Genomic DNA, 133180 nt, shown 5'->3' on the forward strand with positions numbered 1-133180 from the left:
ACATGGAAAGCAGGTGTTTGACAGCTGATGGGTCTTAGTCTGCTGAAAGCGCCCGGCTCATCTCTCCTCTAATGAGCTACATGAGACGGATTGTTTCTTTATCCTTCATTTGACTTTACAACAAAAGTGAGTGTCTTAACAAACTGTTTCGCTGCTGACAGGATATGTTTCCCCCTTTGAGGCAGCAGAGAGACAAGTTGCCTCGATAAGGTCTTTGAGGGTAGCTTAATGATTTTCCTAAATTAATGTTTTGGCAGTTTCACCGTCTGGCTGGCTTCGCGCTTCGGTGTGCTTTTATCGTGCCTTTTAGTTGCTGTGTTTTCAGTTTGGGGAATCAGTGGCATTTAGGTTGTGTGAGGCATATTGAGTGTGGATGTTGGAGGAACCTTTCACTGCATGCTGTGGAATATTGATTATCACTGCTGCAATCCTTGGCACTTTAGGTAACACCGGCACCGTCAGAAGTGCAGCCCATCATTACACCGTTTCACCAGACCAGGAGTCAATGCAAATTTTGTCAGGAAAAAACAAAAAAGCCAGTTCAAAGTACAAAATAATCCTTCCATAAAAAGGGGATAAAAACAACACACAACAATTGCTGATAAATGGTAGTGTGACTAATCCTTAGTACATCCTGGGGTAAGAATATGTAATGAGCAGTGTGTTCATCTCTTGCTGCGTGCAGCTGTAACGAGACATGCGAGGAGGATCCACACTAAGTACTCTGTTCAGATATACTGCAAACCTTCATTTTTTTTCAACTATATAATGATATTCAGTGGTATGACCTTCAATGGTAATGGTTACAAAATTGCAACATTCAAGGTGACTTCTTTTCTAAGGCTTGATTGAAATGTTTCAATTCATGTACACAATTTATAGTATGAGAAATGTACCAACTTATTGGTATGACTCATTTCTTTTTATCAAATTTTGTTGAGCTTTATTTTGTGTTTGCTTTGCATTATCATTTAATATTAGGACAAGGGTAGGTATTCAAAAGGATGATCATTTCATGTTATGCACATGTATTGATATGTTCATGGCTTAGGAGATAGGCAGCCTAGAAATCCATCTGTCTCTCACTTAGAATCTCCTTACAGTTGCAAGTTAATAAACAACTGAGAACATACCTATTAATAATGTACTAAGCACAATTTTCTTTTTTCTTAACTACTCGGGTGAGTAGGCTGGATATGCTGTAACTTCCTTGTCTTGTACTTTCTGAAACATTACATTTGCATTTAGGCATTTAGCTGACTTTCCTATCTAGAGCAACTTGCAGTTAGTGCAACTCTAGAATAACTTTAAATTCCTAGATTACCAATATTACAAGCAACCAACAGTAAGGAGTGCAAGGGTCAGAGCCATAGTTCCCAGACAATTCCTGTGACCAAAGAGTAATCATGTAAGTTAGTACGAAATTAAATAAAATAACAGCTAAGAAGAGATGGAAGGATCCTTTTTTTTAACATTCATCTTGATGTTCTTCTTGCTCATTTAGTCTTTACTCATTTTTTATATCTGGGGTAACAAAGAGGCCATTCCCCCAAGTGGTTTGCAGAGTGCCTTGTCTATTAATAACAGGAGGCCAAAAGAACAGGGGAAAGAGAGACAAATTCAGAGAGGAGAAATATTTCGTTAGGGATACCATATGGTGCACCAAACACACATGGAACCTGGGGTGGCTCAGCCACGGCAGAAGATGATGGATTGTGTTGAGCTACAGGCAGAGAAAGGCAGAAATAAGTAATATAAAAAAAGGGATGTATGTGTGGTGTGTATGTGGAGGGGGCGTGGGGGTGCTCACCATTTCATTCCTTTATTCCAAGAGGTGATGGGGCTTGTTATGCTGTTGATGGTGTGAGATATTGTGCAAACTCTACTGCCTCCTAGCTCCGGGTGGTGTTTTAGTGGAATAGAGTTGAATTATCCATTTAGTACTAGAGGGGCAGTTCATGACCTCTTCCACTCCCCCGCTCTTCCATCAGCCGCCCACAGTGGCAGCCGTGGTCAAGGTTAGCGCAGTGGCTATACTGTGTTTTCAACACTGTTGTTTGGCGTGTGAACCGGGCCAGGGAAGTCTGCCAGTCGGGTTTGTCAGAATACACTTTGGTACATTGCTGGTTTCAGGCTTTCAAAATGAAGCAAATGATCAAGATTTTTCCGTTGCCATGGAGCCTGCACATCTCTATGTACCAGAATATTAGGAAGAGATTCTGAATTGCAAAAAAAAAACAAAAAACAGCACAAGGGCTGTGGGATTTTAACAGAGACGAGATAGAGAGAAGTGTAAAAATAGAGGGACATTTGGCAGCTGATAACTCAGATAATTACCCAGAAAAAGCTGTGTTTTATTACAGTCAAATAACTCAAAGTCAGCACTGATATGAATTTTGATATCAGTTTCATTTTACTTTTATGATACCAATGAATAGCAGCTTTCATAAAACAATGGAGATCTATAGGACAGTAGAATCTCTTTGGAAATCACTTATAGTTGATGGTTGATTGAAGTAATTTTTACAATATCCCTAATGCCTAGTCAGGAGCAGACTGGGATACAAAAACTGGCTCACAACCAACCCCGACCTGCAGATACCCCCCCCACACACCATGCCAGGCCCCTCACAATACAGATACCTGTAGAACAATGAATTACAAGAGATATAACCTTATTTTTTATACAATCTTTAAAATGAATTTGGCGTTTTACATATGGGAGTGACGCATTTGAATTTAAAATTCAACATTTGGATGAATTATTCTGTATCTCATCATCTTAAGAGCCTGGGGTGGAACAGAGATGGTATAATGGCCAGAATACTAAGTGACAAGTTGGACAGTGGCTGCTCACAGAGGGAGCTGGCTGGCTTGAAGCAGAAGAACAAAAATGGCATCACAAGTGGCAAAGTGTGTCACAACGACAGAAAAGTAGCTAGCTAGTTGTATGCTGATATTGTGTTATTGTTCGACTGACTTCATCCCTGCACTGGCTCCACAATGCCTACCATTTGGCTTGTGTTACTACCTTACAGGGTTACAGTCCTTGTTGATGTTAGCAGGACTAACACTTGTTGCACCAGTGTTATCCAATAGATTAATCAGTTTGTGACATTTGACTACATTTGCTCCAAGAACTATTTATTTTTCTTAATTCTGGGTCCTTATAAAGTCTGAAAAGGTTATAATTATCTATATTTAATAAGTATGACAATGCCTTAGATACAGTTAATAGAGGTCTTAATTTTCACCATCCAATGGCAGGTTTCATTGAGTTGCATGTCTACACTTAGATTAATACAGAACAGAGTTAGTAGCACAATATGCATCCTATCTGCTTAACTAAACACAAATGGACTACATGTCCCTTAACAATTAATTTTCTCTTGTCCTTTTTCCTATTCTGCCAATTCATAGTTTCAGAACTTCCATTAGCTATGCTTAATCAAAATAGGCTGGTTATGCCAGCTTTGATCTTTTTTTGGATTTTTAAATTGGTTGTAGATTAAATTCCAGGTAACATTATTAAAAATAAAAAATTATAAATGTCTTAAATTTGGCTTTCTGAAGCATGTAGATACTCCGCTGCTTTTCCATGTTCGTTTGTTAGGTCAACTGAGTCATGATTAATACACAGGACAATCAGTCTGTCACTGTCAGCCTCGTGTATGAAAGGTAGAATGTACCAACGTGAAGTTGGCAGTGGGAGAGAGATGGACCACTGGGCCATGAATAGGGAGGAGGGATACACTGAGGACTAACCCCCCTCCTCCACTCCTCCCTCTTCTGTCTCTCTCTCTCTTTATGTAGCACACCGGCCGGTCTACAGGATTAGTCAAACAGACAGGGACTTTTCTAAGTCTCTCTGGCTCACTGCCGGCCCCACAGGTCGACCGGCCCACTGGGAAAACTTCCAGTCCTCCAGTCTGCCTATGCACCTGGTGTAGATGATGGTCTTTTTCACTTGACATGAACAAAAAAAATGATGAATGGTTGCAGCACTTTTGTTTTCATGCTATATAGAGTTTGAATGTTCTTCTGGTCATCATGGATAAAGAGCTGTAGGTGATGCGTTCAAGCTAATGCTCCCCTGAAAATCAGCTCAGTTGCCTGTCACACATATCCTAACCCTTCCAAATCCCCAATAGGTGCTCAGTAAGGCTATTTAGACTCTAAGAAGGAATCTGCCCTGCAGCCAGTTGCACCAGCTGAACTTAAGTTCAAATGTAAGCTAGTTTGAACGTAAAGTCCGAGTTTACAAAAAGTTTAACGGTTGCACCAACTGAAATAGTTATAACGTAGACTTAAGTTACAACTTAAAACTTACACCTACCTCCTACTAGGTGTAAAGTCCTCCGCATCAATTTGACAGACATTTTTACCTTGCTAGAGGAGCAGGAGGGACAAATCCTGGGCGGTTTATGTCGGCAACGCGTCCTCCGTGATGGATTACATCCTTTTGAACAGTATGATGATTTTGATTTATACTCGTGCTTTCGTTTTCCCCGAGCAGAGATACGCACACAGCATCAGAGCCTAAATTAGGCTACATTTTATAGGCTTCCCAGGTGATGCTTCAGACTTGGGTGTTAGCCAGTATTATAGAGATTATAGACACTTGGGGTGATTATTTGTATTCATCTATGCAGAATACGTACTTTATACAGCGATTTCATAAAGTTTCCACATGTCTGTCATGCATATTTCAATAATCCGAACTTTCAAATTTCAGTCTCCCAGATGATGTAACAAGCTACTTTCCCGATGTGTATATTGCTCCACTTCAATTCACTTCACTTGCTAACGAGAGATGCTCCAGACATTCAGGTAGTATGGAGAGCGACAACACTGGGGGGGGACAGGAGGAACCACTGACTTATATTTTGGACATGAGTTTAGATCACTCAACTGACGAATAACAAATCTACAACTTTCTTTAGCCATCAATAATGGTTAATGAGGGGGAAATGCCTTACTTTTGCTCCGTTGAAAATAACGGTTAAACCGCTTGATGTCACTTGTCTATATTAATTCTAGCCTAGTTGTAGGCTACTATCTAGGCTAGATGACTGGTATAGGGTATAGGAGGCAAACTAACATGAATCCTTACAGCCTACTTCATACTGGATAACGTACCTATTTGTTGATGTGTTTGTAGACGTTTGCAAATTTCCAAGGTTTCTAATCTTTTTTCTGTTGCTATTGCGTAGCCATGGTTAAATGATAGTCACTGATTTTAGCTCTAGGTGCCGTCAAGGAGGTTCTATCAAAGAGGTGCTATATTAACGGGTTCTATATTAACGGTGCGGCAGGGGAAAACGTCACTGTCCGCGACAAATGTTTTGGTTAGTGGTCCGTTTACGCTCTACTAGTTAAGATGTACCTTAAGTCTCATGGTGCAACTAAACAAAGACACAGCTTTAGTGTCAAACTAACTATACTGAACAAAAATATAAACGCAACACTTTTGTTTTTGCTCCCATTTTTCATGAGTCGAAATAAAAGATCTAAGACTTTTTCTATGCACACAAAAGGCTTATTTCTCTCAAATTTTGTTCACAAATTTGATTAAATCCGTGTTAGTGAGCACTTCTCCTTTGCCGAGATATTCCATCCACCTGACAGGTGTGGCATATCAAGATGCTGATTAAACAGCATGATTATTGCACAGGCGTGCCTTGGGCTGGTCACAATAAAAGGCCACTCTAAAATGTGCAGTTTTTATCACACAACACAATGCCACAGATGTCGCAAGTTTTGACTGCAGGAATGTCCACCAGAGCTCATGTTGCAGCGTGATAATGCACGGCCCCATGTTGCAAGGATCTGTACACAATTCCTGGAAGCTGAAAGCATCCCAGTTGTTGCATGGCCTGCATACTCACCAGACATGTCACCCATTGAGCATGTTTGAGATGCTCTGGATGGGCGTTTACGACAGCGTGTTCCAATTCCTGCTGATATCCAGCAACTTGGCACAGCCATTGAAGAGGAGTGGACCAACACTCCACAGGCCACAATCAACAACCTGATCAACTCTATGCAAAGGAGATGTGTTGCACTGCATGAGGCAAATGGTGGTCACACCAGATACTGACTGGTTTTCAAAAAATGCATATCTGTAGCCCTAGTCATGTGAGATCCATAGTTCAGTGCCTAATAAATGTAAATAAATGTTTTTTCAAGATAAAACTGCACATTTTAGAGTGGCCTTTTATTGTGACCAGCCCAAGGCACACCTGTGCAATAATCATGCTGTTTAATCAGCATCTTGATATGCCACACCTGTCAGGTGGATGGATTATCTTGGCAAAGGAGAAGTGCTCACTAACACGTATTTAAACAAATTTGTGAACAAAATTTGAGAGAAATAAACCTTTTGTGTGCGTAGAAAAAGTCTTAGATCTTTTATTTCAACTCATGAAAAATGGGAGCAAAAACAAAAGTGTTGCATTTATATTTTTGTTCAGTATAGTTTCACCTAACAGTTAGTGTAGACTTTACACCCTAACTTACGATAGAGCTTACGTTCAGCTGGTGCAACTGGCTGCTGGAGGCTAAACCAATATATCTTCACTGTCGGCTGAAAGCCTTGAAACTCCTCCAGTTTTGGTGATTTTCATGTTTTAACTTAAATTGAAGGATTACATGCTCCTCTATGGGTTGAGAAAATGCTACAACACTTTATTTCTCAAAATCAATTAGATTAACAAAAAATGCATGGTCGTCAAGCTAAAAACGAGGCCGTTATTCTTAGTTTGTGAAAAGGTGACTTTTTAAGATACAAGGTTTTCACCCAATAATATCCTTAGAACCATTTCCACGACTACAGATGTCCCTGTGTTCAGGGAACTGCAATGTAATGGGTCCCTGCATACTTTATACACTTTTACTTTGATTGATTCTCTTGAAACTCAAGAGATAATTCAAGTATTCATCTGAAAAGAGCCGGTGATTATCTCTGAAACATCCTTCGCATTGCTGCTGGTTGCTCCAGCAGAACCAAGCGAACCCCGAGTTCCTCCTCACCACCTCCAGCCCTCACAAAAAAGAAAAAAGGTTCACAGGTCCACAAATGCTTTTCTCTTTCAATCTGCAGTCCCTGATCAGAGTGCAGAAACTCAGAGATAGGGGCTTTGAATAGATGTTGCTTGCCTGCCAGTGTAGATGATCTGCCATTAGTGAGCAGAATGATTGATTTCGTAAAGTGGATGTGTGGCACTGGAAATGAAACATTTACCCCTCAGGCAGAAAGGCAGCATTAATAAAACATTAGAGGGAATGAATCGCCAGCTCTCAGAACCCAGAGTATTTAATGACGATTTTTTTTTGTTCCTCTCTTTCATATATGTTTACATGCTGGACATTGTGGTTATCCATTCTGAACATCGGTGAGCAGTGTATACCATTGTGAGCAAAGTAAACTAACGTATCTCTGTTTTAAAATTTGCCTAAAAGTTATTAGTCTCAGGTGGTCTCAAGTTGTTTGTGTTTCTGTTTCATTCTCAAGCATGATCAATTTAGAATTCCAGTCATTTCCCAGTGCCATTTTCAAACGTTTCCATTTAATTTGAAATGGTGTGAAATTATTGTCAGTTTGACACATTCATTCAAAGCCAGGAGCTGATATTCCAAACTTGCAGTACTGTTTACCAGACCATCACTTGGAGTTAATTAACTGTGCTAATATTTCAGATGTAATCTGTATTCATTGTCCAGACTGCTGTCTCTTGGTATTGTTTCTTTGCATGACAAGTAGCATCTAATTTCAGGATGAGAAATTGAACACCTTGCCATGCTGGTACTGAAACACAATCATTGGACATTCATGCTGTGAAATTGTGTTTTTGTCCACATTTGATATCAGGTGGCTCACTCATCTTTTAGTCTACTTCTAGCAAATGCAAGTGATTAGACTTCCTGTTTTAGGACCATTAGCACTAGCATATCATGAAATAGGCTCAGTTGACCCATCATAGATCACTGGTCTGAATAGTCCTTCAAATGGATGATCCCAGATGCAGTGCCGGCGCGTGCCAATCAGGCGCCCACAGCATCAATCAGTTCTCTCTCTCTTGTGCTCTCTCTCAAACAGACACACACACACACACACACGCACAATGTTACAATGCAAAACTAGAAAAATAGGATAATCTACTATGAAATTTTGCACTTCACTTCATTCTTGACATGTATTTTTTTGCCAAATTGCCATATGCTGTCACCATTAGGCAATGCCAAATGCCAAAATGACGTGTCCCTCTCACCATTACGCAATGCCAAATGTGCAACGTGCATGTCCCGTTAACCATCATCACGCATTGCCAATTGCTAAATACGCAACCTACAACCAAGAAAAACAACACAGTAAATATGTAAAAAACACAGCCCAGCAAAAAGTCATGAAAATAAACTGCAAAGGCATCTTACCTTCATTCGAAGCATAATGTAGGCCTACCCGACGCACACACACATCGCCCTTGATTGGTTAATACATTACGCTACATTCAAAACAATTTAGTAAATCCTCCCCAGTTGTGTCTCATGTCACTTAAATCAACTCACGTAGTGTAATTTTTAGTATTACTGTACTGAAAGAGACTTAAAGCTACTCAAAGCTACTCGTGGGGAGCAGGTCGGGAGATAGACTGGGAGTCGAACTCAACCTATTGCTGTAACTCAGTCTCAGTAAAACAAGGAGCACAATGTTCCAAAAGCATAGTAGGTTCATTTCCGTTTTTTCTTTCTTTGTAGATCGCGATAAATGTATTTATGTTGTGTCACCCTAGTTACAATCAAATTATGACAAGTGTGGGCAAATTTGGCGCCCCTAGTGGCGTGGCGCCCTGGGTAATTGCCCTGTCCGCCCCGCCCATGCGCCGTCACTGCCCAGATGCAGTGTAAAGGCAAAATGCTAAAAAGAAAACGAAATAAAATCCCCATGAATAAGATGTTTCCATTCGCGGGGTAATTTGCTTTGCATTCGCATTCATGAGGATACTCAGAGAAGAGGGACACGCCACTTCCTGAAAACAAGATCGTCACAGGTTGATCACCACATAATGAGAGAGTCGGAGAGTGGGGGCTGGGAGCCTTTAATAAGAAAAGATTTGAGTGGAGTCCACCTTAATATAAAAATGTGCAGCAGCTGGCTAGGTGCCACCTCCATGCATTAAACAAAGTGCACTCCTGTGCTCGCTGAGTGGGTTAACAAGGCACTCTCCATGAAGGACCAATGTGCCCCAGAGAGAACAAAGGCTCATTCAAATCCAGCCCTATCTGAAAAGTCATAAACCTCTCAAAGAAAAAAAAAAAATGAGCAGACCACAATAAACCTCTCACGCGGTTACCTTTGTATTTACAGGAAATGAAATGGTTGTACCTCATGTTTTACAGTGACATTTGGAATATGTTTCTGCAGGACCTCTGTCTTTTAGGTGATAGTGGTAGTCTTTTATAAGAAGAACTGAAAGAGAGAAATGCTTCCTTTTGCTTGGAGAGAAAAAAGAGAGGGTGTTTCTACCTCTTGGATCAGAGGCAGTGTGTCCTGCTGTTAGTGCTACCTTCTTTTTGTTGCCTTTTTTAGCTCCCACTAGATGAAAAAGCTCCTGAGTTGAATCGTGGCAAAATGGCGAAAATGCTCCTTAGAGCTTGAATACTAAATGCGTACCAATCCAAAAGCCATCCTCTGTGGCATCTCTTTATTGGACCTAGCTCCATCAACAGTGTAGACAGATCACGCTTTGCTTCAATCATCCTCACACCCTCAAGTCTGATTTCCCATTGGATCCCAAGAGGCTATTATCTCATGTCCTCTGCAACCTTGTGAATTGTTGCAGTGACATTCTTCAGCACCATTTTCTCACACACAAAATGGAAGGGGAGGCTGAGCTGGAGAATAGAGTAACAGCGTGTTTGACTGGAAATAGCTAAGAGGCTGCTGCTAATACTCCATAAGCAGAAAACTGTCTTTAGAATCTGTCCTATAAACGTATAATGTCAGAATAGGCAATCCCTAGAAAACTATGCAATCATCAACTCAAAATGTCTGCCTTTTTAATTATTTATTTGGGCTGTTTAGAATTGAATGGTTTCATTCCAAAATACTATAGATTCATTTTGAGAGAATAATGTTATCTTGAAATTCATCACTCAATATTTAAAAATTACAGATGTTTCCATTCTCAAAATATTTGCTCTTTTGTAAGCAACTGTCTTGAAATAGTAATGATCAAATGTGTTTCCATAAGTAGTTTTACTCTAATTGAACCCAGTCATTCCCCTGCTTGATGGCCAATTGCAGACAGGTGTGCTTTAAGCCATTATATACAGTAAGGCCTTCACTTAGAACTGCAGATCTCTCTGATCTCAATCCAACCTCCCTGTCATGCGTTCCTGAGAATGTAAGCATGTTATGTTTATCAGTATTTATTTTCATTTCCTTTTAGTCTGTTGTAATATTTTGAGTGAATTATTAATTGCAACTCAATCCAGCTGGTAATTGTTTGATTAGTTGATTAGTATTTAGTTTGTATTATTAATTTTGGATTATGTATTGTTTGCACTGCAGAAGCCATGGTTTTGGATGGACAATAAAACTTCGAAATCTGCAATCGTTGTCAACGTCTCTTTAATTTGAGAATCTCAGGCGGTCAGCTAAGTTTCCAGAACCTAAGAAAAGTTTAATAGTCTGTAATAATTCCCAGAATAATTAAGAGTAGGCGTCACTTTTTCAATATGGTCCATATCTTGTTTGTTTTCAATTATTCTCTATTGCAGAGCTTCCTGTTAATTGAGAAGCATTGCATAATGTCAGCACAGAACTAAGGCAGAATATTACATTAGGCTTGGTAGGGTTCACCAGCACAACGCTGCCCCCTTGACACTTTTTGCACCACCCACCCCTCCACCCCCTGCTCCAGCTTGACTGAAGAATTACTGTATTTGGTGCAATTTGATGGACTGCTGAACTGTGAATATGCTTCAGTTCCGGACAGCTGTCTTGCCCAGAGTGAAATGTGATGGATGGCTAGGAGAGCAAGGGGGACATATGGAAATGACCGGGCATGAAAGGAAAGAGAATTTCTCGGCGCCTTTGTTTCACTAACTCTGACCACACACTGGCTTTTGTATCTTTTCTGATACTATTCCTGGCAGAAATTTGACAAGCTTGCCTGTTTCAGTCCCAATCAATCTACATGTTGACTCATAAAGTGCACTCATCCCCCCTTATTTGGATTGAGACTCAAGAATTCATTTAGGAATGTAAACTGTTTTCTTTGGAAGTAATTCATATTGATTCAAATAACTGAAGACTGAACTCATTGAAATTCATTTGTCATGCTTGTAAGTGACATCTGCCCGTGGTCTGTATCCACAAGCAGTGTGGGTTACAGAGGCAAGCTGGGTGGTACAATGGTGACAGCAGCTAAAGATCAGGATTGACAAAGTGGATCACCGTTTGTGATAGAGTGGCAACCCAGCGTAATTTCCCAATAACTCACCATATTTGGCGACACCTTAGTCAGCAGAAGGCCTGTAGGCCATCAATCCAATCCAGGGAGATTGATCCACCCTGCGTGTGTGCATGTGATTGTTTGAAAGAGAGAAAGTGAGAGAGAGAGAGAGGAATAGGGAGAGAGAAAAAGAGACCTTGCATCTGAGAAAACAAGAGGCAGGCAGGATCTGCAAGCGAGTATTCTGTGTGCGTGTGCGTATGTTTAGGTGCGTGCACATTTGTGTGCTAGCGCGTACACGCGTGTGAGCAAATTAGTGTGTATTTTGAGTATGTGTGTTGTGTGTGCTTGCAAAGAGAGATGTGTGCTGAGCTGGTGGGTGTCAGGAGCCTTCAGTAGAGTCTTCACATGCCAAGCTGGAGCCGAAGAGGTGACTGGAGGCTGGTGTGTGTGTTTGCTGTCTGAAAGGTCACAGGCTGCCTCAACCCCTGACAGACTCCCCTTACACACCCAGCCTCAGCACTGCAGCAGCAGGGAAGTACAGCACGACTTGAGATATTCCTGAACATCACTCATTTATTGCAACAAATTGTTAGAAAAAAATACAAATTATTATAAAATCTATTGAAGGAGTATCTTTATATAGAGGGACATGATATGGCAATCCCTCATCAGACCTGATATCAGTTGTGTTGTAGGAGTGCATATGATAGTGTTCTTTTGTAACATAATGAAACAAAATCCCATTGTGTGGTTGGTCATCATTCATCACCATTAAAGTATTTGTTGCACTTAGCTCAGCTGCTGTTCCTCTATCTCTTTCACTGCTACAGTAAGCAAATAAATGTGGTAATACTGGATGATTTCTTTATATTGGATGCATGTGTGAATGTGCTAGCACAGGCATGCAAGCAGCAGTGAAGGGCTGGACTCCTTTCTTTGTTTTTCATGACTCTAGCCAATTAAAGTGTGACTGTTATGGCAATCATTCTGGGTGGAGAGCTACAGCAGATAAATTTTGATTTGACATTGCATATACATACAGTACATACAGTAAATCCAAACTCATATCAGTACAGTTATGATATTTTACAGGTGCACTCTGGTTTAATGGATTATGCTTTTATTTATAGTGTGCAAAATAAAAAGAATATTTTTGCCAAAGCATGCTGAAAGCCTACACAATGTCACTGTGACGTGAGATCATCCATAACTTGTAAGAAAGCACTAATAAGTCTCCCTTTATGGATGTGGACTATGGAAACCTGGCCTTTTTCAAAGGGCTCGTTTAATGGGCAACCTGCCATTTTAATTCATCAAGTTTATTATGGATTGTGGGATATTTGCCCACCTTGTAATGACAGGAGTGTTGGCCATTTTTTATTGCTATGCTAGGCTTGAGGTTTTTAGAGAATTGCCAGAGAATGTTTCTTATGATGTGCTGCTGTTAAATTGCATTTTCTGAAATAATAATCTGAAGTGCTGGTTGCACAACATTTTCAACAGCGAACAGGGAGATGGGATCTGTTTTAATACATGGCAGATGTAGTTTTATAGTCTGAAACCTGCATGGTTATTCTGGTTCACAGGTTTGAAGTAAAGATGAGTTTGGTAGTTCCACTGTGAAGCCCATATAGGATTTTGTAGATGCAATCTTTCAGTTTTCACTTTGATTCTGGGAAATATAATCAGGAGGCATTGTAACGTTTTGTTCAATTTACAGTCGCCATTGGGCTGAAGAGGCAATATCAGCAAAAGAAGATGCTTCTGTGCCATACAGATACAGCAACTTGATTGGATTATATGATGCAATGGTTGAATTACAACAATATTTGATTCATTTATATAGAAATCATGAAGTGAATGAAGAAATGAAGAAAACATAATCTCGCCCTTTCTTACTCCAGAATCTAACAATCTATAAAAGCAGGTTAGATTTGATTACAAATGTACAAATATACTGCAACATCATAGAGTCTATCCAGTGCGAGCATAGCGGCCAGTATCAGTAATGAAAGCCTAAATGAAGCATTGATTTTTGGGGGGAATTGCGGCAGTGTTTCGGTTCATGGCAAGACAGAAAACATTTCCAAACATGATGTAAGTTTGTACAATGTGCACTTCTTTTCTTTCATGGTTCAGCGGCTCTGTTTAATTGATTTTCTCAATGAACATGAATTTCAGTTTCCTGGGATCCACAGGAAAACAACAAGCAGAGTTTTCCTATCTTCACTGTCATATAAAGACATGGGGGAATTCATGGCACTGATGTTTTTCCACTGGCTATATTAAATGTTTTGTTTGTTTTCTCCTGAATGCGTAGCTCTCCCGTGTTTACCATAATTCAACAAACCCCCCTTTGGGCTGACATTCCGTTTTGTTTTAGCACTAAATTTTTCAGAACGTGAATGTAAAATGGAGAAATATATGACAAGAAATGTTTTTTTTTGCGCTCAGAAAAAATGTTTGCGCTTGGAAGTGGTGTTTGTCACCTGGCACCTGTCAAAGTTTGTGGTGTAGGTGTATGTGAGTCTTTGTGTGTGTAAACTTGTGCATGCATGTGGCTGTATGCGCTTTTAAGAAGTAAGAACAAACATGGTTCTACAAAGGACAACAACTCTGAGTAACTCTTTCAAAATTAATGATCTGCTACCTCACATTCTTCACGTTTTCGTTGCAACAATGTTATGCTCATTCTATGTCTATTTTCATGCATGTCATTTCTTTGTTGTAAAGCACTTTGAGCTGCATTTCTTGTATGAAAGGTGCTATACAAATAAAGTTTATTATTTTTATTATTATTAACAATGATATTTATTAGGTTCAAACCAATTGATTTAATGGTTAAGTTTCAGCCAAGCAATCTGATTGACCAAAGCATGTTTGGTCCAACTAACCGTAACTGTACTTTATTGGTTGATAAAGTAATATGGCAGTTTTTGTGGTAAGTAGGGAGTTCTGTGTTTTTTGTCCCCCACCAAAGGGGGGACTATGGATCGGTCTCGTCCGTCCGTCCGTCCGTCCGTCCGTCCGTCCGTCCGTTCGTTCATTTGTTCATTTGTTTGTTAGTTTGTTAGTTTGTTAGTCACACTGTAACGTTGACTTTGTGCCGCTAGGGGGCGGCATTGACAATGAATGTGGACTCAGTGGTAAAGCAGGTCATACAGTTAAAGTTATCATACAATGTGGGGGACAATGAATGGGGACTCTGGTAAAGCAATACAGTTAAAGTTATCATAGGTAATATAATAGTCTACACACGCTACACACTTGGAGACATCAGACTGGGTTGATGTGGGTTGACCTCTAACCACAAGACACTGTAGTTATTGTACAGTTGTTGGACTGTTGTACTGTTATTGCACTCATCACTGCACTACCACTGTGCCGTCAGTGTTGACTACTTATATCATATTACCACTTACCTACTGTGCAATACCATATATCACTTATAATTTAGCATTTACATTTATAATTAGTCTATTATTCATAACACTCACGCTCCTGGTGTTGTATGTTATATTGTATATTGTATTATAAATTGTATTGTAGTGTACATTGTGTAATGTACAGATTTTATTTATTGCGTATTGTAGTTCTTATATTTTGTACTGTATTGAGTAAAAACAGGACAATTACAGTTACTACATTTCAAGATATAACTTGTAAGCCTAATTCTGAGGAGAGTAGGCAACAGAAATACTGTATATGGTCAATCTGTCCTTTCATTGTCCTACACGAAAATGCTTACACAATTTCACTCATATTTCAAGTATACTCAGCAATCACTGACTGACCCAAGGGTGGAACTACATCACTGGTGGGGGACAACATGTTTACTATTTGCTTGGTTGTTTTGTTTTTGTTTTTTTACTATGTTGGAGGAAACCTTCCAGGCAGTATACATGTATTGGTAAATGTTGTAAGCTATAATATTCATTAAGACTTTACTGACTGATTATTAGTGCTTCGGTATTGCCAACAGTGGCTACTGTACCTGTTGTATTGTACGTACTGCATCACTGTTGTATCCATAACAATGTCTTCTTGTATTTTATTGTTATAATAACACACTTGTGACACTCTTAAGAATATGTTTAAGTGCCACATCAAAACAAATGACACAAAGTAACATAACATAACATTATGGCCAAAATATTTTGAACTTAATTCCAAGTTGGGGCTTCTTTCAAACTTTTAAAATGTAACATTTACAATCAAAATTCATTATTATCTTCACTGTCATTGTTAAATGATGAATTGACGCCAGATTCACTTTATTCCAAGCAAACCACCGCCTCTGTTTCTAAATTCAACTCCCCTCCCTGCCACCCAGGAAGAAATCCTACTTTTAATTGACCACCAAAGCCATCACAGTCTGCAGCTAAGGTGCCAGAATTAATTGAGAGGAGATGTCAGCTGTAGGATTGGTAGACTCAACTCCACTGTTCCTTAGAGTCCGGTGAGAGTCAGCAAAGTCAATGAAAGCCTTGAACTTCGAGACAGAATGAAAGAAATGAAGGCAGGCGATAGAGATAGGGGGCAGGAAAATGGGCAAGAGGGGAAAGAAGGCAGGAAGGAGTGAGGGAGGGATGGGACCGAGAGAGAGAAAAAAGGAAAAGGCACAGAGAAAGGAAACACAGAGAGCTGGACAGAGAAAGGGAGGGACAGAAGTGGTTATTCAACTCTGGCAGTGAGCCTCTATGCAGGTGAATTACACCTGATCCAAGACCTGCAGACATTTCACTCCACTGAGAGAGTTAGGCCCTATAATCTTCCGAGTTGATAATGAGAGCTCAACCTCAATGATACATCAGCGCAATGGAGAAACTTAACACCAAAGGCATCATTCTTCATTGCAAAATCCTGACACTTTTATTACCTCGCTTTTCCAAGGTTCCCTATTTATAGCATAGGAATGCTAGCATAGATACAAAGAAAGCAGCCGAGAGAAGAGGTTTAAAAGTAAGTCAAATACTGCACCATCCAGTTAGGTTCCTCTTCTAACATTTAGATTTAGCACAGTGCCAAAGGAAAAGAGGAGCGTGCAAAAGGCGTGGGCTCTTTGCTTATGAGAAAAGCAATAAAAAGCTATCTTGGTGTTTTTGCTGTCATGAATAAAAATGGCTCTGCATTTAGAAGCCATACGTCTTATTTTGTATTCACAGGATTTTTTATGATGCTGATCAATTTGACAAAAAAAAAAAAAAAAAAAGATGAAATGGATACTCTCTTCTCTATTCCCACCTCTTTCTCCTTGATCTCCCTCTCTCTATCACTTTCTTCCCCTGGTGCAATAACAACAACAACAACAACAACAGCAGCATAAGCATGCTTTGCTTGATGCTTTTTTTGGAGATCTCCTCATCTCAGTGGCTTAAGAAATTAGAGATTCATGGAGAGCCTCCACCGTGTCTCAGAGGCTGACAGATAGAATAAATGTGCTTCTCATTGTAATGATCACTCTAAGCCTTCGCTATCTCCCTAGCATGCTGAATATCAAGAAAAGCACACATGCAGGCCTGATCGAGTCTCTTAATGAGACCTAATGGTCCTAATTCTCTGCAACAATAGAAAATCCTTTATTTTCTCTCTGCACTTAAAGCAACAAAGTAGATTATGGTCCCACAACAATGGGAGGTCAAGTGTTGATAGGCTTTTCATGCTGCGAACACAGATAACTCCTTGGATTCAAGGAGTGTGCAGTTTACTGATTGTTACTTACATGAAAACGATATAGCAGGGAAGAGGGAAATATAATGAAAGGCAATGAAAAGTCCTTTCAATAGGACAGACATTGCCTATTGTGTTCAGAGGATAATACGAGTTGGTATTACATATTTCTTATTTTGCAAGTGAATCACAATGGTATTCTGATTCAAATATCAATTGGATATACTTACAAAATATGGAAAAAAAATGGCGTTTCATAAAGGAAAACTCATCAGTCACTTAACAATGCTGTTAATTACTCTCAACACAGCTCAAGGGCATGACCGCTATTTAAATATTGGGTGGGGCAGAATCTGGGGTCATCGCCCGGAAAACTCTGGATCATTAGTTCACAATGCACTTCCTGCCATCTGAGACCATTTTCTTCAACTTATGATCTACACCCAAGGTTATTAGTCCGAAAGCTCTAGAGTGCAACTATTTAATTGCCATCCCCATTATACATGGTCAGAGGTTCCCATTATAAACAAATGTATCTTGGAATTTGATATGGAGGTCGTCAAAGGTCAGGAGGTTGTCATGGAGGTCAAAACAAACAAATTAATGACATTACGGTATTTTTCATATTTAACCTGTTTAATTTAGATTTAAAACTCTGCTCCGCTTTTTCTATGAGCTGGGAATAGTTACAACTGCAACTTCTTTGCAATGTCTTACCTCAGATAAAAGTAGTCTTAATCCATCGTGCTAGTTGCTAGTTGCACGCAGAATTTTATGATCAACTGGCTTTCATCTAAAACACCAATCCAAGCACTGTGAGATTAGAATTCTTCTCAGTCGGCCTCGATTATTCATTGGTTCTGGTTGGACCTTGAAATTATTGAGTGTGACAAAAGGACTGTTTTGAACATTGGGTGGGACTAACCCAAACCCCTGATTGTGACGCCTGTCACACAGCCTCTCAGCCTTCTCAGTCTCCATGTTGGATAAAGCTTTATTCATACTGTGTGATTCACATTTCAGGCATTGAGTGCACAGCACATTAGGCTGGAAAGGGCTTTTCCATTCATTTCTAAATAATGCACATATAAATAATCAGTTTACCTCTTTTGAAAGACAACTGCTGGCAACCACTCATGTCTGTCTGTAATTACAATTTTTGGAAGGTTCATGTAACTCTACAGTCAGAACTATAATCAAGCTTAAAGGATAATTAAGCTTAAAGGATATTGTCCTTTCAACACACTGAGTTAAATAGGTGTGATTGAACAATTATCATGACATTTCAGTTGAAGTAGTCATTGGTGGATTCTGTGCTGTTTATCATTTGTGTTGACACACTTGTAATGCAATGTATGATGCCAGGTGGGAGATAACGGACCCCACACAAAATTCCTACATATCCTACTTTTAATTACCACAAGGAAATTGACATGAATGGTTTTTCCCAGACAGCATATTTATGGAAAATCTGACAAGACATGAATGCAGCATCAGAGTACTTGAACGGTCTACTTGCAAACTAGCTCATGCTAGTTAAAATAACATACCTAATAACATGCAATATACATACATTTCAGGCCATGGATAATTGGATGTAGGCAGGTCCCATTCCACTGTGACTGTTACTGTGTTGAAAGAAAACGTTATAATCGCTTTTGGGTTTGACTGATTTTTGCTCGTCGGCCTCGCCGCTTTCTGTCTGGCTCTGCTGTGAGTGTGTATTGGAAAGCAGCGCTCCCTGTGAACTGTGGTATGTAAAGCTGTTTCTGTGAAGTAACTGACAAAATTTTTGAACACAATCGTCATGATGGCAAAAACTAGGAAAATAAGACCCAGGTGGAAAATAACCAGAATTATCCGTACTCATAAGCATTTGATTTGATTTTGTGATAGATGCAGTAAAACTTGGTTTATATGTTGTGTGTGTTTGTACACCAGTTTTGTATTACAGCATGGAATTTTGCTAATGCATGTGCAGCTGACTAATCGTTTCACTGATCTCTGCATTGTTATTCTTACAAAACTTTTTAATAGATTGTGATCAGTTTTCATCTTTTGGGCACATTCTGCAACACATCAACACATTTTTTTATCGCTAGCATTCTGAGATAGAAAGACATAAAGAAGAAAGACAGCATAGACTCTCATCTTCCTGTTTCTATTCCTATTCTCAGTTGAATAGCTAAGTGAAAACTGTGATGGTCAAAATTAGAGCATGAACCAATCCGATCTGGCTTTTATCTCATTCCCTCCAAGGCTACTTTGTGACCTTTTTTTTTCCACTAATTGGTTTACAGAACAGCTCTCACAGTGGCATTGAATCTTGGCTAGATAAGTAAAGACTGCTTCAATTGTCTTCTTTATTCCCCTGTGTGAGGACTGAAGTTGTATCAGTCATTCAAGCAATGTCATGCATGACAAAATACTACTCTGCAATGTACTATGGCAAAAACATTGTCCTTCATAGTTCTTTGTGCGCTAAATTATAAATTAAATTATTATTACGATAAATGGTTTATGGTAATAATGATGTAAAATAGAGCCAAATATTTCTATGATTCTGTGGTTCACAAATCTATGATGTCAAATGGTTATCTATATTATTATCTATTTATTTTCCACATGTATTTTATGCCGACATCAACTGGTGTTATGAATTTAATATGGTGTAAAAAGAGAATATTTCATAATTATGTTGTAAAAGAGATTTTATGAGCATGCAGTAGGAGCCTATGCCGTGCAGCCCCCTTGCTCCCACAACACACAAACACACACACACACACACACACACACACAGACATACCCGTGCGGTGTGTGATGCTCATGCTGCCTCACATCGCTATCCAGCGTTAGATGCCAAGACATGTTTTGAGCCAACCGCTAGCAAGGGAAATACCTCCTAAAACAAAATTCAGATCTGGGGCTTTTGGAAGCTTAATCTGACAGTCTTCCAAAAGCCCCAGATCTGAACTTTTAAAGACATACTGTACCTGTGATCACGAACGCTTTACTGGACTTGCCATCATTAGTATAAACCACGAGGTTGGCAGGCAGGTGTCACACGATGTTGTTAGTGATGTCTTTACGTCAAGAAAATCAAAGAAGCAAATGAGGAGGACTTACTTTTAAAGTTAATTAGTTATGCTACTTACCCTAAAAAGTAACTAGTTACATTACTCTTTATTAAAAGTAACTTGTTAGAGTACTTTTGTCTTACCCACTTCAAAAACATGCTAATGCTAATAAAGGTCAGTTTATAGTACAACGATTTATGATCGCCCGATGGACATCACTACAAAGTCACCGACATTCCAATTTCAACTTTGATTTTGGACGCTGTTGCTCATAAAAAGGATAAACACTAGAGCGATTATAGAATGCATTGCATAGGTTCAGTCATTTGCTCTCATCTAGTTACTTTACTTTGTTACTATAGTTCTAAAGCAGCGGAGTGCTTTCAAGTTACCCGCTTAAAAACGTTACAACTTTTATGTCTTCTGGTGATGTTCTCACTAGTAGGCTATAGAAATCATCACCGAGTACACTGCTGTTATCTACTTATCTGTCTGATCGTCTTTCATGGTAAACTAGTATGATCACAGAGGCAGCCTTGATTAATCATGTCTGGTCTAAAAAATAAACAGCGGATAGCGCTCACAGCACATTGGCAAGTGCTTTCAGTTCTCAGATGTACAGGTAACAGTAATGTTCTTACCCTTTTCTTTCATCAGTTCAAAGTAGGCTAATGCAGATATTCCCATGTTGTGAAGTTGTGTCTGTTCTGAAAGTGAGTCGGAGCCAACAGACTCCACCGTGCGTCAACCAGCTGCTGCAGTCTGCTTTTAATAACGCCATGTAACGAAATATATTTTCTTAATTGCACTAATTGAAAATTTACCCATTTGAGAGGAAAATAATAATAATACAGTTTGTAAACCAGTCTGCAGAATAGCCTAATGTACCTACATGTTATGTAACTGCTTTTGCAATGTTATTTTTCACTCTTTCATTTTAAATAAGTTTCAAGCAAGTAAATCTATTGTCTTTATCCAGGTCTAGATAAATAGCATAAATAGCATAAATAGCCTGAGTTTCTACAGTACCCTATAACAGCTGATGGTTTGTGCAATAGTTTGACACATTTAAAGTGTTCTTTTTATTTATTTTGAATACTTTGCACTGTTGTAGTGTAGTTTTTTTTGTAGGTCATTATTTATTTAAAATTATTTTAATTTGTTTATATTGGTATTAATTTTAATTTTTAAAAATCGTACATTCGTTATTAATTGTGAGTGAGCGGTGGGTGTAGTCTGGTGGTTATGGTTGGAGTGTTTTGGGGCCTATGGCTGGCTCTGATTACTACACTACATATGGTATAATTGCCTTAACAATACAGATCAACATAAAAAGTATTGTCAGTTCACTCACTGATGGATAAGACATTTTAGGCAATCCCTTCTGTCCCTTTACTGTGAAAGAATGAATCTTTGGTGATCAAAGAATTTCAGATCCAGTGAATGTCGGTCATGTAATTGGTGATTTCCTTGTGATTTACATACACAGGCCAGACCCGACCATAAAACAGAACCTTGTGAACTAACCCCAATACAGAGTGACCCATAATTCACTCCCACACCTCTTTCCCATACTCCCATGTCTTTGCTTGATGATGCAAGTGTCTCATCTTTAGGGGCAATACATCCCTTAGCAAATTCAATGCAGTCTCAGCACGGCCTTTATTTCTCCCTTGATGGGTTTGTTTGTGGACCTGCGGGCCTGTGAGCACCTCCCACCCTCACTGGGCCCGGCCTCGCTCAGGATCCTGGGTGGATCCTTCAGAAATTACTCACTTAAAATGCCTTGGCTGCAAGGACGGCGGATGCTAGACATGAGTGAATCACGCCGTACAACACATGGCACCAACTGTTTTGTTTACTGGGCTACTGTTGTTGGCACAGAGTAATGCCAGCCGGCGGCCACCTATGACCCACGGTGGCACTGGATGATGAGCTGAGACATGCAGGTTTTCTGTGGCTCCAGTTCTGAGCGCGTCGGCTGGACCGGAGAGCAGCGCTGTCTCTCTGGAACTTCACCGCAGTGACAGTTTGTGCTTTCTATGGAACTGTGTAACTTGATGGGCCAATTTCACAGAAACGGACTGAGCTTTTTCCTCCTGGACTAGATGTAATCCCTGTCTGCAAAACAGCACCATTAAACAGACATGATTTGAAAAAGGGATCTGTATAAGCTGCCGATTCTCTTATTTTTCCAGCTCTGGATTATTTGTTCAGTTTATAGTTTATTAAGATCCCCATTAGCCACAGCATTGCAGCAGCTATTCTTCCTGGGGTCCACACAGTTATTGCACCATATCAAGTGTCATTTTTTCTATCAATTACAGTAAACCCCTTTACTTTTCCCCATTTCTCTACCCAAATACTTTAAAATTAAATTACTTTAGGGCTTTACCTAATCTCTGTCAGTCCTCTTCAAATGGGATCATCTCGATCGTGAATATGAAGGTAGGTATTAATGTTTTGCTTTCTGAATAATTTGCAGTTTTTTTGGCCGAGAAGGAGTCAATTAGGAGAAATACTGGAAATACAAAAGTGACTGACAGAGGAAAAACAGGCATCAAACACATTGCTTTTATCCCGTCCAAATTCTCTTCATTATTGTTTATCTAGAGACATGTAAATTTAAGTCAGTGTGAAGAGAAAAAAAAATGCCCGGCCTTAAATGATTCCCAAAAGCGGCTGATCAGTCATGAGGAAGGCGTAAACAATAAAGGTAATGGATGGTGCGCCAGGGTGGCATCAGCACGATGCTCCAGCGTCTGCTAACCCAGCATTGTCTCAGCAGATGTTAATGTAAGCGGCCCCAGAGCCATCAGCCAGTTATTGGTGGGCTGCGTCGAGACAAGCCAATAGATCAACTGGTTGATGGATGACACAGACCGTCCCCCCGCGGTGTTACCTGCTGAGAAGCAGCCATATCTCAGAGTCCCTGAAAGGACAACATATTGCAATTTTAATTGTGCTTGACTTGTGTCGGATGCTTTGAGTGTGTCTGCGGTATCTAACTAGCTATTGTGTGAAGAAAAGACAAGAGAGTGGCAGTTTGACAGGTTTACTCAATCTGCAGGTTTGGGAGTCAAGGAACTCAAAATCTGTATGATTATGCAGCTTTTTATAGCGTTGAATATTCATGATTATGTTAATGCAGATAGAGTATAATAAAGGTATTGGTCAAAATGTATAAGGTCATATGAACAAGACTGAACAACCAATGATAATTATAGTACTTTAAGGAGATGCTTAATAAGAGGTGAGCACCTTCTTCTAGAAGACAAGTCATTATTTTGTCAGTGTTTCTATGAGATTTGGGCATTTGCACATTCCAAGTTCACAGTTTGGTGAGAAACACACAAGATGTTCCTTTTAGAGTTTAATCTCATAATGGTGAAGCAGACTCCGTATTCTTGAGTTTTAGGCAGTTAAGGTGTACATATGGGTCAAAAGTTACATATTAGGTGAGCATATAGGTTGTTGCTTAGTATAGGTGCTTTTTCCAATTCTTCCTCCACAGTATGTACCCACCTGTGTAGCTCAGGATACGCTACCAGTGACAGAGCACTTCATGAAAATATCATATTTTTTTTTCCTCCCCTCACACCACCCCATCATTTTGTACCACCTAGAGACGGGAGACGGCGTCGGAGGGAAAAACGTAATTAAGAGTTTAAGATGGAGCCTGGTGTTAATCAGCTGTCCTGCTGCCTCCCTATCGTGTCACCTCTGAGAAGATTCGCAATGACACACCAGTACGCCCGCAGTTAAAGCTCTCTCTCCCTCCCGCTCCCTCTCTTCTCCTCTGCTCCCGCTGACATGGGAGTGGAGAAAATTGCCAGAGCTGAGAGAGAGACAGAGAGAGAGAGAGAGGGAGAGAGAAATTGTAAAAAAAAAAAAAAAGATTAAATAATGTGAAGACTAAAATGACAGACTCCAACTAATTCTTGTCGCTCGTTTGCTGAATAAAGAGCAATATGTCCATGTAATCAGAAATGATGTGTCTGTGGTGAAATGGGGAAAAAAAAGCATGTTCAGACTCGCTGCAGCGGAAGATGACTCTGATTAGATTAATACCAGGCCTACTGTAGCTTGCCTTAGAGGATGTGTTTAGACCATCAGACGTCAGGATAATTCATGCTTTTGGAGAATCACGCTTTACCAATCTTGGTTGTGCTAATGGTGGATATTAAGTGTGTCTTTCAGTCTTAACCTGTTAAGCCCGAAGGACATGTTATGTGAGAGAGGGAGTGAATTTCACAATGGCCACAAAAGCTTTGGCTGCTCCACTCCTACTTCCCTGACGCCCGTAAGTCAAACTCTTCCCTTCAACCCAGTTGCAAATTGGTTTTCACACTAATTTGCCGCCATTGATCATTTTCTTACCCAAAACCAAGTATTACAGGATATTTTCCCCTGTAAGATATAAGTTTTCACTGCACATTACCCAGTGTGGTTTCTGTCATTTGTGGGTCATGGACCATCAGCCTGCGTGGTTCCCTCTAGCAAGATGTGCATAATACTGTTGTCAGGTGAAAACCTTGTAACTCCATTTTTGGTGATTTTCATGTTTTTACCAGAAGTTAGAGATTACATGGTCCTCTATGGGTTGAGAAAATATTATGCATTAAGGACAACCATGTTTTTTTTTTTTGTTGTTTTTTTTTACATAAGGCTGTTTTTCTTGATTACTGTTAATATTTTTGAAGAAACAAGAAGCTTGAATCGCTTACTCACTTTACTCGTGTATATTGAAAAGCAGAGCATGATCTATTGAAAAGCAGAGCATGATCTATAAAAATGCTATTATTAACTCCATCAATCATTATTTGATAAAGTCATTAAAATTCCAACATAGCCTTTCCTATTTAGAGCTCAGGTTTTCTGTTTTGTGTTGTTTTTTTCACGGTGGATTTTTCCTTTAGGAATAAGCATTATTTTTACGCTTGGAAAGACATGTAACCTGTTTATTGCCTGTTTTTGTCTTTGTCTTGAATAGGACTGGATTTGTTCTGGTCTGGGTCTTGACTCGGTTTTGACCCCGTTTGACTTGACTCAACTAACTCGACTGGCCTTGGAATTGACAAGTCACATGACACTCAGATGAGATCAGCGCATACTTCTGAAGAGAACATAAAGGAGAATGAGGACATAAATGGCAGAATGTACTCACAGAGATGCACACATCCACTCTGACCCACATGCACTCCACTACTCTCTGTGCTGCTCTGCCTGCCCTGTGCACCCAAACAGAGATATCGTGCATGCTCAATTTCCTTTTCACTTTCCTCTCAGATAAGGAATGGTTTTTTTGTGATTTGTTATGACATTTTTTTAGATTGTAGAGATTGTGGCTTGTCGAATCATTGCATGCTCCCGCACATTTCCTTATAGGAAAAACTTCTTGTAGCACTCAGAGGTGTATATATAATTTTTTAGGGGGTGATTTAACCTATCAAATCTAATAATAGTGTCTTTTTGTTAGTGACATTCTCAGCTCTTGCTCTGTTGCGGTCCATTTTTAAAGATGAGGTATCAGCTGCTTCCCATATACAGTAGGCAGGCTGCCTCATTTTCTAATTAGTGAGCATGCATGAAAGAAAGGCTACATTCATATAAATATAGTTCCCTCAGAGAAACAGAAACCCTTTGAAAATCTGCCAGATACTGTCACCATGGGCTCCCGGTGCAGAAACCACCCAAATATTTAATGATAGGCTACAAAAAATAAAACAAGATACACTAAAAAAGATGCAGTAGAACAATGAGAACACTCAGTGCTTCAGGTACAAACTGCATTGAGACTCTTTTCAGTTTTTAGTATTATTTTTTGTTGAAGCGTTGGGAGCTCAATGGGAGCTCATAGGCTTTTTTATTGTATTGTTTTGGCAAGTCTGTGTCTGGGTGTCATTGGAATTCCAAAGGTTACGGTTTAAAGTTGTAGGCGAGAAAGAGAAAATCCGAAATATCTCTCTCTCTCTCTCTCACTCTCGCCCTCTCTCTCTCTCTCTTTCTCTCTCTCTCTGTGATATATGATGGAACAAAGCAAGTTAGAGAGTGTATGTCTGCACAGGCTTTGCTTTTATCGCTGCCTCTCTTTCCCTGTGCTAAGCCCCAACCCCCCAGCGCAGGCTCCACGGCCAGCCAGATAGCGTTTGATTCGCTTGACTTCCTCAAGGGCTACCCTGAGAGACAGATGCACCATGGGAAGGGAAAATGGGTGATCTTGGTGTGGGAGATCTTAGTGGCTTGTGCTGTGCTCTCAAAATGCCAAACATAGCCCACGCAAAGTGAGACCGTTAATAACATCATCGAGGACATTCTCCCTGTCGGCTTTTCGACATGTGCAGGCCAGAGATTTTTCAGGAGCAGTAATATTACACTGATTTTATTTAAGCCAGCAGAGATTCCCTTTTGTGTTTTCAGACTTTTTTATAGTTTGTTTTAGCCTACTTAGGTGCTAGAAGTCAATTATCTGTGATTGACACTGTTGAATTGTCTTAATGCGGCAAACCCCACCCAGCCGGTACTCCAAGGAGGATGAAACAAATGTGAAGAATTATTTGCACTTACAGTTTTACTCAAGTCTGAAACACAGTAGCTGTTTCTTGGAGAGGAGTCATCCATCACCATACTGCCATCATTTAAAAATGGCTGCAGATATTACACCTAATCTCTTATGCAGTACCACAGCTCATTGTCATGTATTGCATACAGGAAGCCGGCTCATGGCAATGAAGCAAGAAGCGCTGTGCACAAAAAAATCACATTCCAATATGCTTTGACGTAGGTAACTTTTCCCACAACAACCTCAGCATTTTCACATCACTCACACCACAATATGCTTGCTTTTGACAAATTATTAATCCTCTCCAAAGAAAAAAATGGTGGTGGGTTTCTCTAGACTTCTAGAAACTGTGAACCAAAATGGCTAGAGCTCTCTTAACATGTGCAGCTGCTTTTCAGATGGCGGTTGTTATGGTAACGTTTCCATCTCAAGACTTTGAAGCCGAGGTAGGATATAGTGTGCTTATGTGAAATGGCAGCACCTAAAAACTTTTTTGGAATGCACAACGTAATATGACAGGTTTATCTCAGTGTGTTCGAAAGGTTATGCTTCCCACAGTCTATAAAAGTCCACCTGAATCAAAGTTTCTCTATTTGATGAAGTGAATAGTCTCACAATCTCATTCCTGCCAAGCGGGGCACTCGATTGGTTTATCAATTGACCTTTCCCTCACCTTGTCGTGCCATATTGATCCTCCGGCTCTCTTTGAATGCCACGTCACCACCTCAAGAAAAAACTTCTGTTATACAAGTTTAGATAAAGCAATCCAATGAAGAACTTCTGCTCCAAAATGAGATCCATCACTTGACAAGAGCTAAACTTAATCTCACAGTTACCACAAAGAAAATGTCATTTCAAATAAAAACATTTATTGCTATCTTAGGAGCTTTTCCTAAAAATACTAACACTGCTGATAATGGAATCATCTATATTTTTAGCTGCTGACTGAAGAATTGCTAAATACAGGAACGGATATGAAGCACTTTGGATTCGGCAATTAACTGTCACTCTTATCCAGAGCAACTTACAATGAGTGCATCAGAATAAATAAATACATAACAGAATAAACTTCCATTCCTAGACCACCAATATTACAAGAAATCAACAATGAGTAGTGCAAGGCCTAAAACCACAATGCGGTTGATAATAACACATTATTCATGATTCTTCCAGTATCCCTAGAAAAATCATGTATGATAGAGAAGTGGTAGATAAAAACCATAAGAGCTAGGAAGACAACGTAGAAGGGCAGACCCACACTTGGCAGACCTAGATGTTAATTGATTTTACAGTGAAACAGTGGGGATAATAATTCATTAATTTGGGGCTGTATTATACAATATTGCTAGAGAATGACCGGTCACATTCAGAAGCCATTCAGCGGCAGTGATACTGTAGGTGAGAGCGTATTCACTCCACACTCCCTGGATATAATTAGAATTCAAAGCAATGAGTGCCCTCATTCCAGTTAAACAATTCAGTGCATTTTCATTGATTTTAATCAGGGATTCTCCAGTTAGTATATACCTCCGAGTCTAGTCCTGTCTGCCTAAAGCGGGCGAGAGAGAGTGAAAGACAAGAGAGGGAAGGAAGGAGAGAAGGAAACAAAACATGGGAGACATGGGAAGGAGAGACAGAAGGAGACAGATGGAAAAGAGAGGGACCTGAGGAAGAGAAGGAGATAGAGAGGGAAGAAGAGGTGAGGTGCAAGATAGGGGTAAAGACAGCGGTTGACAAGAGTAAGAAAAACCAAGGGAGAATGGTGAAAGGAGAAAAAAAAAGATGTAGAGGTAATGGTTAGGCCACGGGAAGGCACGGATAAACAGAGATAAAGGAGTTTTAGTTGGGGGGAATACTGCGAGATGGGAAGGTAACGACGGGGTGAAAGATGGCTGGGGAGAAAAAAAGGGAGCGAGGGAAAGACGGAGATATGAAGGGTGGGATAAATGAGATGGGACTTCACTCCAGGGAGGCGTAAGGAAAAGAAAGGGAAGGATACAGAGAGAAGGAGACACAGAGAGAGACAGACAGACAGAGGAGAAAGTGTGAGAGAGAGTGTGAGAAAGAGGCAGAGAGAGTGACAGAGAGAGAGAGAAAGAGCTGCAGGGAAAAGGAACGAATGATGTCCAGAAGGGGCACAGCACCGCAGCCTTCTCCCTAGTGTTGCCTTGATAGGACAATAACATGCCCAAAGCTACAGTAAACCCTGGTGGACCGCACTGCCGCAGACATGCACAACTCATTCTACATCTTAATTCACTCCTTTTCATCAAGTAATGGCCTCCATCTGGGAAGTTTTACATGTATTCAGTTCACACATAATACAGGGACGTAAATTGAAGCATTCAGAATGGCGAGCTTCAGCTGTAACCTTGAGCTTTTTGGACTAGAGTTTTACACACTTGCACATACAAGTCTTTCTTTGCCAAGGGTCCTTAACTAGCTTAGGGAGAAGGACTCCAAGAAGGACAAGTATCAAATAATAATAATAATGCATAATATTCATTCAAGGCCAAAAGGGGCTAATTCTCCTTTGCAGCATGTGTGAGAGCTTGTGTGTATGTGCATATTTGTGTGTGTGTGTGTGTGTGTGTGTGTGCATCTGCATCGCACACCCACGCATTTGCAAATGGTTTGTATGCACCCACATATATTGGTGTATGGGAATGCTAGTTTCAGTGTTAGGGTCATTACTGGGGAAAAACGTAATAAATTACACATTACTCATTTCTTTTCTTAAATGTAATGAATTACTTTACTTATTCCTCCCTGAGAAAAGCAATTTGTTACACTAGTTATTTTGTGTAAAATGATTGTGCTGGGCTTACTAACATTCTTTGGGCCAATAAATATTTTCGACCTAAGCCCACAGCGTATCTAAATAATTTCAGACACTAAATCTTTCTTTTAAGGTTTCTAATAAAGATAGAGCCATACATCTTTAAATTTTAACTTTCTGAGTCATATTTACCACTTTGTTGGCTCGTTCATGTTCGCTGCACTCATAATTCCATTATTTCCGACATGACTTGAAGGCAGGATAAAACGAGGGGAATCTTTCATAGATATTACGCCAATAAAGAGGTTAAAGAGGTTAAAAAGGCTAAAGAAAGTAACACAAGTAACAACCTGTTAGATCAGTAACTGTAATGTGATTACTGAAATTGGAACAGTAATGCCTTACTTTACTCCGTTACAGGAAAAAGTAATGTGATTACAGTAACGGCCAACACTGGTTAGTGTGTTGGTGCCTCACCCGTTCCCCTTTACCACACAGCATGACAGAAACATGCACCAGACAGCTTTCATAACCGCTCCTATTTTGTCACAGTCAGAGACTTGTGCAATGCACCTAGTTCCAGTTCTCCTAGAGCAATCCTTTTCTTCCGCTTGACGCTCCTCACATTATTTAAGCCTGACATGGAGACTTGACATTATAGTGTTTGTGGGCTACCATTCACAGATGGCCCATGGCTTGCTGCTACTGTCCATGAAGCACAAACTGTGGAACATGCCTGTGGGTTATATAGACTCCACACAGAGCTCAAATAGTTGAATGTTTGAAGAGAGATGCTCACTGTTGAAGGACAGTGTTTTGTTATTAAGGCAAATGAATAGCAATTTTTTCTCTCTTTCTCTCTTTATTTCTCTTAATTTCTTTCTTTCTCTACAACCTTCTCCCTCTCCATCTCTCTCTCAATAAATGGAAAACATTTTTTTTTTTAACTGGAGCCGATGACAGATTGAGTCCTGTATGTTAGACACTCCCTCATTATCTTTTCAGCTCTCCATTTCTCTCCATTTATGAATTCTATTTGAAAACAGCTCGCTGTGAATGTATCCACTTACCATTAGGTCAATAGCTTCATTTTCATTAGTCAAGACAAATTATGACAAAGGATTCAGTGTTTTCGGTCTTGCCAGATATGGAGCCACCAGTTGCCGTCCTGTTTCATAAACAGCTCCCACCACTTGACAGAGTAATTGCTCAGCTGTTGACATGCTACTGAAAGGCGGAGAAGCTTAATCACTTCTAGATAACGATCGGTTCCAGCTGCCATTTTGGTGTCGACTATCCTGGTGTTTGTTTGCAGACTCATGAAGCTTTGTTTTTGGTTGCGTGTATGTGTGCGACTGTCAATAGTGGAGTGCCAGGGCATTTTGTAATCAAAGGCAGCAAGAGCTTGTTTCTTCAGGGACAGAGGGAACAAGGCAAACACCTTTGATTTTTTTTGTAGCTAAAATAAGACTTAGAAGTTATATTTTGACTGTGTGTGTGCCATGAGTGTGGAGTCAAGTTTTAGATATTTGGAATTTTTTCAACATTTTTTTTTTCCTGGATCTTTCTTTTAGTTTAATAAATGATAACACCATGCACATTATGTCTGTCACTGCAGGGTGTGCTTTGCATAGACATTTCCAATGGTTATTGGATTCAACATTAATTTACAACACACTACATGATCTCTTGTCCCCTGGGACCTAACCAGTCATCCACTGCCCACCATTGAAAACCATGTTTAATTTAGTGGCCTTGCTATGCAGTCCTGTACAATTGACCACCCTGGAAGGTGACGACTCTTCAGGTCAAGATCACAATTAAACTATTGCTCCGCAAAGAGAAGAGCTGAATTGTTTACCCCAGAAAAGTCATCAGCACTGTCATTAGCACGCTGTGAGCTAAATCAATATTCAGAATTGTGTTTGGCACTATGACTTCGTCTTTGTGGACATGGGACATTTAGTTATGCTAATAACATGTTTTCACCACAGTTGGTTAATTGCCGAGGCAACAAGGGTAATGCGAGTGTAGCGTGACTGACATTTTCATTCAATAATTGCAGGTCAATTGGGGTTTCAGAAGGGGAGAGTGTACTTGAAATATAGCCACCCTGTCAAAGTTTTTTTTTTTAAAAAGTGTGCTGCAGTCTTGTCCTTCCATTATACTCAGTGTGTGTTGAACAAAGAACATAAACAGTGGTGAGCGAGCGTGTAAACAAACAGTAAGAGAATCTGCCTGGTGTTCCTCGAAATACACAGTGGCGTTCGCATTCAGGTCTGTGGCTTAATGCATTCACCTTCCGTATTCCTTTTGAGGTTGGCTGAGCAAGATGTTTTTGGAGACACATTTTAAGATTTTCATGAGGAGTATTTGAAGAGACACGACAAAAGTATTTTCCCTGTTTTTTGAGCTGGTGTCCTGGTTATTCAATGTGAATTTCAAATTCAAACTGTCACATGGGGAGGAGACTGCTCCGTGTCTCTGTGTGTCGCCCCCGAGCAGCTGAGACCACACATTTCTGACAGCACAAAGCCCATGGGATCTCACACACACACACACACACACACACACACACACACACACACACACACACACACACACACACACACACATACACAATGACACACACGCACAAACACTCTCTGAGACACTGAAACACACTCATTTACACACAAGTGCACACATACACACATACGCAACCAGAAACACAATCACAACCGTGCTCTCCATCTCCCACCCTGGCACATAGACACGCACACACATAGATCCAGTATAAACAGATAAGTGGAGTTTTTGCGATGTATTCCACCAACATGGTGAGAATCCAATTTTCTCCTTTTTCAACATCGCCCTCTCCCTGGCAGTGCAATCTTGCTTGGCCTAAACCATATGTTCACAGTCTTAGTAGGAGGACCCCTTGGGCAGTGTGGCACATCTTCCCACAAGTACCATCCAAGGGTCCCTGGTGCGAGGCGGGCTCGTCCACAGGGCTTCTGGGGATAGTGAGGCTCTGCCATGGGTGGAAAGGTCCTGGAAGACTGCGGGCCTCTGAGCTTGACGAGGACATAAGGACCACAGGGGGGGGGTCAAGGATACCAACTGGTGTTTTTCCATCTCTACAGAGTTTCGGTTTCTTATCTGGGCCTGACCGCTGGTGCCTGTCGGGCGAGTCAAGGCCAGACCTCCTGAATCCCCTCCCAGCCATGTGACTCAAGTCAGGCTTGTCGAGTCGCTTTAAAGAAGCATACGCTTGTCGCGGGAGGGAGGGAGACGCTAACGAGGGACAGGGATGGTAATAAGGAGGAGGAGTAGTCATTTAGTCAGGGAAGGAAAACAGGACAGAAAACAACACACGGACTGATGTATGAAAATAGCATCTATTATGCAAAAGGATCTGTCCCCTAGTGAGGTCATGTGTGTGATAAATGCTAAATAATTGAGGGTTCGCACGAGTCCCTCCTTTCTGTGTTTTCGCATTTGTTTAACTAATTTCACCACCGACCCCTGATTTAATTCTGTAACCCAGAGGTGAATGTCAGCCGTGCATGTTAGCAGATGGTAGTATGAAATAAACAGTGTTTTTCCTCCAGTTAAGTGTGTTACCTCTCATCTCCATTTCAACTTTATATCTCCCAGCTGTCTCTCTCTCTCGCTCTCTCTGTACAGCAAAGGCTTGATGTTTTTGCGCTGTAGCTCACCATGAAATCAGTGGATCATATTAGAGGTCTTTGTCCGTTTTTGACCCTTGCTGCTTCTGTGATCCTCAAGCCCTATCTTCAGAGTCGTGAAGTTTATCATGAGCAGCACAGCCCCATCCGTTGTCACAAGCTCCACTGAGTCCAAATCACAGTGGGCTGGAGTATGAAAACTGACCACCGATTCTCTCACAGCAGACTTCGCCTTCATGTCTTGTGATTTGCTCTGAGGACTTGCACAGTACTTATCAAAGTGCCCCGCCTGCTGATTATCTCTCCAAAAGAGAAGAGACCAAAGCTGTGAACACAGAGAGCGCTGGATCAAGCTCTCCACTGGGGCGAGCCTGGGAGCGTGCTGGATCAAGAGAGAAACTGAGTTTCAAAGTGGTGTATCACAACATCGCTTACTAGTGGTGCTAATAATTCAGTAAAGCAGTGTAGTCTCCCAGTACCTTGCTATGGTTGATTTGACAGTGTTTTTTCAATCCTTCATGAACAGTGTTGAGGAAAATGACTTTTAAAAGTAATTAGTTACTTATCCTAAAAGGTAACTAGTTATGTTACTTTATGAAAGGTAACTCTTTACAATATTTTTGTGTTACTCACTTCAAAAACATGATGCTTCTGCCAAGTGTTCATTGTTTTAAAATGCAATGCAATACTGTTGCTGTTTTTAAACAGTAAGCAACCTCATTTATAGAAACCATATTTAGATTGTGTTTTTTTTATATTTTTTAATGAAACAATATAAGAAAAAATATACAAGTAACAGCATTCTAATTTTAAAAAGTAACTAATAATTTATTTCAAGAATTGAAAAACATGTTAATTTACTAGTTACCACAATAAAGTCATTTTAGCACTCGGTTGTTTGTTGCGCAGCTGTTCATTGCATAAACAGAACATCTCAGGAAAGGAAGCCATGTGTGCTTTCACATTTCAAACAGCCCTGTAAGCCTAATTGTAATGCTTTTAAAACTACATGTATCAACAAGGGAGATCCAGCAATCTGGTATTGGACCTGGACCACATGCATAAAGATGGAGCCTGCTTGGATTACAGTCATTTGGACACAGTACAGTTCTGACAAAAAGCAATGAAACAAACATTGTACACACTGACAGTACAATCCCCGCCCAGGATTGTGATACAGTGTAGTATTGTTTTAAACTTTGATGTGTCAAAAGCACAATGTGTGTTAATCTGGCTTTGGCTGTAAAACAATTGTAATGTTCATATTCCCTGTCATTACAGGTGATCCTGATTCTAACCAAGCTCTACGACTTTCACATTGGCAGCGTCACCGAGAGCACTCTTTGGAGGTGAGTGTAAAGCAGACTTGGGTCATAAAGTATTTACACATAATTGTCTGTGCATGTTGTAACAGAGCTAGGATGGCTGGGGTTTGCTGCATTGGATGATCACATGAGTGGCTGGATGTTAAGGCTGTGTGATCGTCAATTTAGTACATTTGTCAGTGATTTACAACTAACCTGAGAGCATCTGAATTTGTTCAGCTGTGGTAAACCCCATCTGGTGCTCCAAATAGACTAAAACGAATGCTAAGAGTCATTCATCTCTGTTTTGTCAACTCCTTCATTTACCTTTTCCTCTACAACTCTTTACCATCCCTCTCTTTTCCCGCCTCCCTACTGTCTTTACCTCTCCCACCTCCCCCCTTTCCTTACCCCCAAACCCCCAAACCCCTCCCTCTTCTGTAGCTGTGAACAGTACAGTACTGTATGTCATGGTGTCACGCAGGGTCAGACAGGGAGCTCAGGGCGGAGGATGCTGTTCACCATGCTGTTGTTCTGATGTACTCCGTTTGCCTCACCCCTCCCGGGAATAAAATAAACACACACACACACACACACAAAAACAACAACAACAAGAGTGCTTTAAAAATACACCAGCAAAAGGATGGGTAAAAGATCCCAGATGAGTTGATGCAAGCTGAAACTGTGCGTAACCCATTTTCAAACACGGATGGATTGTGTAACACACATACTGTACAGATCTTCCCTTGTCCACCTTTTAAGACGATCCCACATGCAGCATCTTCTTGGGCTATGTTTGACTCTCCATATTTGGCCGTTTTGTGACACAGTGTGCTGTAGTGCAAGGGGTCCTTTCAGGTAAATCTGTGTGTCAACAACATTAAAGTTTAATCTAAGACCACTTACAACTGTACCTTACTAGGTGACTGTCAACTCCAGACAGGCTATTATGTCTTTAAAGTGGTTCCCTGTTGGTGGATACAAAGTGAGTGAGTCAACTATAGGCAAGCAGAAAAAATTAGAGAGGAAGACTGAGTGGAAGGGATGTAGAGAGAGAGAGAGAGAGAGAGAGGGAGAGAGATGTAGCTCAACCTAATGTCTCTTATCCTTTGATATGCTTTTAAGCAAAACTGAGTTGTATCATTAGTGTCTGTCTTGTGTTTGTTTACTGCTCAAGGACATTCAATTCTGTCTTGTCCTTACTTAGTTCAACTCACATTTTGATTGGGCCTCCCCTCCCATAATGCAATGCTGTGTTTGAGTCTACAATTATTGGTTTACAGTCCAGAGTTATATAGTTTGGGAAGAAAGGACCAGTATTGTATCTGTATGTATTTCTGGGAAGTTTAAAGTTGACAGCTTTCTTTAGAGCACAAAACTATTTCACTTCTCATGTTTGCTGACACGCCGCAGCTCGAAGTGGTAGTTTGGCAATGATAACTGGTGCCAAAGTAAGTGCTAGCCATTTTTGACATTTAGACAGCAACTGTGTAATTTGGACCCCGAGGCAAAAACAGAGCTGTGTCTTGGTGTTTGAATAACTGCAAAGATAAGCAACATCCTTTGTGCGATCCCTTGATATTCAGTGCTAAGACAGAAGGCAGCTGCTTTAACTGCAAACACTATGGATCTCAGTGGAAGCCATGAGAGTGAGATGGAAAAAAAATCAGGATTCTCGTTGGGGATCCAATTCCTAAAGTTCAACTTTAGGAATAACTAACTAACTACTTCTTTCTCTTATGTTTATCTAAATAGAACTGAAGAATAGTTAGAAAAACAACATCTTGTCAGGATCAAAAGATCTATAAAAGGTCTACCTATTCTTTTTTCTCGTATTTGTATCTCAATATATTGACTAGGATCCCCAAAGTTTACATTTCCTCTTGCCTCTCAGGGCTTCATGTCTGAGTTAACATCTGAAATGACATGTCAATCCAAACGACTGCCTAAGTGTACAATACACAGCATTATCACAGCTTTAAACTGTGCACTTGAACAATTTTATACATCACACCTTAGATTTAAGTCAACCGTAACATATCCAGAATATCCAGGTGTTTCCCCTGCTAGGGAAGTGGTTGTTAGTAGGGGAAGAAACTAATCCATGGTGTGAGAACCGGAACATCCCCATGGTTTGAGATGGGCCTTGGCATTACTCCCAGCCATGTCACTCACCCACAGATCTGCAGTGAGGGGAGCAGCTGTCCGTCTAGGCTGGAGTTTCCGATACAACACCCAGACAGTGTCTGCAGAAATGCGGGATTTTGCATATTGACAAAACAGGAGCAGAAATGATCGTATTCGTCTTCGTTCAAAGGATAACCTGAGGGACGTGGGAGGTGAGAGAGGTGGAGCAAGCTGAGGAAAGAACGGGGGGTAAAGTGAATATGGATAAAGGGAGAGAAAGAGAGAAAAGGCACTGCAGTACCACTTTTTGAAGCAACTATTTTCTTGACTCAAGAGAACTGTGGCAGTGCTGAGAAGCCTGGCTGTCTCATGTCAGTTTTGGTCTGTGATTTGTCTGCCTGTTGCTTGTAAATTGAGATCACAGCTCTGATAGGGTTTGAGGAGGAGCAGTCGGGGAGAATGTTTATCACTTCATGCGAAGACGTCCCAAATGGCAAGTCAGATGCTGACTTTTCGCAAAGGTCAAGGCAGTGGCAACACCTCAAAGTATCACCCAGTCAGTCTGTCAATTTTAATGAACACCCTGACCTTAAACAATGAAGGCTGATCAGTCAGTCTCTGCATAATATTCAAAGGGGGCTTCATATCGCAGTGGTAGAAGGGAAAGAAATGAAGGCAGGCTGCTCAGTGTTGATGATAAATCAACTCGGCAAAACAATACTTCTTCAAAGTTGTTCAGCCTCTCTCATCTGGCCTCTGAAGTATTGTCCCTCGCTGGGTGAGCGTTTATTGGATATGACAAGCCTGTACTCAGTTGCAGGTATGCAGACATGGGCAAATTAATGCTAACAACAAAGTCAAGTTGTATTTCCTACCAATCATGGTACAAATTTGACATGTTCTATATCTTGTCCTCTTTGCAAAACAAGTCTATACAGCGGTTGTTTGCTGTGTTTATACCATATTCTTATTGAGGACGTGCTCACAGTATGTAGCCCACTTCTGAATTACTGAGATGGAAAGCTTGGGGATAGTCTGATGTTGACATGTTTTGGGGTTTTTCTTGTACCACACTGTGTCTTCATCAGCAAGTTCATGCTTGAGAGGTGTAACTGAAGACCATGCATGAGCAAATGCCTGAACCTTATTTCTTTATCTGTTTTCAGGCCGCTGTGCCTTAGATAGTGTTGCAATGATAAATAAGATGTATATCAATTACATAGCTAGTACAGAAGGCTGCTATGTCCATTGCCAGCAAAAAATTCAGCAGCAGACAAGTTTTCTGCGCTGACAAACAAGGAAATGAGAAGGCAGTCGTCACCTTCATCTGAGGGTTTTCTGGCCATAGAAAATTAATTAACTTTGAGCAAGGCATTGCTAATCAACAACTGTTAGCTGTGAACAGTGTGAAGTCCACTGTCTGACCTGTTTAGCCTTTACAGATTACTCATTACTTGCTTAAAATTGTAATTAGAAATATAATCCCACTCAGTAATGTTGTTATTTTCAGTTTGGACTGGATTTGAATTGGATTATTTGGATTACTTTTTCTCCCAAAAAATTACATAGAAAATTAAATTTAGTGGACCATTTATTCCAAATGCAATTGACTTTATATAGTTTACATGGAATTATTGAATTATCCATTATTTCAGATCATTAAAAAAGTCATATTTATGTCTATGATTTCACAATAGTTTTTTCTTCAAACATTTTTCTAAGCAATCCAACTAGCATTTACATAGTTTTTTGTAACGTTTTTTGTAAAACATTTCTAATCAATTTGTATGTAATCTTAACGGCCCTACGCCTATGGAGCTAAAACAAGTTAAACGATGAAAGAATGTTCTAAAGTTCGACTGCTCTAATGCTTTTACAAATAGAGAATGGTCTTGCATTCACTGCAATGCACAAAGTTGTTGAAACGCCACTCAGTTTAAGGATTCCTTTATGTTATCTCCATGGTCTGACATAATCCAATCTATAGTTGTGAAAATGAACAACTCTCTCTCAATGGTCTATTGAATGATAAAACCACATGACCAATAAACACCCAGTAACTTTCTGTTCATTTCATCTTATCATCTAGGGAACATTGCTCTAGTCTTAGTCAGTTTGTCCCAATTCATTAAGGCATATTTTCACACCAAATGATCAGGCGTTTGAGTCTAATTATTTTGATCTAATTGGTCTTATTCTTGCCTTCAGCGAATTAACTCAATCTGATAAAAAAAAGAGCATTATTTTCGCTCCTCTTCATCTCCTATTAACGTCCTGATTGCCGTTGTAATGACGTTTGGTGTGAAGAAATTGCCATTATAAGGATAATTGACTGAAATTAGTGTCACTGAAAATGACAGTGATTATAAAATATTAGGCAACATTAAGACAACTGGTGGTGATTTTTCTGTACAGTACTAGTTGATCTGAATTTGCTCGGCAGGCTTTCAGGTCTGAAGATTATTCAGTGATCTGGAAAATATAAAGTGTTTAAGAAATTTGTGGTACTGTAAGACAATTTAAGAGAGAAAATATACTTGTTCTACAGTTTTCATAATTATAGTTACTACATAAAGGATTTGAAGTAGTTGAGCTCTTGCACTGATCTCAAATAGGTCTTATTAGATATTTTTCAGCCACACTGTTCCAAAGCTCCAATACCTGCCTTTTCCACCACCCTAAACAGCACAATATAATCTCATATTCTTTCCCAGTGAACATGTTATCTTCTTAAGATCTGTCCTGCTTATCTGCCTTTATTTGTGCAAAGCTAGCTCATGCGTTGTCTGACTGCCTTTGTGGCTATGTCTGTTATTTTTTCATAACACTGTGGTGTGTAATGGCTTTTAGTCCTGAAGTAAAACTAGAAAGGGGCTGGAGCCTCAGACAGCAGCTGGCATCGGAAACCATGGTGAAACATGCTGTACGTAGATTGAATGCAGCACTTCCTGGCGGACTCTGGATATGGAACCACTGGAGATATTTAGCAGGCGAGTTAGCCAGCACAAGTTGGCTAGCTGAGTATTCCTGCGAGACACCATAGGAAGCTGAAAATGTGCTATTTCTGGACCTCTGGTTACATGTGAAAAAACACACCGCTGCCTGTGTGTTTTTCGCGGAGTGTCCTTTTAAAACTCATCATTTCCACTGCAAACCTTGAGACAGAAGCAAAGTGTGTGTGAAAAAAAAAAAAACATGCCTCCAGTGGGTCTGCACCACCTCTCTGTTGAAGGTGCCATCATTAGAAAATACTGTAAGGGTTTCCCTTGCCTTAATACATGGGACCAGAGACAGAGAGAGAGAGAGAGAGAGAGATTGCTCTGCGCTATCAGTCCCTGGCTGCAGACTCCTCCTCTCCCATTGTGCCATGACGGGGTCACCTAGGGGTGAGGAGTGACATCCTCTCAAATTGCATCATTTTGCTGAGCATGCTCACAGGCTGTGTGATATTTCACAGGTCAGTGCCTATAATAAGGGCCCAGCTCTCTGAGAGAGACCCACCTGATGTCTCTGACCTTTTGCAATTGGACTTGGAATTTACCTCAAAACCTTGCCAGGCTGAGCTCACCAGAACTTCTCAAAAGCACTTCTCTGAAAGCACTGTGGGAAGGATAAGGTTGATACAGCCACAGCTCCCCTGAAAATAGAAGATGATCAAAAGTAGCACATGGATGAATGAAAGGTGTATGATTAAAAAAGAAAATGAAAAAATCAATGTGTGCTTAATTAATTTGCCAAGCTATGCTGTCATCCATGTACACTGCTGGTCTCGGTCTGTGTTTTTCATGTAGGGATACATTCAGTTACAAAGATCAGAAGTGTCAAACCAGTCAAACACAGTATTTGTCAGACAGGACTAGCTACACTGGAATATTTATAAGCAGCTGTCAGCCTGTAGTCATCTCAAAGGCAACAGGTTTGCAAGCATGACTGTGCATATTATCCATGTTATAGTATTAAAAAATCCCAGAAAGAAATGATTTACATGTCAGCATTAGCGCAGAACTACAGTTACCCTGAAATAGTATTTCCTGTAGATGCAGCTCTGAAACACATTTCTGGTAAATTGCAGACCTTCTTTTTCCCCCCTCTTGCTTTACCTGGGGGTTACTGCATAAATCACCTTTGTCATTATTGAAGAGGTCATTTTTTTTGCTCCTTTCTCACAATATTTAAATTCTTACCTTTTTAATTACACACTCTTGGGCTTTTCCTCATATCCTGGAGCACACTCTCATTTGCTTTCTGTCATAGTAGCAAATGGCGGATTTCATCAGGAGGTTTTACCCAGGAGGCAATGTGGAATTTCACACAATTGCAATTCAGGGGCGGCTCTCTTTGAGGCAGCCCTGGTTTGTTTTTGATTTGCAATGATCAACTTAAAGTCTCATCAGCCATCCAGGTGTGGCAGTGATAAAAGCAAAACCATTTTCCTCCAGTTTATGACTGTTTAATTGATTATCCTTATAGTTTTTGAAGTTGTTGTTGTTAGATTTGTAAGCCCTCTACATCACTGACATCTGAATCACTTTAGTTGTTTATTTTTTCAACTTCTTGATCCTCAGCTGATAAATCTGCCTCACTAATGGACTCACAAGCATCCTGGCCAGTAAATGCATATGCTTCAGACTTATGATGAAATATCCTGTTTTTGTCGACAGCAGTGTGTAGCCTGAGAGCTCTGACTACACCACTGCTTATCTGAAATGACACAAATATTCCATGGAGGACAACAGTCTGACATCAGTCGCCCGCAGCTCCATGTTGGACGGCGGCCTGTGGTGGCTGGTGATGTAGCTGGTGGCGGGTGTTATGGCTACGTATGTGCTTTGTTTCTGCTTTGCCCATACCAGTCGCCCCCCTGCTTGCACAACGGCCAGCCACAGATTCAGCATGGAGGCCAAGGGCGCAAATCTATTGAGATTATGGATGGGTTGTTGCCAACCCAGTGACAGGCTGCCAGGACTACTGAAGGGAGTCAACAGAGAAGTGTCAACAGCACAGGAAGACAGCGTCTGCCACAATGAGTTATCTGATTGTTGTGTATCAGCCCTCGAAAAATAAATAATAAATATCAACATAAAATGATTAAGCAGAATGCAGCTTTTCACCCTCCATCTCCATCTCCCCTTGAAGTTTTGGGCAAAGTTTATTATTCATTTTCCCTCCCACTTACCTCCTTCAGTAAAACTTAGCTCATCATCTCCACATGTCTGAGTGATAGGTTCCACTTGATTGGCTCTGGAACTGCTTATCAACAAAAAAAAGAAAAGAAAAGTCAACAGATAAAGGCATTGCAGAGTGGTGGATGATAGCTCCCACTCACCTTCTTTTTTTTTTTTACTTTTTTTACCTTCTCTTTGGAATTGGCAACAAAACATGTATTTCCCTCTGCTGCCACAACAGGATGCATACTGGCAAATGAGCAGGCAAAAGACTTTAGAGTGTGCAGAGACTTCTAACACTCCTGCCTAGTTTTTATCTACTTTACTTTAAGTCTAAACAGCTGGTGTGCTGCTAAACAATTGCATTTGTGTGTCATTCATTCCTAGTGAGTGATTTGTACACTGACAGAAAAGGAGCAAATGATTTAATATTGGATTCTGCATACACAGTATGCATGATGAGCATAAATCAAGCAGAGTTATGGCAGATATAAATCAAGAGTTTGTTTGCCGCCCTTATTCATTACGACAAGTTAGAAAAAGCCAGGGAAGATCCAGAGCGGTTCTTATGAGGCAGATATTAAAACGGGAAACAGTGCTTACTTCAGCTCTTATTTAACACTTTTAAAAACAAGCTTTGTTCATGCATTTTCAGAGTAACTGATTTTACGGGGCTAAGTTTACAGTCAGATCATTAAGCTGCTGTCCCCAAATGCCATGGGAAAGATATGTTTGAGGAAGTGATGTGTGAAAGCACAGCTGACCCCCGTGCCTGTGCTCTACACTTTTAACAACGTCCCTGTAGGCTTATACTGCAAGGAAACGGGACAGTGCATTGGCTTCCACCCAGAAAAAAATAAATAAAATAAAATAAAAAATTAAACCTTGCATTTGAATGTCAAATCAGTCATGAATTCAGCCCAATATTTCCAGGGGTTATTTTGGAAGTCATTGTTCTTTGTCCTGTATGTCCTGTATTTTATTTTATTTTTTTTACATTTCTGGCATTTAGCAGATGCTCTTATACAGTGTGTAATACCCTAAATGCAGCTTTAGATTAATTTTACACTCATATACTGTATATCAACAACATTGCAAGCAGCCAATACATAAGGAGTACAAGGGATTAATTAACATTTCTTATTTTTTCTGTTGGATTTAGGGGAGAATAAATATGCTTTGATATCTATACCTTTCACTTGATGGTCACGGGCCTCTCCACTAGAGAGCTCACCTACTTCCCCGGTTCCTTCTTTAGCACATGGACTCCTGCTTCTTCCTGACCCCGACATGTCAGTTATCATCACTAACAACACTCCAGAGGCCTTGTTGGAGTACAACCTCAAACCTATTGGCCACTGTGGTGCACTGCCGTTCACAGGCAATGTACTCTGTAATAGTCCAGCCACCTCACTGCTGGTTCCTGCCTTTTCCTGGCTTGAATAATGAATGGAAATCATTTCTGGTTGTTCTCCACCAGTGTTGAGGGAGAAAGATACACCTGAGGCTCCTGCCCCAAAGCCTGCATCCTGAACTAGACCCTTAAGACTCACAGACTCACAAATCACATAGCAGCTGTGATCAATTGGGAGGAAAAGTTGGTTGTCGGTGCACCTCAGTGTTGACAGCGCAGAAGAGAGAGAGGGCTGGCTGAGGTGACCGAGCCGTGAGTCAAGACGATATGTTTCAGGTCAGCGACACTCACTGTGAAAACAAGGCAGATGTCACTAGCGGATTTGTCTTGTGTGACCTAAAAAGTCCTCCCAGACCTCATGCAAAAATAATTACGCCTCGGGGGGTGGGGGGTGGGGGGAGAGCTCAAAGTTTTATACTTTTATTTAAAGATTAATTCTGGAAAAAAAGCTTTCAGGAATGTGGAGAGCAGGGATGAGGTCAAGTAAAGACACTTGCCGATCCACTGTCAAGGTTGAATGGAGAAGACGGACTGTGAGCAGGATAGACACACATGTCGTCACTTTGAGCGATCTTCGAATGTCAGCATTTTTTTCCGATTCCGGTTGCCCCCTTTAAGGTATTTTGTCAACAGCGCATTTGTGAACCACAGTGCATTGATGCGATGAGGGCTATATTAGGTAAGGCCTGATGGCGGCACGGGATGTAGGCGTACTGTGAGATTTTGTTTTTTTACATTTTCACATCATAGCCTGTTTTCCTTTGTTTTTGCTCGTTGTAAACAACATGTAGTATCTTACCCTTCCTCTTAGTTGTTATCTGAAATCTTTTGTTTTACACTGTGGGATTGTCGCTGACTTTCTCAACACTTTGTATTAGCGGTGGCGAGGAAGCTGGGTGTTGGTGCTGTTTGAACGGCAGGCACATTTTCCTGTTGCCATTTGTTTCACACATGAATTGTTTAATATTTTCCCCTCGCTATCTCTCTTTTACACACACACACACACACACACATGCACACAAACACACATTCAGACATATACATACACAAATGTCTTACTCTTTTTATTGAGAGAGAGGGAGGGGGAGAGAGAGAGTTTGGCGTACAGTACTCAATCTTCTGAGGTTCCATTATTTTTGTCACGCTTCACTGTCCCGTGCGCTCACATGTGTTTCAGTGACGACTCTGTGCTCTCCCACAGAATACCTGCAAATATCCTCCAATCTCAATGTGCCAATTCTCCAAAGTCATTTTCAATTATGCTTCAGTGACTTCTTGCATTAGAGGATTGTGCAGCAGTTAATATGCCTTAGGTGAAAACATGTGAGGACGCGTGACGTGTGTGTTTCTGTGCATGTGCGTGTGTGTGTGTGTGTGTGTGTGTGTGTGTGTGTGTGTGCACACAGCTATGAGCACGCCTGTGTGTATATGCTTCAGTAGTAGTAGTAGTAGTGCACTGCATGCGTAAGTTTTTCACAAGGGTGAAACTCGGGGTGAGTGTATATTCCGCAGATAAACACCTTGACAGCTTGTACATTATGACTCCACCTTGCTGAGATATGCCTTGCTGATGGTTGCAAAGATTATTAAAAACTGCTGGATATTTGCTGCCTTTGCTCAAGACACTCCGCCAACACATTCTTCACGCTTTCTTCTCCTCTCCCTCTAATGTTATGCCGCCATTTCCGTTCACTTGGCGTGCAGCGTATAGCAGAATGGATTTTCATCGTCATCATAAAAGTTTCAGCTGTAGCTCTGTCTCCCGACTCCAAACAATGCCCATTTGCTGGAAGCCAGTGGTAATTTCATTTGGATTTGTGATTGTGGGTAGAGCATATTAAATGCTGAGTTTAGCCAGTGACAATGAGCAATCATAGTCCCTTCTGCCTAGTGCCTTTTTGTTGTTTTTTTAATCATTCATTTACAAGCTTTGCCTCTGCAGTGTTTAATGGCATACCATACATATAAACAGAGACGAAGAGTCTATTCCAAAATGAGAAAAACACATTTGCCATTTCATATTTGTATCAAGGATGTCAGGGTCTCTAAATTTGTATTATGTATGAGCACTCAAGGGCTTAAGATACCTACAATCCTCACATTTACTTTAATTTTGTGCTATCAATCACTTTGTAAGACTGGGTGTCACTGTTTTCACATGGCAGATCTTGGTTAAAAGGAAACGTTTCAAATATATGTCTACCTCGGCAAATAGCACTTTGCCCTCGACACTTTCCTTTTTCCTTCACCACACGATGCATTTGTCCCTTCTACACAAGTCCCTCATGTGGGACTATTGCCAGTTTGAATCCCTGAACTGGTTTGGAAAATCTGGATGGGGAAAGGGAATAAATACCTGTCTTTCCTCCCTCAAGAACTACTGCTGAAGAACCCTTGAGTAAACACCCACTGGTCAAGTGGAGTTGTACACTGGCCAATAGTAAATGACTGGTTGCCCTGGGCAGCGAGCACATGTAAATGTGTGTCACTGTATGAATTCAAAGCAAGGTATAGTGCAGGAACAAGGCATAGATGCTCAGCAAACACTTCTCTGGATAAATGAAGGTTAATAAGAAGATTTTAGGCTTGCCCAAATCCTGTCTCTCATGCTTTGTCATCCAAATCCCAGGCGTTGAGTTCTAATCTCTCATTTTCCTGGTCGCCCAAAGTTCCTTGGACTCCATCCAGACAGTGGAGTTGCGTCTAGGACCTGCGGCTGCAGCCGAATTGGCTTTGTCATCCCCCTACAGTCTGTTCCTGGAACAAAAGGCCGCAACAGCTCAGACAATAGCCGTGGAAATGTCTGTGATGCATTCAGCCGTCTCTACCCCTGACCTTCAGCACTGCATGGAATGGCTCGGTTCACCTGTGCTCAGAATGTTTTTAAAGCGCATCAGTCAGTGAGTGTTCAGAGTCTGTAGGCTTGATTTTGCCGCAGGGTTCTCCGCTAAGAAACCTTCTCTCTGCGTCTCCTCTCTCTCTCTCTCCGAGCCTCCGTCTCCCTCTGTCTATGTGTGTGTGTCTCTACTTCTCCTCTCTCTCTCTCTCTCTCTCTCTCTCTCTCTCTCTCTCTGAGCCTCCAAATCCCTGTGTCTCTGCGTGTCTCTCTTACTGAGGACAGACACCTGAGTTCTTGCTCCTTTGGTTCAGCTTCGACAACCACCTGACGATGCCTTCCCCTTTGGACTCCAGATGAATGTTGATTTGGTGTTTCCTGCTCTCATCGTGGCTGTTTGCTGTCTGTTATCTGTGCTCGCACACCACTCCCTATCACATTTCTGTTCAGTGACCAGCCAAAGTCAGCCAAAAGGTCTACAGTCAGGACTCAGATCAGTAACCTTTTGTTCTCCTCGGAACAATAACAAGAGACTTCAGCTTCTGCATGCTTCAGGGCTATGTGCTTTGTTTGTGTGTGCTTGAGAAACTAAGATGATTTGGTCGGAGTTTTGGTTCTTCTGTCTTTGACACGCATGACTCTCTCTCTCCCTCTCTCTCTCTCTCTCTCTCTCTCTCTCCCCAGAGCATGGTCAACAGTGTTGTACACCAACACTGAATTGTTCTGCTTTACTGGCAGCCATCTGGCGAAACCTCACAAACAATCCCTAATGCGATTTCTGGCCACTGCTTTTTTTTTTTTTTTTTTCCTAATCATTTGATGTTCACGGACTGTGCTATAGTCTCTCTCTCTCTCAACAAATGGAGGGCTTCACTTCACACAAAAACAAATGGAAAACCCCACTTTATGTCAGTGTAGATACAATAGATGGCACTGCGGGACGTTTGAATGTGGTAATTTCTAGAAGAGATATTTCTCTGCTTTTCCTCTGACCTAGTATGCCCTATAAATGTTAGAATCTCCATTTTTTATTAGATTAACTATCTTAATAACTTTAACTAATAAATCTGCAACATTTTCACCTAATTAAATGTCCATTTTGCTATTCTCTACTGCCGATACCATAGAATAATGATTTAACCTATAGTCAGTTCCGCTTTTACATTTGCTGTTCTATACACCATGAGGAAGTCCCTCTTTCCTGGGAAATGTGTTTTACGTTTACAGAAGAAATAATAACAGTTTGTTTGGAATAAATATAAGAAGGTAATAGGAATATAAGAAGCCACAATCTACACTGTCTTTATTATTACAGTATGTTGTGCCAGTGCCAACATTGAGTGCAAAACACCAAAGCAATGACCACTTATCACCAAAAGTGTCGCCAAAATCAAGAAAAACAATAAATCTTGTGGATTATCACTTTAAACTGTAGTAACCACCATGCAGACAGAGACAGAGACATTTTTTAAGGTGATGAAGTTTGTTAAGCAGTTCTTTAGAGAGACCCACTTCTCAAAAGCACAAAAAAGAAAAAAAAGATAGACGGGTGTTCTTTGCTTTTTCCCTGTGCATGAAAGTAAGGGTTGATTATGCTCTCTGAATACTTTGTTTACCTCCAAGAACATAGCGTTCCCACTGTTGTGAATCTGTTTCATGCTCATATCCACACTTACTGAGGATTCTCTACTCAAGACAGACTGACATAACACCCAAAGAGTCAAATCTGCCTTAATCTCTTTTACTGATAGTCACGAAATATTTCCAACCACTATCTTTCATCACAAAGCTGAAAAAGCCATTACTTCCACAGGCAAGCTCACAAACTGCTTGTCTAAACAGAAAAGGAAACGTGTTGCTTTTGCAAAAAGCACTCAGATTTTGTGCTTCAAATTGAAAATATGTAGAACACTCAAGGCAGTAGCAGGGTTATTTTTTTTCCTCTATACTTGCTAAACAGTGTCTCTCCTACTTCACCTCCCTGTTTCTCTGCACACAGCAACACGACAAAACAACAGGTAAACAAGTGTCTCGATGGACTTGGCTGATGACAAAGAAATGACTGAATAGAAAGACACATCAATGAAGTGCTGAAATGCTCATTGAATTGCAAGGCTGGGATAAACGCTGTAATCGCATGTTAATTATGAGTACAGCTTCTCTCCCTGCAGGCACTCATGAATATTTAGACATTTGAGCTTCTAGAAAGCTAGGAAAAAGGATCTCACACCAACTGTTGGTGGCATTCGCAGTTAACAGTGTGGACAACTGGTTTACAATAATATTTAACCAAAAAATACAAATACTTTAATGATAGATATGCATTTGGTTTGGGTGAAATCCTTTTTTCTGTCGTGCTTTATGGTGAGGTTATATAAAAGGTTTTTACGCTCTACTAGATCAAGTATGACAACATCAAGCCATTTACAATACCAAATATAAAATTATACCTTATTGGATGGTTCACAGCTCTATGTACAGAGGAATACTGTGGCACCAACTACTATTTGTCTTTTTATGTCTTTTTTTACATATATATTTTTCATATGAAGCTGCTGACCCTTATTTACCACAGAGTTTGATACATATGACACATCAGCCTATACGGTATATACAGGAGTATAACAACTTTATTTTGTTGCATGGTAACATTAACCTCGTCATCCGTCCCTTGAGGCTACCTCTATGTAGTGAGTGACGTGGGTGCATATCGCATTACACCACACTGTATTTGGAGTTTTATCTTGGTTTCAGAAGGAGACTTCTGTTTTTATCAGCAGACCTACCTGTCACAGTCCGCACAAACCAGCACGTTTTACATTTTAGGCATTTAGCTGACAGTCTTATCTGCAGTGACTTACAATGAGTAAGCGGGTAGTATCTCGCTCAAGGACACTTCAATCGCACGCACAGCTGTGGCAGGGATCGAACCTCTGACATTTTGGTTACAGAACAGTCGAACCACTCGACCTTTCTGCTGCCTCGCTTTTACAGAGCCAAGCCTCATGCCTCGTCTGCTGTTTTCCAGAGAAGCCAGCCTGACTATCCCCCCTTTCCATTTCCCACTCACATGGAACCCATTCAAAAAATATGAGCCGTGCCTTTCTCTGGTCATTCCTCTCATTTGATATATCGCACCACTACCACAATCTCGTCCTATAGATCTGTTCATTTTCCTTTTCCCATTGGATAGTCCTCTTGTGCAGGGGGAGAGGAGGGTGAAAGAGGGGGGGCGGGGGGTGGGGTGGGTCGCACTCAATCTTGGTCCACAACCGAGGGCTGACACCTCCCTGCTGTGTCCAGGCCAAAGATATTACCACTTCCATTTATGACACCTACCCATATGCATTAGTCACACTCCTTTTTAGTTAGATGATGAAGGAGGATCTGGAAGTAGTGAAACAGCTTCAATTTATAGGAACTTGAGGAGGCTCAAAACTACGTAATACAGATGCCAACGGTGTAGCTCGCTGCATCTGTTCCACATCAGGATCATTCTCGGTGCAGCTCTGCTCTCCTTACCTCAATTTTAATATCCTGTGGAAATCGTGCTGTCTGTCTGACTTGTTATTGTGCTTTGTAATCATCGCAACCACTGTCTCTCTCAGAGGCATTCAGGAATGAATTTGAATGAGAGAAATCTCTTTGCAATTTCACTGAAACCCCATTACCACTGAAGCAGCGCTAGCAGTGGTCCGACTAAAAAAGGAAAGAACACTGGAATAGGTATCTTCTTCATTTCCCTCATAAGACCATGAAGTCGACTGCAATCCAAATGGGAGTTGTGCCACAGTTGTGGGAGGGTGTTCACTCCCAGCAGACAGAAATAATTTGAAAATCCTGCTGCATTCGTAAAAAAAAAAAAAGAAAAGAGGGTACAGCAGTAGGCCTGTAATATTCTATTTGAAGACAGATTTGGTAGTTACTGGTTATGATGGATCCATGTGGAGTTTCTAGGGACTAGACCGGCTAACAGGCTCATTCCCACTGTTAAATTATTAAAGCCCATGGGTTTGGGAACATCCACATGTTTTTGCACTCGTCATATTTTATTTCATAGTAGTCATTGGGAAAGAATTAATTATTTACAGTGCCGGGTCCCCAGACGCTCTAGAATGGTTCGTTTTTGTTGGCAGCCATAGATGATTGGTTAACCTTCTCTTGTTCTACAGCCAGAGGTTCATTCCTGTACACAGCGCGATATATATACCATAAGAACCACTATTCGCCCACTGTTTTACTGTTGGGTCTGATATTGCATTCTTTTTCATCATTCTAAATAAGAAAAATAAATAAAAATTGAATTGCACACAGTCTCAGTAAACATTTTCAAGGTATTTGTTTGACAGTTTTTCAGAAGTTTATTCACACCTTAAATATTCACCAAACTTTCAGTCTGAGAAAATGCCTCTCTTTGTTGCTGTCTACCATAGCCTTTGCCTGCTTCTGATTACATTTTTGCTATTTTTTTCTCCTTTCATTCAGATCTACTGACTATGGGTCCACATATGAGAGAATGAATGACAAAGTAGGATCCAAGACCGTCCTGAGCTACCTATACGTCTGTCCAACCAACAAGAGAAAGGTGAGATTATGCAAGATCTTTCCTTCCAATCCCTTTTATGATTCACCACTTGGGCTTTATGAACTAGTTGTGAGCACACACAGTATGCTACCAAATGCTACCATATATACAGTATGTTACCAAAAATGTAGAAGACAATCTGTGGACTTTACATCAAGTTGTGCCCACATCTGTGTCAAATATTATTTGCAATTTTTGGGGGTTTTGTTTCGGTACAGTGAGTATAACATGGGTGGGGCCTCTCAAGATGATACAGTTAGTGAAAGAAAGTTTAGTTTAACACATGGACATATTTGAAAGTCACTCTAGTATATTTTTCTACGATTCACAACTTACTCTTACACTAAACCTGAATTGCCCTGGTGTGGTAAACTCCACCCACCTGGAGCTCCAAACAAGTATTTCAGAGAGAACTGGGATTGTTGCCAATAGGTCACCAGTATAAGACAGTAGTATGAGAATGTAGTAGTACTGGGCATTTACAGTATGAGTATGTGAATTTGTGCAACCCCCCATCTGTAGAAACTACTAGACTGCCTCCAGGCTGTTTGCATGAATATCAATATGTTCTTATTCAACTTACTGCATCGTGCTAAATTAAGAATAATAATTTACAAATACTATTTGACCCAGGTCTTGGTAGATAGGCTTCATCCTCACGCTTATTCCAAAAGAGTTTATTCATATGAAGGAGATTATTAAGTGGATGATGTTGAGCATTATACAACAGTTAGTCCCGGTCGAGCAATTTGATTGGACAAGAGGCATTCCATGAGTGCTGATATACAGTATAACAGCACTGGGACGCTGTACTGGCAAGCTAACCAGCTGGTTAGCACTTCTAGCAGACAATACAGTGTTGTGCAACAAACAAATGCTTACCAGATATTTCCAGTACACGTCCACACAAAACTCTAACTTCATTCGCACCTAGTAGCAACAACGCAAATATTGATACATTTGACCTTAATTATGAATGGTTGGCCGAGGCGGAAGAGTGGGAAGCAAGTAAGCTGAAATCGTCTGTGCTAACATAAAAGTAGCTAGCTAGCTAGCAGTGGTGCCATGCCATTGTTCGGACAGCCCATTATTCCAATAGTCCGAAAACTCCATGCCTGGCTCCATCCACAACCATGGCTTCTGACAGCCTTGACCGTAAGCTTGCTCTAACCCTAACCTCAATGACCCCATGCCTGAACCCAACCACCTCCGGGATGTCGGACAAATGGTCTTTCGGTCCAATATGGGACATTTTTCGGACTATTGGGGTTTCGGAATAATGGGTCGTCGGAACAATGGGCAGTCCCCCTTGCAGTCGGGAAACAGTTTACCTGTTGCTTGGCAACACTTGGTAGTGGAATCCTGAGGGAACTGTTTTTGTTGGCGGAGACAAATAACAGACAAAAATCATCTGTTGTCTCAAATTACCATTACTTGATGAATAGCTTTGTTTATACAAGTGTTGTATAAAAACAACAGTTGTGATTATCTTCGGCACTCGGCCTGCGGCCTCGTGCCTACGACCGAATCACAGCCGTGCTGATATACAGTACAACAGCACTCCCTCTCGTGTGATATCGCTCAGTTAGGCTGATCCATTCTTTCTAGTAATGCAATGCCTGACATTCATAGCTGAAGAGATGATAGTTTTGCAGAGACTTGACATGACGATGTTAAGATGTGTGATTGTACCCAGGCAATACCTGTAATACTAATATTTTTAACATTTCACCAGGGACAAAATATGATGAGGATTCACACTTATTCTCATAGGATAAATCACTACTAAACACTTTTTTTTAGAAGTTAAAATATAACGGCACACTCAAGCACACACATCTCAGCCCTAAGACATTCTCAGGTGGATCATTGAGATCATGCCAATAGACTAAAACTTGCCAACAGGTCAATAAGCACACATGAGCAATCAATACGCGCAATCAATAAGCTGTAGGCCCAATCAATCAGGCACAGTGGCAATCAGTCAATAACCACCAACGACTACATAATCAGCATTAGGCATGGCTACAATGAACATTTTCGAAACATTTTGCTATGCACATTATGATGATAAAATAATAATAATGATACTTGCAGTCAGATAATAAATTACTGGAGCAAAGACAAAACAGTATTTTATTTTAACATGGCAGTTGAAATACGGAAATAAATAGCGGAAAAAAAGTAAAGTCGATGAATGAAAGAGCTATGTACATGTAAACAGGCAATTCACTGAGAAATTACTTCAGTAACACGAATGAAAAAACAAAGTAACATCAGTGTCATTCAGACCCTTTGGACATTTTACAGATGGAGGATCTGAGTTATTCACATTTTCTAAATAGCAGTCTGGTGGTTTGGAAGTGAAAGAGACATTGTGTGGCTTTCTTTTTAAGTGTTTTTTTTTTTTATTTCTCCTGCACACCTGTGAACAGGAACACACAAAACACAAACGCCCTATTGTTTTAATCATTAACTAGGTTGCAACAGTGTAGATGTCACTGCAAAATTGAAAACAGTTGGCTTTATTCCAATGATTTATAATAATTTTCAACCACAGGCTGTTGTGTGCGATAGGATGTTGTGGCAAAATTACTTGGTATAGAGCAAGACATGGGGACTCGATACTAGTGCTTTGATTGTTTTCTTATATAACAGGTGCTGCAAAGCTAATAACAACCAGACTGTCCTTGAAAATAATAGCTTTGTCTAAGTTGACCTGCCTGATTACTTAAATAAACACAAATCTGAAGCGCGTCAGCAGACTTACAGAAAAACAGCACGACTCTTCCGTGTGACAGCAAGTGGCTCAGGTTCATCAGCTGCACTCTCCCAAGGGCGAGCCGAGGCACTGACCCTGAATACCTTTACCTGGAGAGGGACTTTAAGGCATCCTGGGACTGCCGGGCTAAAATACATCAGCGCTAGGAGCTGGTGATAGCCAGCGCCGACTCAGTCCTCCTGGCTTCTCTTATATGGAGAAAATTTAATTTCACATCAAGGGGATAGCAGGGATCTATAGTCCCTTAGGTTCTCTCTTTTTGCTGATGTGACACACTTTTTGTTATTTCAATTTATATAAGATCAGACAAACTTTATTGGCACCCCAAGGAGGAAACTGAGATAGCCTCATCACACTCAAAACAAAGAACAATACATACACAGGATATAATAATACCTGGGGAACATTGCACAGTCCTGATATCAGAAACATTAAATTTGATAATTAAAATATACTCAAGGTATTTGATATGGTTTAAGGTAAGTTATAAAAAAACAGTGGTTTTATTGGTAGCATTGTTAGTGAAGTGAGTCATGGCATCCAAGAGCAAGTAACAATCTCATGAGAAGATTTTTTTCTCCAAAATGGAACGTCTGACCTCTGGCTCTGCCCATGGCCCGTTTCCCCCTCTGCACCTTATCTCTTACCTCATTAGTTTGATTTTTATCATTGCGTAGATGGATGGACCTTTGCATGCATGCTCAGTATGTTGCTTTGTTGCTCCTCGCATCTGAATGGCCATGTTTAGCATCTGCGTGCGTTCTTCGGATGAAAGGAGAAATCACTTGTCACAATAGAGACGGCCAGTGATGATGCTAAATCACTCTTAAGATATAATAATTTCATATTTCTTTCAACAACAATACAGGAATCAATATGTTTCCACCACAGCATATGTAGAGTTACACAGAATTGTTTCACTTATGGTTGTCCGAGGAAAAAGTTGAAGCTGTGACCTTTTACAATGGCACATTATAGATTTGAATGATAGTGATGACATTTAGCGCAAAGCTTCTAAAAATGACACCTACCATGAATCTTATGCGCTGCATTTTGATGTCTTTTTCCATCTCGGTCTGCGCTCCGGCTCTGATTGAATGGTTGATAGATTAGGTTAATTTCAAATTGAAGACAATGCGCAGTTAAAATGCCATTGAAGAAGCACAACAGTACAAACGTGACGATTAAATGTGGGTGATTAAGTCTTCATCCACAGTAAGAGCATATTGCACTGACAACTCTGTGAAAACCTTCAGTCAAAGACGAAGCTAAATTGATCCGGCTTGATGTGATTTATTTGGTATGGGGCGTCTCCTCCCCTGTGTTGCTGTTTTATAGATAGTTCCACTTACCACAAGATACAGGACTACTGAGCTCCATCTCCATGCTCCAGACTATGCACAGCTCAACATCAGGCTGATAAAACACAAAGGTTATCCCTGCAACCTCTATTGATTTTGTATTGTTACCCACCTCACTCGCTTGCCTCCTCACAAAGGCTGGGTGGATGCTGTGAAAGAAATCTTAATCACCCCTTGCTAGAGCTACTAATGCTATCGGTCATTGTGATTTTGGAAGTGAGTAATTATGGTTTGAGGGTTATTGTTTTAGTTGGCAGCAGAGAAATCGGTTATTGCACTGATGGCTGCCTTTTGTATTGGTTGTGGATTCTTACTAATCACAGAGAAGACAGACAGAAACTGGCTTGATATAATAATGCGTAAGGTTACGACACAATGTGCCTGTACTCACTCCTACTTGGCTGTAAATGGGTAATCTAGGTCTGACAATACTTTCTATAGGGCCTTGTCCCAATATTAAAAGAGTGTATTGTGAGCCTTCCTGAATCAACCTGTGAAAAGAGATGAGCAAAAACCGCTGCAGTTCAAGGCCATGGCTATATAGAGAAGGGACCATAACATTCATATGAGCTCTGCATTGACAGAAGGAGAAGGTTTTAATATGAAATCCCATATATATATATACACATATATGATAGATAAATATATACACACACAGTACATACTGTATAGCTGTGCAAAATACACTGAAATAGCCGATGTCTTCAAGGACTCCAGGCATTTGTACTTTCCCATTTAACTGTGAGCCATGACAGTGAACTAAAAAGAATGCAAAGCAAAATGTAATTTCCCATTTATAATAGACTCTGTCGCTTACTATAATATTATAGAATATTATTAGAGCTTAAAAACTGTAAATTACATCTGACAAGCTCCTAAGACACTGGCAGATATAGGGAGGCTTTGGCGTTCCATAGTGACGGGTAATGAATGGCAAGATTGGAAGGTCTGGGCCAATGAGAAATCCTGGTCGAGGATCTGCTGCCTGTTTATTGGTGCTTAATGAAAAACAATTTATCTAAATCACCACCAGGGAGGGTTCCTGCTTAAAGCTCTGGGAAGAGGGGTGGTATTTTTGTCAGTGACAAATGTGCTGCTGTTTTTCCAATTCAAATTGAATTGACGAGAGAAAACACAGCCGTTTGGGGTGTGAGCACAGCCACTACCCACAATCCCACCACACAGTCCGCACAGAGCCATGGGTGTTGTAGTTTTGTTATATTTAAAGCCAGATGAGAGATTCCTACAATATTTTGGAAGGATAACAAATATTTACTAGAAGAGCTGTATATATCTGCTTAATAGACACACCTGCCTGCTTAGTGCACACTGTAACTATTTAACATAGAAACTGTAATATTTCCAGTTAAATTGTGGTTTTCAAATTGTAATTTCATTTGTGTAATGCATGGATTCTATCATAGTTTATGCAGTTTAATTCAATAGAATGGCATTATGTCAAAATATATTACACGTCTAATTAAACACTTTTTCTTCAGTCAAGCAGGAATTCCTTTGACCATGTTGGCTGTATCCACAAATACTTGAAATGTCATGAGTTGTAAGAAGTATGCAGTGTGGAATTCCTATTATTGAATTCTTTAATAATTGTGATAGGTCTGGGGTAATTATTCTAAGCATGAAATCTGGGCTTCTACCACTGTGACAATGTTAAATTTGGAATTAGAAATTCATTGGGTGGAGAAATGCTGAGAAATGGGCCATATGTTGTGCTAAAATGGCCCACATGTTAAACAAATAAAGTGTGGTTGCTTACTTTCCTTTTGCTACTATAACTGGACTACAAGCTCACTATCCTTACTCTTATTTATTATGACAAACCAATTTCAGGGATTTCAAACAGCTCAAAAGTCTTCTTTGAGTCCTTTTTAGATAAAACACAGTTTCACCATTTGTCTCTGCGTACAACCATGATTTTATTTTGGAGAGGGTTGATGAAAACTCAAAGTGCTTACTCCGGAGTGCACACAAAGTGCCACAGAAACATGGCAACAGAAGCAAGAGGCACACTCATGAAATGAAGTTGGAAATGCAGTGAAGTTGTTTGCCAAGCGTAAGCTTGACGCGTGCCAAAAGCCAGGCCTTTTCTGCTGACACTGCTCCTGCTCCTAACATCTCTTTTCTGTCTTCTCTCATCTCCCTATTTTTCCACCTCTTTGCTCAAACTCACCCTTCAACTCCTGTTTTCTCTCTTCTTCAAAAACTCTTCTTTACTCCCACACATGCTTGCACATATGCACACACACACACACACACACACACACACACTTCTCTCCTCCTCCCTCTCCCTCTCTCTTCTTCCCTCTCTCTCTCTCTTCTTCCCTCTCCCATTCTCTTCTTCTTTCTCCGTCTCTCCTCTCCACCCCCCACCCCCCCCCACCCCCCACCCCCCCCCACCCCTCTCTCTCTTTCTCTCTCTCTCAGATTATGGTGTTGACTGATCCGGAGTTTGAGAGCAGTGTGCTCATCAGTTCTGATGAGGGTGCCAGTTACCAGAAGTACCGCCTCAGCTTCTACATCCTGAGCCTTCTGTTCCATCCCACTGAAGAGGACTGGGCCTTAGCCTACAGCCACGACCAGAAGGTCAGATTGTGCTTGATTTGCCCGCTTTTTTTTTTTTTTTTTTTCTCCACAATCGGTTGTGTGATATGCTGTGGATTGTACCAATGGCACACCAATGAATAAAGGCTAAAGCTGTTAGGAGCGCTTTTCGTTTATTTGTTTTGTCAGGCAGACTGGAAGTTGTGTATTGGACAAACTGCCCCCTCAGCTGGAATTAGTTCACATTCCGCCTTGCCATTTTGTGTTACTCTGAGAAAATATCGAATGTCAATACTATCTAAGTTGGGCTCGGTACACTAGGGCTGGGGTCAATTCAATTTAGTTTCCATAAATCTGAAATATAAATAGAAGTTACATTAATTAGCTAACAATAGAGCATTCATTCTCACGTTGGGTATGAAAACCCTCTCATGCGAAAAGTCTTTCAATATTTGGATTTGGAAGGAAATACATTTCCGGAATGGACTTAATTGAAAGTGATTTGAACTCAGCCCTGCTATGCACAAAAAACTCTCAGACAAAATAATATCAGCCGACAGTATCATCAGCATTCTGCTGCTGTTGATGTCTGTGTATTAAAGTGATTCTAACCCAACCGCCTGTGACTAGATGTTTTTCTTACCAGTCTTCATCATGTTACCTCCACGGTGCTGTATCACACAGTATGGGCTCTGTACACCATGTTCACATAGTGCTCAAAGAGGCTACCCAGCCAAGATCTGTCATTATGGTCAATGACTCTGACCTGAAAGCCAAAATGGTCGCTCCTCAGGGGGGAAATGACTGACCCTTTGGTGAACAGTGGTAGCAGTATCAAACCTAACAATGTCAAACCAAAAGTGAGTTTTGGCATGCACTTCTGTCCCAATAAACAAACAACCAATACATATTTAAATAAATGCATGCACACATACATAAAGTATTTAGTAGGCTACTTAGAGAGTCCACCAGAGAGTAACTTTGTCTTATCTGTTTACATCTATCTAGTTAGATGCATACAGTCATGGATGTAGCACATACAAGATCAGGTTTCATTATTTCTGCTAGCTGTCTGTCTGCAACTTAAAAAGTAGGGGACAAGTGGTTGCACACTCTAGCCTTGATTCATTCATCAGGGCATTTTTGCTCTGATGAAGACTTGTGTTGTCGAAACGTTGGCTTATTAAATATGCATTGCATCAAACGGTCTACAACACAACCTGGCGACAACACAAGTCTTCATCGGGGTAAAAATGTTCCTTTTACACTCCAATTTCTTTGGAGTGTAAGAGTAATTATGAAGATGAGCCAGGTAGCCACATTAGAGAAGCAAGTTCAAATCCCTGGGCATGCAGTCTAAAAATAAGCTGGGCAGGGGCAGGTGAAAGAGAGGTGCTGTCTTCCCTGTAGCCAAGTTTTCAGGCAAAACATGAAATTAGTCTGGTGGATTGCAAAAAGTAAGGCCGCGGCCACACTGATCCGTTGAGTCTGTCCGTCTCCGTTCATTTCAATTAATTTTCAATGAGAGCTGTCCATTGTCCGGGCAGCGCTGATGACGCGTCCGTCTCCGTCAGATTTCCGTCCGTTTTGACGGACAGACAGTTCAACCCAGTTGAACTTTTTCTTGACGGACGGATTTGTCACGCAAATCAGAGGCGTTTTTTTTTTTTAAATAGCGCTGACGTTCCAAAACAACCCAACGGACAAAAATCTATCCGTTAGTAATTCTGTCCGTTTTCTGACGTATCAGTGTGGCCGCGGCTTAACACTACTCATCAGTCACCACTGTGTTACGTTATTCCAAAACAGCCTTTCCTAATATTAATTAAAGGCAGCCCTTAGCATCTTACACTACCCACAGATTTTTATATAGCCCAGGTGACAGCTGTGATCATTTATTGATCTCACTGATTAAAAACACTTCAGTCATGAAAGGGAGATATACATCAAGCCGAGGAGAAAGTTGAAGAAGGATTTTTGTAGCCTTGAGACAACTGAGACGTGGATTTGGCAACTCATCATTGGGAAGGCATTCAGGGTCAGTGTATGCAATGATGATCCGGTGAAAGATTACAGATATTATGAGAATATGACTAATGTGGCTATAATTTACAGCAGCGCTAGAGCTGTTTGCTCTTTCTGAGAGGGGGCACCTTGGCACCCAAAGCAAAAAGGCCAGGCGTGATTATCATCTCTGCTAGTCCCGTTTTCATTCCACTGTGTGACTGTGTCATCCTCCCTCCTCCTGCCGCTACTTCCCCACGGCTGTTGTTGCAGCTAAAGAATATGTTCTTAGTCAACTTAGTTAAATGAGAGTTAACAGAGATATTATTGGTTGCTTAATTTGACCTAATTTCCCTTCCAGCATCAACACTTTATCTCAACTGATGAGCTAGCAGCGAGAAGCTCTAATATGTTCATTTTAAGCTAGTAACTGGCTAATAGTTTTCAGACTGGATGGCTCTGAATTTAATCAGCTGTGAGTTGGTGTTCAGCCATGGTTAACTGCAGCCCCGAGGACCTGAGTTTAACGCTGTCAGTGTGAAACTCTTTAGTAAGATATCAGATTCTATGTCAAGACAAATATGCTTGTCGAGAGTATTTGTCGTAATACTTGATTCTCTTTTATGACTTTTTTTAATTAACATTCAGGTCAGTCCCCTTCTCGAGTAAATTGAGGTATTTTTAGATTTAGAACTCCAGTGACCTTTCCAGGCTCTTATCTCTCAACTGTGTGGAGTTGGTGTAGACAATTACTCACTGATGTAGTCCCCAGTTGGCTTTTGAGAATAAGGCCAATGTTTTGCTGCCAAGTGAGTGAGTTACGTAAACACCCTGACAAAGAAGAACATGAGTAGAAGCAACACCACATATAGAATAAACAGTCCTCTTTTTTATTCCCTGTGAACTTTCCAAACTCCCGATTGACTGGGTATTAGGGCATCTCGTCTGAAATCTGTTTTTTTGACAAAAGCCCAGACAGCATCAGACCGCAGTTGTTTGGTTCCTTCACTTATTCATGAGAGACCTTCCTGCCCTTGTTTCAAAGCTGAAGTGAAAAATCACAATGTTTTTGATGGTGCGTTGTCAGAAATGTATGGGGGTTTGAGGGGCGCTGTGGTAAAATCCATTCCTCAAAAGAGAAGAAGCGTGAACTTTTTTTTCAGTGCCCTCCCTTCATGTCAGTTCCGATGGAGTCGCAAGAATTTGAAAAGAGGGGGTTTCTCAAAACAAGGTAGTGGGTATTACCATATAACTCCCCTCACGCCTCAGTGAACTTGAGAGACAAGGCCACGGCTCTCTAATGGATTGTGTAGTGATATAATCCAATGCAAGTGCAAGAGACAAGAATACAGTTCTGTGCATTGTAATCACTGCAGTCATTTTGCAATCAGCTATTTCGATAGATGAATTTCTGATTAATGACAGAATGGAATATTGTTGAACTAGCTATCATTATTCATTATTCATCATCATTATCTTCATCACCATCATTATCATCCGCCGCCTCCTCCTCATCATTATTATTGTCATTATGGTCCAGTCTTGATGAACATAACTTTGCTCCCTGTGCAGGTTAACAGTCATATCATATTCATAATGTTTCAAATCATTTTGTTTCCGCTCTAGTACAAATGAGCCCCAGGTGACTGACATAACTTTAGTTCCCAAATCCCTAAAATGTGCCTGGCAGGCCCCTGTAGTGTCTTCCCAGCATGCCTCTCAATGGCAGTTTGCTACATGCAAGCGCACAGACTTGGAAGGCATATATCCTGCTGCTCTGTTGTATTCCAGCCATCCAGCAGAAGCAGAAGTTGAACACAGACATATTGAAATTCAATTTCCTCACATTTCCTTTCAGCCCCAGATACCAGCTACTAGAAACAAGCGGCAAATAACAAAACGTCCACTTCAGAACAACAAAGAAAACAGCCAATGCATTCACACAGCAACTCTCGAGTCAAACGGGGACAGGGGCAGTGCTTAATTTGTGCCGGATCCTGCCGCAACCTCGCGGTTTTGGACTACCTGCATTCCGGTACCTATTTGCATGGACCCTGCACCTGGTGGCATGAAATGGTTTTTTTTTTTTTTTTTTGTCTGCCATGTAATACTCCCAATAGTTGACTCTTCTTTCCTTTCCCCTCCCTTCCAAAAACCTGTCTCATTTCCATATGAAGACAGGTGATTACCCTATTAGAAAGTAACAACAAGCGCATAGTAATCACTTCAAACATGAGTGAGCTGCTCTGCAGAGTGTGTTTAGTGAACTTCAGACATCGTCATGGCTAAAAGTTGAATTTTCTGTCCATATGTCCGCCGTGTGGACTATTTTGGAAAATTAGACAAGGTAAGCATGATTTTTTTATATTATATAATATCAAATATTCTGTAATCTATTAGGTCTCTGCTGGGACAATCAAAATTCATATTTGCATAGATGACTGCGAAACAGAATTTTTTTGGAGTGCGGACCTGTAAGTCCCACAGTTAAATATGCGGGCAATTGCGCATGTTATGTTGAGTGTCCAGAAATAATTGGTAATAACATGAGAATTGGTTGACGTGAAGGGCTGTAACCCAGCAAACATTTAGACGTTGAATGACCGTTGTTTGAACGTCCAATCAAGATGTCCCGTTATGGTTCAACAATAGGACGTCCGGGCGTTACCTGGCCATCAGCTGGGCGTCCTTCCTGGGCGTCCCAGCAACGTCGAAATACTGCATGTCGTTACCATGAATGGGGTTTATGTACAGGTAAGGTTTATGTACACAGTGTGCATTCAGCAGCCTATATGTCCAGATTAACAATTTTTTACAATTGAATCCTGATATACTCATACAGAACCACCTTTGTCCAGGGACTGATGTTTGCTGGGTTATTTACGTATATACACACATACTAAACAATCATGCAACAACTCTGTCATCGCCATTAATGCATAAACCTTAATTACATTGTTAAGATGTCCCACCTCGACGCCAAGATCCACTTTAAAATCAGTCCTTAAATGATCCAATTAACGTCCTAGTCAGAACTGGATGTCTGTATAACGTCTTAACAATGTATCCTCTGGACCTGGGACTACTGGAATCATGACTTTTTTCTTATAATAAAAAACAAAAACATTAATCCTGACTTTTGGACAATATTTTATTTTTAATACAAACTTGCCAACAACAGCAACAACTATGAACACAGTACCAAAATATAAATAAAATAAAATAAATTCTGGTCAATGGTGAACATGTTTTATCTAATGCTCAGTATACAGTTCACACTGTTTTCACAAACTCCTTTTATGCCCAGCACCCCCAGCTCTTCCTGGAGCATGTTTGAGGTGTTCCCCAATGGCTGCATCTATGTCATGCTCTGTGGCACTGGAGCTCCACCTCTTCACAGCATCTGAAGGAAGATAAAATAAACATGTTAATACAAAACAAAAGTGAAAAAGCAAAAACACAAAAAAATGTGGTTATTTGCATGTGTGAGAGGTCAATTGATATTTAAAAATGAAATGACAACCAGCATACTTTTGCTCTGCATGGCACATGGTTGGACACCAGAGGAGGAATAACGTTAGCCAAATGTTTGGCTAGTTAGCTCAAATCTGCATATTTGTTTTTTTCGGAACCAATGAAAGTCAATGATAGGAAATTTTGATTGAAAACACAATACGTTAAAAGTAATCTATGCATAATGAAGACAAACATCCACTGCATGTACATAGATCTGAGAGAGTCTTTCAAAACGACTGCTAACGGAGCATTAGCCTGCAAGCTAACGTTAGCCAAATTCAAATCCCTGTTAAGTTGCATGGTGGAAATGTTACACCATGAAAGTTAACTAACGTTACAACTCTGGCATGTACATCAAAAACTTGCTGGCGGACAGCTGCCGTGTCGGCCAATGCCTGCAGAATTTCTGTTGAGTCAGTTGAATCTCACAAAATCATACACACACCCCTACGTGCCAACCATGTTCTCTCTCGTCTTCTTGAGTCTTGAGCGCGAGACGAGGTGACACGAGAGCTCTTGCGAGATATGATGGTCATATCGTGTGTGTACGGTGTGTATCGTGGGATCAAAGACAGCTTGGATAAAGACTTGGCTCTTACAAACACCACAGGCTTAAAACGATGAGACAGGAATATACTTTACATGTATACATAAATTACATAAACGTGTTTTTTATATTTAAAAAATGGGCGTCAAGTAATACTAGTCTTTGTATGTGGAGTGGACGTCACAGTGTGTACGTCTGATCACAACCATTTCACAACCAAATCAATTGTCAATCAAATGTCGTATTCAACAAAAAAAACAAAGACACATGCATTTACTTTTTTCAGAGCAATAATATGATCAATATTTCTTGGTTTGTAAGAGAGGGTCTGACTGGACCATTATTGGACGTGGAAACAACGTCACCATCTGGCCGTCCGCCTCATAACCACGTTGCAGTTTTTGGCGTCCGACCGGAACCATTTTTGGCCAGGGACACGACGTCGCCGTCCGAACAATGTTTGCTGGGAAGCCACATCACTGTGAGCATTTCAAAACCAGCGCGGTCCAGGCGAGTGTCGCATTTAGGTCTGTTTTACTGCATTATTCGCTGACATTGTTTCCTACATTCAAAATCGATATCCTATGAAAGTATTTGTATTGAATATCGATGCGTAACTACTCAAACCAGAATTTCTCTATGCCTATGTGGGCATTTTTATGTTGTGCACAGGGCAGTTATATCTTTAGTCTACTACTTGAAGGGCAGGTTTGTAAAAATGAGCATTATGTAGCCTATGCAATAATCAAATATTATTATAGGTCCCCAGTAGTTGGAGCTCTAAGGTCATATAGTCGGTCATTTAGTAATGTTTAGGCTGTTAGGTCTACAGTAAGCTATATGGCTGTACTGAGCACCACCATGCCTCAGCTTGTTGTCTTGATATGTTCCGGAACCTTTTCCCTCTGCACCAACTCACGGGAACACCGACGACTTGTTGTTCCAGGACCTCATCATTTACAAATTAAGCACTGGACAGGGGTTTTCATGGTTCGGCGCTAACCTCATAAAGAATCATCCTAAATCAATCAGATGGAAATGTGGTGCATATTCACGCGGCACCACAATTGCATTACCCTAAGTAAGACGGTACACAGCAAGACGGTCCAGGCAAACATTCATTATATGTGTTTGTACTTCCACTGGAGGGGTGACGATCCGTTAAGGCTAATGCTGCTGCAGCAGGAAGCCGGTGTCTCGGCAGCCACAGCGTCTGTGTTACTGACTCACAGCCTGAATTGGAGCGCACAGGGGATTCGATCCTTTGCATTAGGGTTGCAACCTGCAACAGATAGAGGGATTACTGTCATTAGTAAGGTGGTGATGGATGGCTCAGAGTGCAACGATAATAATACAATAGATCATGACTAAATGGTCATGGAGGGGGGCTGTCATCGCCAGGTTAATTCTACATGGCAGAGGAAGTGTGCTTAGCATTAAGGAGACACATGCAGAGTGTGGATGGGTTAATAAGGTCACATGCAGGGCCATGCAACTGCACATACTCAGTTTGTGAAAATGCATATCCCTCACACATGCAGTATGCACCAGCCAAGAAACATACAGCAAACATCACAGACAAACAGTCTGTCAGAGAGAGGGAGCGACAGAGAGAGTAGGAGGTGCGTGCGTGCGAGTGAGGTAAGCCTATATGAAATCTCTGCTGTAGTGGTATGAACTTGAGAGAGCGAGAGCGACAGAGAGAGAGAGAGATACACACTGACATCGGACCAAGCATGGCTTAATTCACCAGGAAATTTTGGATTGTGGTTCTGGTGCATCTGGCATGATGAAACAGAGAAAGGAGTTCTGAAATCAAAGGGAAATGATGGCTACAGTAGTGAAGTAGTGAAGGATACATGGCAAGGAGAGGTAGACAGAACAGATGGAGTAGCTTGTTCTAATGGAATAGCAGATATGTATCGTCACTCTATTGTCAAAACAGCAGATGGAGGTGTGCTGCCAAGGAGGAGGGCAAACATAGCGACAGACACACAATGAGGAAAAGCAACTTCTGTTGTTTGAGATCCCTCGCTAAGAATTGCAAAGGATCCTTATATATAGCAGACTGAATGTTACTGTAGGGAACAGTATTTCACTGGACCTTTTTCAAAGGCAATTCAACCAAATTGGTATGCGCTATTGCTACTTTGTACTGTGTCTAGGTATGGGTCTTTGAATGATTCTCAAAGAACGTGTTATTGTGAAATTGCCCAAACACCATGGAATTTTGCAATAGCTGCCTTTGGCTGTCTTAACTTTTTCTTTTCTTTACACTGTGCAAATAATACTAACTTCATGATGCAGTGCGGGGCTGGTATCCTTTAGCATCCCTGGGTGAGATTTCTTCATTATATCCAAAGATCAGGTACAATTTGTTCTGGCCCTCGGGGAGCAGGATTTGGAAATAGAGGCATGCCTCCTCGCCCTTGGCGAACACCCTTTGTCCTCTGAAGGTGTTTATAATTCACCGGCCGAAGGAGGTGCCTTTGATATTTCAACAGCCGTCGTAACCTTTGCGTGTCTCTTACATGGCCGCTGCTCTCCTCGAGCTGTGTGGGCCTGTCAGTTAACTTTTAGTTCTTCACGGAAAAAAGCATAACTGTCAGGTGTGGGGGAAAGAGAAGAGAGCAGAGGTGCTGGTGGTGAGTGTGTATGTGTGTGTGTGTGAGGGGGTACTGTGTGGTTGGCTGCAGCATGTTTGGCGTGAGCAGGTAACTGTGTGTGTGTGTGTGTGTGTATGTAAGAGAGACAGAGAGAGGCAGGGACTAAGGAACAGAGGGAAAGAAATGAAGCAAAAAATGAGAACAAATGGAGATTGATGGATCATGCGTGAATTCTTATTAAATAACCCATTTCTATCTGTTATGGGGCTTCGCTGACATCCTCCGTTGCACTGCAGCGGATGAGTTGATATCAGCTGATCTGTTTGTTGGCTTGTTTATCAGTTTCGAAACAGGCCTGCGGAGTATTCCCTCATCGTTCACCCTGCTTATGCTGCAGCGGCGCCGACCCCCAATATGACATTCTAGTTTAAAATCACTTCTTAGAATCAAACTCGTTCTTTTTCATCACGGCGACAAGGGTAAGAGAAAACACCTGAACGGTTTGCATATGTCCCGTCCGTTGGGGAGGGTGATCTGACAATTTATTTCATTCACTCCCCCTGTCTCTTGCTGTTGGCAGCAGTGTTGGCAGGTTCCCCTCTGAGCTGTTATCTTGCAGTGAGGAGTTAAGGTGTGTATCTGGGCCATAGGCAATTATGACGTTTATTTTAGCAAGCAGGACAAGCTGGATATAACTGTCATCCCTTGAATAAGTCTCTCGGTGTGCGGAAACAAAAAGTAGGGGGGGGGGGGGGGGCGTGACAAACAACATCATTTACCAAACCTTAACTGGAGTGTCTTCTTGTTTAGAGTTCACAAAGTAGTATTTAGATCAGCTATTCTTCTTCCTCTTGTCACGAATATGAGCCGGCTCTACATTGTAAAAGTCACATAGTATTACATCGAAAAAATGTGCACTTTCTTTGAATTCATCTCTGTACTTATTGCCATTAGAAGCTCTCAAACCAGCATTATTGGTTTACTCACATCTCAGCTCAGGGGAGTCGCAGAAATACTGGATTCATTGTGATCAAAGCAAACATAAGCTTTGAAAACCCACATGTTCTGCGACTTATTTGCCTCCGGGGAGTCGCGACTGCTGTACCCATACTGAAACATCCTATATTTCTACAGCACGCTATTTAAGAATTACTTATGCTTCTTTACATGATAGTCCTGTGGTTCTTTAGCGTGGGAATGGTCTATAAACAAAAGTGCAATGCATGGTTTGGCTCTCTGGTACTTGCCACAACAAACATCAGCAAAATTTTGCTATTCCTAAGGGAGAAGAAGTCATAAGGGCAATCATGGTGTTTTTTTTTCTGTTGCAAAATCCACCTCAGGTAACATAAAACAAAGTGTTGTTGTTGATTTAAGTTGATTATGCAACATGAATTATGCAACATGTTGCAGATGCCCCATGACTGCTGTTCATTCAGCTTTAGTGGTGGTAAAATTTTGCTGATGTTTGTGTAGCACTTTCCAGGGAATCAAATCATTCACTCTGGGTTCATCTGGTCTACTTTCAGGCCAAAGAGCCATATGCATATTACTTGAAAAAGAATAATTAGATTATAATTTTAAAAAGGAATTTTCCTTGTATGCCCTCTTCAGTTTTGACATTTCTAGAGTTCACTTGTTGGGGTTTTCCACAGTCAGCTATGAAGACAAACTATGTTTGATTGAATGTGAACACAATCAAACAACAGCCGATGCAATGCCATCAGTTATATAATAACATCATCATTACCACCTTCTGTATTTTATTGTTTTTTTTCTTTCGAAACCCAGATTCCCTCAGGGTGTAACCTGTTTGTTTATCACCACCCAAAGACTAGCATTTTAGAACAACATTAGTAATTTACTAATTGGAGTGTGAAATTATCGGGAGTCTTCCATTATAAAATGCCATTGCACAAATAGGGGAGGGGAGGATCAAAGATTTATGGTTCAAAAGTGCTGCGTTACCAGAAAAAAAACCTCTGTGCAATTTCCACCTCCTCCCAAGCCCATATAGTCGCAACCCCATTTCCCACTCCTCCACAATTCCCCTAATGATCGTAACAGGCCTTAGAGCCCATAAATCTGAACAGTAGGGAAACTAAGTGTCTCATCATTATGCAGCCTCCACCTATCCGCTCACAGAGCGTCCCTGTAAGGCCCCCAGGACAGCAGCGCCACTTGTTTAAATCCAATCTCATTTCAGTGAGCTCTTCATCACTTTTTTTCCCCACTGCACCTAATGACGTCCCCGTGCCATATTGTTGTCTTATGTGTAATGGGGATAAGCTGAATTACTCTTCTGGTTGACTAATGGTGATGGCTGAGTTAAGTTGACAGGGTCATTTTCAGTTGAGGTAATGTTGTTGCTGGCGCTTGTTCCCTGAAGAAGTTGCACAGTTATGAAGTCTTACTGCAGTCTACTGTTGGACGGCTATCACCTTGACAGCAGGACTGGGGTTCAAGCGTACATCTGTTTGTGTCTATGAATAGATAGATAAAAAAAAAATTGTGTTTCATGGAGACCATCAGAGGAGATAGCGATTAATTCATATGACATGACAAAATTGATTTGGGTAAGTCTGAACTCCCTTGTCCATCAGTTTTATATTCATGATGGTCATGCCTAGGACATTTTTCTTTAGTTTTTTGTTGGGCAGTGAGTTCTGTATAATGCTTTTAAACCCTGACTTAGTAATGTTGCTATGTTCCCTCCATATAGCAAGGTGACCTAGAGCTGTAAGAACAGTTATTGTAGGAAACCACAGGGTGCTCTTCAGGAATGAAAGAAGGCCTAGCAATGAAAATGAAACTAGCTGGACAAAATGTACTCTTTATGTGTTGCCATGAAAAGAGTGAAACCCGCCTATCTTCTGTCTTGAACAAAACTGGACAGAGTTTATTCAGACACGTCAAGGGCAGATAAACTGTCCGGAGGATAGTTTTTGCTTTTTTTTATTTTTCCTGGTTTGCAGGGATCATAGAGAAACAGGTGCACATCTGGATAAGCTGGCTGAGTCTGTCAGGGTCTTAGGATTTGGAGGGGGTGTTAGCAGTCTGGCGAGTTAGCCTGGGAAATGGGAAAATGCTCTGTCGAGGAAAATGGGCAAGTAACTTTGGCTGCCTAGGTTGTGATTGGAAGGTGCTCAGGGGAGGAGTAAAACACTGCTAATCGCTACAGTGTTGGCCATAATTGAAATAATCTGGCATTCTATTCAATGGCTGTGCTCTTACACACACATGCTTGCGCAGGAATGCACACATGCACAAACAGATTCTCACACACACAAACACACACATGCACACAAACATGCTGCCTTAGATTTTCAGTCATTTGGCCATTGTTTTTCCATTTTCAAAACCCACACACAACTAAAATAATGTGTCTGAATGCTGCATTTCCCAGATGAATTGGATATTTTCTCCAATCCCTGCTCCCAAGGGAAGCACTAGCCCACCTAAAATGAGAGAGGAAACTGCATAACTGCCTCTCTTAGAGCCACACAGTCCCTCCAGTCCTTCAATATGCAAACATTGTTTGACTTAATCCACCCTAATGATGCAAATTTATGCTGTTAATTATTTCTAGGCGAATTGTATCCTCACTAAACGTTTTCAGAAATGCAATGGGGACATCAGGCTCAATAAAGTATTCAGGGAGAGAGGGGGGAAGACACATTATTCAGGATTAATTTTTTCTTCTTCTTTCTTTTTTTCATTTGCATTGACTACATAAAAAGAATTAGCATTTTCCATTTTGTAACATTCCTAATATGGGTGGTATTGTTGTCTGTGGGTATAGATTCTGACGTTGAAGAGTCCTCTTCAGATAAGCTCTTTTAATTCAAACCTTGTCTAATAGCAAGGCAGTGAATCTATATCCCAGAGTGCTATGCTTTCAGGATCATCCCATGTCATTGTAATCCTCAGCTGACACCTTTTTTCCTGCTAAATGTGATTCTTCATTTAAACCTCCAATATATGACATCTACAGGCTCTAAATAGATGCGCCAGTGTAAAGTGATACAGAGTAAACCCGTTTGCTGGAGAATAAAGCTCTTGTTGTGGAGGAGAGATAACAGCTAAACGTGCTATAGAGTGGTTCCATGTGAGGCCACTCACACTTACGATACAATTGACATCCTACTTAAGCAGTTAACCTCTATTCCCATAATTTTACATGGCACCACTTTGAATGAGCCAAAATAACATTCGCATCATTGTAACCCATTGGATATGAGATCACTTCAAGCTGCCTGCAGTTTCCCTCCCTCTTCATAACAACATTGAGCAGTAGCTACAGTATTGTTGATTCAAAACGTCTGCACCATCATCACAGCACACCACGTCCTTTTCAACCCACTTCCCTTCTGATATGAACCTTCAAGATAGTGTTCCTTAAAGGTTCACAAACAAAAATGGCTCTTCCACCTCTATTACAGTGTGCCCCTGTCCTGCCCCCTCTAAAGAGCCACTTCCAGCCCTCTCACTGCCCTCCTTTCAAAAGGTGATGTTGAGCTTGAGCCAAAATGGGTGCTCAGCTGCTGCAGTGCATTTCTCAACTCACTGACTCTCCAGATGGCAGGTATCTTTGGTGCTCAGCTCACTTGTCAGCGAGCTGCGACAGCTCGGCCGCGCTTCATCTGGCTGCATCGGGCCCTCCCAGGATACTTTTAATGGACTTTAATTTGAAACACATGATCAGGACAATACAGACACTGCACTCACTACCACAATGGAGATAATGGGGTTCTTTTCTTTGTGCATATGGGCATAGCATTTCACAACGTAATTATAGCTAATTGGAAAAAATCATTGCCAGAAGGCCCAGGTTGAAGTGAGCTACTTTATATACATTGTGAACCACTATTGTTTGTATGCATACTTAAATCAAAGCAGTGTGTGCCTTTTCATTGAACCCACCAACATGATAGTTATTGCTCACAGGAATCATTAAGACTCTTAACACCAGCACAAATTTGTATGTAAGAGGCGGCTGGTTTTCAAAGCGCATGGAAGTTGTTGTTGAGGCTTCACAGCCCTTGGCCAGCAGAGCAGAATAGAGGACTGAACACACATCCCACCATCATCTGCCACCAGAGAGAAAACATAGTTACTGAATGTGAAGCAGTTGTGCTTCTGTTTGAAAGGCTGTTATCATTTGTTGTGTATTTCTTATGTAGCAAAGGTAGCACAGATAGTGTAACAAGGATTCACTGAGGGAACCCAGAGGAGCTGGTGCAGTATGTAAGTCAGCACAAAGCCAGAGGGAATATATTTGTTAAACTTGAGTAGGCACACATTAGTGTTTGACATTGATGATCACGTAGGATAATATTTTAATTTGTTGAGCATGTACGTGTAACAAGTGGTTGAAAACCACACCGTGTTCACGTTGTGATATGCTTTTTGCTTTGTGAAATATCTTTTGGGACAAAGTGAAAAAAAAAAAAAACGTTCAAAGGAGTTCAAATCCCAAAGGTTTTTCAGATGTGCACTTGACTTGAAAAACACCTTCAGCATCCACTGCGAGGATAAAAACTGTAGATCTGTGAGTGGGCACACCATGTGTCAAGAATAAAAAATATTCCCCTGAATTTACAACGTAGTAAAAGATCACGATCGCATACAGCAACACTGGTGATTAGCAGCACGAATAATTGCAGTATGCATCGTAATGGCCAATGTGATGTGGATGTACCATATGGAACACATGTTCCCTCTCAGCTTAGTAACATGACACTGTGAGGTCAACTACTATCCTATAAGCATGGTAGTCTCACTGATTCACTTTTGTCATGTGATTGTCAAACCTTTATCTTTCAAGCCACACAATGAAGCTTCTAGATTATAAGAGATTTGTAATTTATGGTCTCTATTTCTACAGTCTGTCATGGAAAATCTAGAAAATTTTGGAAATGTTCACGTTTTTACTTGAACTGAAAGGTTTACATTAAGGCTGATTAAGTGTCATGACCCTAGGGCCCATGAAACTCATCTAAACCCATGCTGCAGTTCCAACAAGCCCAGCTGCTGTACAGTCGGTACAGCATCAACTGTTGCTGTAGTTGAAGTTACTGTACAGTCCTGGGATAATCAGATAGACACATCATTCACCCAGGGTATTGTCAAGAAAAATAGATCCATTCTATTATATTGCTACGCTTCAGTAGCTTAGCTGTCTTTCATTATTATAACACAGTCTCCTGTTTGCCAAAATGTTTCATTTGCATCGCCCAAACTTATTAAATTCCACACCTGTGGTGCAAAACTGTTTTGTTAGCTCAATCTAGCTGTAACTAAAATATTCACCAGCATTTTTGTTGTTTCACGCATAGCCACTGCAGTTGCAGAACACCCATTTGGTTTCGTTTGGTACCACAGAACAAACTATGGAGGGACAAATCAACAACTGTCAGGCACTGACTAGCAGTGAGCACTGAAACCCATAAAATACATAATTTCAGTGATCGGATCAGTTGATCACACTGTTCAACCAAAATTCTGGCAAGGTTGTGTGAAAATGAATGCTCAGAATAATTGAACTGTTACTTACTTTTATCTTAATTAGATACTACTCAATAAACCAAAGAAAACCCAAACAAATATACCAAGTACTGCAAATCAATTTGATAGTGCACTGGTATATAGGGGTTAAGTGTCTGATGACTGACTGATTGTCTGGCTGACTGATTGATTGACTGACCTGAATTTGGCTCCCAATGCCCATGTCTGATGCCATGGGAAAAGGCTGTCAATCTGAAATATCAATATCTGAATTTGAAGGTACAAATGTTTTATCCAACAGTAGAGATGCAGTGGCAAGTGAAGTGAGAGGGCTATACTTTGGACTCTAATCCTGGTATTTTCCTGGTCAAAACAATCCAGATGGCTCATTTGCATACCCCTTTCCTATACTTGCCTCCATAGGATCGTCCCCACTGCTGTGCATTTTCCAGGCCCCATAAATTCTGGGGGGATAAAAACAGTCCTCCCCTGTCCTCCCAGCCAAGGCGATGCCAACAGAAGCGGTTTGATTTAGAGCACTGTACATAGATGCATCAAGAATTTATAGGAGACTTAATTAGGAGTTATAAAAGTGACTTATAGTAATTGTGCAGGACACAGGGGCCTATAACGCAGCAGTTATCATTTCCATAACTCCCAAGTCCTGATTCTCTTCTCAGAACTTTTATGTGTTGTGGTGCTGTTTGTACTTTGATGTTAATGAGCAAGTCTGTTTTTTTCTGGTAGCGAAATGTTGCCCCTGCAATACTGCAGCAAGCAGAGTGCAAAGAAATAGGGCAAAAAAGCTGTGAAAAAAAAATCTGTTATCCTTCCTCTTACTACAGTGTTTCATAGCAAAGATATCAATAGAGCTTAAGCGCATTATCCTAACCACGGGGCAAAAGCCAGAAAGAAATTGGACCCAAGAGTTCTAAGGAAAAGAGGGATTGTTACAAAAAAACTCTCTCACTAAGTGCAACTGTGGGTGGTTCCAGTGGTTTCTCTCCGACTCAGTTCACATAAATGTGTCCACCCCCTTTTTTTCTTGCGGTATTTTGTATTTCATTTGTCAACCAAGGAGCTAATCAAAAGGTCCTGTTGATTGTTGCCCTTTAGCGAACTGTAAATGAGGCCTCCTGTCACTAATTGGTAGCTCAAGTCAAACAAATTTTGTCATCTGCTGCGAGAATAACGGTCTGTCTGTCTTTTTCCTCCTCTCTTTATCTCTCTTTCTCTCTTGCTCCCTCTTTTTCACTGCAGGCTCATTTGCAGATGACAGTGCGAGTCGAGGAAAGCCGTAATTCTAAATGATATTAGCCAGTTTTGTCTGTGACAATCATCATCCTCCAGTATTGGGCGGATGATATAGCAATCACATTAGTCGGATCATATTCCTCAACAGCCAGGAGATACATCTTGGTGCTGGTGTATTGCTAACAAGTAGCTGTTGCTAGTTGTCAGTGCAAGACTAGTGACAGGGTCAGTTGTGACACTAGTTCAGTGATGTGTGTGTGTGTGTGTGTGTGTGCCTTTCCTAAAACACTGAAAGCCCCCATGTCACTCTCACACAATGTTGCCTGTCCACTGGGGACATGTTGTTGTAGCATTCACTTCTTTTTCTCATTGATTTCAAGGGTAGACGGATGCTGTTGCCCAGTCATGGTAGCGCCTAACGCTTGGCATGTTTTCAGTATTCAGAGCTCCAGGTACTGAAAGTTATCTTTCATTTTCATTCATATTTCATCTTGAGCCAAAGTGCACTTCCACCAAGCTTTAAATAGTTGGATAGCAACGGCAAAAGCAATAACTTGGAATTTCCTCAAGCGTATGCTGAGCACCTCTGCAAAAAAAAGAAAAATAGCTTACAGGCCCCAAGAAATCCTTCATCTTTCAGTGGGACACAAGAGTTTGAATCATGTCACTTAGGTTCCATCCATGTTTGATTTACCACACTGCTTTAGGAGTGGATTTCTTGGGACACATAGCCAGCCCTCTAAGACCTTGGCTCTGATCTAAGCCACAGGGCGCAGCACTCTTCTGGCTGTGACACACTTTTTGCATAAACGATATGTTTGTTCGGTGCATTTCCCTGAATCCTGATTAGGATCAATTATTCATCAGATATGAAAACCAACTCACACTGTGTGATGGCCTCACCAACCTCTGCGCACCCCTGGATGTTTTTGTTTTTGCATCTTCAAGCTTTAGTATTCCGCTTGACATGTTCTCAAGTGGCCCTCAGTCATAAAAGCACAACTTCCCCTTTTCTCCTTACAAAGCTCAGATTTGTTTTTTAAAGTGCAAAAAGGACTTAATGTATGCGTGCAAGAATTCTACAAAATAGTCAGAAATATTAATCACATTACTATTTGCTATAGTACTTCCCATGCAAATTAAAGTACGGACACAATCTCCTTAATCTCCTTTTTGAGAGGCACTGATTGTAAAAAGCACTGATTGGTTCCACATTACTCTCCACAAACCTGGCTAAGATTCTGCAAAACTTCTAAAAAGTGCACATGTTGCCGCTTCGACTGGATCACAACTTGCCCAACAATGCCTACAAACCTGATGCACAGGTCAAGGCAACCCAAATGTTTTCGAAACCCACCATCAACATAAATAGATTAGTTGAACTAACATGCTATCTGCAATTCCTCAATCACCATTTGAGCTCCTGTCCTTTGGCGGCTCCCTTGGCTGTCACTAGCTCCATCAGCGGTGTGGCGGCTGGCTGGCTGTGTTTTTGATTTATCGACGTGAGTGGGAAACTATGAAGCTTACTTTGTGACAGCTCAGAAGCTTTAGAATTTAAGATGTCATTGAACTGATGAATGGGGAGAGGAGAGGTTGAGCTTACCCAGTGGCATCGTATGTCACTGTCCAAAGTGATGAGAGACCCTGCCTGCCTCCCTGCTACACAGGCCCAAGGCTCCACCGGGGCCCCTTTCTTTACTGAGGTTGGCAAAATCAGAGATCAAAGTTTCTGCAGCATATGGGTAATAAACGCCTACGGGTCTATTAGCTGCTGTTCGACTTTATAAAGGTTCAGACAAGTGTTTGCTCACAGCTAATACTGGATCCAGGCCTAATACCACAGACGGGGCACAAAGATGGATGTTTTGGTTTATGCCATTGCTTGTCATTGTCAAGTGTGCATTGGATACTACAAATAGACACATGGCCTGTAAGTGCTGATTGTATGATGGAATGATTTTATGATTGAGTGTGATATCCATATGGGAAAATCCAAAGAATTATGCCAAATGCAAATTAGAAGCAGATTATTGCTACAATCTGATAGAGACTGTCTATATAGTGATGCAGTACATGTTATGAGAACATCAGCAATGTCATTTTTAAAAGGAAAACGCACCTGCTGACCTAAATAGATTTTTCCTTGCGAAGCTGACAAATAAATTTGCTTTGGTTGACAAATGTGTATCCTTTTATCAGAGTAAATGTCAGATTTGCTGTGATAAAAGGTAACAAGTAGGAACATTAGCATAGAGCTCGACTGGGGCCACCGACTCAGTGTGTTGGAGGAAAATAACAATACACAGACACAGCAAGATATAGGGAGCTGTTTCCAAAACATCAATCAGTATAATGGAGGGAAATGCACCCTGGTTATTAATTATTCGCCCGAGCACCAGAAAATGTAATTAGTCCATAGAAATTGGGCCATTGGCTCCATGCTGTACACCTACATGTCAGCCACGCTATATATTGTACCTTGTGTCTCATATAAATTCATTCTGTAAGACCTTGGCTTTGGCTTTTCAATCCTGATGATTTGGTGCTGAAGAAATGGTTTTGTGTCCAACTTAGACATTTGTTTTTTAATATAAAAGCACTTTAAAAAGTACTGAATCACGGTAACCACACCAAATGTTTTGCTGATCAAGCTAAACGTGGCCACATTAATGTCATCGCTATTTAACTCACTCATTTTATTTATTGTTCCCACAAAGTGCTTCCTCGATACCTATAGCTCTAATTTGTAAAGGGAGAAGGAAATAGAGATTCCTATATTGGTGACTATATGTTTGGTTGAATGGCCAGTTGGTAATGATGATAGCAGTTCAACGCTGTCAGCCTATCTTCCAATCATGCTTTATAGCCCCAGACTAACCTCAACCCTGGAATTATCCAGCCATGCCTCAAGCTCCCTTGTCACTGTTAGAACTTCTAAATCAGCCGGTCTAATTAGAAGCTGCACGAATGTGGAAACATTCATTTATCTCACTAACAAGACTGATTTTATTCTTTTCTCTGATGATCTTCACAGCTGTACAGCTCCATGGACTTTGGCAGAAAATGGCAGCTGGTTCACGAGCATGTGACACCGAACAGGTTCTACTGGTGAGTCATTTTGTCCCGGCTCGCCTTCCCCTCCTCTCTTTTTCACTGCTCCTCTATTTCTCATTCTTCTCCATCCTCCTTATCTGGGTTTTGTTTACTCAGGAATGCAGGAACTGTTGCTTGTGTTTTGCACGAGTGAGCATTTGATATTGATGACTTTGAACAAGGTGTGTGACTGACTGGTGATGCCGCTAAAATTCTGCTCATTTTCTACCCTTGATACAATCAGGCAGAGATTAATCTTCTCCTTCAGAGTGCACTTTGCATTCAGCTTCCTCAGCCATGTTGCGCTCCGCTTCATTTCTCATACACGGCCCGCCCACATCAGGTGAATTGCACATATATAAGAAATCATGATTTTTTCATCAGTCGAAGGAAGGAGGGATTTCAACACATGCATACATGCAGAGATACAAGCATACATACAGTATGAGGTGCTATGACTAATAATGGACCCGGGACGTCCCTGTCGCTTCTCATCCAATCATGTCTGCCTCTGACTCTCCCCCTGCAGTGTACCTCAAATATCTGAAAGTGCACACTCATCACAAGCGTAGGCCCGGATCTATTCCAGCTCATTGCTCTTCTCTCTCTCGGAGGTGACTGGGGTGCGCCTGGGATCGCCGTCGGCTATATCCACCGTAACTTGCATAAATCTGGAGCTACTTCCGTGGCATAGTAGCATAATCCTAAATAATGTGCCCAATCCATTGCCGGCTCGCCCTTCACCGCCAAAGCCCCTTCAAGGGCATCTAAACTCTGGCCCTCGAGCATTGGCTAGGCAGGCCTCCAGTTGGCTGCGTGGAGACAATGGCTTCATCAGCCTCCGAGGAATGAAATACTGCTACAATAGGAAAGCTGCATCCGTCCAGTGCAATCCACGACCAGTGAAATGAACAAGAAAACGAGATTATGCTCAGCGATATAAAGTGCAGTAACTCGTAGTCGGGGAACGTGGTGATCCTGCAGCACGCGGGCTGTGATAAGGAGGTTGTATTTCTATTCCTTTGTATTTACACTATTGTGACATTTTTCTGGAAGGAAACAAGCCTGCAGCTGCTGTGGGTGTGCTTGGCATAATGTGACATTTGGGACTCAGTTTTTTTTTTTTGGGGGGGGGGAACTTTCCTGCATCCCCCTTACCGTTAGTGTAGCTAAGCTAAAGTAAGCCATCTATAACTGGAGCAGAATGCCCCCGCTGAGACTCATCTCCCTTCATCTGTTCTTCCCACCTCTCCTCTCCCTCCCTCTAAGTCCCCCACACCCCACCCCACTCCCCCATGGTCTTTTACTTTTTTTTCTCTTCTCCACGCTCTTTCCTAAGCATCCTTTCCTATTCTTTATCTTTACGGTTCTCTATTCCTCTACAATCCCTCATTTTCTCCCCTACTCCTTTATGCAGGTCTGTATCAGGCCTGGATAAGGAACCAGATTTGATCCACATGGAGGCTCACGCACCCGATGGAAGTAAGTCTCTCGTACACACACACACACACACACACACACACACACACACACAGAAGGGGAATAATGAACAGACCCCCCAAAAAAAGGCAGAAAAATTGAGTAAAATGTGAAACAGAGGGGTGGTGGGGGTCTGTATAGGAATTAATTCCACCCGGAGTTGAGAGTGCGTCCCGGGGGAAACATCACCAGATCACCCCACCAATAAATGCAGTGCATGATACTTGATTAATATGGCCTTTCTTCTCAACGCTCTCACTCGCTGAATGTCAACTCCATAACTCTGAATGGCATTACCACCAAGGTCTTCCATAGGTGAAATTGTTTATGCCGGCCTGTGATGTCAGAGCAGGCTGGCTGTCTGAGATATAAGCGTTCCTTTTTTTTTTTCTGTACAACCGGGGCATGATTGACAGGCGGAGATGCTCGTTTGCGGTATCTATAGATGATAAGACATGTGCTACAAAGAGAGGCAAATTAATCAGGCAAAATGTCAGACTGCATGGACTGATGGAGTAGAAGCCTTCATAGTTCAAGTAAGACACATAAATATGTTTTTAGGTTCTTAGCACTTCTTTAATTATGTCTCAGCATCAAATCAAAGATGACTAAATGCAGATGCAGTGATGTTTATAAATATTACGATGACCTGTATGAATCAATGTTACTATACCATTAACACCTTAATTCCATCTCTCCCTGTCTAACAGATGTACAGTATGTGACGTGCAGAGCTCAGATTTGCACGGAGCCCAATAGGAACTACCCATTCCCCGGTTACATCGACATCAGCTCTTTGGTGGTTCAGGATGACTACGTGTTCATCCAGGTAGGAGTCTGAACATGTCAACTACACTGAACACCTTGGCCATGATGTACTGTGTGAGGCGCGTGTCATTAACCTTGAGTGAAAGAGTTTTGTGTTTTTTTTCTCCTATTTATTCATATTTTATGTTCCTTCCTATCTTTTTAATAGGTTATACTATAATTACAGTATGTTATGTTTATTCATTAAACTGTGAGATGTATTTTAACTGTGACATCAACCCGCCAAGGGACAACAGATGAAAATTAGCCTGGTGATTACATCTGGCATATTTACATTTGGTTTTAAATGTCCATTAATATGCACTGTCCCTATTAAATAAATAAATCACAAATACACATACGTTACATGTTAACACAGACTACTATGTCTACTTGTAGGTATTTAGTAGGAAATTTAATGTGAAAGGTTTGATTATTTATGTTTAAATATGCTGATTTCATTATTTATGTTGGTTGTCATGATTATGTCTTTCTATTATTAATATTAGTTCACCTTAGAGTTGCTACTTTACTGCCTCAATATTCCAAATGATGCTGTCATAAAAAGAATGGAGACCTATTTTCTATAAAGTGGTGCCATTTATCACTTAATATAGGATGTTAAAGGATGTGGCATGGCATAGAGAAAATATGTAAAATCGTTATATTTTAAACTTGACTGAATATTTGTGCATTGTTTTTCTGTGAGGCCGGAATTGTTTTTAATATTCATTCAAGCCACTGCCCGGTGTGTCATATTAATCATGATTTGTGTGAGAGAAAAATCTGAAATGGTAATGTCCTGAATTCCAAGTAACGGCGGTGCAATTTCTGGGTTGTATTTTAATTTTCTCTCCGGCGTGAATATTATTTACTTTGACATTGTGCAAATGAGGATTCATACATTTAAAAGTCAACCGGAAAAGTCAGAATAATTATATCGTTAGACTCCACAAAACCAATTTTATACAATTTTAACTCAAAAACTACTATTGCGCTTGATGTCTGCCGGCAAAAGCATTGTCTATTTTAACACCTGAGTTTAGGGAAAGGGGTTCGGTACCTCTTTCTTTTCACCTCCTCACCTCACCCCACCTAAAAATTGAATTTGTTGCAGAAGTGGCTGAGGCCAGTGCCAGTTAGACTACTGCAACTACTGGCACCACCTCCAAAATCCTCCAACAAACTTTTGGGGGCATTTATTTTCACAACTCCACTGACCCTATACGTATACACTGCTGCACCAGAGACCACATGACTCCTGCCCCCCCACCAAAAAAAAAACCTCCACTGACCCCCCGTTACAACAATGCCTCCTCTTCAAACTAATAACCGTCATCAATAAAGTCCTCCACACGCTGAACCCACCACCCCTCCACACTCCTGTACCAATACAGCTTCACACAGTCTGACATCAGCCCATCCAATCCTTCTAACCCCATAACCACCTTAAAAAAGCAACAAACACTGAACCTTTTTCAAAACAAAAGCCCTTAAGCCAAGTTTTTCAAATCGCTAAACCTGCTTGTGCCCCTTAGTTCTGTTTAGTTGTATTATATGTTGAAATATTTTGTGTTATTTATTATTTATTATTTTCATATTTTGTTGTTATGATTTTATGTTTATATAGCCTAAAATGTGCTATACAAGTAGAACATCATTGTTATGATCATTATTATTGTTGCTGTTGCTCTTACTGTTTCATACTGTAGAGCATAGTGATTTTTCAGACACCTACTTACCTGAGCTACCTGCAGGCAAGTCCTTCCTCCAAAAGCCATACTGGCCTTGGCAGCATATTAGACAAAGAAATAGAGCTGTTCTCCAAAGATCCTTCAATCCTGTTTGACCTCTCAGAAGTCTTTCCACTAAACTCACAAGCACTCAACCTAAACCTCCCCTTCAATTCGAGCACCTCTACGTTTTAACACGTTGCGTCACAGACGAAAGATCCTGAAAGGGATGGGGAAAAAATCAATCATACCAATTCCTCTTAAAGTTCAAACCGCCTCTGGTTACCCCACCATCGATCTCCCGCTTCTTCACTCGATTGCATGTGGGACCGTTCTGCGGTGCTCACTGCTAGCCTGCTATATTTCCTCTGAGCTTGTTTTCTCTCTTCTGAGCCATTCAGAGCACTTACCAGATCAGTAAAAGAATTGGTCCTGTCATACAACATTAATACCGATATCGCTTCCCTTGAACCAAGAGTCACAAGTTTAATTTGAAGATTTTCCTTTAATGAAATTCTTAAATCGGTATTAATAGGAAGGAAAAGGGGATTGTGAAGCGGCAACCTCACTTTGCTTTGTGTGTGTGTGCGTGTGTGTCTGTGTGTGTGTGGGGCTACCATGGCCTCAGGGCTAATGATAAGTCTCTAACACCCCCCAGCTATGTTTTTTTTGTGCTGCATAAGCTAACAGCTAGCAGCTTGCAGTGTTTGCACATGGTCTAGATCATTAAGGATGACTTTCTTCCAGACAGGAGTTGAGCTTTGGTTAGGCAACTTAAAGATTTCTCTTGACAAAGAATAATGGGACTATTGATTGTCCTACAAAATATTTACCAAAGTCTACTCTGAAACCACTAAGTGCATTGACACCTGGAGAGCAGCATCCTCTGAATGCAAGCCAGGAGATCACTATCAATGGCCAAGTCCAGAAAAATCAACTTGGATACCTGGTGCATCGCCTTGGAAAATACCGGGACAAAGAGAGAGATTGATTTCTGCTTTCCCCCACCATCTCAATTGATTGGGGAAAAATATAATACGCTGTCAATGATGAGGTTACACTTGAGGTCTTGATGCAAGGTTTTCTCTGCATTCGTTCAGCAGTGGAGCTCCACCACAGCAGTGCAAGGGAAAAGGCAACACTGTAAGGCATAGATTTATGTTAAATACACAATCAATTGTCCATCTTGTTTGTAGGTTCCTACATCAGGACGAGCCAGCTACTACGTGTCCTACAAGAGAGACCCATTCATACGGATCAAACTGCCCAAGTATTCCCTGCCTAAGGTAAGTTACCGCAACTTCAGTCTGGCAAACATTGTGCTAAGTATGAGCAATCTTATTTACTTTCCATGAATCATAGAAATTGATTATAGAATGTTTGATGATCAATGATTCAGAATGTCACATTGATCTATAAATTATTCTTGCTCATTTATTCATAATTATTTTCAGAAGTTTTTGTTTTTGACTGTGATGCCATCAAAGTATTGACAAATTTAATGTACAAAATAAAGGGACTGGAAGCAACTTACTTGTGCAACGTTGAAATAATTATTAAAGCTTCAAAAGTGCATAAATTAACAATATATGTTCACCTGCTCATTATGCGCTGTTGTTCATTTATGCGCTTTTGAAGCTTTAATACATATTTTGACTTTGCATGTAAGGTGCTTCCAATTCCTTTTATTTTGATTAGATCCTGTGCCACTTTGAAAGCCCTTTTCTCCCTACTGTTTGGTGATGCAAATTTAATGTACAGCAATAAAAAATATTTTAGCATCAGAGCAACAGGTGTGTGACCTACATTCATACTTTCATCGTTTTTTCTTTTTCTTTTTTTATTGTCTTGTGTGGAGTCCTTTCCGGTTCAAACTTATAGCAATAGCACCACATTCAGAGTGCGATCCTCAGTACGTCATAAACCATCTGTATTCACACCACAACACTGATCCCATGACCGGCCCCACAGGGTCAGCTTGTTCTAATCCGTCACCCCTCAGCCTCCACTCATACTGTAACTCCTCTTAATCTCTCCTCACTCTCTGATAGGATTTACACATCGTCAGCACCGACGAGAAGCAGGTGTTTGCGGCGGTGCAGGAGTGGAACCAGAACGACACCTATAACCTCTACCTGTCTGACACCAGAGGGATCTACTTCACCTTGGCCATGGAGAATGTCAAGACCACCAGGGGCATCGGGGGAAACCAGATGCTGGACCTATACGAGGTAGGCACCTGATTAAATTGCTTGCCCTCCATGGATAGATGAGGTTTATTGAATTAAATCTGTGTGAAGTTACAGTGTCTATTCTTTCCTCACTACCAAAGATCTCCCCCGTGTAGCAGTGGCCCTAAAGAGGCCTTTGTATGTTGGAAGCTTGTGGTTAAAGGTGCAATAAGTGAGATTGCTACTGCCCCATATAGCACAAAATGACCATAATAAATCTGCAGGGGGGTTGATAGAGTTGTTGATCAATACCAGGGACTCATCGATTACTCCACCAGGTGCTGAGATTTCTGGCTTTCAAAACTCACTTTCCAGCTCTCTGTTTCGCAACAAAAACCTCCACCTGCTTTCACTTTCAGCTGCTCAACAACATTTTCTTCTCAAGTGCATAAAGCAAATGATAACGCAGTATTGTTCTTACAGTATTTTGCATCGTGATGCCTCTTCACTAGACATTCCTGTTTGATCTCTGTTGTGAAAATGTGACTTGTGATAAAAGTCAAAGATGACTTAGTGCCACTTTAAGAACGTAGCTTGGCAACAGTGAGTTTGAATAAACAACTGTGGTTGATCAGTTGGTGTTGTTGTAATGGTCCACATGTGTACATACACAGTGCCAAGTGCCAAGATTTCCTGACAGTGTGCCACAGTCTTAGGTTTGCATTGCAGTCTGCAGTCTTTCTTCTTCCTGACAGTTGACATATACAGTATAAAGAACATTGTTAATGGGACTGACTACCATGCACCTCTGGACTTGTAATGACCTTGTTAGCCTACTGGCTAGCTATGTGGTCACATTAGCATTCATAGCAGGAACGTGGAATTATTACTTAGACACTGGCAGGTGTGACTGAGAGAGTGAAGGAAGTGAGATATTGGCCAGCAGCAGTGGCAGGAGTATGGTAATTAACAATGCTATTACTTCTCCTACATTGCGTGTGTGTTTGTGTGTGTGTGTGTGTGTGTAGGTGTAGGTGTGTGTGTGTGCATGTGTGTGTGTGTGTCCTGACCAATTCCTATTATTAGCGTGCAGCAGTAGTTGTTAAGGCTTTTTAATTGCATTTGTTACACAGTCACAGCTACGTTCTTGATCTCCACTTAAACTACAGACAGATGATACACTACTGTCTCTGATAAGTCAGACCCATTACACAGGGGAAGATATATGCTATGGAACTCATCCCGTTTATTGCTGTTAGACCCTGAAAAACTGCACTTCAGAGACCTAATGTTCCAGAGAGAAGAAGCAGTTCCAGTCAGACCAGAGGGAGACGGAGCAGTAAAAGTTGTGTTTTGTTCCTCCGCTCAGAATTCATGTCTCTTCCCAGAAGGGCTGCATTCTCTTCGCATCCTCCCTTCTAAAAATCAATTATGTTATTTCCACAAAGAAAATTGCACAATTATCGTCTGAATTAGAAGGATTATTTTATTGTCAATCAGATTGGATAAGGGCAATTTCTTTAATCATGAGCCTTTGTTGTGCAAAGTAATTCTGTTGACATCAGTGCTCTACATCACTGCTAAACCTTTTTCAGTGTGAGAGGTGGTTTGGCAGGTGCTTCTCCCACAATTGTGCCTCTGATTGGCTCGGCTCGACGACGAAGCACTGTACCAGAAATAATTTACCTCTCTCCCGCCTAGCTATAAATAGCTTTGAATGAGTGATTGAAGACATGAAGTGGATTGTTGGTGGTGGAGGGTATTAGATGATCTGGTTGATGCCAATGGTCATGATGATGTGGCCCTTGTGATTGCGTTTTCCTGCCAGTACTCTTTAAAGCCATAGAGCTGTGATTCAGCAAATGAGCCAAATATCTAATAGACTGTGGAAAGCTTCATTAATTCTCACTGCAAAATTGTCCATTCACTACTGGCTTGTGAAAACCTTGCATCTTCAATATTAAACTGTTCAGTAATATAGAAAAACAGCCTTTCCAGATTGAGCGATGCATTTTTTAAAATGTATCATACATTTTGAAAGGGTCTCGTGGGCCCTGGGGTCATGAAACCTGCTCTACTTAGAAAGTATCATGTAAACATTCGGTTCAGGCAAAAACATGAAAATCATCCAAATTGTAATTAGAGGCTTTTTTTCCCCATAACAGCAGCAACATGCTATCCACAAGCAGATGGAAGGAGTAGACTCAGTGTGAGAGGTCTAGACCTGCTGGTGGCCAAAAAGTGCAGGTTGTAGACTAAGAAGTTTTGATGTGGTGTCTGTTTAGATTTATGTCAAAGCCACCTCAGTTCTTGAACAGGAACTTTCAGCGTCTTTCATTCTGTAGACCTGCCACTACATCACGCTTAGTTAACACCATCAGACAGCTGTGCTCCTGCTGCTCTGAACACCGAGGCTACAGAATCAGTGTCACTGTAATTGCCAGAAACAATTAATGTACAGGAAGTTGTTTTTTGGCAACATTGGTTCACAGACATGCTGACAACTCACTGAGTTTCACAGTAATATTCATACTGACAAAAGGGCTTCATACTGCACAAAAGGGCAGTGAGTTGTAAGACAGACTATGAACTGTGGGCTACTTATTACTCTTAGCATATACACTCGGCATTTATCATTCAACATACTTTTCAGGTCCACAAAATGACAACCCTTATCTGCATACCAGGTTATATAACAATAAATGGTCATTTATGGTATTAATGAGTCCATTAGTATGATTCACATGTTTGTATTATTTGCTTGGAGGAAGAGGGAAGGTCAGAGCCAGAGGCTGAGAGTTGTACATGTCTGGCTCACCTTTCAGTTACCTCTGGTAACCATGACCATGTCACGAGTGGTGACACACCTTGACACAGTCTTCTCAATAGTGTATTTACCTGTTGGCAGTGTATTCACTTGTGTACACTTAAGGCTACACTGCTGAAAGTCATCGCTGTTGTACTCCTCCAGAATCAAGATCTATGTCTGTCCTTCTTTTTTTCGTCAAGAGAAGAGAAACAGTGTGGGTGGTTTGAGTGATGGATCGAGTGAAAAGTGTGTTGGTGGGAAGATGTGGCTCTCCTCTTTTGCGTGCAGGTGTATGTGTGTCTGTGTGTGTGTGTGCGTATATGTGTGATACAGAGGTAGAGGCAATAAATAATTACCACTGTGACTGACAGATCAGGTCGGAGGAGGGAGGGAGGACCCTCGTTAGCCGCATCCATCCCGAGCGCCATGTTTCTATGACAATGTCAAATGCACTGCCTATTAGTGCCACTTATATAGACGAGCCCCTTCGGGGAGAGAGAGACATCCGACTGGAGCCCTTCACTATGGCAACCATCTGGTGTGACTCTCTCCTTTCCATTGCATATCACATTTTGGTCTGGTTGAGGGATATGTCTAATGCCTGAGAGACAAGTAGCAGGGCCTTCTAGGAAGGATTCTGCAGGGGCTGGAGGAATGTGTGTGCGTGTGTGTGTGTGTGTGTGTGTGTGTGTGCGTGTGCCTGTGTGTGTTTGGTGCAGAGTCACTTCTCAGTGGTCATCATTTAGTACTGTCTGGGTTGCGCAGACATGTAGAGATATAATTACAGATAGCACTTAGCACAGTAAAATAAAATGCAGCTGACTCTGTTTATGATGTCTGCCAGACTGTTAGTTGCAGGAAGAAAGGAAAAGCACTTAACTGAGCTTGATGTCCATTAGGTGGCAGGAATCAAAGGCATGCTGATCGCTAACAGGAGGCAGGACAACCAGGTGAAGACCTACATCACCTACAATAAAGGCCGGGACTGGAGGCTACTGCAGGCTCCTGCTGCTGATCTGGATGGGAATGACATTCACTGCATACTGGTAAGATCTATTGCTAGCTTTAAAAAGAGATCTTTGCTTGTTGTTTATTAGTGTTTGTTTCTAAAGAGAACAAAGAGATACAGTGAAGGACCTTTGCCTGTATGAGCTATTAGACAGAAAGTGCTGTGAAAGATGTTGCTTTACAGAAGTGGTTTAGAATGTAAAACAAATGAGGATAGAGGTGCTATTGTTCTAGAAGTTGGCCATTTGGTGCACTGGAGTCTTACTGTAACACAATATCGATGTTATCTTAAACTACACACGCTTGGGAAACCACATGTTCTGTTCTGAACGAGAAATGCTTTAAAAAATATGTCAGATAAAGTGCTATACTAACAGATCCAGACGCACTGTATCTGTTGACTGCATCTCCCTCCTCATTAGACAGCCTCCCTGCAACTTAAACTAACAGGCCAACTGTTAGGAGGAATCAAGTTTGAGACATTAGAAAGACTTCATGCTGTTTAAGAGGTGATTTCAGGGCCATGTGGGGTGGCTTACAGGTTCACCGTGATTGCGCATTCATGTGACATTTTAATTACTGTCGCAGATTCTTTTTGATTACCCTGTTCAGTCCCGGTGCCCTTGGTGTCCTTACACCAGTGTCATGCTATCAATTGGAAAGATGAAAGCGGACACTTTTTTTCTGGTCGGTGAACAGACGTAATTGTCTTCTGTTGTATGCTTGCCCTGGAGACTTGACTTCATACTTTTATGCAAATTCCACCGCTCTTTGTATTAATGACAGATAAAATGCAATTAGCAAAACCTACGGAGGCGCAGTTGGTGCTCTTTGGGAGACTAATGAATTTGGCTTGTGTTTTGATGTTTTTGTTTTTGTTTGAGTATTTTATTTCTACCACCTCATATTACAGCAAAAAAAGATTCACCGTCTCATTTCTGTATCCTTACCTGTTAGTTGATTAAATAAGCTGATGGGTAGCTAGAATATACATTTTAATGCATAATATATTTAAAGTTTAAAAAATAAAAAAGTATTTAAAGTAAATGTGGGAATTGGTAATGTTCACTTTGTATAGGAAGAGTATCATTGCAAAATGAGATATCCACCATTTGAACATATTGATGCAAAATTGATAATTGCTGGCATGAAAGTCAAGCACCGTCTGGTTACTTTTAAAGTAATGAGTCATCCCAAGACCTTTGCTCAGGAGCGTTTGAGGATGTAATGTTTTCCAAATATTGACTGATGGTTTTCACATAGCATTTTTTTCTTCCAAAATGTATATATATGTTTTTTTTTGGATGAAACCCTTCATATATTGTATCAACCAGTTCCTTTTCTTCGACTTAAGCTTGCAGTTTAGAAATGTGTATCTTCTTTCTCCAGCCTTTCTGTTCACTCCATCTCCAACTGCAAATGTCAGAGAATCCCTACTTGTCAGGAACGATCTCCACCAAGAGCTCCGCACCAGGGATCATCGCCGCCACGGGTGAGACAAAAGCATTCGTAGGAATTGGGCGTTGCAAATTCCATAGATCAGTGGTGAATGGTAAAGAACATACAGTATCTCTAGTGTAGCAATTTATTTTCATGTCTCTAGACTTGTGATTTGTGATAAATGCTTTCCTTTTGTGAAAAAATGCACATTTTAGAGCTTATACGCTACTTCCAACAAACAAGTGAAAATCTGGAAAATAAAAATCATTGGTTAATTTTGTACAAACACCCACATCTGGCTTTGCGAGTGGGAGTCACCATGACCACAGACCACACTGTCTGACTCTTTGTATTTTATCTGTTTGGACATGGAGGAACATAGTAGATGTTAGTAGATGTTTTACTCTGCTTAGATGATACTGAAAGATTCATAAGATCATTTGTACCTAGACCAATTAGATATTTTAATGAGAAAAAGTAACTGCCTTTCCTATTAAGTCGTCTCTGTGTGATGCTGGAGGTGAAGCATTGCTTTTTCTTTTATTTTTTATCATGCAACTATTTCTGTATCACGTTCTGCAAGAGGCTATTTTTGTTTCACATTTTAAAGTTAATGTTAGAAAGATATTGTGCTGCTGGTAACACAGTGCATCAATCAATCAGTAAGGATGGAGAAACTTTTATTTATTTACTTTTTTATTTGTTTGCCTTGTTACATTAATACCTATATTGTTACCAGCTCCATCACAAGTTCCTACAGTATGAAATCTCTTATGGATGTGTTGGAGGTGTTTGTATCTGGATTTGTTCAACCTAGAAAACAATTTTCAGTCAAATATGTTTCCTCTATGACTTTAGACATACTATTATAACAATGTGAGGTAATCCTTTAAATTACCAGCCAGTAATTACGTAGTAATGGAATTAACTGAGTACTTTCCAAGTAAAATAGATGTAATGAAAACCTAATGAAAAAACATGTGTTTCTTCCTTGATCCTTTGCCTCCTGCACCACTGGAATTTTCAGAAGTGTGTGGCAGTGCTGGTTAAAGCACCTTTCCTTGTATATTACTCAGTAATTACCAGTCATTATTATGATGCTATAACTAGTTATTACATCTATTTTACTTGGATATTAGTTCGTTATTTCTGGTCATGACTGTGTAATTAATGGCCTGTAATTTAAAGGTTTACCCAATGTGAATAGTATTGAACAAATTCTGAAGACACAAATATTTGTATAAAACACATTATTCAGGCTTTGCTGAATATGGGGTTTGGACTCAGGATCGTCCCTGCTGTGTATACTGTGATCCGTCTAGTCAGCTACCTGGACAGTTGGTGTAACACCAGGAGCTGTGTTACAGATTCTTTAAGCAGAGCGTACAGCGGCATCTCCAAATCTGCCAGAGACATAATCTCATACTTCAGAAGCTGGGTCACATTTTATTTATTTATATCATAAACTTACACCTACTTTGAGGGTGCATTACCCAACCAATTATGCATGCATCCCTGTGTGTATTTGTGTGAGAGAGAGAGAAATAGAGAGAGACAGAGTGTGTTGTGCCGTGTAAATGTGTGTCTGTGTGACGGTGCGTATGTGTGTGTGCGTGCAAGTGAACGTGGGTGTTAGCAAGAGTATTTAAAAAAAACAGTAGAAGAGTTGGAGCAAAGAAAGAGATGAGGAAAGACAAAATAGATGTATTAGCACTAGTGGCAGTGTCAGCAGAACAAGTCTGGCTTTTTTTTTTTGTGTTTGTGGGTGGGTGGGTGGGTGTGTGTGTGTGTGTGTGTGTGTGTGTGTGTGTGTGTGTGTGTACGCGCATGCATGTGTGTGTGGGCGTTCGGATGTGTCTTCGGATCTGTCTGTTTTGTCTTTGATGTGTGAGAATGTTGAATAAACATGCATCTCCACTGCCATGCTTGCACAGTGTGTCTGTGTGTGTGTGTATTGCTGGCCAAGCCTTTGCTTTGGTGCCGTGATTCACTTGCCCGCCGCGCCTTTACAGACGTCAGCTGGTGCAGAGATCATTTTACCAACATGACAAACACCATCCAGATCAAACACATGCCTATTTACTGAGCCGTGGCCAAGATAGTAGAACAGATCAACAGAAGAAGCGAGTTCGCTTGCTGCAGACTCACAGGAAAGCTTTTGAGGCATTGTTTTGTAACGCCAAACTATTGCCAGATTGATGGATGTATTCACGCTCCTCCATGTCTCCCATTGTGTTGCCTGAATGAAGCAGGCATCCATAGGAGTTAATTCTTCTTTCTGTTTGTCGCATGGATTTTGAGAGAGTAAGGTGATCTGGGAATCAAGCCAGTAAAGTAAATTCATCATGGACTTGGTCTGATTGGCCCGTTATCTGTATAATTTCAGTGTCTGTATAATGTCTGTATAATTTCATTATGTCCCATGCATTTTTTTGTTGGCATTTTCACTGCAGGAAATATTGGAGCGGAATTGTCTTACAACAATGTTGGCATGTTCATATCATCTGATGCTGGCAACAGCTGGAGACAGGTGAGCTTAGACTGAATCCAACCAAGGTCAAGCCAGTTGACAGGCATGCACTGTACTATAGGTTGGAATATGAAACAGCTTCTTAAAGCAATATTCCACATAGTTTTAACATGGGGATTATTCGGCACTTGACCACCATGAAAACCATTTTTACTTCCCATTCATTTGAATGAGGCCACGAAAATAGCCTGAAAACTGACATTTAACACGTTGGTGAACAAAACCTTGATGAGCAGTCTGGTTTCCATGTCGGTCAAGTGCCAAATAACCCCCATGTTAAAACTAAGTGGAATATAGCTTTAAGGTGTCATGTCTTGTTATACAATATAATACAATACAATTCCTTATATCAGCATTTCAGTGATATTTAGTTAACTTATATGCCTCCTGTGAATGTAACACTGCATTGTTCAGTACTGTAAGGGTGAACTGATGCATATGTCTGTGCTCAGATTTTTGAAGAGGAGCACAACGTGTGGTTTCTGGACAAAGGAGGCGCCCTTGTTGCTGTGAAACAGCCATCTGTACCGACTAGACACTTGTGGTAGGTCCTTTTGACACGTCTTCCCTTGTGCTATTGCTTTTTTCGTTCTGTGCCACTTTTCCCACCTTATATTTTATTACCGTGACAACTATCTTCAGATTATTTCAGCCCTTACGGTCTAAAATAATGGGCATATGGATTACATGTGATATTATATCCATTTAATGATGCACTTTCGCTGTTACTCTTGCAAAAAGTCTTAGGAAATCTAATTTAGAGATTTTTTTTCACCCCACTTATCATTAACAGCCAGCAGCCCTAGCCCCCCTTTTAGTGTTTTCATTAACATGTTGCCTTCCTCTTGCCAAATTGGGTGCCTACGCTTTGCCTCAGTGCAGACTAATCCAAGTGAGACCAGATCTGTTCTCCAATCGCTTTTGCAACAATTTTGAAATTAGTTTTAGAACCAGTGAAGTGTATCCTGCTGGGTTTTTGTCTCACAACCAATTTAAGTGCTATGGTGGGGGAACAGAAAAAAAATGATAGATAGAAAGAAGCCTGTATATCTCCGCTGCACTGTACAGCGGCGATTGTGTTTCTTCCCCAGCCAACATTACATTAAACACTTCCCTGGCCTGAATCTCATAATAGGTACATGTCAACGCTTTTCCTATTGTCAGTGCTTTTAGCCAAATGAAGGCAGCAGGGCTTTTAGAGGCAACAAGGGGTATTTTCTCTTTCTTCCAAGCACAGGCCTCAGCACTGTTTCAACCCATGTCACACTCAGGTACTCCTAGTTGTTCTCACTTCTGCACCGATGTTGATAAGCTGTCAGAATCAATAGAGCCCGGGCCTCGATGATGAAAGCTGTCCAATTTTTTTGCTCTCTCCTTCCCCCTCTGCAGTTTTGTAGTCAAACATGAAACGCTTCTATTCCAGTCTTGTTTTTTTCCACCACTCTGTAGACTTTACCCAGGACCCATGACGTCGCTCTTTTTCCTTTCTGATACCAAAAATCTCCTCTTTTCATGTGTTCTGAAAGCGGTTTTTGTGCATCTTTGCTTTGATAGTCAGACAGACTATCTATTTAATATCCCTTTTTATGCTCTCCCTTTTGATATTTACCAAAAGATAATTGCATAGAGACTCCGAGACTCGTCTTTTGAGACAAGCCAGTCATTAGATCCCCACCTAAATCCTCCCTCATGACCTGGCTCTAATAGAGAATGTCTGTTTCCCTGCCATGTCTGTTTCTGGGTTTGTGATGGGAATGCGTTCTGACACACACACACACACACAGGGTCAGTTTTGACGAGGGGAGGCAGTGGACCCGACATAGCTTCTCTTTGGTGCCTCTGTTTGTGGACGGCGTCTTGGTGGAGGCTGGGGCAGAGAACCAGATCATGACGTAAGTCCAAGTATTACAAAAGGCGGGGATGGCATGTTTGAAGTTTTTGTTTTTGTGCGTCCACTTCGGGGCTTTTGTTTTGGGGGTTATTGTGAGTCGAGTGAAGAGTGAATGGTGTATTTTTGCTGTCCTGTTCAGTCCTTTGGGGGTTCTTCTCAGTGAAAAGGCTAGAAGGGTGGAGGAAAACTTGAGGGAAAATGCCAATTCAATGCATGGTGGTGTTCAGTCTTTATTAAGCTAAGTCTTTATTTTTTTATTAAGTAAGGCGTACTGGGTCATAAAGGCTGTAAGTCTGATTTTACTGACTGAAAGACCATTTGATAGATATATTAGATCATATTAAGAAGGACAGTTGAATCAGTCATTAAGACAGCTGCTGCTTAATGTACAGACAAGCCTTGTCACCTCACATTATTTTGACTACCTATTGATATAGACTGTAGTTAAGCATATGATGTTAAGGTAATTGGACTGTAATGACTCTCATTATCATTGTCTTGGCATTAGGCTAATAACTGAACTTTGTCATTGGTCAATGCAGCTTTTTTGGACACTTTAGCCACCGTTCTGAATGGCAGCTCATCAAGATAGACTACAAGTCGATCTTCAGCAGGAAATGCACAGAGGAAGACTATCAAACCTGGCACTTGCACAACCAGGTAAAATACACTGTGCACTTCTTACTTGTTTGTGTGCCCCCTACCATGTTGATGTTCCTAATACCATAAAATGAATAGCTTTTAAAGTCATTATGGTGCTTATTGTGCCCACAGGGTGAACCATGCGTGATGGGACAAAAACAGATTTACATGAAGCGCAGGCCTGGAAACTACTGCATGCTGGGAAAGGACTATTCCAGAATCCTCTCAGCGGAGTCTTGCATTTGCCGGGCCCATGATTTTGAATGGTAAAAGGATGTTTGTCTTCACTCAGCACAATAGCTTATTGATTTTTTCATAATCATCTAGCAGGATTACCTTTCTCTCCATTGTCTGCTTAAGGAGAACTTCAGTAACAACAATGTTTGTTCTCCAGCGCTGCCACGCATTTAAAAGTACCACTTTAAAAGGTTGTGTTAACCGCTTTTCATTATTTTGCAGGGTGATTGTACTGGGCAGCTGCCAGGTGTGAATGTGTTTAACTGTATGAATGTGAAGCAGGGCTTTGTTGGAAAAAAGCAGTCAAATGTCATGCCCAGTCAAATTTCTCTCTGTATAAGTAAAGATTTAAAAGGAAAAATAAAAAAAAGCCAGTATCCATTGTTTCCATCCAGTGGATCCATCCAGGTAATATTTCTTTTAAATAACCTCCTCAGTCCACTCAAAGAGGATATAACCTAGTTTTCAAAGTAATACAATCCAAGAAATGTGTGAATACTGCGTGGGAAAAACAGCTAAAAATCATTTTAATTTACATAATAAGATGGATTTGGTGCAATGCAGGCAAAGAAAATGAATGGACTAGAAAATATCAGTGCTGTGTTTGAGGTATAAAACTATATGTTCTTATATTCACTTTTTTCATTGCGATTTTCTACTATCCACATTTTTCACTAAACCCACTGAGTGGATGCAGATTTATTTTGAGGAAAATGAGTTTGATGGATGTGTGAGCTTATGGAAATACTGCACAGGAGCTAACAGTTTGACAGCAGAGCGAACCGGTTTGTATTAGAGCAACACAGAGGAATAGCACAAGCTAGATATGGCCGCTACTGTTTAACAACAAAAAAAAAAAAAAAAAACTTGGAAGGTAAGGGAAAGAATAGGCAACTTATCACTTTAATGGTAAGCATGATGTGTCATCTTTTGTGGTAGCAAGCTAAGAGCGCAACAACTGAAGCATGCAGCTTTGACGAGAGAGCAGTTATATGCACACACAATTTGCGCTGCTCATTCTGTAGGCCAATGTTCAAACATTTAAGAGAATTCTATTGCATATGCTATTCGTGTGTCTCATTAATTTAGTCCATTTGCAGTGTGAGTTTTCCAATAATCAGATAAGTTTGGGGATCGTTTTACGCAATTTGCTCATAATGTCTGTCTGCGTGCTTGCTATGCTTATAGTACCGCTGAGAAGATGAGGATGAGGGGTGTAAATAGTTTCAATTTGTATGCAAATCCTAGACGGGCTGTACTTTTTATCTTGTAATGGCAGGGAACAGAAAAAAGCCATCCGAACATATAGCAGTTATGTAAATAGTGTTTGTGGAAGGTCAGAGTGTGAGTACTAATTGGTTCCCATTGAACTGGTGGAAAGTTTGTTTTATTTTATTTTCAGTCTGAGTCTGTGTCTGATCTCTGCCTGTGTGTCTCTCTCTCTCTGCAGGGGGTGATATGTTGCATGCTTAAAATTCTAAAATGACTAGTTTAAAAGTTATCAATATGAAAAAAGATAAACTTTTAATTGGCTTTGAAGTGTGTAGTGTCTGTCTACCAAATTCTTAGCTGAAATGTTCACTGATCAGCCTTTTATGAAATGGAGGTGCTATACAGTACATGCTATACGTGGTAGACAACTGTTGCTCTCTTAGTGGAGAATGTAGAAACAAAAGGTCTGTTGTTTAAATAATGCAGATACTGATATACTGTATATAGCAGAGTCTAATTCACCCAACTGTCATAATAAGAACTGGCAAACAGAATGGGAATAATAAACAAAACATGCTGTGATATAAAACTACATTTTGAAATTAATACTATATTTAATACTATTTATTGTTGAAATTTCTTTCTTGATCTTGGCTTTGAATCTTTTTTGGGCTGGTATTTAAAGGTTTTCCAGTAATCCAACCATATCACCCATTTCAATTTTTACTGTCATGCCAAGGTTTTACTATCATGCCAATGCTGTGTGTGCACAGTTGATCTTCACGATACACTTGTATAACGCTGTCAGTGATGGCTGTTTTGTCCCAAAATGGACACCATACTGACCCTTAACCTCTTTAGACATATGGGCCTGTGCAGGCAATATGCCTTGACAGTTTGTTAATGAATAGTCTACAGTTTCTTAATCACAGAGCCAAACTCGACTAGTCAGCCACAGGCTTGTTAGTTTTGTTTATTTGTTCTGGCTCGGTAATTAATTGATAAATCAATGTCACAACCGTTATTAGAACGGACACTTGCTTACCTTGCTTTGTGAGATGTAAATCATGTTCTGATTGGAATGCTAGCAAGCATGAGAGAGTTAGCAGCCCTGGTGTGTGGACGCAGGCCCTGGGGGTTCCCATGCTGCATCACACAGTTGTGGAACATTTGTCAACAGCGCCCTTAATCAATACATAATAATGATGCGTCTCTATGCCAGACAGGCCCTTGGTCCCCAGTTATAAAGAGATAGATAAGATGGGGAAATGGAACACGCTGTATGACAATATGTCCCTTTTCCCATGCTGATATTGATCAGGAGTCGTGTGGATGTGCTTTGTTGTCTGATAGTGATTATGGATATGAGCGCCGCAGGGACGGGAACTGCAGGCCGGCCTTCTGGTTCAATCCCTCCACTGTGTCCAGAAGCTGCAGCCAGGGTCAGAACTACCTCAACAGCACGGGGTGAGTGGTGTTGGCTCGGCTCATAGGATGTAATAGGTTGTAATATTTATATCCTGGTCCGCCACACTCAAGTGAGGTCTGTGTTATCAGAGTGCAGAATGTTTTGGAGGCTTTCTATTCCCTTTTTCATCACTGTACTCAATGGAAGATCCAGTTCAGTAACTCTCCTCCTAAATTTTAAAATAATAGTGTTGCAGCATAATGTGTAATTAAGCATTAGCATAATGTAACCCAAGTCAGAATAACTGCTCAAGACCAAAATTAACTTGATTAATATTTACCTTAAATAATCTTTCTTTTACTGACAAGGAAATGGGTTTTCCATGTGTTAGTTTGACAGTGTTTTGTTACACTTTCATTGTGATTAAGCGTTGCAAGTTGTCAAGCCTCTGACACAGCCTGCGTTGTCAATATTGATCTAGTCTGTTTTTGCATGGTCAGGCTGTAGATCTGTACTGACATACTGTACCAGTCTGCTGAGAACAACAAAGTCCTTTCACAAATCAAGTCCGTTTAGCATCAAGTGAACTAATGGATTATGTAGACTAGAATAGAAAAGAATAGAACACACTTTGAACTTTAACTTTTATTTCTTTCTAAAGGTACCGTAAAGTGGTGTTGAACAACTGCACTAAAGGAGTGAAGGAGATGTACACAGCCAGAAAGCAGCAGTGCCCCAACAGACCTCCGAAAGGACTCTCGCTGACCACCAAAGACGGCAAGCTCACCGCCAACCTGGGCACCAACGTCACCTTCCTGGTGCATCTGGATGAGGTGGGAACTGAGCAAACATGGCTGCCTCACTAGCCAAGATGGATGCTTGTTTTCCCTAAAGCAGCAATGAATTCCATTGATTTTTACCTTAAGACACATGAAATGAAAATCAATGTGTTGCTGCATAGCATGGAAATGAGAGCAAAGGTGCTGCGTGTTGTTTTGCAGTGAAGCCGAAATGTGTATTGTCTGTAAAACATGTTTGATATTGCCTACGAAAACATGAAACGCAAGTATTAAAGTTGGGCAAAAACAGCCTGGCGCCGTCTAGGAAAAGTAATCTCATTCTAAACACTCGCCAAAGTTTAATAGAGTCAAATGGATCCAAATCACCCACGCACGGCAAGAGTTCTAAGCTCAGAGAGGCAAAAGTGGAAGACCTCACAGGAGACCCTGTTAGTGAGTGAGAGGCAGAGCCAGGGCCGGGCCTGCCAGGCTCCCTAGGCACTGTTAAACTTGCTCAAATTATACCCAGCCAGAATATGTTCCATTGATAATAAGTGCAGGGTCTGGGCGTTAGCAACAGCAGTGCTTTCCCTCCACTGCAACAGTTCAAGGTAAGTGTCTGTCCCCCGGGGTCTTGTCCAGGCCCAGTTGTCATATTACTGTGTGATGAGTTGAGGAATTGAGGCCTATTTCTTTCATTAAGCGGGGGATTGTCTGATAGAAGAGGGAGGGGGGCGCGAGGGAGGAAAGGAGGTGGGTGGTAGAGAAGAGCAATGTGATAAGAGACGGGAAGGGTGGGGCGAAGAATCCTCGTGGCATCGGCCCCTCTGCATTCGGGAAAATTCTCAAGATGAATTCAAAGTTTAATTTATATTCATGAAGCCCGCGATGGCAGTATTTCTTGGGGAGAGCAAATGGCACTAAATATTTAATGTGCAGAAAGTACTGTAGAGCACATGTGGATAAAAAAAAATAAAGAAAAAATGGACACGTGTGATGTTTTGGGATAGGATAAGATCTGCACCACTACAGTAAATTGTCTGGACTTTGTAATGTTTGGGAGGTTTTGTAACCTTTGCTTGTAGCAGAATTATTGTGGCTATAGATGGGCTGTGTAAAAGTGGCCCACTTTTCACTGAGTTGTTGGTGGATTTGTGATTGGTTTGCACCTAAATTACGTCAACCAAGTCTCAAACAATTTATGTTGAATTCAGCTTCTGTTCTCTATCTGGCATCAAAAGAAGGTGAAAGGGAAATTCAGTGGGTTGCATGCTTTTTTGTATTTTCTTTGTGCCATTTGAAGAGTTTGCTTGTTGTGTTTTCTTTGTGCCATCTGAAGAGTTTGGTGTATACAGTATGCTGTGCATGACAGAGAGAGGGGAGAATTTTTCATATAGATACTTAGCATTATTCATTGTTTTATCAGGGGTTTTTTTAAAGTCCTGGATTAAATGAGGTGAGCTCAGGGATGTATTGTTTCTATATGTTACAGTAGCAGTGTTAGTCGTAGAAGTCCTTAATTAAATGCTGTCTTAAATGCATGGGGTTGATCTTGTTCATTGCTCAGAATATGAATAACTGCATGAAGACATAAAATTGCTCTAAAGAACAGTTCATTGCTGTTCCTGCAGCTCAGTGAAACTCTCTGGGTCAGTACTGATTGTTATGGAGACTCTCCTTAGAGCAACCGAAGAACAGCCTTAGACAAACTGACACCTGGGTCAGGTGCTGTGTCCAAATTGTGTACATGTGTATTTTCAAACCAAACTGAAGCCTAAAGAATGGTACATATCTAGCATCACTTTTTTTGTTTTCCGTGATTGATTAATTGACAGATCAAATCAGATAGGGTGACTCTCTCTGTCAAGAGCGTTGGTTTTCCTGCCCATGGTTAGACTGGTTTCCTATTCTAACGCACAAGTCAGATCTTGCTTCACTTATGCTGGCCAAGCTGAGATAATTAACACCTTGCTAGCTCAGTGCTTAAAGAGTAATGCTGCACCCAGTTTGAGCTGCTCTCCTCCTACTGTGCGATTAAAAAAAAAAATGCATGACAGGGGGTGAAGAGCCGGGGAGAGGATGGGGGTCTGGGGTTGGTCTGAGTTGGTGAGAAGAGGAATGGGGGGGGGGAGTGTTCGTGGGCATGTGCACTCGCTGATAGACTGGGGTGACAACATTGTTTTACCAAATGACGTATCTTTGGACAATTGTTTTTCAACATGACTGCATATCCAACTGAACAGCAGTTGCAAATTTTATCCACTGGAGGGCGAACTGAGCTAGGTTTAGTGAGACAAATACGGCTCCGGCACATTGGGGGTTCAAATGTTGACAATATGACCACCGTTGTTGCATTTCATAGTACATAGTACTAAATACCAGTTTACAACTCAAAAAAATGGTTTAAGTGAGGAGTTACTCTGTAAGTTGGAAGGTAGATGCGAGAGAGGCCACACTTCATTTTTCGTACTTTGTTTACGTTCAGATTATCTCTTGCGGTCTGAGACCATATGACCCAGCGGCATGATCTAATGACCATCTGTGTTACATGTGTTTAACATGCCCAGCACATATCGCATTAACATGCAAGTGTAGTCCGCCCTCTTGCGGTTAAAAGTTGGTATTACCAGTTTATTTAGATATTATGATAGATACTGGATCGGTTGTGAAATTCTCACATTGGGCCAAGCCCCACTCCCTTCCCTCCCTCTTTGTGTGTGTCCATCACTGCACCATTTGGCATCCCCAGCTGAATTCAACTAAATGCTCACCAAAAGGCATGCAAAATATCATGACTCATAGTTTCCCTGGATTAATACTAGTTCTCTGCTCAAATCTGCTAAATGAATGCTTTGTCATTTTGTATTTCTGCTGGCCAGTTTTCTGTATCAAACAGTAGTCACATTTGGGAGAAGATGGTCTACAATTGTCTGTGAAACCCATTCACTGCTTTCACCCAGGAGGCACAGGCAATAAACAACAATTTTGTGTTGTTTTTTTTTTTTAAATGTCTTACAATTGTGTCATGCAAGTTTCTGGACCAAAATCTGGTGTACTGGCTCTTCATATTAAGCAATATCAAATCAAAATCTGTCATAATAAAATCAAAGCACAGACATTTTTGGGACAATTAGATTTAATTATACAGCATGTGAAAGATATCAAAGTTTTAAAGTTTACTTCTGTGGTATCTCTTATGATCCTCTGTCACAAAAAGTACCAAAGAATAAATACTTCTGGTTTACAATCATAGAGTTGACGAAAAATTACAGTAGGTTTAAAAATGTACCTTCATTGCAGAAATACTAAAGCCTACACACTTTTGAGCTCTCACTCATCACATTGGCACTTAGGGTTCAGGTGTGACATCCACCTGAACAAATGTTGGCCTTGTGTATGCAAACCCCAGTCAATCCGTACAACGGTGTCTTTGTTGCACACCAACACTGATGGCCCAGCCTCAAGACTCCAGCCATAATGTGTTTGGATCTGCTCCGCCCTGGGAGATACGCAGACACAAAGAGTGACATTTAGCCAGACGGGCGAGCATCAGTCTCATGCAGATTAGCGAATCCCATCGTGCCTGATAGAGAAGTAGCCGAACAGAGAACGGACAGCGGACACCAAGAGGGGCTGAGTGACATTGGCGCCACCAAGCCGTAATCTTGTTCGCTTGCCAGGTCATTATGGCTCCCAACAATGCCTGCACTGTAAAACCCTGTTCTTAGCTATTCTCTATTCTCTCCAGTCACTTATCCAAGATATAATTTTCCAGGCAAAGTGACAGAAAGCCACCCCCATACACTCAACCAAACCTCCCATGTTTTCACACTCCAAAGCACACAAAGAAGGGACGGAGCTAGCAAGTGATGGAAGGAACGAGAGAGCTAGAAGAAAATAAACAATGGGTTTAAGCATTTTGTTATTGTGCGTTTTGGCGGAGCCGGCATGCTAATGCAGTGTTACAAATGACGATCCCAGTAGCATTGCGTTACAATGTGCCAGAGGGAGGTTGGGAGTTTTCGCTCGCAGGCCTGGGGGATAAGCACAGATTTGGTCGCTGTGGCAGCTGGAGCCACCAACACTTGCGCTGTGTGCTGATCCTAGGAAAGTGCCAGATGTAATTCCCAGAGGAAATCGCACAGGCAGCTGAAGACTCGCACACCACACACCGCACACCACACAAATGCAAACATGGTGGCATGGATGCATGTACACAGATGCACATGTGCACACTAACTGTCACACGCATACAGTATTTTCTCTGTTTCTGTTCTCTCTCTCAGGAAGGCACACACACACACACACACTCACACAGAAGTCCTGAATATGCATGTGTTTGTGTATGGATGTCAGCAGACGATTCATTGACTCGCACACCTGCCACGATGTGTCTGTCTGTATTTCTGTTTCATTTTTCTTCCTCTTGTCTTCACACACTCACACAGGCTGCATGCTAATGTAGAAGTATCACAACAGTAACTAGTGACAAAAGCAAAGCAAAAAATGACGCCAGCCTGTATCTCTCTCTCTCTGTTTCTTACTGTACCTGTTGGGTTTTGGTTCCTAGCTTCTGGGTGGCACTGCACTCAACACCTGCTGCACCTCTAGTATTCATATGTGTGTGTGTATGTATTTCATTTTCACAGTTCATTTAGTCCTAGTGAGACCACTTACTGTAGATGGCGGTCCACAAATGTCATGCTATTGACAATAACGCTGATGATAATGTTTGGATTCTTCTTCTTTGTAATGTAATTCATTGTAGCCTACGATTCTTGAGACTTATACTAGGTGTATTCAAAACTGACTGGAAACCTGTTCTGCTGTGTTTCAGGGCGACTCTATAAGGACCAACATCCAGCTGGATTTTGGCGACGGCACAGCCGTGTCCTACTCCAACCTGAGCTGGACTGAGGAAGGGATCAAACATGTCTACAAGTCTGCTGGAATATTCCGTGTCACAGCCCTAGCAGAGAACACCCTGGGTTACGACACCACAACGTTGTACCTGCATGTCACATGTATGTGCCCACATTGTTCAGACAAATCTGCACGCAGCTGCTGTCGAGTTAAAACCTCGTTAATCCAGTTAGGTGATGATGATTTTCATGTTTTGTTTGAAATGCAGGATTGCATAATACCAAATGGGTTGAGGATTTTTTGTAACCCCTGGGTTTACAAAATAATTTCAAAACCCATTGTGTAATAATAAAAAATACCTGCTCAGCAATTAGAAAATAAGGCTGTTTTTCTAAATTCAAAGTGGTGATTTTGGAGCTGAGAAGGTTTTAACCTGACAGCAGCAGTAAGGAAAGAACCACATAACAAATCTATATGAATTTTTAATAACCTGTGTGTGTATAAGGTACTGTACGTGACACCTACAGTACCTCCAGCGGTAAAGTGGGCACAGCTGAATGATAGTCACGCTGTTGATCCACGCTAAACTAATCTGAAATGAGCTGTACCGACCTATGCACACCATTATGTAATACAGCAGCTGGGATAAACACAAATAATATGGTGAAGCATCTTTGGGGGAAAGGTCATCACAAACTTGCTTATGCAAGGCTTCACCGCGGGCAGAAACAGAGATTGAGATGTGGACCTTCAAGGCCACAGCTAATTGCCAGTTATCTGAGGATACACCACCAGAAAAATGCCTCATTTAAAAGTGAAGGAGGTTTTCAGGCAACATGCAGCAACACACAGCAAATTATAGTCTTTATGCACTTTTCAGCTCCATTCAGGCAGCAATACAACACTGTATCTTAAAAGTTTCTGAGGAATTATGCAAGCTCCTTTCAGCATGTACTGAATTGTGTCCTGGTTTTAATTGTGAGGAGCCCTTTCATCAGTTTGTTCAGTCCATTTTAATTCTGATGTGTCAGTGTATTCTTTCTATTTACATTTTTGATGGCAATAATTTTGGCCGGGATATATTTCACAGTGCAGGCGACGCTTTTAGTGAAATGCCAAAAAGTACTACAATGATTTCTCAGCTGAGCATATTTAATACCAAATGAGTGTCTCTCTGTCTCTCTCTCTTTCGCACACACTCTCTCACACACACACACACACACACACTCACACAAACTGAGCGTCTAAAAGTGGGGATAAAGATTAGTTCCGGTTAAAGAGGATGAGAGTTAACAGAAGCCTCGGCGAGACGAACACGCCAGACCACAGCACTACACAAACCTTTAGCTGGAGTTTTCCCGTGAAAATACTGTATTACATCTGCCTGCTGTGGGAAACTTTAGCCCTGAGATTACTGTAATGCCACCTAGACCCCTGTCAGCTCCTATTAGGTTCTTAGTAGGGAGGAGCACAGTATTACCCAGAAGGTATCACGTCAAAAAAAAATACATGATAGCGTCAACACATTTCTATGTTAGAATGGTACCGTCTTAGGTCAAATAATTTTCAAACCCATCACAGATACAGACCCATGAAGACCCATCGAAGCTATGGAATTTTTGCTGTCACTGTATTATGCTGTATAGATGACAATTTATTGATCATTTTTAAATTACTCAGGCCAAACCTTTTTGGTAATCAAGTCCTGGGAATGAATTTGCTATTAGGTAGGCATATAAATCAAATGTGTTAACACTGAGCTGGAGCAAAACCCTGCACAGATATTGACTCTGCACCAAAGCTTCAGCTCCCAGAATTAAACCCATGGTTTATGGATGTGATTCTGGCATGTTATCTTTTGAGTCTTCCATTCCTTTTCCGAGCCTAAATACCCTTCTGTGTTTGTGATTGCCCTGCAGACAAGTGATGTCGGGTCGTACTTTTCTCAGAGTTGGGAATACGTCCCAACTCGGCAATCTGAGTAGTTTGCGTTCACGTGCTTTATGGTCGGAAAATTGGAGAACGTTTCCTCAACTGTTTACACACATTGCCAGTCTTCCAGACTAACATTAGCAATCAAGGTAGCGATAGCCTAGCTAGCAAGCAATCTTCAGCCATTTCAGGGGATTATGAATGTAAATACCACATTTGAAATGGAAATTGAATGCCGTATCAAGGAATACCATGTCTTCTAAATTTGTACTTGTGGTTCATTTTCGGCTTTATTGTATCAAATTTCTTACGTTCACGTACGACTCTGTGCTCTGTTCAGCCATGTTGGAAAGAGCAATTACGTCACAACTTGGCCAATTTGTGCTGCATCTACAATCCCGATTTCTCCAACTTGATCATCCGATGTAATAAGGTGTTCATGTGGCAGCTCCTGGTCGGAAACTCGCTCAGACCGTGAATCCAACACCACTTGAATGCAGGATCAGGTCACATATCGCATGTATGGGTACAAGAACTAAAGACTGCAGTGACCAAGCCTTTGACAAAGACCATGTGGTCAAAGCGCATCAAGCTCGACCCCTTCAGAGTGGAGGTCAGAGGTCAGGCTCAGCTACAGAGCGGTGGCCCTGGAGCTGGCAGGGATTCAGGGTCGTATTTATGAAGTGTTTATGGTGCCGTTAATGCAGTTGCACACAAGCATTTTGGACGTGGACACTTCGCAGGAGACTTTTACCATGTTTGACCCAATTAATATGGATTTTGAGAAGTGGCAATGGAGGAAGAGATTATTGAAATGGATCACTTCCATCAATTTACTAAATCAAACCATGCATAATTATACATGGTATTTAACGCCAGAGGAAGGACATCCCAACTTCTCACCCTGAGAAAGCCATGGCTGCTGGGTTATTTGTTCAAAGCCCAACTGGCAGAGAAGATGACAAATAAGAGAGGGAAAGTGGTCCATTAGAAAATTGCTCTTTCAATTGTCCAAGGATGAGATGAAATTAGATTATAGATTGCCAAGTTATATTTATGATTATCATAAATAATAATAATGACATTATTTTATCACTGCTTGACGGATTAAAAAACTAACTGGAACCTCGGACCAAGACCAAGTCATGCCATGCCCGCAATGACAAAACATCTGGCAGGGCCTCATCTCTTGGCCTCTGGCTCAGCTACAGTGGGGCATCACAGTCTGCGCTCTCCCCTGCGCAGTGTTAAACCGGCTTGCCATACACATTTCTCCTGGTAGACATGCATACTCAGTACTTAACGTTGTGCCTCAGGTATTCCAGTTGGAAAACTGTGACTTGAATTGCATTAAGTGCATATTGTGCTGTTAATAAATCAGGTGCTAAGCTGGAGAAAGCTGCGCTCGTTAAGATTTCGCACACAGTAGTAATTAGCTCACCTCTTAGTAAATACATCCCTCTGTGTATTGGTCGAAAACACCTCAGGAGGGTGAAGCCTTGCTGATACAGGGGCTTGAAGTCCAGCTGAAAGGATGGCTATGTAATCACCCACCCTGCTGCCTATTATAAAAGGATAGGATGCATTGGTGCAGTCTAGATTCAAGATGTAATATTCAAAACTCCACTGACGTATCAACCACACGTTGTTTGCAGTGTTTCTATCATCGGGAGCAGCTGTACTCCCCCTGTATATGGGATGTGTGATCTCGCATATTGGATTGTTTTTTTTTTTATTTGGATCAGTACCCCGTTCACATGGAGGCCTCATTACTTGTGCCCACGCGTGACGTCCAACCCTCTGCGGTGTTTCTTCTCAGGTCCAGTGGAGCACGTCCAACTTCTTGCCCCCTTCGTGGTCATAAGGAACAAGGAAGTGAACATCACAGCGGTGGTCTGGCCCAGCCACTCGCGCACTGTCACCTACTTCTGGTGGTTAGGCAACAACACTGAGGTAATTTTTCCAGGGCAGAGCTCATTAATGGACATTTTTGTCTCATTTTTATTGCTTGCTATGTTGCCTTTTATGCATTATTATTTTTGTAAAGCAGTTTTATTCTTATTGTTTATTATTCTTAGTATTTTTAGTGTTAGTTGTATAGATTTGTTTCAATATCCTTTTCATACTAAGTTTCATACCGCTGTTCCAAGTTATTTGACCCTCCAAAAGTTTCTTCTAAACTCTGATTTTCTGTAGATGTTAAATGGATATGTAATAAATTGATCTTGTACCTGCTGTGCTTGCAGCCGGTGATATCGTTGGACGGGAGCATCTCTTACACCTTCCCCAGTGAGGGCATGCACACCATCACAGTCCAAGTGTCTTCTGCCAACACCATACTGCAGGACACCAAGACCATAGCAGTCCAAGGTCAGTGCTAGTTCTCCAGCTCTGCTCTGAAATACCTGCTCATGATGAAAAACAGAGGTGGACTAGTATTTTTGCTGGACTGCTCTACTACACCCATTACCCCTTGATTGAATAGTTTTTAGCTTACTTTAAGTACTTGACTTTTTCAAGTACTAACAGAAGTGTGTACTATTTACTTCAAAACTGTTGTGCCTCTGCTTAGTCCTTTAGTGGTGGAGTAGATTCCAATTAGAAGAGACTTCATAAGAAAAGGCAAGGAATCCGCACACTACTTAAAATCAAAAACACTAAGGAGGAGGCCGAAAAGGTATTTTCAAGGCATTTATTAAGTCATGCTCTGCTCACTAAAAATTAGCAAAAAGTGTGATTACAGACAAATGTTTCGATACTACATCTTCATCAGTGTTTTACCCGTTCCAATATCAGTACCCCTTATATAGGTAAAAGACAGTGATGTGACTGTCTTTTACAGAGCATAAATGCCTTGAAAAGACTTTTTTGGCCTCCTTCTTAGTCTTTTTGATTTAAAGAAGTGTGTGGATTCCTTGCCTTTTCTTATGAAGTCTCTACTCTCTCTCTTTTCTCTATTTACTTCAACCCATAGTTTTTAAAACACGTACGAAATCTTCATATTTTAAATTGAAAAGTCGCTAAATACTTGACTAAGTTTTAATGAACTACCCATGTACTGTCTTTGAGTAATATTCTGGACAAGTACATTTTTTCTGAAGTGAGGGCACTTCTACTTAAGCAAAGTATTCCATTACTCTTTCTACCTCTGAAGAAAATATGTCTTTATTTGAAATGAACTAATCTAGCAGCAAGTAATTGTAAAACGCAATGATTTATTACCAGCGGATGTGTTGGTGTATAGCAGTGACATTTTCTAATTATCTAGGAGTACGTCTGGTACATTTAGCCAAAGGGAAGTGTAGGGGATATATGAAAGCCTCTTCTTTTCATCAAGAGCGTTAACTACCTGAAACTCAACTTGAGCAAAATGACAGTTGGCAAAGATCCCTGAGAATAATGCCCCGGGATCTGACTGAATTAATGGGTGATTCTCCCCCCTGACTCTCCTCGACAGAATTCTTCAAATCGCTACTTTTATCTTTCTCCCCTAATCTGGACGAGTTCAACCCCGACATACCCGAGTGGAGGCAGGATGTGGGGAGAGTAATTAAGAAGGCTCTGCTCCAAGTGAGTGATTTTCATTTCCTCTGTCCTTCCCCCTGTCTCTCTCCTTCTCCCCTTCTCCTCTCTGTCACTGTATCTCTCTCTCTCTCTCTCTCTCTCGCGCTTTCTCTCCTGACTTTCTCTCAAATATTTTTCCTCCCCTTCTTCTTACCTCTGCTGCCCAATCCGCTCAGCTCTTTGGTGCGGCAAGCGAACGCCCTCGGGCCACCGTGTGATTCATTATCACACAGGTGCGAAGAGGCCGCCGCTGCCTCTCCCAAGACGGCTTGATGAGCGCTGATTCCTTATTTTCAAAAGTCACCAGTAAGATGCACTCAGAGTTTCAAAATTAGCATCGGAGGGGGGGATGAAGAGGTAGTAGTGTATGGGGATCTGTCAGTCTGTGTATCTGTGTGTGTGTGTGTGTGTATGTGTTTTTAAGCATACTCGAATGTAGGAGGGGTGCAAGTGCCCTCGCTGTGTGTGGGAAGCTCACACATCATGTTAAGTGCTACTCATCTCCCCATTCACAGCTCATGAATAGCGTCCTGCGTTTGGTGGTGCTGTGCTCTTGGCCATCTTGTGAGCCGTATTGAACGGTGGAGCCGAGGGTGGGCGCTTTTAGAGGAATGTTTCGGTGGGTGAAGGTTATGTTACAAATACCCCGGATTCATGTTCATGCTTTGGAGACAATTGATTTTATACAAGTCATTCAGTCGTGTTTTCCTGTCGCGAGACGTTATCGGAATTAACTGGGTTAAGAGGAGAGGATTCTGTGAAAACAATTCACAATGATACAACTTTTACTTTTACTTATTTTGTACTCATTAGATACTACTCAATAAAGATTTGATTTGTAGAACATGGTTTGTACTACAGCGTGATGAACTTGAGTGAGTGAAGTGCCTCACTCACAAAAAAAAATGTTCCTAGCTGCCTTAACATTGTAAGTTGCTTTGTTAATATTTAAGTTTTTAGGTCAAATTAACAAATCGATTTCACATTACTGCCGTGTAACAACGCATTATGTAATAACACCGCATTATGTAATAACTCGACAAAATGTAATACATTTTCACTTCATTATGTAATAACACCTGCATTTTGTAATAATCTGTCGCATTTTGTAATACACAGCCCGAACGCAATATTTAAACATTTCCCCGCATTTTGTAATAAATTATTACATATTGCGGTGGTTATTACAAAATGCGGGAGTTGCACTTTTTTTATGATGAAAATGTAATAATACAGTGCATTATGTAATAACCATCTATGGTTCTTTCTATCGTGGCTACATGATGTAGTTTTTGCAAGTTAAAACTGGACTGTTTGTATATTAGAAATCCACTGCAAATCAGTGTGTTGTTAGGCTATATGCTGTGGTTGTTTTTCACTTAATTACTCAAATTCTATGAACCCTCAAGTACAGTTTCTATTAAGCTAAGGAATACAGTGACACTTAATGTAGTTTTGACCAATGAAAGATACTACTAATTTACTGAACTAATAGTATCTTTTTAAAATGAATTTTGAGTCAGTATGATTCATGCTAGAATGCATAAAATAAACATTGTTGTTATAATGTTATAACGATTTTTATGAATGAAGACATCCATTTTGGTTGGTTATTACATAATGCACCATATTATTACATTTTCATCAAAAAAAAAGTGCAACTCCCATATTTTGTAATAACCACCGCAACATGTAATAATTTATTACAAAATACGGGGAAATTTATTACATAATGCGTTCAGGCTGTGTATTACAAAATATGGCAGATTATTACAAAATGCGGGTGTTATTACATAATGAAGTGAAAATGTATTACATTTTGTCGAGTTATTACATAATGCAGTGTTATTACATAATCCGTTGTTACATGCCCTAATGTAGGGCATTTTTCACTGAATCAATATTATATATATATTAACACCCCCTGCTGAAACTCTCACCATCTTCACTCTCAAATTGATCAACTGGACTGCTGATGTATTCTGAAGCCATATAAAGTTTGTTTACTTTAGTAATGCTTGTAAACATAGAAGTTATACTCCAGTGGAATCTCTGTAGATGTGCCTAAAATGTATTTGACCGAATAGATTCTGGGCTGTACGCACTAGTCTATCGCATATTAAAGTTTTCAGTTGCAAAAATTCTCCATTATCTTGTGAACATGTTGAGTTGTGATATGTGAGGAGTTTTGTTCCAAAAATCTACCTCTTCAAAAAAAGTGTCATGCAATCTTAGGAAATGATTGACAACCTTAAAATAGATCTTGGTATTTCTTAAAGGACAGAAGGTAACTGTAGGTCAATAGTTAACAGAATGATTACATTTACAGACTGGATCCTCTATTTTTTTGGAATTTCAAGTACATGTTTTGGATATGTTGCATTTTGGAAATAAACTCAAAGCATTCACATCCACTTTTCACATCTTGTATCTCAGCTAATTAACTCGAAATTAACTCAGAAAGGTTACAAGGGGAGACCATACAGTAAATGGTATGTGAACAATATGATATTATAGTTTTGTTTAGTTATGACAGCACAGCAATGACTAACACTGTGAGTAGCTGTTAGTGGAGGAAGTGATTGATGTATTGAATCTGTAATTGCAGTGTGAAAGACTGCATGAAAACAGGAACACTGACAGAACAATGATTTTCTCACTACACATATAAAAATGTATGTATATATATATGTAAATGTAGCAAATGATTCTGCAGATAACTTTCAAAAGCAATGTATGCAGGACACATAAGCTTATTTTAACTTTATTTGTGAAGTGGGCAGTTTAGCAAATGGTCCATGAGTTGTTCTTAAGTTACGGCACAAATCATATTAAAACTCAGCATTTGAAGCTGTAAAGCTAAAAACTAGTAGTGTCAAAAAGAATGTTAGTAGTTTTTGTCCCTGAGTTCAGCACAGTGTTATAGCATCTCCCTTGAGTTGAAATATTAAACTGGAACATTAGGTGAAAATGTTGGCAGTTCCAATATGGGCTTTTTTATTCTATTACCTTTGAGTTACACGGGTTGATGTGTCTCTCTTTGTTGTTGTCTTCTTTTCAGATCACCATGTTACATATCATTTTTGATATCTGCCTATTCAGGGCAACCACTATCCATGTGAATGGACTGTAGATTCTATTTATCCTAGCGAGGCTCGGAGCTGACACAGACTTCATTTCCAGAGAAAAATCATCGTACAAGCAGTGTCATGAGGGTTTTTTTTTTTTTTTTTTTGTATTTTGTTATGGTTGACGATCAATTCCTCAAGACGGAACCTAGTCCATAACTGATGGCTTCTCGACGTGGTAAACAACTCCCCAACAATAAAATGAGGAGATGAGAGGGGCAACAGCTTGCAATTAAAGTCAAGGTCCATTTAACTGAGGTGTCTCGCCATGTCGACCTGTTGCTGAATCTTTGAAGTCATGAATTTGCACTCTTCACCTAGGCTCATTTCAGCTCTGCACTAGCAGTCCTGAATGCAGGTTCAGTAATGGAGGTTATTTCATTCCATTCTGTCTATCTCTTCAGACGCCCCCCTCTTGCATTCCAGCAGCGTTTCTCAGCAAACTCATAGTTTAATATGTTCATACTCCCCATACAGTAGCTTCCCTCCCAGGTTAATGCACCCCCCGAGCTATCATGTCCTCCTTGCTTCCCAAAGACACAAAAATGTACTCTCTCATCCAGTCTGTGCATGGTCAATCTAGCACTGTAGCTAGCTCCAGAGATAATTTGATCTATCCTCTTATTTCATTATGTTAAAAAAGTACTGCATAATTTTCATATGAAATAAATTTCATATGGAATTGCCAAAAAATGTATCTTGAAGAAAAATTGAGCTGTGCGTGCCGGAAATATGCATGTTTACAAATGCAATCCCCTTCAATGTGTCCTATTATTCCGGTTTGTATGCAAATGGTTGCATTTCTTTGGTGAATCCCTCCAGAGCTCATCTTCTTCAAATGGTAAACTCATAAAATGCTGCACTCTGAAATCTATGGATGAAACCAAATTGAGCCGGGCGTCCCCGCAGTGGGCGCCCTCGTCCTCAGCGAGTGACTCACCTCTCCTCTTGCACGCAACCCCAATCGGACTTTTAATCCAGCAATGAGTTCGTGGGGCATCAAAAGGGAGCACTCTCAAGCAGCCAGACAGCTTTTTAAACTAATGACTGATCGCAATGAGAGCAAACATGGTCTGAGTGTATTGATTTTTTTTTTTTTCTTCCAGGGGCTATTGCCTCTCCTGCCCTTCCATCCTATTCACTTTATCTCCCCCTCTGCCGCCCCTTCTCTCATTGCGAGTCGTGCCCCGGCTATCATTTGTCCACTACTTTGCTACTCAAATAGTGATTTCTGTGCTTGATAATTGATGTGCTTTGGCTATACCCACTCCATTGTCCACCCAGGCCACAGAGAAAACATAAAAACATCACAGGCTCTTAAATGAAGACTGATCACCACCCAGGCTCTGCCTGCCTTGCTTGTATAAAGTGGGTAAAGGCTGTTGAGAAAAAAAAAATCTGCTGTTCTGAAAACAAAAAGACAAACATTTGGGGATTTTTAATCAAAAGAAGAATAATAAGCTTTTGACAACTTAGGAGGTTGAGATGAAGCTGGAAAATCCATTAATAACCAGATTATTATCTATTGTTTGTGAAGACTTCATTGACTTGGACATAATTTGAACGTTTCCATTTCCCTCCTTCTTCATCGAACTGCTTATTAAATTTGTTGCTGAGGCTTTTGAATTGTACTTTTATGAGTCCCAATAACTACTGGAAAAAAAGGGAAAAAAATGATACAATGATAACATTATATTAAGGCATCTAATATTTTTTGAAGGGGGAAATGATATCCACCACTTGAAGAAAATGTTTCTTTCTGAGGTATTGTGTTGAGTGTAGACAACCACTTACCCTCCAGTAGGGACTCACAGACAGGGCAATGGTATCCTGAATTAGAATTAGAGTGCATAATTACGTTCTCTCTCAAGATTGAAAAGTAATGTTTCACTAGAAATCCTTCGATGTCTGATAAAGAATACTATGTTGCATATTTACTATATAATGGTCCTTTGTAGCTTAGTTGGTTGTAAACGGTACAGTATTAAACATCAGCCTACGAGGTTGTAGGGGGGAGTTAGAACCAAACAAAACGCTGTAATTGCTGTAATTGTATGATTTGATGGACACAGCACTAAGAACATGATTTTAATGTATTTAATATGTGTAGCTTACAGTACTAATCAGCTGTCACAGTGTGACATTGTAAGCTAATGCATATTCCTGACTGTCCCTTGCTACAGGTGTCTGATTTCCCAGAGGAGCAGCTCTTGGTAGCCGTTTTCCCAGGTGTCCCAACAGCCGCTGAGCTCTTCCTGTTACCTCACAAGAACCAATCAGAGGGCAAGAAAAAGAGTGAGGAGGAGCTAGAGCGGGTATGGGAGAGCATGACTGGATTTTACTGTACACAATTTGCTCATGAAATCATATTACACCGGATAGTTCATTGAGTGTGTATAGAAAAGATGGTGATTGTAGCAGCTCTTTGACTCAGATGCACCATGTTGGATCTGTTTGACAGGTATCTGAAATAATTGTAAGTGCGCTGAACCAAAACTTGGTGGAGTTCGAGCTCAAGCCTGGTGCGAGGGTGATTGTGTACATCACACAGTTAACACTGGGTAAGAAATGCTTGATCCCACTCCTTCCAATGTTGCCATTAAGTTAACTGCTGTAATGTGTAAATGCACTAAAATATTAACTTGCAAGGGTAATTTAATTATGTTCCAGGATTGCATATTTCTTATTTTGAAGTGTCATGAAATAAAACCATCATACCCATGTTTTGACAACAAGAATTTTTCTTTGGTCCACCAATTAAAATTCATGTCAGTCTGCCACCATCCTAGGCGAAAGAACACAGGGGAGGATGGGAGGGGTTTCATTTTAAGTGGAACTCCTTGAGACGAGGGATCTTTTATGCCTGCCATCAAGAGCCGAACATCTGTTCTATTTCTTTTACAGCCATCCAACCACAAAATGAGTGTTACACTGAGTATAATTATGTTGATTATTTAGTCCTTGAGAAAGAACAGTGTACGGTTTAAGCGCACATGCAGACTTCAGAATTGCCTGAAAAGTCAACAACGCTGTTCAGTTTTGAAAACTGTCTTGATAAAAGACGATTTAATCGCTTGTCTGACGTTTTTTAACATTCAAGACCTCCGAAAGCTCCCCATCACAAAACAAATAGCTGTTTTGAGTATGAAATCAATGCAGGAGTCGTGGAGGCACACTGATTGCCAATAAGGTGGTGTCTCTGCAAGACTTTACTTTTCATTAGTGTAGGACACACTAGTCCTCGAGAACTCATTTGGCCCCAGCTCTCTGATCCCACTGGTGGACAGATCTTGTAGTGTATTCTATACTTGGCAGGTTCCATTAGCCACACAATCCCTGGAGGAATATAGCCGTGAGCTGTCTATAGCTCAAAGCGTTCAGTATTACAGCCTGGCATGTGCTGCTCCGCAACGTACTGCGGTGTGCTGTTCTCCAGTGACATTGGAGGTGTAGCCAGCTGGATCGCTCTTTATATTTCACCTCCCAAGAAAAGGTCTGGAAAGCCTTCAAGCTGCTTGAGAAAGGTCACAAGCATCACACGGCTCCATCTCTGAACTGAAGGGCCCAGAAACAGCCTGGAAATGGTATAAAATGCACTGTGATTTCCCTTCAATGATAGACATTAATGCACTCCTGAAAATCACAAGGAGAAGGTGCAGGAGTTATTATCAGAACCATGTACGATGACATTAATCACAGTGAGTGCAGCTGCTGCTTTGGTAGCGTTCTTGTTTGAAATAAATAAAAGTGCATTTAACCATTTCAAATCAAGCTGAAATGTCTGAATTACTTACAGCTGTCATCTACTTGGGCAAGCATTAGAAACAGCAATTTCACGCCACCACAACTTAAGACATTCAAGATATTAAAAACAAAAGCAAACTTCTCATCATGCACTATCATTGTCTCACATTTACCCATAATGCACAGTGGGATTCATTTACTGCTGAATAAACTTGGCCTTTGAATTATTGTCAGACCCGGAGTTGTCGCTGTGAATCCGCAGCCGGGAAACGCACGAGACAGAATGCAATTTGTACATCTATAGAAACCACTGAAGTTGAAATGTTTTAACACCATGGCCGCTCTTCTGCCAAACTGCATAAAACAGTTAAATATAGGTTTTCCAGCATCTCAATGACAGTACAATTACCTCTGTCCTATCTCCCTCTTCCCATAGCGCCCTTGGTGGACTCCAACCCAAGACACAGCAGTTCGGCCATGCTGATGCTTCTATCAGTGGTGTTCCTGGGTCTAGCTGTGTTTCTCATCTACAAATTCAAGAGGTACACTGTGATTACTTCTGCCTACTGCACATAGAATCATATAGAAACCTACTATATATCCATTACCATGTCATCCATTTTTGATAATGCCAGATGAGGACGGTCTGATGGCATGCGTTTAGAAATTCTATTTTACATGTCCTCCTAGAGGTTGAAGACATATTCCAGCATGCTTTTGATGCATGAGGCACATGCACCAATCAGCGATGAAATGCTCAGAAACGGCCATTAAATTGTTTAATATGCTGTTGCTGTGCCTCGGCTGTTATTTGCTGAATAATTTATGCATGCTCAAAATGATTCTCTTGAAAAAGTCTGCGGGAAATGGAAAAATTGTCATTAATTATGGATATGGATTTTTTCCCATTAATCTAAAGAGGATGCATTTTTCAAGAAATCCCACAGTTGACAAAACAAAACAATTAATAAAAATGAATAGTAATTTGAAATAAATTGGATAGTGACTAAATAAAGCTGTATATTAGGTATCATAATTTATAGATGGGAGAAGATACCAACATTAATGTATTATGACTATGAATGAGTTATTGAGGTGTAATTATAGTCAAGACAACTTTGAAAGTTAACAGCCCCATATCAGTACCAGGCAACATAACAATGTACTGTAATATTTATCTGTAAGTTGTTGTGAAACAAATTCTTCATTCAGAGTTAGTATTCAAATAAAAATAATGATTTATGATGAAAAAAGCAGAATCTTTGGTACCAGTGTATCAATAAATAGCTAGATTTTTCGTTAAAAATGTGATCAATGTAACATAAACTGATATATATATACAGGATACAGGATATACAGAAGATTATTTCCAAACAAAATATGAGCATCAATCAATCATCAGTCTGTTCTTTACCAATCTTTAGAAAAATACCCTGGATCAACATATATGCTGAGGTGAACCAGGAGAAAGAGCAGGAGATGATTGGCTCGGTGGGCCAGGGCGACAGCACGCCTAAAATCACTCTGAGTGAGTTCTCCACATCCAAAGAACTCATGGAGAAGGAGCTGGATGCCAGGGTCAAACGTAAGTGGAGAGCCTGCATAAAATTCAAGAACATATTCTGCTCATTAGTCTAAATGCTCTGCAGAAAACCTAATTTAATTGGTTTAAATGTATAGACATTACCAGTGTGAAAGTCTTTGGTAGGAACAGTTTCTACAGGTATTGCAAAGTTTTGGACAATTCCTTGAAATGAATGTGAATAGTGCAATCAACAAATTTGAGACATGATTCATGACTTTAATAGATTACCAATCATTTACATTTGTAACAGCTTCATTACACATGAATACCTATGCTGATTTAAGAGTAAAACTCTCATAGATAATCCACATTCCAAAATTTCAATTTGAATTATTTCCTTTTAAAAACTGAGAATTGACAGTCCACTCACCTTTTATCATTTTCATTTTTTCAGGGAGTAGGGAAGCAGAGAGGGATACACAGGAGAGAAAGTTCTGGTAGACTTTGATCGCAGCAAAGCAGATATTCCAGCAACACTTGCAGTACTGAGAACAATGAATTATTAGTAAAACCGATGTGCTTCAGCATGGGGCCTTTGGGATTCAATCCTAGGCCAGCAGGGGCACAGAGGCAGCGGCCTTAACCACACTATCTGGGCACAAAACTGCTGGTTTAAAAGAAACATTTCAAAATCACCAAAAGAAAAACAGACTGTCAGGAGCAAATTGGCCAGATACTGCTTACTTTGAATTTGTATAGTCTTCCAGAGTCGTACCAGAGTATTTTTTGCAGTATCAACAACAGCAAGGCTGACAAGTCGGTCGGGAAGTGAGATCCTTGGCTTCATATCTAGCTTTGAGATAGTTTACAAACATCAAGACTGATGAAGCTGGTTTCACTTGCTATTATTTTGGATGTCTAGTTGATCCTGCCTCAGGTGTTGAACTTCCAAATGGTTGTAGAAGATGAAAATAAGTCTTGCACATTCACATGCACCAATGCCATGAATGTTAAACTTTATTTCCAACAGAATATTTTTATTCAACTCATCGTTCCCTTTAGTATACAAACTGTGATCCTCCACTCAGTATACTCTGTCAGCCATTAAACATCTAGCAATTTGATGTGATGGCGGCCCAGGAGGGGTAGAGACTCATAATGAGAGGGAAAATGTAGAGTGAAACAAATACAGTGGACGTTAACTGCTTCAAACTACTATAGGGGATTGATTTTGTTGTTGTTCTCGTTTTTTACCCATCAGACAAAAGTTCAGACAGAATTTCAGAGAGGTGGAAATGATTGAGGCACATTAAATTCAAAATTGTACATTTTAGTACAGCATTTATTTCATGATAAGAAGAGAATGCCACATTTATATATACATTATATTTAACCTTTATTTATTCAGGTGAGACTTTTTCCACATCTCCCTGCTTCATATTCATAAAGTCACACACATTTATTTACATCTGGGAGCTGCCCAGTACAACCACAGTCTTCTAATTTACGTCTTCTACTACGTGTCTCTAACCATTGGCTATTACCACCACTTATTACAGGATTACTTAAATGAATGGTCAGTAATAATGAAAAAGATGATAAAGGTGGCTAATACTTGTGAAAATGAATGTGACTGACGTGTGACATTCTGTGGAATATTTCATAAAATATTCTTAATTTTTACATCCAAATAAAATAATACAGTATTAAAGTAATAGTAGTAGTTCCAAAACAGTCATACTGGATATTAATCTTTCACATCTTCTCTGTTCAATATGAGGTTGTCCATTCAAATCGTGCTCATGGAGCTGTACTGTATGTTCAGCAAATCATCACAGATTAGGGGAACGGTCGTCTCTGGTAATGGAATTCAGCATTGTTCCCTTTTAAAACATAATTATTTTCATGTGTATGTCCACACATGAATCTAAATGTAGCATTATTAGAAAAAAGAAAAAGACACAGGTTTAAAATGGGTCACTGTCTAATTTCCATGCCGTTTAACAGCTTAAGAGCTTTTGATAAGGCAGCGCATTGAAAATCCAGTAATTAACACGAGGTGTCAATGTCAAAGAAGTTATTTTTTTTCCACAGGCAGCGAAGTGCCTACGCTGGACTAATAACTTTCTTCTTGTGTTGTTTTTCTATTTTTTTTTTGTCTTTTTTTTTTTTCATTCAGGGGGAGTCGGAAATGCCTGCGAGAGCACAAGGGAGATTCCTAACTGTACTAGTGTGTAAAGCTGGGGAGCGCAACGGTTTGTGTACAGAACAAAGTATTACCGTGTTGGGGGTTCTCTTTTTCTGTTTTGTAATTCTCAAACACAATTGATGTTAATAGTTTTCTAAGGGACCTCATTTATACAGATTTGCATGGATGTCTTGTTCAACAACATCCATGCAGCAAATTTAAATCCACTCAATGAGATCATTGTAATTACTGGCAAAACTTATTCAGTTTTGTGGATGTATAAGCTACATAAATACATTCATTTGCAGAGTGAAATATCTTTATTTCTTGAGCTTTTGTCAAAACTTATGAAGAGAGTTATGTAAATTTCCTAAAGAGTTTGCTTTCGAAAATTGTTTCTGCCTATATATAGACTATAATGTCTGAGTCTTCAATCAAACAGGGAATATTATTGAAATGTACAATATTATCATCTGTTCTGTTATCTGTATATATTATATGTATCCTTAATTTCTACATGCTCGTAGTCTGAGTACGATGGCGAAGACAGAAGATCTGACCATGGTCTGTTTTGGAAAGCGTGTTAAAAAGTCAAACATTACTTAAAGAATCAACTTTGTTTGTTTTGATAAGGTCCTTGACTTGTGCATGTTCTTATTGAGGACACAGTTTCTGTGTTGTAGATAAGCAAGTGTTGTAAATAGTTATTTTCTAATCATTCATCAAAAGAGCCCAATCGATTTTGCATAGACTTTCATCTCTCATTTTCTATAATTTACTGTCAGGTGGCATATGTCTCGTACAAAGGGTTTATCTGTTAATGCAGGTTAATTGTATCGGCACATTACAGATTTAACTCGCTCCATTCTCCTTGAAATGAAATTAAAAATATCGACATGAATATTTTCACACATGATCGATATGTTTATATTTCATTAGCCATATAAAAATTTAGACAAGTTTACATGCATCACACTGTAAACTCTCTGTACCAAACATTATTTGCCATTAGCATCATGGGAGTATTACATTTGTCCTTTGAAACAATGGCTCTGATACTTCTTATATGGCCACAGAACAAACACCGCATCAGTATGAAAAGTTACTGTGGCTACTAGTGATCAAATATACAATATCCACAAATAAGGAAGAAACATGAGGAGCTTCATTCCAAAATGAGATATTCACCACTCGGAAAACGTGACATCTACTCTGACAAACTGATTGTTGGCTTGAATGTAGAACTCTATTAAATATTACTGAAGTTATTCTCTATCATGAGCTCTTTGCATACAAAATTTTGGTATTTCAGAGGATGCAGTCTATGGTTTTTAAATATTGAGCAATGGACATCGGGTGACACTTTTTGTCCAAATTGCATATGTAATACTGGATTGGATATGTATTATTCTTTTTTTCTTAAATGGATATATAGCATTTTGGAATGAAAGCCTCAATGCAGCTTTGGCTACTTGGTCCTACGCTCAGGGTTTTTGGGTATCTGCTCCAGCATGAAGAGTGTTTTATCTCTGCCAACGCTCATAGAGCTCCATGATAAAATGCCCACTCTCCCTCTTCTGCCATCGTCTTTACATTATCTTCCTATGAGGAGGGAAATCAACTATTCTCACCAACTTTTTCATTCATCTGACAAAATACTGCAACATTGTCTCCAAAAACAAAAGACCCAAGATTTGATTTATAATGGGACAGTACAATTGCATTGTATTTATTTATATACCTCATAGAGTATAATTACATACAGAGCAGATACAGTACAACCAAATTGGCTTTATATCAACAATCCACCCTCGCTGGTACCATCAGGCTCTTTTTGCAATCCAAGGCTGGACTTGTGTTTCGCCTAAGTTTAGCTGACATGGGGGAGCAGCATGCAACTCTCTACCAGTGCCGTGCTCTGCAATCCTACAAAAGCTGTCAGTAGCCAGCCAGCTAGTGGCCTCGAGTCGACACACAGTGCTTTCCTGGTAGCCGGTATGACAATAAGCAGAGATGGGTGGATGGTTAAGCAGGGAATACCCCATGCAGAACTATCCCACAATGCTGTGCTGAAATAAGCACGTAACAGCACTGGTGGGGTAAGAATGAGGAACCGGAGGCATGTTGAGAGAAAATCGCACAAGGATATAGGCAGTCGCATCACGTAGAATTGGCCTCTGCTCTGTATACAGGTGACACTGCACTGAATAGAGTGTTCTCATCTCAAGCCAAACACACAGCCAAGCCTTGTTATGGCAAACAGAATACACACTGTACAAAGATTGCTTTACAGCTTTGTTGTCTTCAACAACAAAATGTCATACAGGAGCAAAAGGATTGTTTGCTGTGCTGAAATTTTCTTTGGGGAGGGGTATTTGATGTTGTGTCACACCGGCTTTGTTCCGATACTTATTAGCGGAACAGGATTAGGTGGAGTGACAGAAAAAGAAACGTCAACCACCAACATCCTGAGGCAGGTCTCTGCCACACAAAGAGCTGTGCTGAAGTCCTGTATAGTTCTTTTGTAGCCATACCTTTTTTCCTCCTGGATGCTGTCAAATAGTGAAGAATGTATGGCTATTACACTAGTCCACTATTCATATACAGGCCATAATGCTTGGCAGCAACTGTTGCTAGGTAAGGAATAGCCATTGCCACTTTTTTCCAGATAACTGAGAGAGTAAAAAATAGCTACTAAACCTGTTGTGCTGTATATCTGCACAGATGTATGAGAAGTACTGCGGAATTTATCATTAAATCAAACCCATACGCTTTTGATATTTTGACCTCACCACTTGAACTAGTTCCAGGCGTTCACCTCCTCATTGTTCGTTCAATCAATGCTTTGATTGGATCATTGGTAATTGCGGTCTCATATGATATTTTAAATGCCACATTATACTGTAAAGGGCAGTTTATAGTACAACGATTTGTGATCGCCCGATGGACATCGCTACAAAGTCACCAACATTCCATCATCAATCATTTGATTTTGGACGCTGTTGCTCATAATCAAGGATAAACACTAGAGCGATTATAGAATGCATTGCAGAGGTTCAGTCATTTGCTCTCATCTAGTTACTTTACTTTGTTACTATAGTTCTAAATAGCAACTAGTTACTTTACTAAGTTAGTCTTTATTAAAAGTAACTTAAAAGTATTAAAAGTAACTAGTGCTCTCACTAGTAGGCTATAGAAATCATCACAGAGTACACTGCTGTTATCTACTTACCTGTTATCTATCTAAAAGCGGCTTTCATTTATTCGGGGTCTGATCGTCTTTATGGTAAACTAGTATGATCACAGAGGCAGCCTTGATTAATCATGTCTGGTCTAAAAAATAAACAGCGGATAGCGCTCACAGCACATTGGCAAGTGCTTTCAGTTCTCAGATGTACAGGTAACAGTAATGTTCTTACCCTTTTCTTTCATCAGTTCAAAGTAGGCTAATGCAGATATTCCCATGTTGTGAAGTTGTGTCTGTTCTGAAAGTGAGTCGGAGCCAACAGACTCCACCGTGCGTCAACCAGCTGCTGCAGTCTGCTTTTAATAACGCCATGTAACGAAATATATTTTCTTAATTGCACTAATTGAAAATGTACCCATTTGGAAAATAATAATAATACAGTTTGTAAACCAGTCTGCAATAGATTTACTTGAATGAAACTTCTTATTTAAAAAGAAAGAGTGAAAAATAACATTGCTAAAGCAGTTACATAACATGTAGGCTAGGTACATCAGGCTATTCTGTCTTTATCCAGGTCTGGATAAATAGCATAAATTGTCTCCTCAGTGTACGTTTTATTCTACAGCCTATTACAAAGGTGCGGTCTTCCAGAGCTGTTGATTACCGTTTAATTTGAGCTCAGAGAATTAATGACGTTAGGATAAGCGAGTTCCATAATGTTGTCATGACAACTGAGCCAGCGATGGGGTCAAAGTTCAATCCGTCTCGTAGCGAATCTTTGGTCTAAACTGGCCTTAAGTCTCAGTCATTGCGACCGACGATAGAATTTGATCATCAGAAATCGCTGTACAATAAACTGCCCTTAAGATCCAGGTTGAGAACTCTATGGGAATCAGCACTTGAAAAATGGAATTAAGAACCTTGCATTCATGATGTTTCAGAGGGCAAACCATCGTAATATTCTTCATTGCACAAAAATCTACAATGCATGCATCATCAGTAATGTTCTGTTTCATCTTTATTTCAATATTTCTACGGTAAAGAAACTGTCATTTTGAAATTGTTTCAAATAAATGTATTTTTGTACATCAAAACATTTTTCTCTGGGTAATGAAATTTTTGTGAACTGAAGGGTATACAGAAGAAGATTATGTTCGCTGCATATTACTCTGTTCAGCCTCTGACACATTGTATAAAGGCACACAGAGAGGCAGGGCCAGAAAGTGTGTATGTATGTGTGTGTGTGTGTGGGGGGGGGGGGGGGGGGGGACTGTGAAATGGAACAGACTGTGAAATGGTAAGAATTAATCATTTTGTAATGTTACCGGCACAAAGAGAGACTGGTAGCATCACTTACAAGTCAGCTGGTAGGTCAAGCACTCCTGTACTGATGACCTGCAGTGTGTGTGCATGTGTGTGTGTGTGTACTTGGATGCTTGTGTTTATTATTTTTTCCCTCTCCATTATTGTCAAGGCCACATACAAATTCTGATGTTAGTACTGAATAGGGTTGAGCAAGGAGTTTGTGAAATCTTTTACCACAACTGTAGTTCCTCCTAACTGGCTGATTTGCAAATGATTCTGAGCAGTTTGTTTTAACTTGGTGATGATTAAACCCCGCGGTGAAACTGGGCTGTTGCTGCAGTAAATTGTAAAAACACAGCAAAGAAAAATTTAATATAAATAATAGAGTGATTGGGGGTTATGTAAACTCACAATAGGACATATTAAGTAGATCTGGTATGGAGGAAAGTTTGACAAAAGAAATTATGGATTATAGCATTAACTGTGTGCAAACTAGCAGCAGTAGTAGCAGTAATACTTACTGGAACAAAAAATGAATAATACAAAATTATATATGCATTATTAAATAAAAGTATATATATATATATATATGCAATATATAACTGAAGAAATCTGAAGAAAAACAATATTGAAAATCTCAGCATACTTGATGCACAGAAATGTGTGCAGAAGGCCATACATACATGTACAAAGTGTTTGGGTACTTGTGTGAAAAACTACATACTTTCAAAGTACACTCATTTTCCACATGTAGATACATGTACAGAATCTGTAGATTTGGGTATGTGCATTACTAGCTGACCAGTAATAGTATCATGCAATCAAGTAATCAAGACAGTTCAAATAGTATAAGGTATCAATGCATGTTATCTTTCCTGTCATTGTATTCTTGTATGTTGCAAACCCCACCCCTCTGGTACCCCACTAGGCTAAAATAAACTATGAAAATTACTTGCAAATACAGTTTGACCCAAGTTTGCCTCCTAATTCCAAGGCAGCATAATGATTAAGGCAGAAACCCCATCACCCAGCAACTTCGCCAACTTTGATACATTGCATCTGCTTTCAGCTGAACTCTGAAAGCACTAAGGCAGAAAGACAGACAATGAGATGGAGATTGAGAATGAGAGAGCGATTCTGGGATAAAATGTGTACACAGTACTCCCCCAACAGCCTTTGCTTGTAAATCAGCCATGATTGTATGCAACAGCAGTGCTTCATCTCAGTTTAGGCGGGGCACAGTAGGGAGATGGGATTTTCCCTCCATATGCCTGTCTATCCACTGTGTGGGATATGTTATCAGGACTTATTAGAGGGGAGATATGTTCCTTGTGAAGGGTGTGTTGTTGGTAAACAGGCCATAATGGAAATGAAAGGGAGTTGGGCAATCTTGTTTCTTTCAATTTAGCAATATTGGAAAGAAAATAAGGAGTTTCTATCCTTTAGTGATCAGGGAAAGGTCACCCATGCTTTTATTTTTTCTCATTTAAGATTGCTGCTACTCTTTGTGTTCCTGATTCAGTCAAAAGTCCCTCCCTCATCTGCAGCTTATAATACTGCAGCTTAAAATGCAGCAGCTAGGTTTCTTACTGGTACAAAATAAGATCAAATCAACCTGTTTAAAAACATCAGACCTGCCTGACAGGGCTCATTATTATTCGTATTAGTAGTAGTAGTAGTAATAATAGTATTTAGGTTGATTACAAATGCCACATAAGTCATAATGGCCTAAATTTCTTAACTTGATACAAAGGCTTTGGTATGCTTGCTGTCAGTATTTGTATATTTGATATCAACAATGCACATAGCGATATCAGCCATTTTGTAGTATAAAAACCTTCTCTCCCTTCATCATGTCACGTTTCCTTTTGATTCACTTCATGTTGTCATGGCTAGCTGCAGTAAATCGCTCACTGCAGTCGAGACCTCTATGAATCCTTATATGCAAGTTATTCCCCCGAGGACTGGTTTAATTATCACCGCAGTGATTGGATGACTTCACAGTATTATGGGATGGCAGTCAAATCCACACCATCTCTGTTCTCTGGAACCTGACAGGTAAACTCTCTAATTTGATGGGTCCTACACAAGAAACCTGCATGCAACTGTCCACATCAACAATGAACAACATCTAAGCTGACTTGTTTTATGCCTCCGTTCAGCCAGCAAGAAGCAAAGTGATTGGAGGCAGGATATTTGTTGTGCTTGATAAAAGACTTTTGTCAGGAGAGACGACAGCCTTGTCATCTCAGATCCACCAAAAGCCCCCCTCCCTGCTTCCACCCGGCCCATGGGATTACTTTCACCAAACTATGAAAGTATCCTGTCACTTAATAAAGGCCTCCCTCAATTACAGTTTATTTCACTTTTTTTTTACTGTTTTCTGTGGGTATAGCAGATGAGACTTGGACATGAAATGGAATTATTGGAGTTATCAATGCTGGATGGCAAGGCTGGCACAAACAAGAGCCATTTGTCTTTATTCACCAGGGAAGTCTGAGAGCAGCCTCATTATACCGTGCCTCGAATTAATCTCAGGCCCCTGTCTCTCCCTTTCACCTTGGGAGCCTGGTACAATGTATTACAGGTCTCTTAGAATCCCAAACACATACTCTAACCCTTGGCGGGGGTTACTGATAGGCCTGCGTGCCGGGTGGAGGACAGAGGCACAGAACAAAGCAACAGTGCATTCTTCTAATGTGGAAAAAAAAACAGCTAGAGGTTTAATTCGGGTATCTGAGCATCACAATTTCTACATGGTTTGATTTTTATTACAATACAGAACAGTGAAAAGGAAGGCAGATCGGGAGAGATTATGTGGACTTCCACTTTTCTACGAGGCTTGTCAAGCTGATTTTGGAAACAGCATGGCAAAGCTTTTTGCACAGTACTTTTTGCTGTTAAGATTTTATGATAATGCCTTCTCTCCCATCTGTGGCTCGACATATCCACATGGGTGCTAATAATTAAGGAGAGTTAAGGATGGAAAGAACACCTACCGAGAGAGGATGGAAAGCAAACTGCAGCAAAACGGTGTGAAGGTAGCCTGCTTCCCGCCCACTCTTCAGATTTAGTCAAGCGATTCAGAGAGTCTGGTGTTGCTCTTGTCAACGGCTTGTTCTCGCTCTGAGAAACAATCGAGCCAATCAGAGCCTTTGCGGGCGGGACTTAAGTTTGAACCGTTCGTGCCACCGTTTTTCATTGCCGTTTGGGCAGAATAATATTTGGTGAAATCACCCCTCTACCAACATATTGTCTTTGCAAAGATGATATTTTTGTCAAAACCACTGACATTCTTGGTGAAGTTAATAAATATGCCCTGAATCAGTGTCACTGAAAATAACGCCAGAGTGGCCGGAAACGTCAGTCACTAGTGATTGGTTCAGGGAAAATCAACCCCCCCCACACAGAAAACGGCTAACTAGGAGGCAATCTCAGGTTGAATAATGTTGTGGGAATATAATGGCCATTCAGTCTGAATATCAGGCTAGTGTGAAGGAGGTGTTGAAGGATTTGACTATAGGAATCCAGGCCCGACGGTGGACGGGGACAAGGATCGAGTGAACGAGTAAAGCCTGGTTTTCCACAGGTGTGACACAGGGACCCCAGACCAGCTCCCCTCACTCCTCAACCCCCCCGCTGGGACCCCACCATCCACCACCCACTCATGCTGCCCCCCAATGTGGCTGATTACACCACGCCCACCCCACCGCTCTGCTCCAGGCTGTCCATCACTCTAAAGGTCAACACGACAGTACTGGCCCTCTATCCGGTCCACAACCCCTACCTCCCCACCTCCCCACGCCCCACCAGCAGCGTTCCCCCCAATCCCAGGTGAGAAGGGAGTTGTGGATTAAGCTCCGCACAGGCGAGGCAGCAGACTCTGATGGCATCAGCCCCAGCGTGCCCGGAAAAAGTGCCAGCTAGCTAACCCCCCGCCAGTTTGCATACCAGGCCCACACAGGCATCGACAACGACTTCATATACCTGCTCCACAGGCTACTCCCACCTGAAGAGGCCTGGAGGCACAGCGAGAAATCCATTAGTTGATTTATCTAATGCTTTCAACGCCATCCAGCCCTCATTGCTCAGGGAGAAACTCAGAGCGAGGCAGGTGGACAGGCCAAAGTCTGTCCGCCTCCAAAGAAATGTGTCGAAGACGTTGCAGAGTAGAACCAGGGAACTGTACTGTCACCTTTTTTTGTTCAGTCTCGACACCTCAGACTTCAGATTCAAGTCTGGTTCACGCCACCTCCAGAAGTGATGACTCCGATATTGTGGGATGCATCAGTGAGGGCGAGGAGGAGGAGGAGGAGGAGGAGTGCAGGAGTCTAGTGGAGAGCTTCTTGGTGGAGATCCATCTGCAGCTCAACATCAGGAAGATGAAGCACCTGGTACTGGATTTCCGACGGAGCAAGAAGCCACTGTCACCGTTCAGGGTGAGGAGGCGGGGATGGTGCAGTGCCACAAGTAGCTGGAGGTGCATTCAGTAAACAAACTGGACTGGAGTGACAACATGGAGGCAGTGAACAGTGAGCAGGAGGAGGCTCAGATCTTGCAATGTAGCTATGCAACAGACTACTGCTAGATTACAACTAACAATGCACATGTCCAAATCTGCACATTCTGTCAATATCTGTAAATTGAATGTACTTAATAAGATTTATTGTTCTTTACAATGCACGTCCACACAGCTAGACGCTTTCTGTGCATACTGTATGTGTGACCCCCTGTAGACCTGTTAATGTGAGTATGAGCATATTCTTGCTCATCCTGTATAGGCTATATGCCGTAATGTCACATATTGTTTTGCTTCATATTCTCTTATTCCTCTCATTTGTTATATATTGCATAATATAGATATTTTTATAATGTTCACTTATTCCATACAGAACAAATTTATTTTTTGTATTTTCTCAAATCGTACATATTGTTTCATTCTTTTTTCCTTTGTCTCATTAGGTTCTACTGATGCAGACCTACTGCTGCTATTTTGCTCTTAATGCTACAATTTTTTCATACTTTTTATTCATACATTTCTATTTAACAAATTGTCCACTCTGCATGTTTATACAACCCCCATTTGCTTTATTTTTTATTTATATTGAATTTGTCTTTGCTGGATCATATTACTATTTGCTGCTGTAATGGCCCAATTTCATTAAAGTTTCATTTTATTTTATCTTATCTTAATGGCAAGCACCTCAGTGTAATTGTTGTGCATGTTTAGCCTACCCTCATAGGCGCAGGACCAATAATCCTACAGTGATATATCATAAATAATAATAATATTAAACCATCAAATATTTGATGAGCTATAGACAAGTGAGTCAAGTAAACTACTACTAACTAAAGCCTACGGATTATCTCTGGGTTATGCATGTTGAACTTTCAGATGGTTACAGCAACTTAAACTCTGCGACTTAAAGCCTTAGGGAGGACGCTGATGCCCAGGTTGCTGGAGCTTATTATTATGAGAAATAGCTCGGCCTCAAAGTCTTTTGAAACTGCAAAGTCACCGTCTTCTCTAAGCACCTGTGCAGGGTGGCAGACTTAAGAAAATTACTGAATAGGTATGGACAGAATTTTATTAAGTTTTAAAAAAAAAAACTCCCACATTAGCACCAGTTACTGACTTTGAGCTATTTAGGGATAGGGGAAAGTATCTCTATTGTTTCACATCCCACAGGATTGGATTGAGAGCAGGAGCCATTAGCCTGGGCTTATGCATATTGAACTGCTGTAATAATAATAATCCATTTATTAAATCTACCACAAAATCACATTTGGAGAGGAGAGCGCATTACATAAACAGAGGCACTTAGCTAGATCAAAAGCTCTGCGCTCATTCAGGAGCTCCACCAACACTTAGCCAGTGAGGCAGACTGCAGGGACACTGACCTTTGTAATGCTGTCATAATAAAATACGCTGGATATCCAATGAACTAAGCAGAGCTTCACATAGGGAAAACTTTCCCTCTCCACTGTGCAAGTTTCCTTATGAATAATACATGAGCAATAATCCCCCTGCCCACCAAGTTAGAACTGTTAGTGCTTATCTTACTTATTCATATAATTAAGTAATTATTTTTTGGAACAATTTGATAGGCTGAAACAGAGAAAGCCAGTCTATGAACAATATCTATTTCCTACTAACTGTTAAGCTCTCTTATGAAACATGTATGCACACCCCACTCTTTGAAACCAGAGAATGTTTTGTTTATTTATTTATGATTTTACACTCACAGATGGAAATGATAAATATGCATCATCTACCTCATGTCAGAATGGAGCTGTCAGAGAGGCAGGCATTTTTGATCAGTTAGCACAGCACGCCTAGGGCTATTTGTCATAATTCAAAGCCTGAATATTTATCATTGTACTGTATTTAGGTAAACTTTGTCAGAAAAAACTGTCTTGCACCATTCTGATTAAGTGTCAATACAGTATACTTCAGTGTACTGTAATATCACAGATAACACTTAGGCTCTCTACAGCTCACAAACTGTTGCCATGTATGCATCTAACCTGTCCTTTCATCTGGTATAGATAGTGTGGTTAACCAAGAAGTGACACCTTTGCTCAATTGTCTTCTCCCATTTTTTTTTTCAATCAATGTTATTGATGATATTGATTGCTGCTCACACTGCCTTAGCTTGTTCCCACAGGACTAGCTGATGCAGTGTTTGACTTCCCTGCTTACAGTACAGTAGATACAGTATAGTAAACTTGATTGTACCTGTAAGCTTTGGACGTCGTAAAATAGCTGGTCTTATTTCAAATCATGCGGTTAATCTAACTGGCAAAGCCTCAGAACAGCCTCCTGTCCCTTGAATAGAAGGTTACAGAGGCCAATCAGAGGGTTCAGCATGGCTGCAGAGATTGATGAACCAGATATATCTGATGCAGAGTCTAACATCAATATGATTACTGTATATTGATAATAATTTAGATATTTGGATTAGCAATACCCATTAAAAACCCATTAAAAGATAAGTATAAGGGATACTGAGGCATTCGTGAAGTTTGATTACTTTTAAGAGGGCTACAATGGATTGAAACTTATTTAAGTCTTTAATCAAAAAGTACTTGATAATGCAGATTATCTATCTAAAAGTGAAAAACTCTTCACACTGTCTGACGTTTTAGCCAGGGGATAACTGCCAGTTTTTTATTTTGATTGACAGATGAAATATAATTTGGTTCACATAAAAACAGGAATGATGCACTAAGTGAGGCTGTCAGAAGGTGCCTCTGCTCAACAACACTAGTCACAGTCCTGTTGCCACATCGTGACAGTTCTAAGACTCTTTGTTGAATTGTGATCCCCCGATGTATTACGACAGCATCTGTGCTTTCGTTTTCAATTTTATCGGCTCCAAAGCCCCATATGGAGACTGTCTGAAGCTATTGTGTCACTTTGTATGCAGATCTTTGAGCTCTTTACACTGCTACTTAGGTTTCATCCTAGCACCTTTTGCTTGGAAGCAGACACATTGAGCAGTTTTTATTGTAATGAAAAATCATTTCTTTTACCAAAATGATTAAAAGATTGGTTGTTTGTCTGTGGCTCTTCTCTTTACCTTTTGTTGTCGACAAACTCTGAAGCGCAGCAAGGGTAGCTTTCCAGTGTGAAATACATTGTAATCCCATTCACCTGGGCCATTGGAGATAAACATTCAAAGACTTGCCTTGAGGTATATTTATTCACCCACAAACTTTGAGCTTAGCAGTACCAACAACAGTCGGGGAAAAGTAGAGCAGGGGTTCTTTGGGAAAATGTACCTTTGCGAAGTGCCAAACCTTGAACCAAGAGTATGATATATACTCACCAGTGCACACATAGGCCTACTGTGTCTGGCAATACATGAGAGCCCCGTTTGATGAAGTTTTCACATTGAATATGTTGTTGTTTTAGCGTAGCTGTTAATTTTTCTGTGCAATATTTATTTAGTGGGTGAAATTTCATACAAATTCTCAGGCAAGTGCAGCATGTCCATGTTAGCAGCCATCTGACCTGCAGAATGCTGTACCATCTGTCATATCCACTGATTGCTGAACATACTCACCATTTACTCTTTGATGGGTTCAGATATAACTATATGCAAGTCAGATCATGGCTTGTTTGAGAACTCTGAATGTTATTTATCTGTCACTTTCTCCTCATCTTTTCCTGGGGCTGAAACTTAAACTGGGCTCAGATTACAGGAGTTTTAAAATCAGGTTGCATCACGCACATAAGGAGAAACTTACCCGATTTTCTTCTCTCAAATCGCAAACAAGCTCACACTACAACTTTAGAACATGACGGTGCATCACACACTACAAGATATTATTAAGATTATTTTGCCCGACGGAGCTTCTGTATGCGACAACTCACGTGACCATGGAGAGGCAGGAGGCAGATGTTTACAAACATGGAGGCGGGACAGCTGGCTTTGGTGTGTTCAGTAGTTTGCAGTAGTTTGCCAAAGAAAAGTGAAAGGCCAGACGAGTTTGGATGAGGAAATGGCTGGAGAGACAGACATAGGCAAAGCAGGCTGTCCGTTCCGGAGGACCGGAGGTAAGAATTTAACCGTCAGTTTTAATATCTGTTTGTTATAATGTTGGTACGCTACCGCTAGCCTAGTGCTAAAAGTGCTAAAAGGTTTACCGTTGCTAGGCAATACCGTCAGCTGTCCTGGCTGGGACATTTAAGTTGTATTGTCCAATGTTGAAAGGCATAATAAAGTGACATCGCTGTGCAGATACTTGCAAATATCAGAAATTATCGGGGCGGCTCCGATGCGTCTTCGAACGGTTCGGGAGGGTTAAGATTTGATCTGTACACAGCTCACATTACCAGATATTCTGCGCCAAACTTCAGTTTTGAGACTCAGGTCCAGATTTCTCCTCCGATTGTAGGGAGGGGCAAATCGGGGATAAATCCATGAAAAACTCCTGTAATCTGAGCCCGGCATTAAGTGACTCAAGTAAATGTCAAACCATAAGTGTCTTTGAACTCACTCACTCAACAAAATAAGATATCACCAATGGAAATAATCGGGTGATGTTATTTCTTACCCAGCCAGGGGCTGAGGAAAAATCTTTTGAATACAATAACATCTATTTATCTATAGTATGTGGACTCTCAAGTCCACGTCTGGAAGAGGTTATTTACTTTTGAATTGTTCAGAGTCAAACTTTTTCTTTTCATTCCGATTGTCTATTGAAACACTACCAAAAGTCAAACTGACGATATTTGCTGACAGTTTAGATAGCAATTGAAAAGACAGAATCATAACGAATATTCTGTGAAATATGCAAATAGGTAACAAATGGTGTCACAGTGATTTGTGATATCTTAAATTGGAAATGTGCGGCAGACACCTGCTAGAGTGAGTAAATGGAAAAAGACAGCTGGTGTTTCCAAAATTTTGATTGTGTCTAGGTCTAAATACCTTAGGATTGAGCCAATGTTGTCTCTTCACCTTGTGATTTTTGAAATGGCTGAGGTTCCTGCGCTATTTCAAAGGATGTTTATTTGCTTTTTGATGAAAACAATTTACATAAATAACAAACACTGTGAGCAGAGTGCAGATGCTGTGTGCTACAGAATTACATGAAAGAATAATGATGAAAGACATCAAGCCCTAATGAGGCATCTGGAAATGCATATAAAAAGGCAACCTGGTGTATTCCTTCACTCCCTGGGAAATTGGTGCTTGTCCTTGATGCTTTGCACCTTGCTGAAAGGATGGATGCCGTGTTTTGGTTACCAAATGGGAGGCAGCGGTTTCCTTTTTTTTTTATTAAAAGTTGTATTTGCTATGTTGGCTGTAAAATGCTTGAAGTCTTAGATGAGTTCAAGTACAATAAAAACTCACCAGGCTGCAACGGACCAGACCTTGATGCTTTACTGTGAACAGAGACTTTAAAAGCCCGCATTTACATTTCATTGTAAAATGCATTGGCAATGAGATGGTGATGGCATTTGTTCCACCAAATACTGAGAGACACAAGCACGAGATTGGCTTTTATACAGCTGGCTGTATAGAACGAGGCACAAACAATCGTCTACAGCACATGATTGAGTGTGGATGCCCATTTTATAGTCCATGTTGGTTATTTATGGCCATTCAAATTGACAGGAAGCAACAGGGTTAGGGCGGCTCAAAAGCCTATGCCGCAATCTGGCAAAGATTAAATATCAGTATAAAGGTCAATTAAGCTTGATTTCCACTCTGACTCGGCACAAAACGTGTCTCACAGGAGCTTACTAGGCAGTCGAATTAATTACAAAAAAGGTCTCACAGATGAAACTGCTCCTTGGATTGATTGGCCATAACCAGACCATAAAACTTTGGTAAGCGAGGAACTTTTTTAGTTTACGGCATAGACATTTTGGCCCAGCCCACATTTGCACAGATAGCCAGATGAGTCTGTGTTTGCACCTCCGCAAAAGCAGTCTGAGTTTGATTTCATCCACTCAATATTTCACATCAGATGCCGCTGATATTAAAAGATAATTCGATTTTTTTTTTTTTTTTGGTCTCTGGCATTATTTCGAAATACATTTAAGATATTTTAGATGATGAATTTTACAACTAGCATGGAACTGCTAATGAGGTTTTCTGCAACTTTTTGGTTTTACATAATAGCCCTTTGGAATATGATCCTGCAATCCGCTTTATGTACTTGACTTTGAATGAAACTGAAAGTGCATTTGAAC

At 40.7% G+C, this 133180-nt stretch overlaps 1 protein-coding gene across 1 annotated transcript; it reads left to right on the plus strand.

Annotated features, from left to right (window-relative positions):
- Positions 1-50568: 50568 nt before the first annotated feature.
- sorcs3a (sortilin related VPS10 domain containing receptor 3a) lies at positions 50569-118128 on the plus strand. Its single transcript, XM_071519747.1, has 25 exons — positions 50569-50652; positions 57241-57399; positions 76829-76902; positions 78305-78369; positions 79077-79195; positions 82103-82192; positions 82958-83137; positions 86786-86932; positions 88284-88386; positions 90788-90864; positions 91317-91408; positions 92649-92756; positions 93298-93415; positions 93530-93663; positions 96200-96313; positions 96916-97087; positions 101871-102057; positions 105648-105781; positions 106075-106198; positions 107286-107398; positions 112704-112835; positions 112982-113081; positions 114701-114806; positions 115689-115849; positions 117969-118128. The coding sequence occupies exons 1-25, from the start codon at positions 50584-50586 to the stop codon at positions 118025-118027; spliced, it is 2937 nt and encodes a 978-aa protein (XP_071375848.1). The 5' UTR covers positions 50569-50583; the 3' UTR covers positions 118028-118128.
- Positions 118129-133180: the final 15052 nt, after the last annotated feature.

This window comes from Centroberyx affinis, unplaced genomic scaffold (assembly GCF_046629955.1).
Source record: "Centroberyx affinis isolate AG114_WGS23_722 - 3 ecotype Tasmania unplaced genomic scaffold, CSIRO-AGI_Caff_v1 ptg000730l_1, whole genome shotgun sequence".
Lineage (NCBI taxonomy): Eukaryota > Metazoa > Chordata > Actinopteri > Beryciformes > Berycidae > Centroberyx > Centroberyx affinis.

Coding starts and splice junctions, on each gene's coding strand:
- sorcs3a (XM_071519747.1), top strand. CDS start 50,584: ATGAATGACAAAGTAGGATCCAAGACCGTCCTGAGCTACCTATACGTC. Junction 76,903..78,304: donor ACACCGAACAGGTTCTACTG/GTGAGTCATTTT, acceptor TCCTTTATGCAG/GTCTGTATCAGGCCTGGATA. Junction 114,807..115,688: donor CTCATCTACAAATTCAAGAG/GTACACTGTGAT, acceptor ACCAATCTTTAG/AAAAATACCCTGGATCAACA.